General features: G+C 36.5%; 3 protein-coding genes and 3 long non-coding RNA genes across 16 annotated transcripts; 4 read left to right on the top strand and 2 right to left on the bottom strand.

Moving 5' to 3' along the window:
- The first annotated feature begins 3820 nt into the window (after nucleotides 1-3820).
- LOC138913725 (uncharacterized) lies at nucleotides 3821-13134 on the top strand. Its single transcript, XM_070218018.1, has 3 exons — nucleotides 3821-4613; nucleotides 12777-12956; nucleotides 13013-13134. Exons 1-3 carry the CDS (start codon nucleotides 4508-4510, stop codon nucleotides 13132-13134), a joined length of 408 nt encoding a protein of 135 aa, XP_070074119.1. The 5' UTR covers nucleotides 3821-4507.
- Nucleotides 13135-16352: 3218 nt separating this feature from the next.
- LOC138913735 (uncharacterized) lies at nucleotides 16353-18035 on the top strand. The gene is made up of 2 exons (XR_011419553.1): nucleotides 16353-16740; nucleotides 17476-18035. It is a non-coding gene; the product is annotated as an uncharacterized lncRNA (long non-coding RNA).
- On the bottom strand, nucleotides 17982-18711 carry LOC138913737 (uncharacterized). Its single transcript, XR_011419555.1, has 2 exons — nucleotides 18365-18711; nucleotides 17982-18278 (listed from the first exon to the last, which is right to left on the bottom strand). It is a non-coding gene; the product is annotated as an uncharacterized lncRNA (long non-coding RNA).
- Nucleotides 18712-23040: 4329 nt separating this feature from the next.
- Nucleotides 23041-24510, bottom strand: LOC138913736 (uncharacterized). Its single transcript, XR_011419554.1, has 3 exons — nucleotides 24082-24510; nucleotides 23660-24021; nucleotides 23041-23581 (listed from the first exon to the last, which is right to left on the bottom strand). It is a non-coding gene; the product is annotated as an uncharacterized lncRNA (long non-coding RNA).
- Nucleotides 24511-24827: 317 nt separating this feature from the next.
- Nucleotides 24828-36899, top strand: LOC108058374 (paired box protein Pax-6). Its single transcript, XM_017143069.3, has 5 exons — nucleotides 24828-25456; nucleotides 34686-34859; nucleotides 35159-35434; nucleotides 35640-35997; nucleotides 36073-36899. Exons 1-5 carry the CDS (start codon nucleotides 24976-24978, stop codon nucleotides 36671-36673), a joined length of 1890 nt encoding a protein of 629 aa, XP_016998558.3. The 5' UTR covers nucleotides 24828-24975; the 3' UTR covers nucleotides 36674-36899.
- A 15612-nt stretch (nucleotides 36900-52511) lies between these two features.
- bt (projectin protein bent) lies at nucleotides 52512-120802 on the top strand. 11 transcript variants are annotated; one of them, XM_017143066.3, is made up of 46 exons: nucleotides 52512-52648; nucleotides 55528-55890; nucleotides 57280-57301; nucleotides 59044-59206; nucleotides 59673-59814; nucleotides 60331-60472; nucleotides 60729-60929; nucleotides 61001-61302; nucleotides 62104-62327; nucleotides 62389-62791; nucleotides 63779-64452; nucleotides 67425-67862; nucleotides 68050-68094; nucleotides 68574-68696; nucleotides 68782-68841; nucleotides 69009-69107; nucleotides 71000-71314; nucleotides 71396-71521; nucleotides 71696-71734; nucleotides 71897-72073; nucleotides 72395-72619; nucleotides 73555-73728; nucleotides 74935-74970; nucleotides 76137-76169; nucleotides 80954-81101; nucleotides 81776-82149; nucleotides 84270-84395; nucleotides 84490-85189; nucleotides 85594-85947; nucleotides 88542-90254; nucleotides 91063-91962; nucleotides 92079-92842; nucleotides 92929-93064; nucleotides 93254-94144; nucleotides 94212-96884; nucleotides 99815-100096; nucleotides 100165-100464; nucleotides 100530-110000; nucleotides 110072-111050; nucleotides 111109-111450; nucleotides 112013-113055; nucleotides 114526-114582; nucleotides 117710-117810; nucleotides 117863-118001; nucleotides 118059-118361; nucleotides 119619-120802. In XM_017143066.3, exons 2-46 carry the CDS (start codon nucleotides 55578-55580, stop codon nucleotides 120251-120253), a joined length of 26907 nt encoding a protein of 8968 aa, XP_016998555.2. In that variant the 5' UTR covers nucleotides 52512-52648; nucleotides 55528-55577; the 3' UTR covers nucleotides 120254-120802. The 11 variants fall into 11 exon arrangements, with proteins under 11 accessions (XP_016998555.2, XP_044251320.1, XP_044251321.1 ...); XM_044395385.2 differs by having other exon boundaries at nucleotides 71900-72073; XM_044395386.2 differs by having other exon boundaries at nucleotides 69012-69107.
- Nucleotides 120803-121896: the final 1094 nt, after the last annotated feature.

Raw genomic sequence — 121896 nt, forward strand, 5'->3', positions numbered from 1 at the left:
TCAACTAAAAATCTGTCCAAGAAACTGGATCTGATGACATATTTTGCTCTCACTTGCTGTGCTGCTTTCTGGATTCAGGACGGGCCGGGCGAAATACATCTAGACGCCCCTTTTCTCGTTCCCCACCCCTAAAATACAATTGCGTGGCCGTGTGAAGTCTTGCGGACAGGCGATAAGAAGAACGACGCTTTTTTATGTCAGCACAAAAGCAACTGTTGCCGCACACACGCTGGCTGCATGTAATAGCCATCTGGAATTGGGAGTTCTTTCTTCATCTTAGATCTAAATAGGTGGTGGGAGCGGTGGCAAGTCGTTTATTTGGTGAGTGGCAGGCTATCAGCCTTCTTGCACCGTAATTGTTTAAGCTTAAAGACTAAAGCTTTTCAGATGCACAGCGAAAGCATTCAAACATTATGCAAATAATGTTTGCGATATTTGAACCAAAACTCATTTTTTGGTTGAAGCTCAGAATTTTCCGTTCTGTTGAATAGCTTCAGAGCAGATGTAGGTGCAGAGAGTATTTTATTTTTAGTCAGAAGCTTGCAAGTTGCAACGAAGTGAAGGAGAAGTTTTCTACCCTATAGAGGATATGTATTTTTGATCAGCATCACTAGACATGTTGATCTAACAATGTTCGTCTGTCCGTTTAAGGCGGGGTATGGTTAATTCGGCCAAAAAGAGGCTTAATTTCATGAATTTTTTTTTACACGATCGTTCCTATGGCAGCTATATAATATAGTAGTCCGATTTTTTAAATAATTAATTCGAAATTCAGAAATATTTAAAAAATAACATCCCCAAAAGTAGAAGGTAATATTTCAAAAAACACCGAAGCTAGAATTTTTTAAAGTTTTTTTTTCCGATCCTTCCTATGGGAGCTATAAGATATAGTTGTCCGATCCGGTCGGCTCCGACATATATACTACCTGCAATAGAAAGAAGACTTTTGCGAAAGTTTCGTCCCGATAGCTCAAAAACTGAGAGACTAGTTTGCGTAGAAACAGACAGACGGACAGACGGACGGACAGACGGACAGACGGACATGGCTAGATCGACTCGTCTTGTGATGCTGATCAAGAATATATGTATATACTTTATGGGGTCGGAAACGTCTCCTTCACTGCGTTGCAAACTTCTGACTGAAATCATAATACCCTCTGCAAGGGTATAAATATAAAAAAAAATGTCCATTAGTTAAGATGTTTCTTAAGGTAATCAGGTCGAGTTTTCTTTTTTTTTAATTTTTGGATTTTTGTATTACTTTGAAGTCAAAAACGCGATTTTAGCCAAAAAATTGGATATAAAAGTTATTATAAAATAAAAAATAAAAAAAAAATCTCGACTTGATTACCTGCGGATTTAGGTACAGAAATTATGTGCAAAATTTCAGAACGATCGGTACATTAGATTTCGATGGACAATGTTCACCGACTTAACGGAACATACTTTTCAGGAGAACGATTTAATGTTTTGGATAGGTATAGGGACGGCAGGGACCGCCCCTCGTTCAACTGGTCATTTTTTTTGTAATTTTCATCCGATTGACATGAAATTTTAACACAACATTCTTAACGTGTTGTACATTAATAAAAAAAAATTTAAAAAAATCGAAAAAAAATTAAATACCACAAACAAACAAAGTTCATACTATGAACGCTGAGTCGAAATACTATATTTGTTTTAAATTGAGAGGGGAAGGAAAATAACTTCCGAGATATTATAGATTTAGTTAGATATTTAATTAGCTAAGGAACGGCTAAAGGCAAATTGTAATTTTCCTTATTATTTCAGAGATGCGTTTTTAATTTTATGAGAATCGAATGTAATGTAGCTGCCATAAGAAGATCGGAAAGGTATAGTAATCAATTTTTGTGGTAGACGGCTGCTTGACAATTATATTGGAAAATTTTACCAAGTTTTTTTTGTGTGTATCTATGAAATCAATAAAATGACGATCCGGTCTCAGCCTTTTAAATTGTCGGAAACTAGTACTTGCAAATTAATGCATACAGCTTCGAAGACGGAATCTCGGAATCCCTTTCTGAAATGATCTACTCCAAAATACTTGTGAGCCCACCCTACTGTGGAGATAATTCTTACTCTTATTAATATATGTCCGAACCCCTGGAGGAGGTCTGTGCTTGCAGCTGAAGCAGACTAAGCCGAAGCGGAAAAACTTTTCACTGTACGAGCATGTGCCGTGTCGCTGGCACGTGCCACGTGGCGATTGCTTGAGCTGCGTTCCAGCTCCAGCGCCAGTGCGAAGATAATATGATGATTGCAAGGCTGTTTCAGTTTCCTGCGGGGGACTCGCTTTCATGTGCTACCATGTAGCCTAATAAAAACATTTGTTTCCTCCACCGTCGGGCATTTTGTGATCTAATCTGTGCATATTAAATCTTGAATGTAATAGGAACACCAGACAATCGAATGATATCAAAATGATTTCGTCTTACCTGCAATATTAAACCTTACATGTGCAGAAATGGGAAAATATGAAAAACATGACCGACCAAACCAGAAAACCCCTGACGATGTCAAACATCTTAACATAAAGTTATAATTTAAAAATTTGTGCACAAGTGGAGGATAAATAATTGTTTTATTATTATTAAATTACCCATATTTAATACACTAAATATAGTCGCGGCTTACGGCTTCACGTATTATAAGCCGTAAGGCCTGGTGGTTGAATGAATGAATGGCCAGAAGTACAAGTATTGGTTTGCGCATACTTAACGATTTATAAAAAATCGATTTGCTATGAGCAAACTAACATTTGTATTAGTGGACTGAAAAAAGAACCCAATTCGAATTGAGAAAAGAAATATTGGGCAGAACATTGTTCTTGAATTTTGTGCATTACATTTAAATCGCCATCATCCCCTGCAGTTGCCTGTTCCAGTGTGCGTTAGTTTTTTTTAATACTGCTCTTGGGCACTTTGAAACAAGCAAACTTCCGCCTTTCAGCCAGCACACTGGCCGTCCCTTTCGGGCCACTGGCAGGGCTTACGCTTTGCGGCGCAAAAGCAGGACAGGACCAGCCTTTCGGAACTCAGCCTCCACATGTGAGGCCAGCTGTTGAGATGGTGAGCTGAAGAGCTGGAGAGCTGGTGGGTGTGACCGTGTTTAGGCTTGTCGACATTTTGCTAAACAACCATACGCCCACACCCACGCCCCCAGCCCCTATATACGTACGCCTGTACTGCCAAAGCGGAAACGTGCGGGTAGTTAACGGAAATGTAAAGCGCCTATTGTATCGGAATGAAACAATTCTATTGGGCGACTGTGCTGGCTGAAGACTTGTTTCCCTATTCGTAAATTCGAAATCGAATTAAGTGCAACATGTGTGTAAGTGACTGCGGCGTGTGGGGCTGGCAGACCTTCAAGCTGGCTCTGAGCAGTACACGGTACAACGGCAGACCTGCCACTGCACCGCTTATGGCCAGCTATCAAAGGAACATTTAGTCTGGGGCTGGATCCGAAGTAGTTAAGAATGAAACCACACCGACAAGTATGTGTTTCTTATGCGTCTGCAGTTGAGCCTCGCTTTAATTTAAAGATTCCGTTGCCGAGATATGTTCCTCATATCGAAACGCAGCTGCGAAATTGCATCGTGCCGCCAATCGCTTTCTCCTCCCACCTCTCAGCCGAGTAACAGAAACTGTATGGGTGCGAGTGCGACAACTGCTGTGCTTCCAGCATCGTCCAACCACAGCGCTTCCCTGTGGCAAATGGTGGTGAGTGAGCCAGCCAAGTTGGTCCCCACCAATCACAGGCAGTTCCTTTGCCACAGGCACGGCTCTGAGCACAGGGGGACGCCGGCTGGCCAGTCGAGGGTCGGCCTAGTCGGTTTCTAGAACGGATCCGGGCAGGCAGGTCGCGACACTGTTACTACGTCTTGCGCTCCAAAGGTAAATGCAGTTTCGCCGTCGTGTCGGGAAGTGTAAAAAGTGTAGAAAGCATTGCCCGAGCTACATTCTGCGATTTAAGCCGTTCCGTGTAGTCTCCATATCGTCTGAAACTGCCATCGGCACTGGCTAGCGGTCCACCCGGGAATATTACGGAATGTTACGGAAGCAAGCAGTGAAAATATAGTACAAACGTGAGTGCGATGAAAGTGGTGTGCGAAAAATGAACAAGTGAACTAAAACAAAAGCGGCTGCTCAGTTTAATGTGTGTTCCTGAGTTCGTGACTCTCATGTCCCCATGGCGCCATCAACAATAGATTTTTGATCACCACAGGACGCGATTTCCACCGTCACCGTCAACCATCTGCACATATTCATTTTCGAAGCTCGGCTCGCCCTCCGAGGGCTCTCGCAGCGTGCGACCGGCAAAAAACAGAAAACAGTACTTTTCAGGATAAAGCTTGGATAAGCATAGCCAGAGTCGACCGTGATTAGCAGTGCACCAGAATAAAAATCGAAATCTATATCGGTTTAAGGAGAGCTCGACGGCCGCAGTTACACCGGCAATAGCCCAGTTGTTCAATACAAGTCATATAATGTTTACATTGCAACCAACTCCGACGGCTATGGGCACCGTAGTTCCTCCCTGGTCAGCGGGAACATTGAACATTCTACCGTCCTTAGAGGACATGGCTCACAAGGGTAAGCTCCACTCCTGCACCATTTTCCATTCTCAATTGCGTGTTTATACCCGTTACTCGTAGAGTAAAAGGGTATATTGTATTCGTGCAGAAGTACGTAACAGGGTGAAGCAAGCGTTTCCGACCCTATAAAGTACATATATTCTTGATCTAAGTCACTAACCGAGTCGATCTAGCCTTGTCCGTCCGTCCTTCTGTCTGTCCGACTCGGAAACTACAAAAGTTTGACGGTTGGGATTAATCACACATATTCTTGGGCTTCCTACGCAGCGCAAGTTTGTTCCATCCAAGCGCCACGCCCACTCGTACGCCTACAGTCGCTTTAAAGGACTTTTAAAAAGCCTCGCAACCACATCTTTACAGATTTTGTAAAAGTTTTCTTGTGTTTAGTAATACCTATCGAAATGTAGAAGAAATTTTTCAAATCGGACCATTCATTAAAAAGTTATGCCCGATCAAAGTTGTATATCTCCATCTCCCTCGCATTCCCTTTAGCTGAGTAACGGGTATCTGACAGTCAGAGATGTTATCATTTTGGTCAGATGAGGTGTATCCATTACCAGGGAGGTGCCAGTCATTGCGGTTTATTCATCCAATTTAAAAGCTGGGAAATCGTTACAATAACAAATACCTGAAAATTAAGTACCGCGGATCGGACACCAATGTACATATATTACAATTTTATGTTTTCCTTTTCTGTAAATAGGTTGACTGTCCCATATGTATATATATATTGTTTATATATAAACAAGAAGCTTTTGGCTTAAATACTAAATACTTTTAAGCGTAATCTAGGGACAACTCAAAGCAATATTGAAAAAGAAACTATATCTTAAAAACAGTTGTAGATCTGAATTTGCAAAAGAAAACATGAGCTTGGCGCTCGGCTAAAATAAACTTGCGCTGCCTATGAAGCCCACACACAAAAAAATTTGCTTGGTAAAATTGATTAACAAAGATAGTTACGTAACTATTAAAATAGTAACGTGTATTTTGTTTTTGCTTTGGGTTTGTGTCTTTGCTAATAGTGTGTATTTTGTTGTTGTGAAATGACTATTTACTTAGTAGAATTGACAATTTTGCTGGTTGGGGCCTGTTTGACAATTATTACAGTTGATTTTACCAAGTTTTTTTTTTGTGTGCAGGAATATGTGTGGTAAGTTCCAACTCTCTAGATTTTGTAGATCTCAGCGATCATAGACAGACAGACGGGCATGCCTAGACCGACTCTGATAGTGATTCAGGCCAAGAATATTTAATATACGTACTTTATAGGTTCCGAAACGCTTCCTTCTCCATTTACATATTTCCCCCCACAATAAAATGCTAGATTAGCCACTGGCATTTTCTATAAGTGATTTGGTCGACCTGTTAACATAAAAGAGTAAATTTGTATCAGGCAGTAGATAGCACTTCCAACCCTACCCATAAAAAAAATTTGATTGGTAAAAGTGCCCTATACGGATAGTTATGGAACTATAAATAATAGTTACGCGTATTTGGTTTTTTCTTTGTGTCTTGGCTAATTGTGAGTATTTGTTGTTGTAAAAGTAACTATTTAATTGGGAGAATTGGCAATTTTGTGGTCAGGGACTGTTTTTGTGTGTGAATACAAAGATTTGTGTAAATTGTAGTTTTTTGGATTTGTCAATAGCTATCGGTTGCAAAAAAAATTGTTTGAATTGGACCTTTCATTGAAAAGTTATGTGCCTAAATTGAAAAATCCGCGAGATTTCGCGATTTTTGTGCTTGCATATCATTTTTGCAAAATAACGGGTATTTGAAAGACGAGGCATTCGACTTTGGCGTTTTCTTCTGTTATACCCTTTGCAGAGGGTATTATAATTTCAGTCAGAAGTTTGCAACGCAGTGAAGGAGACGTTTCCGACCACAGCACCAATAGCCGAGTCCATCTAGCTATGTCCGTCTGTCCGTTTCTATGGGAACTAGTCTCTCAGTTTTAAAGCTTTCACGATGAAACTTTCCCAAAATTCCTATTTCTGTTGCAGGTAGTACATTTGTCGAGACGAGCCGGATTGAAATACTATATCTTATGGCTCCCACTTAGTGGTTCGATCCAGCTCGTTTCGACATATGAACTACCTGCAGTACAAAGAAGACTTTTGGGAAAGTTTCATTGCTATAGCTTTAAAAAACAAGAAACGAATATACTCTTGCAGATCATTCTATTAATTTACAAATCGCAAAAATGTTAAATATCATATTTCACTTTAATTTTTCGATCGTTTCTATGGCAGCTATACAGTAGTTCGATCTTTTTAAAATTAAAACCGAAATTCGGAAATATTTAAAAATAGTCATATCCCATAGTACACACAAAAAAATTTGCTTGGTAAAATTGACCAACAAAGATAGTTACGTAACTATTAAAATAGTTACGTGTATTTTGTTTTTGCTTTGGGTTTGTGTCTTTGCTAATTGTGTGTATTTTGTTGTTGTGAAATGACAATTTACTTAGTAGAATTGACAATTTTGCTGGTTGGGGCCTGTTTGACAATTATTACAGTTGATTTTACCAAGTTTTTTTTTTGTGTGTAGAAGAGATTGTAATAAAAATCAACAAAGATATAATTATACCCGTTACTCGTAGAGTAAAAGGGTATATTGTATTCGTGCAAAAGTATGTAACAGCTAGAAGGAAGTGTTTCCGAACCTATAAAGTATATATATTCTTGATCTGGGTCACTAGCCGAGTCGATATAGGCATGTCCGTCTGTCCGTCCGTATGAACGCTGAGAACTCGGAAACTACAAAAACTAGAAGGTTAAGATTTTCCACACATATTCTTGGGCCTCCTACGCAGCGCAAGTTTAATTCAGCCGAGCGCCACGCCCCTTCTAACGCCCACAATCGCCCACTAAAGATTTTAAAATGTGTCCTGCGCCCACATCTTTAAAGATTTCCGAGAAGTATAAATGCAATTTTGTTGTGTACACCTATCGAAATGTAGAAGACAATTTTCAAATCGGACCATTCATTAAAAAGTTATACGCAATCAAAATTGTTTATATATCTATCTCCCTCGCACTCCCCTTAGCTGAGTGACGGGTATTAGATAGTCGGGACACCAACCCGACTATAGCCTTCTCTCTTGTTTTTTTCTATTAATTTCCATTTAATTTTTTGCCCGTTCCTATGGCAGCTATAAGATATATTAGTCCGATCCGGTCAGTTCCGACATATATACTATCTGAAATAGAGATAAGACTTTTGGGAAAGTTTCATCCCGATAGCTCAAAAATGGGAGACTAGTTTGCGTAGAGATTCTGATCAAGAATATATCTGACTGAAATCATAATACCCTCTGCAAGGGTATAATGAGAAAAAAAATATATATAACTTATGTGGTCGGAAACGTCTCCTTCACTAAAATAAGGCAATGGAGACGGGACCGATCGAGGGAGCTCTAGAATCTTGATCACGAGAGGTATAACGTTTGAAGCTCTCAATGATGGTAAATTAAACGGTAAAGTATGTATTTTTACTTGAAGGGTATACAAAATTCGCCTTGACGAAGGTAACTTTCTTTCTTGTTTATATTGACAATTCTCGAAATAATTTGTAGACATTGTTATCAGCGGCAACTAGTTTGCATTTCCACACTACGATAAGATGAAGATAAGTCGCGCGGGTATTCATATTGGCTAAAATTTTATTACTTCCAATCAATAATTCTTGTAATTACATGTAAATGCTGTATAAAATTAGATGTTTATAACTGTGTAGGCTTAAAAAGGAATTACATTTAAATCGAAAATTGAAACATTCAAGTATTATTATAGACTGAGGGCCGTCATCCCGAGTGTCGGCTAACATTTCACGAACAAATAAACTCTCTGATAAGTAAATTGGGTTTCCTCGAGCGTCAATGTGAGAGCTTTGACAGGGACTCGGACTCCCTGTTAAGTCTTTTTCGACTCGATAAAATTTCAGCTGAATTTACAAAGCCAAGTAAGATAAGCAGCTGATTTTTCCTTTGTCGGATACTCAAACAGCTGATAAAATAGCCAAAGCCTATCATTGTTTCCGCCAATGGTGGATATGGAATTTTGATATGGATCAGAACAATTTTCTTAAACAATCGAGTTTACAGCCTAAATGCCCCACAGCAATTAGTTGCAAATTTTGTTAGTGTTGGAGCCCTAGACCACGAAAATACCTGTGACCACTATTCATTTTCATTGTTTTATTCGGTAGGAATTAAACTTTAAGTTTGTACCCATTAGGATTTTTCAACTTATTTATTAAGGGCCGGTTTCTCGAGTCCCTGTCAAAGTCCCTGATAGCTATCTGTTCGAAAAACTTAAATACCAGATAAACTGTTTGTAAAAGCAAATCCGCTTTCTTGACTACTTTAATTTATCTGAACGAGAAACAATTACAGAGTGCTGTTAACGCACAGAATTGTGCTGTGAAGCGCAAAAAATGCCGTGCTTCGATTATTTCATCAGCTGTTTGGGTATATTTCAAGGGAAAAGTCAGCTGTGATTTCGTTTCATATTCTTAGTTGGCTTTGGGAAATCAGCTGTCATTCTATCGAGCCGAAAACGCTTAACAGGGACTCCGAGTCCCTGTTAAAGTTAGCTCTCACATTGGTGCTCGAGAAAGTCAAAATGCCTTAGCAGGGACTTTATCTGTTCGAGAAATGTTAGCCGGCACTCGAGAAACCGGCACTTAGAGTTTTTAATATACATACAGCCGACTTACAGTGGAGCAAGAAACATATTTTTCATCTTTGTAGAGCTGATGCGCTGCCATTACTTATCCAATCATATTGATCTGTATGACAAAGTTAAGATCTGATCTATTGACTTTAAAATGAAACGAAAAGTGTTCCAATTGGGTGGATATGTGCCGAGATATAGGACAAATTTCAAAAAAGCCAGAAATTTACAGTGTTGGGACATACCTAGATACTTTTACCTAGGTATGTACCTAGGTACAATTTAGTGGTACCTTTTACCTTACCTAGGTATAAAAATAATTGAGTACCTTTTACCTTACCTAGCTACAGATTTTTATATACCTTTGAAATTATGAAGGTACTTACATAGGTATAAAACATTGCTCTGATTTAAAATAGCCAAATCTGACTGCGACACTGTAGTACCGTTTCATTGTATCGTTTCGTTTCGAAATTGTAATAGTCGGAACGCAGCATTAAAAGTCATTGGAATTCAGCCGTTCTATGGTTTGTTTTGTGAAGTTAAAACTAATCGCAGTTTTATTTTATATCATTTTGTGCACGTATGTATGTTCCCATCACTACATCAATTTATTTATGAAACCAAAGTGTATTTGGCGCGCAAAAATGCCGTATGTAAGTAAACAAACGGCATATACATATACATAGTCAATGTTTCTACATACGGAATTTTTGCGCGCCAAATATGTACATGAGGGTTTCATAAATACATTAATGAAGTGCATACAATTATTCATGCCGCGTGTTTTAAAAATATATGCACAAAATTAAAACATTTAAATTTAAATGAAATGAAAAGATATTGTTTGATTAAGACGACTAAAAACTGAAAACTAGTCTTATTTTAAGTTTAAATGATTACATTGAACAAAACAAAAAAATTATAAAAAAATAAAAAAAAACAATATATTTACCTTATACCTTTACTTAGGTACTGGGAAATTGAAGTACCTTTACCTTACCTAGGTATTTATTTTTGCCCAATACCTTTTACCTTACCTAGGTAAAAAAACACAGTACCTTTCCCAACACTGGAAATTTAACATTTTAAATTTTAAAAATCTTTAAAAAAACTGTGCTATCGAAAAATAAGATGTGTGGTATCTAGGGCTCTAGCACTAACAGAATTTTAAATCAATTGCTGTGAAGCATTCCATGAATATTATTTTGTAAACTAGCGTTTTTTACGATCAATTTTAATTTGATATGTGGCCAGGTAAATTTGACCTGGTCGAAAAGAGTATTACATGTAAAAACGAAATGGATTTTGCATTATCTGAAAATTACATGGCCATACTTTTTATACCCTTGCAGAGGGTATAATTATTTCAGCCAGAAGTTTGCAACGCTGTGAAGGAGACGTTTCCGACCCCATAAAGTATATATATTCTTGATCAGCATCAAGAATGAATGAGTCGATCTAGCTATGTTCGTCTGTCCGTCCGTCTGTTCGTCCGCCTGTCCGTCTGTCTGCCCGTTTCTACGCAAACTAGTCCCTTTTTAATATAAGTCGGAACCGACCGGATCGGACGACTATATCTTATAGCTACCATAGGAAGGATTTAAAAAAAACGAATCACTATATCATATAGCTGCCATAGGACCGGTCGAAAAATTAAATGGAAATTAATAGGAAAAAAAATTATATCTTTGTTGATTTATATAACATTCTCTTCTTCACTGGGATATAGCATTTCTTAAACATTTCAAAATTTGGAATAAAATTTAACAAACTCGGAAGTCTATATTATATAGCATATGAAGGATCAAAAAAATAATGATCTCCTTTCTTGTTAAACAACAAAATTCCCTTTCTTTTTCACCCGAGAGGGGGTGTATGGTTTGCGCCTAACATAGGAGTCAAGAAAACCAATTGGATGGACATGGTCCCAAGGCGTTTGTTTGTTCGGCTCAAAATTGGCAATAAACAACATAAAATTTCGTTTAGGAATTAAAAAATCATCAACCTGGGAAGCCTGGTTTTTAATACCGTTACTCGTAAAGTAAAGGGGTATGTTATATTCGTGAAATAGTATGTAATAGGAAGCGTTTCCGACCCTATAAAGTATACATATTCTTGATCAGGATCACTAACGGAGTCGATCTAGGAATTTCCGTGTGTCTGTCTGTCCGTATGAACGCAAAGATCTCGGAAAGCACAAAAGCTAGAAAATTCCTACGCAGCGGAAGTTTCTTTCAGCCGAGCGCTACGCTACTCTAACGCCCAGAATACAGGGGTGGTCAAAAGTATCTTCACAAATGTTAATGTTAACTGTACTTATATTTTGAACTTATAATATAAACTTTTGGCACCTATAGAAAGAGCACTTCAATTCCGTTAAAATGACACAAAAATGTTCTTAACCCATTAAGACCCCTTTGAAAAGTGAGCAAATTTTGCGAAATTCAAATTTTCAACTTGTTTCCTGGGGCTTAAAACAAAACTGTTTTGATGCAAAGTTGTTCCCCAATCAAAATTAATAATAACTGCAAAAAAATTTTTTTCAAAATATTTTTCCTTGCATTTTTTATGTTTTTTTTGAATGGAGACCTCTCAGTAAAATTTTGTATGAAAAGGAAGAAAAAGCGGCAAAAATTGCTAGTTTCAAAAAATCATAAAAAATACAAGGAAAAATATTTTGAAATTTTTTTTTTTGCAGTTATTATTCATTTTGATTGGGGAACAACTTTGCATCAAAACATTTTTGTTTTAAACCCCAGAAAAAAAGTTGAAAATTTGACTTTCGAAAAAAATTGTCTAATTTGCCCACTTTTCAAAGGGTGCTTAATGGGTTAAGAAAATTTTTGTGTCATTTAAACGGAATTGAAGTGCTCTTTCCATAGGTGCCAAAATGTTTATATTATAAGTTCAAAATATGAGTACAGTTAACATTCAAATTTGTGAAAATACTTTTGACTAGGTTTGTATATATCTCAATCCCCCTCGCACTTCCTATGGCGTTCTCACTTGTTAATATTAAATTTCATTTAATTTTCTATTTTCATATATGTATGTATATAAAAAAAAAACCGAACACACATACTCCAAATGGATGTGAATGCTTTGATTAACATGGTAAATGTTTATATTAATCATAGCATTTCAATAATAGCCGATAATTCAAAATTTGCTTTGGAAATTTGGAAGTATTTAACTTTGGCCACATATATAATCCAATTTGATCGATCCAACTACACTGTAGATTGTACAAGAATATCATGGTTAATATGGTTTCAAATTCAAAGAAGATGATATAATAAATTTGAAAGATCTCTACCTTTGAGGCTCCCTAACTCCCTGACATATCTTAATACCTAACCTAGCACATAATTTCTTTCGCATTTATAGACCTATTTCACTGATATAATACATTAATTCTAATGTGCAAAGTAACTTCTTGATACGAATTTTACCCCTATGATCTTCTTTTCTTATAGACAATGTGATTGCAATGAGAAATTTACCCTGTTTGGGTGCCGCTGGTGGGAGCGGACTAGGCGGTATTGCTGGAAAGCCTTCCCCTACAATGGAAGCCGTGGAAGCCAGCACTGCGTCACAACCCCATTCGACATCGTCTTACTTCGCCACAACTTACTACCATTTAACTGATGATGAATGTACGTTTTTATGAGTAACGCAAAGCAATACCTTTCCCCCTACCACTCGTTTTCAGATAGCCTTCCTACTCCCAGTCTCCCCATTACAGCCTATTCCGATCCGTTCCCCGAATATTTTCATTTATACAAAAGCAACTTGCGCAATACAACCGTTCTTTCGGCTAAAAATGAAGGTTAATTACTTAAACGCTTAGAAAACTTAATTTTGCATATCCTTTTTTGGTGTGTGGAATTTGAATTTGTCTATTTCGCTATCATTTTGAGGAAAGATTGTACACGGGATTTCCAAGAATTCGGAATAATCAAATATAGATAAATAAGTTAAAAAACAAGAGAGAACGCTATAGTCGGGTGCCCGACTATCAGATACCCGTTACTCAGCTAAAGGGAGTGCGAAAGAGATGGAGAAAAACTTTGATCCGCCGTAACTTTTTAACGAATGGTCCGATTTAAAAAATTTCTTCTACATTTCGATAGGTATTTTTAAACACAATAAAACTGCATTTTTACTTTTCCAAAATATTGAAATTTTTAAAATCGTATATAACCGATTGTGGGCGTTAGAGGGGGCGTGGCACCCTTTTGAAACAAACTTGCGCTGCGTAGGAACTCCTAGAATCTGCATGCAAAATGTCAATCTTCTAGCTTTTATAGTTTCCGAGATCTCAGCGTTCATACAGACAGACAGACAGACAGACAGACAGGCAGACAGACGGACAGACAGACGGACAGACGGACATGGCTAGATCGACTCGGCTAGTGATCCCGATCAAGAATATATATAGTTAATAGGGTCGGAAACGCTTCCTTCTACCTGTTACATACTTTTGCACGAATCTAATATACCCTTTTACTCTACGAGTAACGGGTATAATAATGATATCCTTCAGTGCCGTTATTAATTCAGCATTATCTTTATATAATATATTATAAGTATATTATAGTCCCCACAAGAAATGTTAATGTAGTGTTAGACTAATGTCAAATTTCGTTTTAAATGTGCCTTTTCCAGGAATACTATACTCAAACTATTAGTTATGCGTAGATTATCAAAAAATTTAGATCGATTTATATGTATTAATATCCATGTTTCTAAATAACATAAATAAAACAACTTGGAAATTGTTCGAAGCACCGAGTTTCTGATTCAGAAATGTTAAACAGGCTAATTCATCGCAATACTGATCGATTAGTGGACCTGGAAATCACCTTAGGCCGGCTTAATCTTTCAAATCACTCCTGTTATGCACGAGGGAATAGGGAATGTTCAAATTTCATCACTCGATCCGAAAGAATCCGCAGCTAAGGTGCGAACTATAAAGACATCTCGGTAAATTTGTTCCATTGCCAAATGTGTGTCATGAGGATTCATTATTGGTGTGAAAACAGCTCAATGTCCGGGTAACCCAATGCATAGAGCTCAATGGACGGTGAGGCATTGTTCAGTAGCTGACTCGAAATCGCGCACATGCTGCCAATTATAGTGGCACAATGGGAAGAGCTGATCATCGGTGACAATTGGGATCGGCATGGACTTTCAAGACCGTGATGGGCCAAACAATATTTTACGAATTGCGGAGTAGCTTATCGACATCCCTCAAATCCCATTCCCAGTCACACACACAAAAAAAAAACTTGGTAAAATCAACTGTAATAATTGTCAAACAGGCCCCAACTAGCAAAATTGTCAATTCTACTAAGTAAATTGTCATTTCACAACAACAAAATACACACAATTAGCAAAGACACAAACCCAAAGCAAAAACAAAATACACTTAACTATTTTAATAGTTACGTAACTATCTTTGTTGGTCAATTTTACCAAGCAAATTTTTTTGTGTGCAATCACAAACTCATCCCTAGCCTGCCGAGCTGTTAAGTACTCTCTGCCAGGTCAGTCCATTGTTGTGCTGTGAATCAATACAATAATTTTCCACCTTTAATGATCTTGAAGTGTGTGTTCGTTGTCGACGACCGTTTCGTGTCATGTCGTTACAAATGGAAACAATTATTGGCACTGAAAGCCGAAGTCGAGTAAATACAAACACACACAATGCACTCAAAAATGCCAAATGAGCCTCTTTAGCGGCTGCCGGGAACCAACGCGCTTAGGCATTGTACCCAAACCCAAACCCGAACACATACCCATACCCCTACCCATACCCAGTACCCAGTACCCAGTCTTTGTCGACCCACCCCGCAGTTCTGTCCATTTTCGCAGGCAAGGGAAAGTCTGTGCCTGCCCTGAATGGACCAGTCCCCTAGAGGGTCCAGCTCCTGTCCCTATTGCTAAGCCATTGTTTTTCTCGCCGACAGATTTGTGTTGCAATTACATTATTAATCCCACTGGCAAGATGTTTTGGGAAATTGTGTGCCCTGTCACACCGGCAAATCAAATTTTCGGCAAGCAATCCAATTTTGCAGTCCCTGCACTAATACCAAAAGTACTCCACGTTGGCCTTGCGGGGTCTCTGCATTTGAATGTCGAATGGCTCGGGACCCGCACACCTTTTACCCAGAACGCAAGACCTTTTTGCATGCAAATGTAATGGGGCTTCATGAGCAGCTGCATCCATCATAGTGGGCTAGAAGGGGGCCCTTTATAAGACGCTCTCTAAAGAGACATTTCCATTTTATTGGAGATCAAAACGAAAGCGGACGGACGGTCGAAGCTCACCGTTGAAAATCTATCATTAGACGCATTCCGATCCGTATCTGAAAACAGAAAAGTCACTCGGATTAGCCCTTCGTCAGAGCTGACTCTTCCTGCTTGTATCTAGGTTTTTCTGCTGCTTCGCTGATTTCTTTACCAATAAAGCGGTAAATTGATACAGAGATTTTGGGATTTTATTTCAATAAGTCCCAATACTCGGAAATTTTTATAAAACCCTTCCATTCTCATGCTTGACCTGAACATCGAGGATGCCCTTTTTTACCCCTTTTGCCTTTTCTTTTCGTGCTCAGCTTCGTACTGAAGATAAGTACACATAGAAGATGTTCCCCTTTCGTTTAAATCTGAATCGAGTAAGCAGCAAAACGAAACAATTGTATTTAAGTTTTCAATATAAAATTAATTACTAAGGCTACAAAACCATTACAAAATATATTGAACAAAAAATAATTTTTGTGCCGCTAATTTAGGAAAAACTATAGCATAATAAAACAAATAATTATGGGACACCAGTTTTTTTTTGTGTATTATGGCCGAATGATTTTATTGAAAAATGTGCAAGGGTGTGTGCATATTAATACTAAATGGTTCAGACTAAACAAGGACCAATCTGGTCATCGTGTACAAATTGAGATGCTCCGTTTCGAGTTCGGGACACAAAAGAAGGTACCCAAATCGATGTTCTCCCCTTCAGCATGTCCATCTCGAATTTGGGTCGACGAATGTATTTTGACGTCTTTAAAAGCGTGACAAACTAAATTATCCGCCTCATTGCCACAAGCTTATATAGAAGTGTACATGTACAGTCACAGTCGCACATTGACGTCGCTGATTAAAGCGAAGCAATAAAAAGCGGACTTGGGCACTATTAACATTTGATATACCACATCTATATATGCAGTAAAATAGCTTGCGCTTCCTTGCTTTACTCTCCTTGTATTTTGCAGGTCACAGTGGAGTAAATCAGTTGGGTGGCGTTTTCGTTGGTGGAAGACCTTTACCGGACTCAACGCGACAGAAAATTGTCGAGCTGGCCCATTCCGGAGCACGACCATGTGATATTTCCCGAATTCTACAAGTTTCCAATGGATGTGTGAGCAAAATTCTCGGAAGGTAGGATCCTTTTTCCCCCTATCAAATGTGTTTTTTTTTTGGCCAAATGAAGTTAAAAGCTTTTTTCTCAAGGGCCATATTTTAAACATATTTACTTTAATATTTGAAAACTTCTGTACCAGGGCAAGGTGTTTGCAGGGAGTAGAATGATACCCCATTTAGGGCCGGTTTCTCGAGTCCCTGTCAAAGTCCCTGATAGCTATCTGTTCGAAAAACTTAAATACCAGATAAACTGTTCGTAAAAGCAAATCGGCTTTCTCGACTGCTTTAATTTATCTGAACGAGAAACAATTACAGAGTGCTGTTAACGCACAGAATTGTGCTGTGAAGGGTAAAAAATGGCGTGCTTCGATTATTTCATCAGCTATTTGGGTATAATTTAAAGGAAAAGTCAGCTGTGATTTCGTTTTATCTTCATAGTTGGCTTTGGGAAATCAGCTGTCATTCTATCGAGTCGAAAACGCTTAACAGGGACTCCGAGTCCCTGTCAAAGTTAGCTCTCACATTTATGCTCGAGAAAGCCAAAATGCCTTAGCAGGGACTTTATCTGTTCGAAAAATGTTAGCCGGCACTCGAGAAACCGGCCCTTAAAGAAGTTAAATAGATATTTTGGAAGCTAAAGGATCAGGAGTCCGTTCCAAAATCAAGTAAATGACTTAAAACCGAGAAATAGTAGTTTCCATAATCAGTGAAATTTTTGTCCATTTAATTTACTTGCAATTTTTTTTATTGCAGAGGATATTATTACTTCAGTCAAAAGTTTGCAACGCAGTGAAGGAGACGTTTCCGACCACATAAAGTATATATATTTTTGATCAGCACCCATATCGAAGTCCACCTAGCCATATCCGGCTGTTTGTTTATAAGCGAACTAGTCCCTCAGTTTTGAAGCTATCGCGATGAAACTTTCCCAAAAGTCTTCTTTCTATTACATAGTACATATGTCGGATCGGACCACTATATCTACACCCAAAAAAAAATGATCATAGAAACTAAACTATTTCTACATTAAAAGTAAACTATTGAGTGTCAAAAATTTCTCGATACTCTGAGTATTAAACTAATGGACTTCGAAAGTATAAAAATGAAACTTTCGAAGTTGTCAAGTTTAAACTAACGAGTGTACAGTTTATACTCACTCAGTGTACTGAAATTTAGGGTGCTAGTTTATTTTGTATACTATTTAGTATAATGCCAGTATAAATATTATACCCCGTATAAAAGAGACAAAATTCAAAAAATGTTGTTCTGTACTTTTCATATATTATTAAAAATATTTTTTACATTTTTATAAATTACTGAAGGTAATTTTTAATTTAACAAATAAACATAAATACAATACATGTACAAAATATGTACGTGTGTATGCATATTTGGGCAAATGCAGTTTTACCGCTTATGTCGCTGATCATCTCGAGTGGTCGCCGTCCAGATGAACACCGGAGTTTGGTCGGGGACGCTGATATTGAAGTAAACATTGCGCTGGCCGCGGTCAGAAAAAATGCAAGCCAATAGCAAGATCCTTAGTTTCCCGGCATCTGGAGCGCAATTCAAGGAGGTGTCAGTAAAAAGAAAAGAATTTACTCATTAGTTATGCACTAAGACACAATTTTAATGTACTTACATTTCAAATAAGCCCAAAATAAGCAAATATTAAAATTTTCACAAGTAATTTTCACAAACAAACCTTAAACAGACCGCAGCGTCGTTTACAAAATACACTAATGTAAAACCCTTAAAATACTAACGCGTCCGAATAGCATTAAAAAGCGGTAACACTTTTTCTGTTCGAAATGTCCAGGTTCCAAACCAGAGCATCCTGGCTTCACACCAGGAACGAAAACCGAAAACTTCGGTATAGAAATTAAACTCAGGACATAAACTTAACACTATTTAGTCTTAACTTAACACTATTGAGTCTGCTCCTTACATTATTTAGTTTTAAATTAATACTGACAGTTTGATACTAGCTGTAGTATACTTTTAATACAACGTGTATTAACTGTAAACTTTCGGTTTTTTTTTTGGGTGTAGGAATAATAAAAAAAACAAGAAAGGAAGCTAGCTTCGGCCTGCTGAAGCTTATATACCCTTGCAGATTATTATTTTGTTGATCTTTCTTATGGGAGCTATATAATATAGACGTCCGAGTTTTGTTAAATTTTATTCGAAATTTTGAAATGTTAAAGAAAAGCTGTATCCCAGTGAACACACAAAACATAGAAAAATAGTATTTCACAATTTTCTGAATTTTTCATGTATTTTGTTGTTTTATGAGTCATTGAATGTATTTGTTGTATTTTGTTGTTTTATTCATTTGGCAAATTAATAGTAACGTCTCAATTAATATCATAGCAAAACTATTTTATTTGTTTGCGTGTATTTTGTTGTTTTATTTTTTGGGGCGTTAAATAGTAACACCACAATTAATATCGTAACTCAACTATTTTTTTCCTTCATATATTTTGTTGTTTTAAAAATACAATTATAAATTGTATGTCAACTATTTTTATGGACTTAGGGTGGTTAGAGTATCCGACTCATAATCTCAAATCCCGACAATTTTTTTCGGGTAAAATACTATTTTGTAGGTCATATACTATTTTAAAGGTAATCTACTATTTTTTTGTCCTTTTTTTTATGGGTAGGGACTGATTTCACTATTAAATAGTTGATTTTTTAAATAGTTGATAGTTTTTTTTTGTGTGAAGAAGAGTATCTAATAAAAATCAACAAAGATATAATTTTTTTCCTATTAATTTCCATTCAATTTTCCGACCGTTCCTATGGCAGCTATATGATATAGTGATCCGATTTTTTTAAAATTTTGTTCGAAATTCAGAAATATTGAAAAAATAACATTACCAAGAGAAGAAGGTAATATTTCAAAAAACACCGACGCTAGAATTTTTTTTAACATTTTTGCTCGATCCCTTCTATGGGAGCTATAACATATAGTCGTCCGATCCGATCGGTTCCGACTTATATACTACCTGCAATAGAAAGAACCCGTTTCGATTTTTGACAATTTAAAACATCATTTTAAATAGGCATACCTGCAAGGGTATACAAACTTGGGCTGGCCGAAGTTAACTTTCTTTCTTGTTTAAATTAATACCCGTTTTTCCTCTGCCGAGAATTTAATTTACGATATACAATATAACAGTATAACTGGATTTAAATTTGATTTGGTATATTTCTTAAAATATACCGAAAGTATACTTCCAATTGGAAAATACCAAAAACACTGCTTGTAAAAGACAAAAAAACGGCAAAAAGTTAAAATGCTTTAAAATGGCAGAAAATAGCGACAATATTTTAAAAATAAAAAGTAAATTTAAAAAAAAACCAGATAGGCCAGCCAAAGCTTATGTAAAATTTCCTATTATTTTTTATCGATCCGATCGTTCGATTTTGATAAAATTAAAAAAAAAAACAAATCGCAAAAATGCTAAATTTCGTATTATTTTGACATTATTTCTTCTATCTTTTTTATGGCAGCTATATAATATAGTCGTCCGATTTTTGTTAAATTTTATTCGAAATTCGGAAAAAAGCTAGATTTTATTTCCTATTATTTTCCCATTAATTTTTTAATCGTTTCTATGGCAGCTATATAATTTATTCGTCCGATTTTTAAAAAATTAAATTCGAAAGTCAGAATTATTACAAAATATTATTCCAAAGCGTAGTAGGTAATATGTCAAAAAACACCGAAGCTATATAGGAGCTTGATATAGTTGTCCGATCCGGCTGGTTCCGACTTATATACTGCAATAGAAAGAAGCCTTTTGGGAAGTTTCAATCCGATAGCTTCAAAGCTGAAAACAGACGGACAGACGGACGGGCAGGCGGACATGGCTAGATCGATTCGTCTAGTGATGCTGATCGAGAATATTTGTACTTTACAGAGTCGAAAACATCTCCTTTACTGCGTTGCAAACTGACTGGTATGATTTTACTCTCTGCAAGGGTATAAAAAGTGGAACAAAAATTGCAAAAGCTCTGGCATAAAAGTCTTCTTTAAAAATACAGGCCTAAAAAACGAAATTAGTTTTATAACTTATACTTAAAGATACAACTTTAAGCAAACTAGCTAGACCATCAGCCCAAAAATTAAGCAAGGGCTCCTTTTTATATACATTTTTAAAATTGGGAAAAAAGGGTATTACATCCCTGTTAAAGCCCTGTTGTCTCAGTGTATAGCTGTAAACGGCCAAAAGATCCCCGTTGTACCAAGCTTAAAATATTCATATCAAATTCATTTTCTGGTGGATTCTAATGATCATTAACTTATTTTTTTTTGCCAAAGAAGTTATGTGCGTGTATTTTTAAAGAAGCCATTTATGCCCGAGCTTTTCCATTTTGTACCCTTGTAGAGGGTATTATAATTTCAGTTAAAAGTTTGCAACGCTGTGAAGGAGACGTTTCCAACCACATAAAGTATAAATATTCTTGATCAGCTTCAACAGCCGAGTCCATCTAGCCATGTCTTTCTGTTTCTATGCGAACTAGTCTATCATTTGTAAAGCTATCGGGATGAAACTTTTAGATGGATCAAAATTACAATATACTTCTTTACTCTACGAGTAACGGGTATACCTACTCCATATCTTTCCTTTAAGCGGTCTTGTTTTAAACTGAAAATGTTTAAGAAATGTGAAGAAAGTCAGTTTATAAATTAAACAAGAGAGAACGCTATAGTCGGGTTGGTGTCCAGACTATCTAATACCCGTCACTCAGCTAAAGGGAGTGCGAGGGAGATGGACATATAACATTGTTTAATTGCGGGTAACTTTTTAATAAATGGTCCGATTTGAAAAATGTCTTCTACATTTCGATACGTCTAAATATACACAAAACAAGAAAGGAAGCTAACTTCGGCCAGCCGAAGCTTATATACCCTTGCAGATTTTTCCTATTAATTTACAAATCGCAAAAATGTTAAATTTCCTATTATTTTACATTAATTTTTCGATCGTTTCTATGGCAGCTATATGATATAGTAGTTCGATCTTTTTAAAATTAAAATCGAAATTCGGAAATATTTAAAAATAGTCATATCCCAGAGTAGAAGAGAATGTAATAATCAACAAAGATATAATTTGTTTTCCTTTTAATTTCCATTTAATTTTTCGACCGTTCCTATGGCAGCTATATGATATAGTGATCCGATTTTTAAAATATTTAATTCGAACTTCAGAAATATATAAAAAATAATATTCCCAAGAGTAGAAGGTAATACTTGAAAAAACACCGAAGCTAGAATTTTTTAACGTTTTTTTTCCGATCGTTCCTATGGGAGCTATAAGATATAGTTGTCCGATCCGGTCGGTTCCGACATATATACTACCTGAAATAGAAAGAAGGGGAAAGTTTCATCCCGATAGCTCAAAAACTGAGAGACTAGTTTGCGTAGAAAGAGACAGACGGACAGACGGACAGACGGACATGGCTAGATCGACTCGTCTTGTGATGCTGATCAAGAATATATATACTTTATGGGGTCGGAAACGTCTCCTTCACTGCGTTGCAAACTTCTGACTGAAATCATAATACCCTCTGCAAGGGTATAAAAATTGCATTTAAACTTCTCGGAAATCTTTAAAGGTGTGGGCGCCAGACACATTTTAAAATAGTTAGTGGGAGCTTGTGGGGGCGTGGCGCTCGACTGAAATAACCTTGCGCTGCGTAGGAAGCCCAAGAATATGTGTGGGAAATCTCAACCTTCCCTCAGCGTTCATACGGACAGACAGACAGTCGGACAGACAGACGGACAGACAGACAGACGGACAGACAGACGGACAGACAGACGGACAGATAGACGGACAGACAGACGGACAGACGGACTTGGCTATATCGATTCGGCTAGTGACCCTGATCAAGAATATATATACTTCATAGGCTCGAAAACGCTTTATTCTCCCTGTTACATACTTTTGCACGAATACAATGTACCCTTTTACTCTACTAGTAACGGGTATAATTAATCTCATTAGTATCTTTCCTGAAGAAATTCAGCCTGAGAGCCAGAAATATGCAGGATCTATGGTCTTTTTTACTTGAAATCTAATTCCATTTTTTGAGTTAATAATACACATTAGGCTAATTTAAGACCCCCAAATCGACCCTTATATATGTATGTACAATAATAGTACTCAACCCAACAAAAAGTCGTCTAAAACAAAAAACTTCATATAAAATAAAATTTCTTGACGTTTTTTCATATATGAAGTTTTTTGTTTTGGACGACTTATTGTTGGGTTGAGTACTAGCCCTTAAGATTTAAATTTTAATAGTGACTTTATTTCAGGTACTACGAGACAGGGAGTATAAGACCACGAGCTATTGGTGGATCCAAGCCTCGTGTGGCCACAGCCGAAGTGGTGAGCAAAATATCACAGTATAAGCGCGAGTGCCCGAGTATATTTGCCTGGGAAATTCGGGATAGATTACTCCAGGAGAACGTTTGTACCAACGATAACATTCCCAGTGTAAGTGAATCATACCTTACCAAAGCATTCAATTACTACTATAAAGTTAAACCATATACCAGCCTGCACCACTTTGTTTTTACAATTAAAAGTGTACGAAAATGATGCGTTCGATTCGGCTCAGCCATTTTCTTTTCCCAAGCGTCAACATTTTCCTTTCCTAGTTTTTTATATTAAGTATGCCAAAAAGAAGCAAGCCAAATGAATTGTGACAGCGATGCTCATGCCGATGGCCGCCTCCGTGGCCGATGTTGTCCTGCCTTTGCCTTTTCCTTTTCCCATTGACAGTTGTGTGGAAAATGTGCTCGTTCAAATGGAAGGGAAAATCTTTTATGCACATTAAACGACTAAAAGGGAAATCAGTGCTAGAAAAATGTATGAAAAAATACAATATTAAATAAATACGGCCCGCCGCCACCACAAACCGTTAAGCGTTGAAATTCACGCGCCAGTGCGAGGGGGAACTGCTGAATCACGTTTACATCTGGAATCGGATTCGGATTCGTATTCGGATCTCGAAGTTAGGGTGAGAATCAAATCGTCCGTTCGTCCGTTTGTCCGTTCGGCCATGGCGGGGAATACTGCGGAAAATACTTGTGCACCGACCTTTCCTTGAGTTTGACTGAGCGATACTTTCGACGAGTGACAACTACTAAATATTCCTTTGCACATGCACTTGTTGTCCCAGAAAACGCACAAGGACTGCCGCAAAAAGTCGATACAGTCGCCAGTGGAACTAGAATACGGCGTATTCTATGCCTGTAATCTGGTTGGACGAAAGGACGAACTGAAAAGGACGGAGCTCATTTGAAAAATAAAAAAATGAGTTTCAACGCTGTTCGCATACCCCCCGGTAAAGGACATTCTGCCTAATTTTTCCACTCAACTGCACTTTTCCCTGTTGTTCTTCCTCGCTCACTCGCTCATTTATATGTTTGCCCGATTATTCTTTTTCGTTTCGTTTCTTCTCCTTTCCTTTTGAATTTGTTTGAAAAGCGTTGTCAAGCGCAGGCACAGCATTAATACAATAAGAAACTGAATAAATTGCAATCCAAAGCAAACAAACGTGCGTTGTTTCTGACTGAGACCAGAAATTTTCTGGAATTACAGTTTTTTGATTTCAGATTTTTGATTTTTTCGCAAATGCCGACCCGAGATTCCACACAGAACTTCACTCCCTGCTAAATGTTTCTACACCCAAAAAAAACTTGATATGAAACGATGATCGATTTAATGTTGTGTGGTATCAATTTTGACTTGGTATGCTCGAAATATAAACAACAGGCCACTTCGAGCCTCGAACACGTCTTTCTTCCTCCCACTCATGTAACTTTCAGCGCTCCCACTCACGTAATTCAACTTGTCACATTGCTTCTTCCTCTCTTTTTCGAAGTCAGGGAATCCCCGAGAGACAAAAATTGGTATTGCTGGGTAAAAACGATATGCCAGAAATTTACCATGCGCATATCGATTTGACCACGACGTGTTTTATTGTGTCTATGATGCTTTCAACAGCTCTAAATTCGTAACGTAAAACTAAGTTAAAGTTTTTCAATTCTAGGTGTCCTCAATTAACCGTGTGTTGAGAAACCTGGCGGCGCAGAAGGAGCAGCAGGGCCCGGGAACTAGCAGCTCCACCACCGGCAACACGAGCGGCGCAAAAGGGGCCCCCAACGGCAGCGGCAACCTCAGCAACGGCTCGAACGGAACGCGGACCACGTTGACCTCCTCCACTGATCTCATGCAGACGGCCACGCCATTGAACTCCTCGGAGAGCGGCGGCGCGAGCAACTCCGGCGAGGGGAGCGAGCAGGAGTCCATCTACGAGAAGCTGCGGCTCCTGAACACCCAGCACGCGGCAGGATCGGGATCGCTGGACCCAGCCATAGCAGCCCCGCTGGTGGGCCAGGCGCCCGGCCACTTCGAAGCCCACTCCAGCCACCCACTCAACCAGCTGGTGCACGGCAACCAGCAGGCTCTCCAGCAGCAGCAGCAGAGCTGGCCGCCCCGCCACTACTCCTCCGGGTCCTGGTACCCCTCCTCTCTAGGTGCCAGTGAAATCCCCATCTCGTCGGCTCCGAACATCGCGTCAGTGTCGGCGTATGCCGCGGGTCCTTCGCTCGCCCAGCCCTTGAGTCCGCCAAACGACCTCGCCAGCCTGGGCAGTGGCGGTCACTTGAGGAATTGCCCCGTGACCACGGAGGACATTCATCTGAAGAAGGGTGAGTACAATGCCAAGTCTGTGTATCAGTCCACTTTAATCGTTGAAACGAATACATGCCCACTTAATGAATATCGACTCAATTTCATGCGGATCGCCTAATCGTTTCCGTTCAGCCTTAAGGGCGGAACGCAGTTCGTCGCAAAAGTTACTCTTGAAATTGAAAGGGGTAAATCTCTTCAGCGATGTTTAGTCGCTCTTTTTATTTGTTTTATTTATGCTAAATGGTGTCGATTTGTTCTTCCATTTTAAGGTATAGGGAAGTGTAGGGTAAGGTGACGAACGATTCGGTTTTTGAATGTAACTTTTCTAAAAATCAATTTTTTTAAAGTGTAAAGCCAGAAAGTTGCTTACATCTACTGAGCATATTTCTGTAAAATTAGGATTCGAGTTCCAACGGAGCTCCTACACTTGGAGCAAAAACGGAGTCACTCTCAAACGGCGCAAAATAAAAAAACGCCAAGTACCAAAAACTCTTGACAAAGATCTCATTGATACGTGTATATCATGCGCGGATCCACGGGGGGTGATATGGGTGATATATCACCCCCACTCGGGTGAAAAATGAAAGAAATTTTGGTACTCAAAAAGTATGCAACAAAAAAATTGTTCTGATATCACCCCCCACAAAAAAATCCTGGATCCGCCACTGGTGTATATATTTATTTGATTTTATTTTCAACACATCTTCACTATAGCACTGCTAAAACACAAATAAATTGAATTTAATTTTAAATTTAATTTTAATTTTGATTTATTTCTTCCTAACGTTACAAGTACAAAAAAATACTTATAAATTAAAGCGCTAGTCACAATTTGTCAGATTCATGAACATAAATAAATTTCTTAACTACATTGTTCTATTGCAAATACATTAAAGCTGGATTCGACGAGTTCGTCAGATTACCCTACTCGTCACATTACCCTAAACTCCCCTACATATACATTATGAATGTATTTCTTGCCATTTTTATACCCTTGCAGAGGGTATTATAATTTTGGTCATAAGTTTGTAACGCAGTGAAAGAGACGTTTCCGACCCCATAAAGTATATATATTCTTGATCAGGATCAATAGAGGAGTCGATATAGCCATGTCCGTCTGAATGTCAGCTTAAATACCGTTTGCGAGCTCAGTTTAAAAGACTTTCACAGTCGTCCTAAAACATGTGTTCGCAGATCAAGTTTGAAGATCGACCCGATCGGACGTCTATATCCTATAGCTCCCATCAGTGCCTGCCATTACTAAGCTTGAAAAACAGGACAGATAAGCCAAAAAACAGGGGAAAAAAGAACAAAAAAAATTTGAAAAAGGACAAAAAAAAGGGACAAACGTAAATGCTTCTCCATTTTTCTGTTTTTACCAATGGGTTATATAATTACTTAATTTAAATATATTTTATAATAAATTTAATTATGTATTGTTCTTCTGCGCCCGCCTTCTTCGTTTGATCATTTTACCATGGTAAATTTTTGTGCGTATACGTAATAATCTAAAATTATTGGTAATACAAAAACCCGAATTAGAGTCGTTCAAATCTGAAATTTTTTCTGAAAAAAAGAAGAGAATAATAGTTGAGATAATTTTAAAATGTTTATCTCTTCCTTTTGCTACAGAAAAAATCGTACTATAAAGAAAATCCATCGATTGCTTTACGTCTCTTTGATAATTTATAAAAAGAATTCTTTTTTAAGTGCCGAACTGTAAAAATGATGGTTAAAAAGGCGTTTTAGCATATAAAAACAGGTTAATACCCTTTCGACTAGCAAAAATAACCAGGGACCGTAACTGTTATAAGTTTTATTTTAACAAGAAAGGAAGCTAGCTTCGGCAAGCCGAAGCTTATATACCCTTGCAGATCATTCTATTAATTTACAAATCGCAAAAATGTTAAATTTCTTATTATTTCACATTAGTTTTTCGATCGTTTCTATCACATCTATATGATATAGTAGTTCGATCTTTTAAAAATTAAAATCGAAATTCGGAAATATTTCAAAATAGTCATATCCCAGAGTAGAAGGGAATGTAATAAAAACCAACAAAGATATAATTTTTTTCCCATTAATTTCCATTTAATTTTTCGACCGTTCCTATGGCAGCTATATGATATAGTGATCCGATTTAAAAAACAAAAAAACCGAAATTCAGAAATATATAAAAAAAAATATTCCCAAGAGTAGAAGGTAAAATTTCAAAAAACACCGGAGCTAGAATTTTTTTACGTTTTTTTTTTTTGATCCTTCCTATGGGAGCTATAAGATATAGTTGTCCGATCCGGTCGGTTCCGACATATATACTACCTGCAATAGAAATACGACTTTTACGAAAGTTTCATACCGATAGCTTTAAAACTGAGAGACTAGTTTGCGTAGAAACGGACGGACAGACGGACGGACAGACGGACGGACAGACGGACAGACGGACGGACAGACGGACAGACGGACATGGCTAGATCGACTCGTCTAGTGATGCTGATCAAGAATATATATACTTTATGGGGTCGGAAACGTCTCCTTCACTGCGTTGCAAACTTCTGACTGAAATCATAATACCCTCTGCAAGGGTATAAAAATCACACTTTAACAGTTATTTTCTGCTTTGTAAAGTAAAACTCAAAGAATAACTGTTATTTTTTGAGTTTTATAATAAAAGTTGACAAATAACACTTATTCGTCGTGATCAAAAATAAAACTCAAACTTGATTTTGTGGGTGAAATAAATTTAAAACAAGAAAGGAAGCTAGCTTCGGCCAGCCGAAGCTTATATACCCTTGCTGATGTTCCTATTAATTTACAAATCGCAAAAATGTTAATTTTCCTATTATTTCTCATTAATTTTGCGTTCGTTTCAATGGCAGCTATATGATATAGTAGTTCGATTTTGATAAAATTAAAATCGAAATTCGAAAATATTTGAAAAGAGTTATATCCTAGAGTAGAAGAGAATACAATAAAAACCAACGAAGCAATAATTTATTTCCTATTATATTTCCATTAAATTTCCGATCGTTCCTATGGCAGCTATATGATATAGTCGTCCGATTTTGAAAAAATTTTATTCGAAAAAGTATTCGGTAAGAACAAGCATTTTGCTGCTTGATTGCATACAAAACTTAAGCAAAAATGCATTTTCGAGCGAATCTGCTTTTCTACCCATACCTTTCTTTTGGTGGGATGAATGGATTGCGCTGAAACAGATTCCTAGTGGTAGGCGAAGGTCTTGACCGTCCATTTCAACAAAAAAATCGAGAATTTTTTGTACCTTTGCTAATTTTTTTTAACTATATCACGCACATTCTTTTTTTATATAGGTAAAACTGGTCCAGAATATGCAAAAAAAATTTTTTTTTAAGTGCCAAAACATTTAAACAACCTTATGGGCAATAATGACTAGTATTTTAAATGTCAAATTAAGTTTATTTCCTAAATAAATTTTGAGATTTTTAGTACAAAAAGGAAAAACCGAATATTAATGTGGCCTCAATACTCGGGTTGTTTTTTGTTTATGCATGTATCTCTTTAAAAATAAAAATAAAGTATTAATATATATATATATGTATCAATAAAAAGGTTATAAAATAAGTGCAACTTTCTGTTGCATTTAAATACAAGCTCAATTGAAATTGAAAACCCCCAACATATTTTGGACCACCTTCATTTGCAATTGCAAGCAAAAGTACAATCAGAACAAAGCCCAAAATATTTTATTTTACTTTATGTACGCACGAGCGAACTTGGCATTTGCAAATTTTCGTTTGCTGATATGCCGTTTTATTTTCGTATTTATCAGTTATAAAAGTCTACAACTGGACCAAAAGGTTGTCGCGTCGTGCGTAAATACGACGAGCACGTGACCAACTTACAATACACTTGGTTCTGATTGTCTCAAGCATCGCAAGTCTTTCAATGTTTTTTTACAATAAAATGTAACAGGGAAAGTTTCTTACCGTCTCACACTTAAGCTTAAAACCGTGTATTTACATTCTCTGTTCAATGTTATAGACAATTTATCAAAACAAAAATGAAGCTTACTTCACCACCCGATGTTTTTAATTCCTTGCAGATCATTCCTGTTAAATTACAAATTACAAAAATAGGTATATTATATATACTCGCGTATATGTTACTACAAACTAAATTATAGCTGCTTTCGTATTTTTTTTGCATTATTTTGTCGTCCGATTTTTGTAAAAATTTAATTTAAAATTTTGGAATATTAAAAACAATAAGGGAAGCTAGCTTCGGCCAGCCGTAGCTTATATACCCTTGCATATCATTCCTATTATTTAACAAATCTCAAAAATTTTCAATTTCCTATTATTTTTCATTAATTTTCCGATCGTTCCTATACCAGCTATATGATATAGTAGTTCAATTTTGATAAAACTAAAATCGAAATTCGGAAATATTTAAAAAGAGTCATATCTCAGAGTAGAAGGGAATACAATAAAAACCAACAAAGCAATAATTGTTTACCTATTAATTTGCATTTCATTTTCCGACCATTCCTATGTCAGCTTTATGATATAGGGTTCCCATTTTTTCTAAATTTAATTCGAAATTCATAATTATTAAAAAAATATTATTCCCAAGAGTAGAAGGAAATCTTAAAAAAACACCGAAGCTAGAATTTTTTGTACGTTTTTTTCCGATCTTTCCTATGGGAGCTATAAGATATAGTTGTCCGATCCGGCCGGTTCCAACTTATATACTACCTGCAAATGAAAGAAGGCTTCCGGGAAAGTTACAACCCGATAGCTTACAAACTGAGAGACTAGTTTGCGTAGAAACGGACAGGCAGACGGACGGACAGACGGACATGGCTAGATCGATTCGTCTAGTGATGCTGATCAAAAATATATATACTTTACGCTTTAGCGATGTGGACGTGGTACATTTGGATAACAAACCTGCGGTTAATGAGAAGCTAAAGAATCTGAATATAAAATCACTAACTTTCATTCTTATAAGTAGTTTAACAGATAGCTGCGTTCACACGGACAGACAGACATGGCTACACCGAATCACTCATCTTAAGGAAGTGCGAAGGAAATAAAGATATACATTTTTGATCGGGCATAACTTTTTAACGAATAGTCCGACACCTTCTAAAATCGTTTAGGGCGATTGTGCGAAACCAACTTGCTCTGCGTAGGATATGAATAAATATGTGTGGGTTATCCCAATTTTCTACGAAAAGCCATTGCTTTTGCACGCTGCTTCTATTTGGCAAAAAATATCAAACAAGAAGATACTTCAATTTTTTTGCGAAAGGCGTTGATTATGAAATTTAGCTTGCCATGCCTTTAAAGTAAATATGCGGCGTGGGCGGTTGATGAACCCATGGTCCAATTCAAAATTTAACAAAAACAGAAATTGTATTACAGTTACCAACACAAATAACATTTTCTTTAAATCCTGAAGACTTACATTGTTCGAATATTATATTTTGCTAATGTATTAATTTAAAAAAATAATAATTTGGCTAACCCCATTGAACTTATTAACTTATGCTTTGACCTTGACAAATTAAATAAAATAAAATGTACACTGCGTGATGGTGACAGGCTGAAAAACTTGATTTGAGGTATAAATCACCCATACCGTGGTGAAACATGAAACATGGTGTTCACCACACAACCAAATCCTGGATCCGCCCGGAATAAATTGGCATATTACTGTTTCTATACAATAATTTACAAATTTTAAAAATAAGCATAAGAGAATTGAATACTCGAACTCCTATAGTTTCCAAGATACCGACGTTCATATTTTCCTACAGGCAGAGTGGCCCTTACAATATTAATTCTGTTTATTTCCATTTATTTATCCCAGTATTGCCATTATCGGGAACACAAAGGTGTGTCATTAATGTGGTATTTACAATTGGCCGAATAGAAAAGGCAGAGTTTCGATAACAGAACAAATTCTCGACTCGAAGCTTAACAAAGAACATGTGTGTCAGAACTGTCAGTGCTTTGCGACCGCCCCTCCTAAGTTTCCCCCTTTTGATCAAGTATAGCTATGGGGCAACCACTGCCGTAACCACTGCCGTGGTTGACAGGTTTACCCTTAACCGTGTAGTTTGCTTTAATGCGATTTACAGACTCATTTTACAGGCGATGACACTTCATTAAACGACAAACCGTGAGGGTGGTTGTGGTTAGAGATGGGTTCATGGTCAGGACGTGGAGGGTTGGGGTTGGATTGGATGCTGGCGAAGATGAGGGGTGCATAAATAGATTACGGAAAATACATATTTATAAAATTGTACTTCGAAACCTCATTCTAGGGCTCTGGCCTTATCAGGTTTTGTCTTTAGCGCATTTAAATGTGAGAGTGTCGCATCACTGTCCCTTAACTCAGCCTCGAACCCCCGCTGAAGCTCATCCTCCCAGCCCAGTTTCATTTTCCAGATACGGTCGCAGATCTCGTTGGCTTGTAGCTCGTGTTCTCGTTTTGGTTGCCTGGCATCTGACGCCGTCTGTCATTGTAACGCTGTTGCCGCTGTCAGAACATTGCAATTCGCTAGCCACTGACATGTGCTTTGAGGAGATACAGGACGGGGTCTATCCCGCGGCTTGTCTTTGGGCTATCAGCGTCTATTTGCTTTGTCACATCCACTAACATTCAACGTCAATTCCACAAGAACGTGGAATTGCTTGTGTGTACTAGCACACACCTTGGCCGAGCTGACCCCAGCTAAAACATAAATGATTAGCATTCCTCTTTGATGTGGCCGCTAATGCAGCCTTAACAGCTGTACTCCTAGTTCAATTGCTGCAGATCAATCATGCCTCCAAGTATCTACATTTATGATTAGGTTTCCAAAAGGATGAAGGTGGTACAAAATACACACAAGTTTTGATTTAACACTTTTTTTAAAAGAAGGCTTTTTTAAACCCCTTACTCGTAGAGTAATAATAACTATCGTACCATACTTCACAGTATATATACAGTGTGCCACTTAATTCATGATACACCGTCGATTCTAACAAATTTTGCGAATTGCTCCTTTATTGAAGGACATTCAAAAAGTCTAAGGGCCGTTTTCTCGTCCGCCTGTTAAATTGAAAGTAGGGTTAAAACTCTGAAAAAAAAACTTTTCAAATTTGCGAATTGCTTCTTTATTGAAGGACATTCAAAAAGTCTCAGTATGCCAAATTGTTCGTTTCACTTTTGGTAAGGGGCTGTCCATATATTACGTAATCACGTTTTTGGTGATTTTTGACCCCCTCCCCCCCCTAATGATCAAACGTAATCATTCAATAAACAACCCCCCCCCCCAATGATTACGTAATCCCAAGAATAAATTTTTTTTTGTTTTAATCTGTGGATTCAAACGGAGATGCAACCCAATCTTATATATTGTTTATAAATGGAGTTTGGTATGACACATTCGGTTCGTCTACGCTGAAATTATCTCCAACATACTCTTCGTCAAGCCATTCCAGGTCTTCGCGTCCTTCGTGTGATTGAACCACTAAACATTTTCTTTTTCGCCGCCCAGCCACTAAAAAAATTTTTTCTCTGCTTTCCTATCTAAGTTTGTAGATATAATTAAAGGAAAAAAGTTTTAAAATAAATTCTTTAAATAAAAAAATGTATATAAAATGATTACGTAATCATTGTGCAAGACCCCCCCCCCCCCCTCCCCATGTAATCAAACATAATCATTTCAATGACCCCCTCCCCCCCCCCCCCCCCTAGGTGATTACGTAATATATGGACAGCCCCTAACATGAAAATAAAACATAGCTTTTGGTATTAAAATACAAACATGCCCGTCTGTCTGTGTATACATGAACGCTGAAATCTCGGAAACTTTAAAAACTAGAATATTAGTCGTACAGATTCTAGGGGTTATTGCGCAACGCAAGGTTGTATCATTACGATGCAGTGCAAATTGTATTTTATTTGATTTGTCAATAAATGCTAAAATCGAATCATTTATTACGAGTTATGAGCAAATTTCTTATTTGGTTAAATGTAAAAATCTCAATCTATTTTGGCTTTGTCGAATGACAGCTAATTTATCAAAATCTTATGCATTGTTTAAAAGTTTTTAAAAAAATAGTTTTGTGGCTCTTTCCAATATGAAAATGTTAGTTTGTAGGATTTAATGAATCAAATCAATCATGTTCTAATTTTTACAGGGCTAGGCATCTCGAAATGATAAACTTTTTGAGCCATTTTTATAAAGAGTTAGAAAATAGCCAAGTTTTTTATCCGAATGTGCAACGCCCACTTTAACGCCCCCAAGCCGAGCAAAACTGTGGCAGTTAAAGTGATAGAGGGGGGTTCGAGTATACATATTTTAACAAAAATATTATACGTTAGTCCATGCTTATCGATCCCAATCTCCTAGCTTTTATAGTTCTCGAAATCACAACGGACATGTGTCGGAAACGCTTCTCTTTCCGAGGAATAAAATGTTTCAAAATTCTCGAGTACTCTATATGTACACCCAGAAAAATGATGGACATTTTAGGTCATGCATAGCCTAAAAAAATGTAAATGGAATAAAAGTTCATGTACTGCCTAAAAATTTAAATTTTTGTATACTTGCCCTACTATGTAGGTCCCGTATAGCCTAACATTTTAGGTCATTGTGGGCCTTAAAATTAATGCATTTTACCTAAATAAATTTGCATGGAACTCTGATACCGTTCTGGCGACGCTATAATTCCCAACCAGTTATAGCGCGGCTTGCATGGTAACGCACTTCGATCGTTGACCAAGACACCGATTTCACTGCTGATGATTGTATGCATGTACAGTGAAGCCTCTTCGCTCCTTTTTGTGTGTTGGCATAATGACGACTTCCTGAAGACTAAGTTGACATTGACCTCGAGTTAGATACATTTTTCAGTACATATTTTTAGGCCAAAGAAAGCCTAAAATTTTGGATAGGGGTTTTCTCATATTTTTAGGCAGCCAATTACCTAAAACCTAGGCCAAAAATTACCTCCATTTTAGGCCATTAATGGCCTAACATTTTAGGTCATGGAATCCTAAATTTTAGGCCATTCAAGGACTTAGTTCCAGTTTTAGGCTAATTTTACCTAAGTAATGTAATTAGGCAATAATCCCAAAAATGTTGCTGAAGCGCTCCGGATTAGAAAATGTACTCCAATCATTTTGATATGAGAACTTTATTTGTCCATAGTGGTGTTTCTGTTATAAATAGGTGTTAATAAAAACTGTTTTTGCTATTCCTTTCGGCAGAACTCGATGGCCATCAGTCGGATGAGACAGGCTCCGGTGAAGGTGAAAACTCCAATGGAGGCGCTTCGAATTTAGGAAACAATGAGGATGATCAAGCTCGTCTTATACTTAAAAGAAAGTTGCAGCGTAATCGAACCTCCTTTACGAACGACCAGATAGATAGTCTTGAAAAAGGTAAGAACGTGCGTGCTATGTTTTGCAAAAATTTCTTAAGGTACAAAAATTCCTATGTGCTGAACGGCAATAAAAGTTAGAATACTTTCTTGAATTATATCTTAGATGTTAATCGTACACGAAGGGTATGCCTAAGTAATCCCTAGTTTGTTTCATGTATAAGCGCTAATGAACCGAAAAAAAGACAATTTTTACAATGAAGGAGACTATAAACCAGTTGGTTTTTCCAAGAACCTAAGTGACGCCTTTAATTTAAAATTTACTATACATCCTTGAACCTCTTAAAATATTGATTTCAGAGTTTGAACGAACGCACTATCCAGATGTTTTTGCGCGAGAACGATTGGCTGGAAAGATTGGTCTGCCGGAAGCAAGGATTCAGGTTTGGTTCTCGAACCGCCGTGCAAAGTGGCGCCGCGAGGAAAAACTGCGAAACCAGAGGAGAACACCAAATTCCACGGGAGCTAGCGGAACCTCGTCCTCAACATCAGCAACTGCCTCCTTAACAGATAGCCCGAACAGCCTGAGTGCCTGTTCCTCCTTGCTGTCCGGATCAGCAGCAGGCCCTTCAGTCAGTAAGTACAGAGCAGGAGGGCAGGAACCGGGCAAAATAAAAAACAATTCAGTATGGTTTAAGAGTAATTTGTTCCTATTTTGCTTACAAATTTACTACGTTTTCATATTTATTTATTGGGGTAGTGCTTTGTAATTTCTTGTTCTTGCAAAGTGTAATACCTATACTAAAACGAAAAAACCCATAACATTTTGTTTTCTATTTAGATACTCTTAGTGGTTTATCCTCGCCAAATACATTGTCCACCAGTGCCAGTGCCCCAGCGGTTGGTGCTGGCATCGACGGTACCGGCAGCCCAGCACCAACCCATATTAGACCCGGTGGCACCTCGGACATATCCGCTGGACGTCACAGTGAAGACTGCAGAAGAGCCTGTTCTCCGTGCCCCCTGGGGATTGGCGGCCAGCCGAATAGCCATCATCACCAAAGCAATGGTCACACCCATGCCCACGCACATGCGCTTGTTCCTGCTATTTCGCCACGACTCAATTTCAACAGCGGCGGGTTTGGGGCGATGTACTCGAACATGCATCACACGGCCTTGTCCATGAGTGATACCTACGGGTAAGCATATTCACTAATATTGCTAGTAAAAGCCTTACAAATACTAAACCGAAATCTCTTGCCTTTTCTTTGCAGAACGGTAACACCAATTCCGAGCTTTAACCACTCATCCGTCGGATCGTTGGCCCCACCGTCGCCCATATCGCAGCAGGGCGACCTCACGCCACCCTCCTTGTACCCGTGCCACATGACCCTGCGACCGCCGCCAATCGCACCTCCACACCACCACATAGTACCGGGCAACGGGAGCAGCCCTGCGGGAGGCATAGGCAATGCCCAATCGGCGAACCTGGGAGCAAACTGCGGTGGCTCGGGATACGAAGTGCTCTCCGCCTACGCGTTGCCCCCGCCCCCGTTGCCATCGAGCAGTGCACCGGCATCGAACTTCCCAACCTCCTCCAGTACTAGCGCCAATGGGACCTCCCATCACCCCATGTCCCAAGAACCGTGCCCCTCGCCCTGCAGTTCCAACTCAAACCCTCTGGGAGTTGGCCACAGCTCCGTATTCGCGACTGACCCGATTTCGCCGGCTGTATCTTCGTATGCACATATGAGCTACAACTATGCTTCGACCGCCAACAACATGTCAGCTTCCTCCCCCGGCGGAGCCCCGGCGCATGTCGCTCCTGGAAAGCAACAGTTCTTCGCCTCATGCTTCTACTCACCTTGGGTCTAAATAAGGAGGGGTGGTTCAGTCAGAAAGGCACTTCTAATAGACTACTTTATAATTGTAAGCCGCCCTCTCTCCACAAGAGGCCATAATAAATCGAATTTACATATCTCTTTCAATATAATAGAGGTTGTAGAAAAATACATATGTATGTATACATTATATAGTTCCGCCCATTAAATCCAATCTATAGTGTAGAATAATTGGTGTAAATTAAATGATTTAATTTTGACAAATGGAGACAATCAAATCCTGTTTTATTTTTACACTCGGCCTGGGATCTACAATCTCCAAGCTAAAAATAAATGGTGATTTTCACATCATCACGAACATCAGGGTCTTACTTTCGCGGCTAATCTATTGTTTTAATTATTGTATAAAATATATATGGGCAATTCTCTGAGGATGTCAACCAAGCCAAAAGGCTTGAATCAAATATCAGTGAAACGGTTTCATCGAGGTAAATTTAAAAGGCATTAATCTTCCTTTAAAATGAGCGTTTGAGGCAGGGAGTGGGCGTGGCAGAGGTGTTCTAACAAACCGGCAGAGTCCAAGTTTATAAACAAATACATTTTTTTTCTCCAAAAAAATTAAAAATCATTTTATTTTTTAATGCTTAACTTCTTAAAAATTACAAAAAAAATGTTCGTAAACATTTTAATTTTGTAAAAAAAAATTGCGCTGCGTAGGAATCTGCGTGGGTAATCCCAATATTCTAGCTTTTGTAGTTTTCGAGATCTGAGCGTTCATACGGACGGACAGACGGACAGACGGGCAGACGGACAGACGTACCGACTGACAGACGGACATGGTTATATCGACTCGGCTAGTGACCCTGACAAAGATATACATACTTTACTCTTCGTGTAACGGGTATAAGACTATGCAACATCAGAACTTTACCTCGGTGGATGCTATATTTATGGTTTAGTTCCGATTTCCCAATTTAAGCTGCGTTTTCCAAAAAGTTCCCCTACGCAAAATTTCGAGAAATTTTGAGATTGGCCAACTTCCCGGAGGTCTCAGAGGCAAAAAGATACACCCTTTATCTTTCAAACCCCATACTTAGAACAATTTTAGGATTTTTTTAAGGGAGAAACAAAATTTAGAAAACATAGTCATAAAAACATATAAGTAAACAGCTGCGGTCAAAATAGTAGTAGTAGTGCCGCCCTGTGTTTTTAAAAGTTTGTTGTTTAATTTAAATAAAAGCAACTAGTCAAATCATTAAGGTTAAAAACTGTAAACTTTATAGTGTGTATTGACATGAAATCAGACATTTTTAACATGTTTTTAAAATGTTATGGGCTATACAAAGTACATACGTAATTGTTTTTAATATTATCATATCCGGCAGTAATTTCAAGAAAGGCCATTTTATATCAATTTATAGACGCATTAATGACATAATTTTGAAATGTTTATTTGTTTATACACCTAATTAGTCGCAAAAGGTTAACAAATTCAACCAAAAAGCATTAAAATGTATTTTTATCAAATAAAAACACCTCTTAACGAGGTAAAAAACTAGTGACAATCGCACCTTCAACATACAAAACTTCTGATGGCAACATTTGTGAAAAAAAATTGTTACACTCGTCATTAAATACACTTTCCAACATTTTCTGATTAAAAAAAAACAAAAAAAAAACCATTTAAAAAATTTTTGGTTTTGCCATAATTTTTAAAATGTTGTATTTAGACAAATTACGCGCAGAATTATGTATTTCAAAATACCTTCAAAACTAGGTATAACGCATGTATGTATATTTAGTAGTACAGAAGTTACGGCCTCCCGAAATTTCGCCATATATAGCTGTTTTCCCGCTAAACTAGCTAGTTTTTCCAAAAGTGGTAGAACTAAAGTTTCTTATATCGATTTGTTTAAATATATCTACACTATATAACATTTTCAAGACTTAAAAACAAGGTTTTGAAACAGACAGAGAAACGACAAACAGAATTAAATTTTCATTTTGGGAAGAAGAAGAAAATCTTGTTTTCAGTACAACGGAGCATCGGATTTTATCATATGACCCCTCATTCGACGCGTATTTTTAATAGGAACACAACTCAGATAATGCGGCCCCAACAGCTCCAAAACTCGAAATTTTTACTTTTTTACTTTCTCCGCTCTCTCTCTCAATTGATTTTCTTAAAGTCTTGGTATGCAATCCTGTTAGTTTTTGCGATACCTTTCGATTGGTGTATCACTCATTCGGACAGCAGATTCCATTCTGCGGCTATATATAGTAGTCACCTTCGCACACTCTCCTTGTGAGCTTCGTCAATACATGGACTGCCGTCCATAGTGATTACACTATGCAGCATCAAAAATTTACCTCGATGGATGCTATATTTTTGGATTCGTTACGAATTCCCAATATAAACTGCGTTTTCCAAAAAGTTCCCCGACGCAAGGATTCTTAGCAAAAGGACCTCAAAGTTCGAAAAATGGTGAAATTGGCAGACTTTGCGGAGCTCTGAGAGGCAAATGGATGCATGGTTTGATTCGATGTTAAAGTTTTTTAAAAGATACACTCTTTATCTTTCAAACCCCATACTTAGAATAATTTTAGGTTTTTTTTTTAAAGGAGAAACAAATTTTAGAAAACATAGTCAAAAAACATAAATGCATACAGCTGCGGTCAAAATAGTAGTAGTATTGCCGCCCTGTGTTTTTAAGGGTTTGATGTTGTCACTTTTTTTATCCAATTAGTCTAATAGTAAAATTATAATCAATACAATATTACCGGGAAAAGACCAATTACAACAACAAACTTTTAAATAAACAGGCGGCAACACTACTACTATTTTGACCGCAGCTGTATGTTTTTAAGTTTTTTGACTATGTTTTCTGGAATTTATTTATGCCTTAAAAAAATCCTAAAATTATTCTAAGTATGGGGTTTGAAAGATAAAGAGTGTATCTTAACATCGAATCAAATCATGCATCCATTTGCCTCTGAGAACTCCGCAAAATTGGGAAATTTCAGCATTTTTCAAACTTTGAGGTACTTTTGCTAAGAATCCTTGCGTCGGGGCACTTTTTGGAAAACGCAGTTTAACTTGGGAATTCGTAACGAATCCAAAAATATAGCATCCATCGAGGTAAATTTAAAAAGCACTAAAAATGCTGCACAGTGTTATTGATCCCATTTCACAGTAGCTCTAAGGAATGAGCAAAATGGTACTTTTTAGATTAAATTTTGCTCATTGCTCATCGGTCCAATGCACACTGGGCCAAAAAGTTAATTTTTTGGCCAAAAATCTGTAATTTCTTTTCTAGGACAGTTAGTAGGATGCAGTTTTTTGCGTTTTTTCTTAAAAGATTGAACTTTTCAACGAACTAAAAGTAACATTTCTTGGAATTTTATATGATATAGATAATCCAAACCAAAGTCGGAAAATTTGACGTACTTTTGGTATATTATTTTTAAAAAAATAATTAGAAGGCGTACTTAATCCATTTTCATTCACGATAAAAACAAACTATATATAAAACAAGCTAAAACAAAATTAACATCACTAAAAAAAATATTATGTCGTTTAAGATTTATGAACTGTTAAAAACTGCAACTTTCGGAGGCTCCCACATCAACGTTTGTCAAACAATTTTAATTTTTACAATCGATTTAAAAAAAAATGTATTTTTATACCCGTTACTCGTAGAGTAAAAGGGTATATTGTATTCGTGCAAAAGTATGTAACAGCCAGAAGGAAGCGTTTCCGACCCCATATCTTGTACAAGGTCACTAGCCCAGTCGATCTAGCCATGTCCGTCTGTCCGTCCGTATGAGCCCTGAGATCTCAGAAACTACAAAAGCTAGAAGGTTGAGATTTCCCACAAATATTCTTTGGCTTCCTACGCAGCGCAAGTTTATTTCAGCCGAGCGCCACGCCTTCTCTAACGATTTTAAAATGGGTCCCTCTACCGGGTATTTCCCCTCTGCGCTGTAATTTCCTGTTTAATAGTTTCCGGATCTAAACTATATAGATTTCGAAAATACCATGATCGATAAGTGTACGTAAAAAGTAGATTTTAGATGTTACTCAAACTAAAATCAAATTTTGGCGAGCAAAATGTTCACTAAAACCTGAAGAAAAAAAGTACGGCATACTTTTAGGCTATCTTAGCAAAGCTCATCCACTTCGAGTTAAGCCTTCAATTAAAACTTCAATTTCCGAAAACTAAGGCAAAACCGCATCGAGACGGCGGTATACGCTTTTAGTAAATTGATCAACGAATTTTTTTTTTGAAGGAATGGACTAATTTGGGGATGGAACTCAAAGGCACTTGAAAAGCAAAGCACTCATTTGTTAAAAAAAAGCCGTAAAAATCAACAAATACATTTATTTTAGAAAGCAAGTAAGAAATACGAGCTATATTATATTTTTTATTAGTTAAAAATAATCACATTTAACAGTTTTGTGAAGAGTCAAACAGCTACATCAGCATCTTTGACTTCAAAATTTTTTTTAATTTTCATCAATATTTGATGAATTTCTCACTTTGAAAATACGGTAAAAGAAGACTAATTCCCCGATTTCTTTAAAACTTTGGCATAAATCAGTTTTATGTATTACACAGGTCAACAAAATGGACTTTATTAAAAGGTGCAGGCCTATTGGCATTAAAAAATGTTAATATAGACGTATATAAGCATATCTGCATACTTAGTTTTCGCGTTTAACGGGTGGTATTTGGGCAATCGCGGTTTGAAAAAAATAGCAACATTTAATTTTTTGATTTAAGATATCTTCGAGGGTCTGTGCTCAGTTGTAATAATACCTATGCCAAAAAATTGCTTAGATGCCCTTCTACATTATTGCACTTAAGGTTCCATCATAATGTGAGTCAATCACAGCCTATGAGCCATTGAAGTAATTTGTTCACCTCTATTCCCAACCAACTTGATGCGGTGAACACGCTTAAAAAAATACAAGGAAAAATATATGCCCTAAAATATTTTACAGGCATCTAGAGGCGTCTTTCACCGAATTTTTAAGACAAATAAGACCATTGTACGTCGAAGGATGGAATTTATAGAATTTTTTCCGTAAGAACTTAAAAAGTAACAACTAATTTTAAATCCCATTTTACATAAATATCTGACACATTCGTAAAAATGTGCCTTTCAATTTGGTTAGCAGTAGGCGCCGAACATAGACAAATTATATTTTTAAGGGGTTAATATGCCTTAAAAAAAATCCCCACCACAATTTTAAGGCGACGCCACTGTTATCTTTAAAAAGCCTACTGTGTAAAATCACGACAAACTCGTTACGTAAGAGTGACTCTAAAATACTTGTTACTTTTCCCATTCTTACGGAAAAAATTCTATAAATTCCATTTTTCGAAGTACAATAGTGGGATTTATCTCAAAAATTCGGGAAAAGACTCCTCTAGATGCATGTAAAATATTTTAGGGCACATATTTTTCCTTGTATTTTTTTAAGCCTGTTCACCGCATCAAGTTGGTTGTAAATAGAGGTGAACAAATTACTTCAATGGCTCATAGGCTTTTATTAACTCAAATAATGATGGAACCTTAAATGCAATTATGTAGAAGGGCATCTAAGCAATTTTTTGGCATAGGTTTTATTACAACTGAGCACAGACCCTCGAGAATATCTTAAATGAAAATATAAAATGTTGCTACTTTTTTCAAACCGCGATTGCACAAATACCACCCGTTAAACTCCAAAACTAAGTATGCAGATATGCTTATATCCGTCTATATTAACACAATTTAATGCCCATAGGGCTGCACCAAAAACACTGTTGGCCTGTGTTATGAAAAGGAATTCAAACTTAATTAGGTCATTTTCTTAAAAAACAATAAAAAGACAGAGAGGTAAACATATTTAACGCCCTCAGCAGAGCTGGCGAGACCACCTTGTATAGTTTCACCATGGGCCTGGCCCAGTGTGCAATGTAGTGAAATAACCGCATAAGTGAGCATAGGGAATTGCTCTGCTTATCCGCTGCCTCTCACGTTCACTGTAGAAGAGCGGTCTGCACACACACATCGATGAGCTATTCAGTGAAAATTACTCACACAAATAACCAACAAAATGTCATCGCATGTGTGTGCCGATCGCTGATTAACAACGTAATACATGATTTTAAAGTTAGTCTTCTTATTCTTTTTATCCAGCAAAAAAATTAAATTTATATTTTTTTATTAATTTTTCAAGGACTACAACTTACTTTAACATACAATTTTTACCAGAAATAGGTTTTTTTTACTACACACAAAATAAAAACTTGGTAAAATCAACTGTAATAATTGTCAAACAGGCCCCAACCAGCAAAATTGTCAATTCTACTAAGTAAATAGTTATTCCACAACAACAAAATACACACAATTAGCAAAGATACACACCCAAAGCAAAAACAAAATACACGTAACTATTTTAATAGTTACGTAACTATCTTTGTTGGTCAATTTTACCAAGCAAATTTTTTTGTGTGTACAAGACTACGTTCCTTTTTATAAATAATTTGTTATTACAACATATCGATTTTCAGAGTACTGGCAAAGTACGTTGGATTTTTTTTTCTTACTTTCAGAACAACCTACGTGGGATTTAGAATCCGTCAGAGAAGACACCAACATTTCTGCGGGAAATTTGGTTGGAAGGGATTGTTGTGACACTTCCTGTAAAATGTTGCCTTGTTATATTAATTTTAATATACACTGCTCTCTCTCTCTCTAATATACACACTCACGCTTGCGGCGAGAGACTTTAACAGCTGTTATTTTATAATTGAACTGTTGACGTAACATTTGCGTTTGTATGTAATTTAATAATAAAAAAATACAAAATGCTGCATTGTTATTATAGGAATAATTAAATCCCTTTGCACATTAGATTTATACTTTTGTATATCTCCTGATTCGTTTTGACAGGGGTGGTAGTAATAAGAGAATTGCTGTATAGAAGTTTAACTGTAAGTTATTAACATGCACATAACAACCACTTCGGAGCTAGGCTGTTGAATAGAGATTATATCAGCTTAAGTATTTCGCCCCAATTTGGCTGTTGGCAAAGGGATTATAGAAACCTCCATAGGCTGCTGTATAAACTTGACTTGATATGCTAGCAAATTGACTACAATTTAATATGCAAATAAATTGCAAAAATTAGAAAAAGAAATCTATAGTGGATTTAAGGGATACAAATGCGAATAATTGGATACTTCCGAAGTCAACTGAGTATACGGATTGGGATACGACTTATCCAAGGAATGGCAAAACTGACTACTGGCCAAAATTATAGATTAGGCATTTCTTAATATATGTAGTCTAAATAAATACATAAACGATTCGGATAAAATTTCAGAGCTATTAATAAAAAAATTACGAATTATTTGGTAAAAATACCCAAATTTTCGGAAAATGTACTGAAGAAAAATAAAAAAGTCCAAATGTTATTATACCCTTGCAGAGGGTATTATGATTTCAGTCAGAAGTTTGCAACGCAGTGAAGGAGACGTTTCCGACCCCATAAAGTATATATATTCTTGATCAGCATCACTAGACGAGTCGATCTAGCCAAGTCCGTCTGTCCGTCCGTCTGTCCGTCCGTTTTTACGCAAACTAGTCTCTCAGTTTTCAAGCTATCGGGATAAAACTTTCCCAAAAGTCTTCTTTCTATTTCAGGTAGTATAAGTCGGAACGAGCCGGATCGGACAACTATATCATATAGCTCTCATAGGAACAATCGGGAAAAAAAATGTAAAAAAATTATATCTTGGGTGTTTTTGAACCTATAACATCCTACTTTTGGAAATGTCATTTTTTATCTAATTCGAAAAACGTTTTTTCAAAATCGGACGACTATATCATATAGCTGCCTTAGGAACGATCGGAAAATTAATGGGAATAATAGGAAATAAATTATTGCTTCGTTGGTTTTTATTGTATTCTCTTCTACTCTAGGATATAACTCTTTTCAAATATTTTCGAATTTCGATTTTAATTTTATCAAAATCGAACTACTATATCATATAGCTGCCATTGAAACGAACGCAAAATTAATGAGAAAAAATAGGAAAATTAACATTTTTGCGATTTGTAAATTAATAGGAATTATCTGCAAGGGTATATAAGCTTCGGCTGGCCGAAGCTAGCTTCCTTTCTTGTTTTTTTTTACATTTCGTGATCAAATACAAAATACAAAATTATAACATGTTCACACTTTTTGTCGGCGGATTTGATCGTCACTTTTACCCCAGTGCACACTGGGCCAGAAAGTTAATTTTTTGGCCAAAAATCTGTAATTTCTTTCCTAGGACAGTTAGAAGGATGCAGTTTTTTGCGTTTTTTTCTTAACGAACTAAAGTAAACGAACTAAAAGTAAAATTTCTTGGAATTTTATATGATATAGATAATCCAGACCAAAGTCGGAAAATTTTACGTACTTTTCGGTTTTTTATTTTTAAAAAAATAACTAGAAGACCATTTTCGAAAACAATAAAGTATGAGATAAAAAAAACTAAAAAAAATTAACATCACTAAAAAATATTATGTCATTTAAGATTTATGAACCGTTAAAAAGTGCAACTTTCGGAGGCTCCCACATCAACGTTTACCAAACAATCGATTTAAAAAAAATTTCTATTTTTTTGTTCTTGTTACCTTTTAAGTTTTATATAATCAAATTATGTAAAAAAAATTGTTTAAAAATATTGTTTTTTGATTTGTTTAATGTTAATTTGACATATTCTGAAGTCATCACAAAAGTATGCTACATTTTTATTTGCATAGTCCTGATTAAATAGATAGATATAGGTTTGGAAAATACAATAATCGATTAGTGTACGTAAAAAGTAGATTTTAGATGTTAGTCACACTAAAATCAAATTTTTGAGCGCAAAATGTTCACCAAAACTTGAAGAAATAAAGTATGGCATACTCTTGGGCTCTCTTAGCTAAGCTCTTCAAAATAGCTCGACTTCGAGTTAAGCCTTCAATTAAAACTTAAATTACCGAAAACTAAGGCAAAACCGCATCGAGTCGGTGGGCTACGCTTTTAGTAAATTGATCAACGAATTTTTTTTTTGAAGGAATGAACTAATTTGGGGATGGCACTCGAAGGCACTCGAAAAGCAAAGTACTCATTTGCTGAAAAAAAGCGTAAAAATTAACAATTACATTTATTTTAGCAAACAAGTAAGACATACGAGCTATATTATATTTTTTACTTGTTGAAAATAATCCCTTCTGCAAGTTTCGGAAAGAAGTCGAACAGCAACATCAGCATCTTTGACTTCTAAATTTTTTTTCATTTCCATCAATATTTTATGAATTTTTCACTTTGAAAATATGGTAAAAGAAAACTACTTGCCCGAATTCTTTGAAACTTTGGCATAAATTAGTTTAATGTATTATAAAAAGGATCCCAAACTCAATTTGGTCATTTTCTTAAAAAAGAAAAACGTATTTTTGGCCAAAAATCTGATCGGCTGGCCCAGTGTGCAGTGTGCGACGTTGTCCGCTACAATTAGCAACGCATTTGTTGCTGATTTTTTCATATATTCAAATTCAAATGAATATCAGAGTAAAATCCCGCGTAACCTTAGCTAAACAGCAAACCCACCTAGAACGCACTAATATTCTAATCTCTCTAACCATAACATACCTAACCTTAACACCGCATTAACCCTAATATTACCTCACCTTAACCCCACCTATTTTATTCTAACCCTTGGCACACTTTTTTATCACTTTTTTATCGTCTTAACCCACCTTAGCACCAGTTTTTCCTCTTCTTAGCTAACCTAACTTAAGTCTCACCTGAAAAAAAACTTTCCCTACTATACTTACTTACTTTAACTTCACTTTTTGTTTGTCACCTTGACCTTATCCTCACTAAAGTCCAAACGAACCTTATCTTTCTCACCTTCACCCTTCCCTTACAGTACTTTTACCCTATCTATCTAATACCTCTTTAATCGCAACTTAACCCCTAATCTCACCTTATTCCCACCTTAACTCCACCGTTCTGGTAGCCTAATTATATAGATTTGGTTAGCTAAGCGAATGCAGAGAAAATCTCTTACTCTTTTTTACCGTTTATTTCGAACAGATCTAATTCCCAAAAACCTTAAAAACATAAACAAGAGAGAAAGCTATAGTCGGGTTGGTGTCCCGACTATCTAATACCCGTCACTAAGCCAAAGGGAGTGCGAACGCTGTACTCGGGATGGTGTCCCGACTATTTAAAAAACGTAACTCAGCTAAAGGGAGTGCGAGGGAGATAGATATATAAACCATTTTTATTGCGTATAACTTTTTAATGATTGGTCGGATTTGAAAAATGTCTTCTACATAAATATACACAACAAAATTGCATTTATACCTCTCGGAAATCTTTAAAGGTGTGGGCGCCAGACACATTTTAAAATTGTTAGTGGGCGATTGTGGGCGTTAGAATGGGCGTGGCGCTCGGCTGAAATAATCTGTGGAAAATCTCAACCTTCTAGCTTTTGTATTTTCCGAGATCTCAGCGTTCATACGGACGGACAGACGGACAGACGGACAGACGGACATGGCTATATCGACTCGGCTAGTGACTCTGATCAAGAATATATGTACTGTATGAAACGCTTCCTTCTCCCTGTTAATACTATAAAATACTATATACTAAAAATATTAAATGCTTAAATAGGAATTAATTTTTTTTGGGACTTAAATTTTTTTTAAAAATTTCTCGCTTCTTGTGAATTAAGATAATAGAATACCCTTTAAACAAAAATTATAACCAAATTTTTGAGAAAATGAGAAGAAAGCAGGCCCTACCAAATCGTTTCTATTATTTTTGCCACCAGTGCGCACTGGGCCAGCCGATCAGATTTTTGGCCAAAAATACGATTTTTTTTTAAGAAAATGGCCAATATAATTTTGAAATCTGTTTTATAATACATTAAAGTAATTTATGCCAAATAAAAAATATAATATAGGTCGTATGTCTTACTTGTTTCCTAAAACAAATGTATTTGTTGACTTTTACGGCTTTTTTTTTAGCAAATGAGTGCGTTGCTTTTCAAGTTGCTTAAAAAAAATTCGTTGATCAAATTACTAAAAGCGTATACCGCCGACTCGATGAGGTTTTGCCTTAGTTTTCGGTAATTTAAGTTCTAATTGATGGCTTAACTCGATGAGCTTTGCTAAGAGAGAGAAAGAGAGAAAGAATGCCGTACTTTTTTTCTTAAGGTTTAAGTGAAAATTTGCGCGCCAAAACTTGATTTTATTTCTCGTACTTTCTTCAGATGAGAACTAAAATATAACTAACCTGAACTAAGCAAATATAAATATTTGGACGTTGATGAACTATGGTCAGTACAAACAAGTAGCCCTTACGACACCAAGCAAAGCTTGTTACGCGCGGAGCCCTAAACCTTTTTGGGCAAGTAAGCGGAATTACGGACATGGAAAAATACGATATAACAATAGACAGTATCAAATACATGCTCACACGGAATTTACAAATTATTTAAAGACAGAAAATACATAAGTTTATTATAATTAGTAGCATTAGGGGTATCAAACAGTAAGACGTGGCACAGTGAATTATAGTCGTCACACAGAAAGCGTAGCATACTTTTGTGATGACTTTAGAACAGCGCACTATGGGGCATTTGACCACTTTTGTTGGCCGAAATTAATAACTCGGTCATTTCAAAAGATATTGACATGAAACTTTACCAGTTGCCATTTCTTATCCCCCCGCATATTATATATGATAATCATCCGGATCGGAAAACTATATCATATAGCTGCCATAGAAACGATCAAATTAACTTTGCTGTTTTTGGAGATAAATGCACATAACTTTAGAAATAGCAATTATGTAAGTTTTTAAAACAATATTAACAGTTTTGTACAAATCGGACGACTATATCCCAAAGTTCTCAAAAAAAGGGGCAAATGAAAGAATTTACTTTACATTTGTACGACTTTTTGTTCAAGTTGTAGCGGAACTTTCGTTTTAAAGCCGCTAAAGTCCACTTAAGTTAGTCAATTACAAAGCTAAGTATTTCTACTATATTTTGATAATAATTTAAAGTCACGAAAGTCCTTACTTCCTTAGCCACCAGTGCAAACGATAGGAGTTTGTGAAATTTGAGGTTATGGTCTAAAAAATTAAATTACAGAAAAAGTGGCAATAAGTGGCGATTCTGACCATATACATTTTAACAACAATTAAATAATCTACAAATCCCAATAGGTTCCAGAAGTGGACTCGGCTGGACTCACTTTGTTGCTCCATTTGAAAATTAGTTTTCTTATAAAAATGTACTTGTTAGACCACTCCCTTTAACACTCATTTGTAAGAAAAAACCGTCTCATTTTTGTCGTCGAACCACACAACTACTTAGTAAATAGCATAATCCTTTAAATCCAATCCAAAAAGTTTACTTGGATTGCTTAAAAACTTAAATTTAAAGCACTTTAAAACTGCAAGCAAAAAGTCGAAATTCAACAGCTCGATAATTGCATATCGAACAGCTGATTTAACAGCTCCTACCTTAACAGAGGCTACCTCCATCGGATTTCTGTAAACGTAACATTGTTAAATGGTCTTTTGTTAACACATCCCCAAACACCTTTTTTTGTTTCAACGACTTTTAAAAAATGGGTTTTGGCCAACCAAAGTGGTCAAATGCCCCATAGTGCAGCGGTCGGCACACAAATACGTTGACATTTTGTTTTTTATTTGTGTGAGTAATTTGCACTGGGCAGCTCATCGATGTGTGTGTGCAGACCGCTGTTCTACGTTATACATGTGCGAGCAGCGCGCCGGCAGAACAAAACCCTATGCTCACTTAATAGGGCGCTGCCGACCGCTGCTTTAGAATATGTCAAATTAACATTATACAAATTAGAAAACCATATTTTTAAAACAAATATTTGTAATAATTTGATTATAAAAATCTCAAGAGAAAACAAAAAAAATATAAATTTTTTTAATGGGTTATATACAGTTGTGATAGATGAAAAAATCGATTTTTTTTTTATTGCATATTCTTTAAGTATATACTGTTGAGAATACTCTCACAAAATTCAAAACGATCGGAGCTTTAGAACCGAAGGTGTAGCTATTTATAGCGCACTACCTGCACATCGGCCCTTACAAACTTGAAACTTTAAAAGCGATTATCTCAGAATCTCGTTTTTTCGAAATTACCTTTGCGGTGGACACGATTACTAAAAAACTATTAATCCGAACGACACAAAATTTTGACCACTTATTTATTATAACAATAGCTAGTCCTTGAACGAAGGATTTTCAATTTTTTTGAAAACTTCTTTTTTTAGAACAAAAAATCCAAAATTTTATTCCTTGAAAAAGTATATTTTTTGTTAAAACCGTCGCCATTTTTTTTAAATCAAAATTTTTAAAAATCCTTCGTTCAGGGACTAGGCAATACAATATACTAACAACATTTTTTTGAATTGGGGATTTGAGATGAACCGTTCTTGGGATATGATGTCCAACGCAAGTCATCATCAAAAAAAGACGACCTTGGAATTTGGCCATAACATTTTTATTATTTAATATTTTTTTATGAAAAAATTTTAATAAGTACCCAGAAACATGTAGGGGAGAGTGGGGGAATTTCGTCAGCATTTTTTCAAAGCTATTTTTTGTCCATCTTGAGGCACGTTATCATATTTCTATTTTTATTGTTGAATGCGGTTAGCACCAAGCTTTAAAATGTGACATTCCCCTATTTTTTTAATTAGCTTGGTGATTTATAAAAAAATAAAATGTAAAACCAATATACTGGGGCAATCTCACCACACAGGGGGGTAAAATCACCACACAACTGGGGAAATTTCGTCACCTGAAAAATGTAGGGAGTTTAACGCCTGAAAATATGCTACACTGATTAAGCGTACCATTTTTGTTGACGTCCTATATTTGTTGCTGCTGCTGGTAGTCTGTTCGTTAGCCAGCTCGTCAAATATAAAAATATGTATTTAAAATAGGTGCGAATTTACCCTTAGCATAGGGTGGCGAAATTTCCCCAGACCGTACTTTTTTAGAAATAATTATTTTTCTTGCGAAATTAGGTGCGAAGTAAAAAATCACTGACGCAGAAATGCACATTATAGCACTGTGTATTATATAAAAAATCGTGTATCTTATTCCTTTTGAATTGTGGCATACAGAAAAAATTTCGTCGAGAACTAAATGTAGCTTTTGAACTGTAAAAACACATTTAATATTATAGCTTAATTATCTTGGCCTTCTGTGCAAAACAAATGCATTGGTTGTGTCTGGCCGTCTTGAAGGACTAAAACAAAAAAATTATATATTTTTAAGACTTATGGATTCCGAGATATTGCAGGTGACGAAATTGCCCCTGTGACGAAATTCCCCCACTCTCCCCTACTAAACATCGCCGGCAAAACATTTTTAAAAAGTATTTTTTTTGGTGTCAAAAAAAAATCGCTAAAATTTAATTTTTTTGGTCGGTACAACTGTATATAACCCCTTAAATCGATTGTTTGATAAACGTTGAAAGTTGCAGTTTTTAGCGGTTCATAAATCTTAAACGACATAATATTTTTTAGTAATGTTAATTTTTTTTAGTTTGTTTTATCTTTATTGTTAATGAAAATGGATTCAGTGCGCCTTCTAGTTATTTTTTTAAAAATAATAAACCGAAATGTACGAAAAATTTTCCGACTTTGGTTTATCTATATATTTTATTTCGTTGAAAAGTTCAATATTTTAAGAAAAAAACGCAAAAAACTTCATGTTTCTAACTATCCTAGAAAAGAAATTACAGATTTTTGGCCAAAAAATTATCTTTCTGGCCCAGTGTGCAGTGTATGTTCTGTAAAAGTAGTTCATTTATTCATTCTAGAATTTGCCATGACTTATTTAAAATTTGACAGTATTTAGGAGTAGATAATAAAATAAAAAAAAAACGTTTTATTTGTACAAGAAATCCAATAAAATATCCCCATGAAAACGCTTTAAATCGAAATTAGAATAATTAATAATTAATTATGTCCATTTATGATTTAATTCTCAGAATTGTTTTTCCATCAGAAAAATCTGTAAAATTTTCGGATTTTCAACTTTGGCGTCAAATTCCAAAGACATGAATGAATGCCGTAATGTATTGAGAGAAGATTTCAGCGAAAATAATTAAGGTAAGTCGAAATATATGGGCCACATAATATGAAATGTCGGATAACATCGGTATTTTGTATTCTTAGCTATATCGTGGAACCTGTAGGTGATGGGACATAAGTTTGTATGGGATTTTTACTCAGGAGCACTAACTAACATGCTTAACATGCATTCTACAGTAAGGCAACACAGTATTACATTTTTACCTAGTGGGAATACAAATTACACTAAGTAGTGTAACATTTATAACAGGGTAATTACGATATTTTTGAATCTCAAATAAACTTTCCCAAAAGTCTTTTTCTGAGTGTACCGGGTATTCGATTTGGAGCTGGTCTTTTGGTTGTCTGTCTGATTTTGTTAGCCGACGAATTACCCTAAAACATTAACATAGCTAAAAGAATAGAGTATAGAATAATTCTTCCCAAACAGAAACGTACAAAAATGACAAAAGTAAATATGACATTGGGTATTCGGGCCTAGCTCGATAGGTTGTGAAAAAGGCTTTAAATGTATTACACGAACCTGGAATGCCCACAGAACCTTACCAATACTAGGTGTACACGTACGCACATATGTATGTCCAAAGGTATATGCACTTATATGTAGATATTATGTATTAGTGTCGGAAGCAAATCGCGCCTGCGCTGTTGCATGCACAGCCTGTTGTCTTCTTGTAGCAGCGCAGATGCCTTGCTGATCGAGAGTACCAATTCTTCGGACCTGCCAGTAATAGACAAAAGCTCGTGGAGTTCGCTTCGTTTTCGCAGAAAGTATAATTTCGTGCTGTGCTCGTTCTGTGTTACCTGTAGCCTAGTTGTACGTACCAACCGAGAGAAATATACTATATATGCGTAGAATAAAAATTACTATGGACGTTTACTTACAACTTTTAATCAATTTCGACATTTGGTGCAGAATTATATAGAAGTTTGAGTCTTTTATATACAGTTACGTCGGGAAACGTAAAATTATTTTAAGAGCGATTGCTCATTCTAACTGTATGCACAAGGAATGTGTATGGATCCGGATAATCGGTTTTAAAATTTTCCATTTATGTTTATTAGGTCACTACTGTGTCAGAATTTTCTAATTCTTTTTAATGTGAAGTGAAACTAAAACTACGATATATACGAATTAAGGAATTGTTGCAATCCAAAAAATTAAAAAATTAATCATAAGTGCTATTATGATTAAAATAATGTACATATGTACGGAAAGTGAATGTGTTTCATGCTATACAGAAATCTTTGATCTATTCATGGCGTTGTGTAACACGTTGTTGTTTATAAAAATAGACCATGAAAAATCCCAAAAACTGTGATGAAAAATTCGAAACAGTATATGGCTCTGCAAATGTGAATGTGTTCGTTAAAAATACAACATCTAATTTAATCTTTGAGGCCAAAATATATTTTTTAATAGGTGACATAGGTTGAAACAAAATGTTGTATAAATTCAATGCATATGTATACGTATTATGCATTTATATTATGTGCAAGGGTAAACTTAAAACAATTTAAAACTGATCATTTCCTGCACCCCTATGCCTTTTCGTTTTGTATAAATCTTCGATTATGTACTTAATATGTATGCGGATGTTTATATATAGCCATGTATCTATGTATGAATAAATAAAGATAGATTCGTGTGAGTTGTGTATGTACAGGTTTATTTCACAGCCGGTGACTGCGAACGACTAAAAATAAACATGCAATACATGAATATTCGTTTATTCAGTAAAATGTTTTCCATTAACAACATTTATGCTGAATGAGGGAAAAGCGATCGAATTTCCGTTTTCCAAAACGTGGTGGGTCGTGTGCAACTCAAAATACCTAAATACATGTACATATATCACTCTTTGTCATTGCGGTTCGATTAATGCTTATAATTACACTTTTAAATAGTGTATTTATGTATATCAATTACTTTAAACATTATGCAAATAAGCCGACCTCAGCTAAAATACATTATAATATATTTATAAGAAAGATCTTACATTTAGTAATAATAAGTGGCTAGGACCTAGACCATCAGCACCTTGTTTACATACTATGACATCATTGGCGACACACCCCTGCTTAGAAAGCTAGCTCCTTACTCATAAGATTGTAATATTATACATAGATTGGCTTTTTGTATATATACAAACAGAGCCATTTTCTCATCAAGAACATTTAATGCAGATCTGACCAGTAAAATTTTTTCGGCAATGGCCGAAATCGGCTTTATAAATATCGGCCCTGCAGATAGTGACGTTACTGACTAAATTTAATGAACATAAGAAGTAGGCGTGCAAAACTTTATTATAGGTACATGTACATTGATTGAAATAAATGCATTTAAGTTAAAGGTACAGTTTAATCATGAAAACTGTTGGGGCCTAGAACGTTCTAGTTTTTATATGACACACAAAAAAATTTGCTTGGTAAAATTGACCAATGAAGATAGTTGACTAACTCTAAAAAATAGTACTTTAACAGTAAAAATAGTCGTCCGTGTATTTGTTTTTGCTTTGCGTAATAGTACGCAGTTAAACTACTATTAAAATAGTTACTCTTACGGGATGTGTGTATTTTGTTGTTGTACCTTGAAACTATTTTAAATAGTTGTTTAACTATGAACCAAGCCCAAGTCAGATTCTGAGTCATTAATACTTATTTTCTGTCTTAAGTCTTTAATATACTTCCACACTAGCTGGAAGTCAAGTGCAACCCGCACTTTTATAAGATGTAGGATAAAGTCACTTTTGGAAAAGGTAATTGGACAACTACCTTCTTAATAGTACTTATAAATTACTGTAAAATAACTATAAATAATTTAATTTATATTTACTATAAAAATAGTAAGTTAACTACAATTTATGGTTCGGGCACATTCTACCCTTTTTTTACAGTTGCAAAACTATTTTTTATAGTAACCCTTACGTTTAGGAATTACGTAAGAGTAACAATTTACTTAGTAGAATTGACAATTTGTACGGATGGGCATGTTTGACAACTATTTCAGTTGATTTTACCAAGTTTTTTGTATGTGTAGTCTCCGAGATTTCATCGTTCATACGAACGGTCAGACAATCAGAATCGTGATTGGAAGGTTTTAAAAACACAGGGCGGGAAAACTAATACTATTTTGACCGCAGCTGTATGCTTTTATGTTTTTGACTATGTTTTCTAGAATTTATTTCTCCCTTAAAAAAATCCTAAAATTATTCCAAGTATGGGGTTTGACAGATAAAGAGTGTATCTTTTAAAAAACTTTAACATCAAAACAAACCTTGAATACGTTTGCAGGGTAATCTGTGATGAATCAAACTTACGCTGCGTAGGAAGCCCAATAATCTACATTATCAATACCACCCTTCCAGCTTTTATAGTTATAGTTTATAGTTATAGTCGAAAACGCTTTTGTACCTGTTACATACTTTTGCGCGAATACAATATACTCTTTTACTCTACGAGTACCGGGTATAAATACAAATAGATTTAACCAGCAGTGCGAAAAAAATGGTTTTTTATAGGGTACAAAATTATATATAATAAATACACTAATTTTCAAGTACCATTGTTAGATGTCGCTATGTTACAAAATTGTAATACACGTATGTAATAGTGTAGAACAGCTTTCGGCACACACTCACACATTGAAATGAAAACCCCCATTGTTTTAATATTTAAAAATTAAATTGTTTTCAGAGCCATAGAGCCACAGCCGTTGAAGACGAAGCTTAAGGAAAGCCCTCAGCATGGGGGTGGCTGAAGATTTCGCTCCCAGCTTTGTTAAAAAGCCACAACTGCATCAAGAAGATGATGGCAATCGATTGATATTTGAGTGCCAGTTATTGTCATCCCCGAAACCGGACATTGAATGGTTTCGAAGTGACAATAAACTAGTAGAAGATGGCCGAACCAAATTCAAAATTCAACCCGTTGGAGATAATAAATATACGGTAGTATTAGAGCTTGACGATGTAGTTGAAACGGATGCCGGACTATACAAAGTAAAAGCCAAGAACAAGTCGGGAGAAGTCTCTGCGTCTATTAATTTAAATTTCACACGTAAGTAAACTATCTAAATAAGATTGCCAGTTGAACAGGAACCAATCATTTTTATTATTCAATTTAAATTGTTCCCTTTTAAAGAAAATTATATTTTTAGTCCGAAAATCGTCTTAGTGTATCCGTCAGTTTAAAAACGGTCGGTCAACTTATAATATAGTTTCATTATAACTTAGGTCAGAAGGTCCACAGCAGTGATATATTTATATTAGACCCTGCATAATGTACATTGTACATATAGAGGGGAGAGAGGTCTATGGGTTGGGACAACTTTTATTTTTAATTTTGGTATTTGGACATGAAACCTCATGTGCCAAAAACTAAATTTTTAAAAAGAGATCTAAAAGTTTGAACACTTTTAAAAGCTAAAAAGAAACACAGCAAAAGTAAATAATAATTAAGTAATAATATATTAATAAATTTAACTTCTTTATCCGGGCTGTTCCAGTTTTCACTCGGAAGTGAATTTGATTAAATGCTGGCGGATTTAGGTCCGTCTGTCAAATGCTTGGCGGAAAGTTTCCGTGTGAATTTTGCGGAAGTTAACAGAGTAACAATGAGGGATATTTGAATCCGTGCTGTTCCTTCGGAAGTGAGTCTTGGAACAGGTCTGGAAAATTCGAAGTGAAAACTAGAACAGGGCCGTGTATCTTGTTTCCCGTCCATTTTTAAAGAACTTAGAACAATTAATAAATAAAACCATAGGGCGACCTATGTCGGGCTGAGACCTTTTTGTATTGAAACTGTGTGTTTGAACTTAGACGCTCAAAGTGTTCCAACTTACACAAAAAGGGTAGTTTCGTAAAAAGTCTGGCTGTCAAATTACTGTGATTATTTTTTAAATTTTGTTAATGTCAATTTCACGTTTTTTTACAAAATTTGATAAGAGTGGAAAAAATCTATTTGAAACAATAACCATGCAACTTTTTCAAAAAACATTTTCGTGTCTCATATATCCTACAAATTAATGAAACAAAGAAATATAAACAAAATGTTCCATCTTTGAGGACCTATTCCTAAGAATCCTTACGTAGGGAATTATTTTTGTGAACATACTCCTTAAGAATTCATCCAGGTAATGTTTTGCCGTGTAAGTCTGATTTCTGTTCATAATGAAGACGATAATGATATGATTTAAACTAAATGACAGTTGCAAGGATATATAAACTTCGGATTTCCGAAGCCTATTTTCTTTTGTTCTTTATGCAAGGGTACCGTCTAGCTAACATCATTTATTGTTACAATATTATCTTATTGTTTTTTTTGTCGAAGAGATTCCATTCAAATAAAAAGATTTTAAAAATAAATCTTAAAAATATTTATTTTACAAATTTTACGGCAACCAATTTAATAACGAATTTTTACTCTACCGTTGTATTAAATATCTAGCTGCTGACGAACCAAAAGAAAAGTAAGCTACTTTTGATGCTTTACCTTTCAGCAAAAATAAACCATTTTTTACATTTTATTGATTTTTTATGCCTTAAATTAACGCTATAAGCCTGTTTTTGAGCTTAGAGTACCTTAACATTTTAAGAAGAACCGCATGATCATCTAGAAAATGGCTTTACCCTTTTACAAATGCTTTAATTTTTCTTTCTATACCACTCAATTTACTAATTGGGGTTTGAAATTCAAAACAGATGGTAAGTTTTCAGTTCTTGAAAACGAAGGGTAAGTAAACTTTAATCACATGTAGGGGGCTGTCCATATATTACGTAATCACAATTTTGGTGATTTTTAACCCCCTTCCCCCCCCCCCACGTAATCATTTCTTCATACAAAAAAAAATTTTTTTGCACTAGAGTAATCATTTGGTTGACCACCTACCCCCCCCCCCCCCTAGGTGATTACGTAATATATGGACAGACCCTACTGTTAAATGTGCGCAGCTAAAATACATACTTACAATCCTGTTTAACATATACATAAATGTTGATAAACCATCTTGGCAATGTTAATGCTTAACTCTTGTTCAGTTACTCATCTAATCGCATTACGTGGTTATAATTTTTTAATGAATGTTCCGATTTGGATAAGGGTTGGCGCGCCCATAGCTTTTAACAACTTAAATTATATACCATTTACACAGAAAATAATATTTGAAATTTTGGGCCTCACGGGCAGATAGGCAGACGGACATATGTATCGACTCGGCTAGTGATTCAAATCAAGAATACATATACTTTATTTTACCTGTTTCAGTGGGTAATATACCGATATACTCTACGAGTGACGTGTATAGGAATCTTTACTTTTTTAAGCTTATTCGTGTAATCCTAACGTAGTTCAAAAGATTCAAGTGATAAAGCAAAAAACAGCATGTATTAAAACATATAAGAAAAGAAGCTTACTTCGGCCAGCAATTTATATGGCTATAAAAGGTCATAGCCAATTTAAAGTAAAAATAGTTGAGGGTACTATATGATAAAACATGGTCCCTTTTTTATTTTTTATAGGTTGGAAAAACTTTTGTTCATAGTCGCAGTATTGGTTGCGCTTATGGTCGAATCTGTAAGCGAGAGCTTGATGAGCCAGATTGCAGTCAAACTGGACAAAATGGTCCAAGACAAAACAAAAATTTGTCAGCGCGAAATTTTTAGGGAATAATGGAATTGTAGAAGTCATGGAACAAAAATAATAAACTTACAAAAATGTGGACCTCCGCGCCAAAGAGCTATAACTGCATTTTAAATAGCAAATAAAGGTTAAAAAAAAAACAACAACAAAAGTTTAATAAAATTTTATGAAAATTATCTCTTTTACCTTATACTGTTAACAGCGAAAGTAAGTTTCGTACTGTTTTTACCCCAGAATTGGGGATAGACTAGTTTAAAAAGTATGTTGACATTTTGCAACGTTCCTCGAAGGCTATATCCAAAAGAACAGCCTTTTCGATGATAGCAGTCTCATTCCGATGGCCCTTTATTTATAGCTGCTATGTCTAACCAAACTGTTCTTCTTGACCCAACCTCTACAATAAATAAATAATATATTTAATACAATAAAATTTTTGCCTAAGTTAATGTTACATAATGGTACTAATTTGATCAGCTATATATAGCAATGCTTAACTCACCTCACCTAATTTACCAAATGTTTATTGGTTAATAAAAACAAATGACCGTAACTTGATATACGCATACGTTGCAGACAAATCGACGGTTTCGCGCCGACATTCGCGAAAAAACCCGCCATACGACAGGAAGAAGATGGAAAACGATTATTATTTGAGTGCCGTGTTAACGCTGATCCTATACCCACCATTATTTGGTTCCACAACGGAGCTACTGTTAAAGAATCAGCTCGCCATAAGGTATATATGTAAATAATTTTTAAAGCTGTAAATCACTAACTAACGCATTAGTTATTTTAAATTTACAAAAGTCTGGAAAGATAATTTATTTTCTTTATAAACAGGGATCCTTTTGAAGGCTACTATTCAATTCCGTTCCAAAACAAGAATTCCTTACTATTTTTTTTACAAAGGTTCCAAACTTCTTTGTAAATCTTTCAAATTTTTCTATATAACAGCTGTTTTAGTTTAAATTATTTAGCTATGGATCAATCTTAAAGCAAGTAAGATTTCGACTGGAGAAATATAAAATCAAAATCAAGTGGTTTTGTTTTGACTACATTTTCTTCTAAATTTTTCGAGAAGATGCTAAACTTTGTATGAGAACTTAAACACCTTCTTTTATCGCTATTTGCTTATAACTACCATTCAAAAGTAATTTATTTCGGCTTCCCGAGGAGTGTAAATAATAATATCTTTTTTTCAGCTCACTGTTGATAAAGACGTCCATTCATATTTTGCAACACTTGAGATACTAAATGTTACAGTTGAGGATGCTGGAAAATACAAAGTGAATGCAAAGAACGAATTGGGCGAAAGCAACGCCACAATAAGCCTAAATTTCGATAGTAAGTCACATAAAGTCCTAAAAGTATACATGACATTTCGTTGTTGCACTTGATTTTCATTAACCATCAGTATTTAAAATTTTGTTTTTGCTACTTAACCGCAAAAATAACTTTATTTAGTATGGACAATAACGCTTCATTTGCTACAAACTTTGAGATTTTGATATATTGTGTAATTTATTTTTATCTGCGATTGTTAGCCAAATACATATTTCAATTTCGGTTATTTTTAAGAAAAGAGTAGTTTTAGTGTTATATTAAAGGGCTTTGTTTGACTCCCGATCGCAAACCATCAAACGAATTGTCAAGGTTCTTTTTCGTGCCAGTCAAAACTTTACATTTGTTGTTTGATGCAGTCGGTGATCAAATAAAAATCGTTAAATAAAGTTAAAGACATATATTTTAAACATAACCTTAAAACTTGTTTGCATATATGTATTTAAACACATTGTCCCGTGTATTGAAACTGACCTTGTCATTTGCAAATTGTGTTACATGGATATTTCAACTCCATAGGCGACGAAGCCCCCGTGCCAGAAAGTGCAGAAGGCATTAAGCCGACATTTACTGAACGACCAGTAATTCGTCAAAGCGAAGATGGCGGAAATGTAACGTTCGAATGTAGATGCGTCGGAGATCCCACGCCCACAGTCACATGGTACGAAAATAAAATTATCAACATATATCTTGAACATAAGAAAATTCTCAGTGATAAGTAAAGTTAACCGGTTAACCAAACTAAACAGATTAAGCAAAGAGATGCAAGTGTAATCGGAAGTGTCCGGTAGCATGAGAGCCCCATATAAGTGATATCTGTTTTATACAAGCTGTTGTGTCTCAACAGATAATCAGATTCAACTAAAACCCAGTTCACTTCACGTTTCAATCAAAAACTTTTCTTCATGTGCACAAAGGTCCCATGGCGAGACTATACTAAGCGAATCCAAACGCTACAAAATGTCACTGACAATGGATCAGAAACTTTATCACATGGCGTGTCTCGAGATTAGCAGTGTGGTCTCCACTGACCAGGGTGAATATCGCGCGCAAGCGAAGAACAAGCACGGTTCAGGCGTCGCCACCATTAATCTTAATTTCGAAAGCGGATCGAAGAAGTAAGACAACCAAAACGCATTTAAAGATAATACAAAATACCGAAAGTTATACTCCTTCCAACTCAATACAGAATTCCAGATGGAAAGTCACCACGCTTTCCAAAAAAACCAACGATCCGCCAAGAAGAGGACTTACTCATCATGGAATGCGTATTGGAAGCGCATCCGGTCCCGGACATTGTATGGTATTGCTCAGATAAGGAAATCTCTGACAATCCAAGAACGAAAATGACCCGCAAGGCAATAACCAAAGACAGCTACATTCTGACTCTGGAAATCCAAAATCCCACAAAAGAGGATGGCGGCAACTATCGCTGCAACGCAATTAATATGTATGGCGAAAGTAATGCAAACATTGCGCTTAACTTTCAAGGTACCAAACTTCCTTTTCTTTCCATAGCGTGATTTGTATAATCGTATTATAAAAATGTAAGCATGATGAGAGTTTTCGTTTTTTTCCGTGGGAGTTTAAGAAGTATGAACGCTTGTGCTTATACTCAGCAAAGAGTGCATACATATGTATAGTACGGTTATAGGTGTAAAAAGCCGTTAAATAGACAGTCCGGATATGGAATTCATTTTATCATTACCAATATTTCATAAATTAAACCTACCAATATATTTTATAAAATATTTTCTTAACTAGCCTAAATAAGTAAAGTAGTATTATACAAATGTATTATTACATTCATAGCAACTTAAAATTTTGTTGATACAAATTAGGACTTACAAATTCGTTCATTTATCACCCAGTTCATAAATAAATATCAGGAATAATTGACGGATATGCCCACTACATTTAATATATAATATTATTCAGATTCAGTTACTTGCTTTCGGTTTTCAAATCGTTATTAGCTTTGGCTTAAACAAGTGATTAGTTCCTTATCCGTTTTATATAGTTTTATGTAATTTTGTTATTTGGCTTTGCTTAAAGAGGCAGAAACGTAACATGACGTTTTAATATCGGACATGACCTTTTTTGTGTACTTAGAGAGAACGTGCTGTAAGAAAACCTAGCTTCTTCAATGCCGTGATTGAACACAAGACTTTTTTGTCCGCCTTTGCGGCCAATCTGAGCATAAAACTAAAATACTTGCTTCGACATTTTGTGTTTGTTGCATTCCACTGCTGAAAAAGTTTATTATAATCTTAATTGTTTCCAATAATACAGGTGCGAGCGACGCCAACGGATTTGCGCCATCATTTATTGAAAAACCGAGAATAATCCCCAATGAGTCTGGCACTCTCATCACAATGAAGTGCAAGTGCAAGGCCAAGCCAGAGCCAACCGTAACTTGGTTCAGAGGTCAAGAGATGGTGGAGAAGAGTAAGAAGATCAAAATAAACACAACAGTTATTGCAGAGGACACTTACGAGCTGACATTGGAAATAAAGGTGGAGTATCTGGAAAGATTACCTGATGGCAAAAACTTACAAATCCATTTATTTTTTAAAGGACCCTGGAGCAACCGATGGTGGGACCTACAGGTGCAATGTCAAAAACGAATACGGCGAATCAAACGCCAACCTTAACCTTAACATTGAAGCCGAGCCAGAGCCGGAGGGTGAGGGGCCAACGTTCATAGAAAAGCCCCGCATTGTGTCTGAAAACAATGGCAAGTTGGTTATAATGGAGTGCAAGGTTAAGGCAGATCCAAAACCAGATGTAATTTGGTTCCGCAACGGAGAAGTCGTCAAAGAAAGCAACAAAATTAAGACGTTTATTGAACAACGTGGTGACCAATACTACATAAAGCTGGAGTTGTTAGATCCGCAACTAGCGGACTCTGGCCTTTACAAGTGCAACATCAAGAACACGCTGGGCGAGCTCAATGCGAATCTTACACTTAATATAGAGAGTACGTATTCCTGGGCCAGCCCAAAAACAATAGCTTTTGCATAAGAAAAAAACTATCAAAAAACAAGAGAGAACGCTATAGTCGGGTTGGTGTCCCGACTATCTAATACCTGTCCCTCGGCTAAAGGGAGTGCGAGGGAGATGGATATATCAGGGCTGTGAACCCATATTATTTTTGCATGGGTTCGGTTCGGGGTTCAAACCTAATCGACAGATAATGTTCCGGTTTGCGAACCGGTTCAATGATGAGCCGGAGCAGGGTTCAGGTTCGAACCAGGGTTCAAAAAATAAGTATACTCTTTGCTTTAATCATGTAATTTTAATGTGGGCCTACTGCGAAAAGTTTTGGAAGATGAAAGTTATATATTATTAGATTGTTTGAGTTAGATGCAGTCATTGCATAGCCACAAAAATTGGCGCATTTTTATTTCCCTTAGTAAATAAACTCTATGTTAATATGATCAAAAAACCCCCCACACTGTTGAACAAAAAACACGAACACACAAAATACATTTTTCGTGAACCGAACCGAATATCAAAAAAAAAAGTTCCGTTTCGGTTCCGGTTCCGGTTCAATTATAAAAAAATTCGGCGCTCCGGTTTACGGTTCGGTTCGTTTTCTAAAAAAAGTGAAGCACTCCGGTTCGGAATGGTTCAGCTCCGGAGTGGTTCACAGCCCTGGGATATATACAATTTTTTTGATTCCGTATAACTTTTTAATGAATGGTCCGATTTGAAAAATGTCTTCTAAATTTCGTATTTAAGTATAAATATACACAACAGAATTGCATTTATACTTATCTCGGAAATCTTTAAGGGTGTGGTCGCCAGACACATTTTAAAATCGTTAGTGGGCGAATAACGGGTATAATTACATGCGATACTTATAAGGCGATATGTAATTCTAGTGGCAAGCTATTCTTTTAAAACCTTTTTTTCTGTCTACGATAATCATTACTACATTTTAAAATTTCTATTTTTTCTCCAGTTGTTCCTGTTATTAAAGACAAACCTAAGATTATTAAGATTATCAAAAAACGAACTGTAGTCATCGAGTGCACAGTAGCATCTAAGTTCGAACCCAAGTGTACTTGGTACAAGGAAACGAACACTGTTCAAGAGAGCAAGAGACACGTTTACTTGGTGGAGCAGACTAAGGACGGAGAGTTCGCTGTCAAACTAGAGATAAACGATGTAGAGGAGAGTGATAAGGGCGCCTACAAGTTGGTGGCCAGTAACGAAAAAGGAGAGGCTGTGTCTCAAGTTGTCAATCTTGTTGACATACCCGAGGAGGAACGCAAGCCCAGCAAGCCAGAAATCTCCAGAAAGCTCGTTGACCAGAAGGTCATCGAATCGAAGACCTTCGAGCTTTTGATCAGCCTCGCCCAGTCCGATCGCAAGTGCAAAATTGAGTGGTACAAGGGTAGCACTCTAATACGCGAAACCAAAGATATCACCACCACGTTCGATGGATCAACGGCGCGACTAACTTTCAGCTCTGCAAGGACGGAACATACTTCGAACTATAAGGTCATTGTGACCAACGAAGTCGGCAAGGACGAATCGTCGTGCAAAATTACAGTGGAGAAGGCTACCAAGAAGAAGGAGGAACAGCCCAAAGAAAAGGATAAGTCTAAGGCTGAAAAAGAAAAAGAACAAAAGGTAAATAAAAATACAACAATATCGGAAAGTGAAAAGGACACACAGATCTTAGAATCCGTAACTGCTCAGCAATTTCAAAGCAATGAAAGCCAGGTCGTAGTTAAGATGGAACAGCATTCTATCAATCAGAAATTGAGCACTCAACAAAACACTGTGAGTGTCATGATTAGAGATGAATCAATAGGCACAGAGGTTCTTGAGGAGTTTTCACAGAGTAGAAAGCAGCGGTCGTCTTCAATTTTAGAGTCAACGGTTAGTAAGTTGATCGGAGTTTTGCCAATTATATTGATGGTTTAAATCGGCAATTGCTACTGCTTTAACCGTCAAAAATTCCGTTGCTATTAAAACAATATATTAATCAAGTCATAAATTCCAACAGTCCTACGCACACAATGTACTACGACATTAAGAACAGTGTTTACAAACGTGCTTACTTAAAATGTGGGTCATAGCGTCATATCTCCGCGCGACATACTTATCTCCGCCGACGAAATGCACTGGGCGGAGATATGACGGCGGAGATATGTCGTTATCCCTAATTTGGTATCGTTTTTGATATTATTGATCAGGTCCAATAGTTGATAAGATTGATAATTTCGAACGACTAATAATTGCGTATGTACACTAGGGCGGTCCAAAAAATTAAATCCTAATAATGGGAAAAGTATGCTAGGGCCGAATCACTTTCGGGTCTTCATTACGAATTCATTATACTTTTCTAAGCTTGTAATGCAAACACATAGAAAATAAGTTATAGGTATGTTTGTGATTTTTGACGAAATGAAATCGTTAACGAACAAACACGAAGTCATATGAGCTGTGACTACAACTTCACTGACGAAAAACAGCTGTCAGTCTCGGACAGAAAACAGTTATATTTTCTTTCAAAGTGTTTTCTGTTGACTGTTTTCGTCGGACACAAACCTTATTTCTGTCTCTCAATAACAGAAAAAAGGAAGACTTTTGTTTTCACCTCACTGAATAAGTGTTTTTAATGATCAAAACCTATAACTGTCTCAGAATAAGTGTCTTTTTTGACTGTGTGGTTATTTTCAAGCAGGGACCGAAAATAATCGCTATTGAAAAATCCACAAAAATCACTAAGAGAAAAATGTGTTCTATATACCAAAAATTTTGTTTTTGATTTGTTTGTGTAGTAGCTGTTATATAAGTACAAATAGGATCGGCAATCATCCTCTGAAGAATTCGCGGTTTTTAATTTTATTTCATTAAACGCCTTTAGTGATGCATTTATACGAGTACAATAAGCAAAGCCATCATTCTGATCTTTGATTCAGCTTTTTATGTTCCGGATACTTATCCAATATTGGACTTATCCAGGAGTACAATTAGCAAAGACATGTGTCCACAGAATCGATACAAAAATGATTGTTTGTTTAAATTAAAAAAAATAAGCCCAAGTAATTAACCTTATATCAATATGGGTTAACATGTGTTAGATGCTTTTGCATTTCAAGTTTTTGATATTTAAAAGATATTGATAGAGACCTCGATTTCGAAATATTTTCGTTTATGTACTGGCCGGTATAGGAGTTTAAAATCAGTATCATTCCTAATGTTTTTACAACAATCTAGGAATTGTTTTGTCGAATCTTGTAACTAGAGTTCATAAATGTTCATAAATGAAAACAAAAAACATTTATTATTCGGGTCCCAGAATAACTGTTTCTGGAGAACAGAAACACATTTGAAACAAAACGAACTGTTTTCTGTTTAGTGAAGTCAGAAAAAACTAAGGACAGAAATTAACCTGTTTCGTTCTGACAATTTCCTCAATTTATCAGTACATAAGTGTTATTTGTCAAACAGATTGAAAGTGTCGATAGTTATTTACAAGCTCTGCTTTTCTCCAGACCCCATTCACATGTTCGCCGCTGGGAGGGAGAGCAAAACATTAATGAATTGTTGAAAAATACGCCACCTAAATTAAAAAAAAATTTATTAAGGGCAACCGTGCGTATGGATTAAACTTGAAAGCCAATTCGCAGACCCTAAAACGCGATTTAAAAAATAATTCTTTTGGTATACCTTAATACCTCAATGAAAGTTGGACCTTAAAAATTTCCATACAAGTGTGGACCGCCCTAATGTAGACATACACTATGAAAAAACCGAACATAAGGGAAATGCCAAGTAAAAGTCATTACTTAATAAAGATGATCTTTGACAACCAAAGTTAATATCATTTATAAGAAATCGTAGAAAGCTAAACAGCTTACAGCCCGATAAGAATTTAAAACAAATGTACATTTGTCTTAAAGTATGTGTTGTTACAAATTTCTTGTCCCACATAATCCATTTTTTAAACATAATCTAATGTATTTAAAATATTCCCAAATAAGTTAAAAAAGTATTAATAACTAACCCAAGCAATCTTAACCCCACAAGTCGTTAAAAGCGCATTCTTTTTACCATACAGTCGGGCGTAACTTTATATCAAATACCGAAATTGAAAAGGAGAAGTGCCACGAATTCGCCTCTGGATATATCTCAGTCAAATGCATCTAAGGACATATTTGGTGTTACATTAAAGCCTGTTGGCCAGTTTACTAGTGAAGAGGTTTGCAGTATATTGTCAAGGCATTTTGATAGCTATAAACAGTTTAAATATATATTTTATACTGTTAATTATTCTTCGAACTTTTCTATCAAATCCTCCAGCTAAACTACTCTTTTCTGTTTTCCATTTCCTGTGTAACAACAACAATTTCGTTGTTAATTAAGCTCTTACTGGTACATAGGTCGCCTTCAAGGTTTTAAGGCGAATTGCAATTGAGTCTGATTACATTTTTAACAGACCTGACTCGAAAATGAGACTTTCATGCTAAACTTTTCCTATCTGTGTTATTTTCTATACCCCCTTACTAATTTATTTTATTTAATTTTTACGAACTCTCATTCTGGTCAATAACAATACACTATACACTTCAAACACAATACAACAAATGCAGGAGATTGAGGAAGAAGAAAAACCTTCCGATCAACCTACTATAAAAACGGATAAGCAAAAGAAAAAAGAACAAGAAATTAAAGAGGAGGAACAAGAACTTAAGAAAGAAGAACAAGAACTTAAGAAAGAAGAACATGAACTTAAGAAAGAAGAACAAAAAATTAAGAAAGAAGAAAGGAAAGAAGAACCAACTGCAAAGAAAGAGACCGAAGACAACAAAGATGAAAAGTTTGAAGTGAAAGAAAATCTTGTTGATCAAAGTGAAAAGCCAGAAACTCTTGAGCCAAAGAAACCTAAACGTGAACCAAAGCCTGAGCCAGCAAAACAGAAGGTTACTGACAAGAAGGACAAGGTAGCTCAACCAGAAGCCAAGACGAAAAAAGAAAAACCTACTTCAGATCCATCTAAAGCCAATAAGCAAGAACCCGAGCCCGAGGAGGTAATATTTCGTGCTTCTGCGGACCAACAACTCTGCTTCGTCTTGGCTTTTGCCTGACACCAAGAAACAAATCCAAGTCAGACACACTAAATACCCGATGCATGTCCTAACTAACTTATAGTTATAGATATATGTAGATAAAAATGCCAAACATATCTGTAATAATATTTGTAAATTTCATCCACAGCAAAAGTCAACGGAACAGATAGGGCTTAAAAAAGTGGAACGAAAGGTAAGAAAAAAAAATAAAAAAACATTTAAATTACAAATAATGTTCAATATATCTATGTTAAGTAAGTATATAGGCATAACAAATCAAGATAGAAATTTAGCTTTGGCAAGCCGAAGAAATATATGGTTTCGATTTATTTTAGTTTTCTGGTTTAAAAAAATGGTTTTTCTTATTATTACCCTCTGCAAGGGCATGATAAAGACATAAATATGATCCATAATTTCTCATATCTTTTTTTTACCCATTCTGTTTTGTGTAAGTCACAGATAATTTATATTCGCAGAACCAAAATATTTTCTTTTTCTCGATTTAATTTGTAACTTTGAACATTAAGTTCTCGAAGCTAAACTTTTTTATTTTTAAATTTGGAATTGTAAAGTGTTGTATCATCATTTTATGTGATTGTGCTGTCGACATTTACATATGAATGTGTGGAACTTATATGTTAGTTTAATGTTACCTGTTTTGTTGTTGCTTAGGCCAGTATTGTGTCTGTCAAAGAGGAGACCTCAACAGAGGTACGCCGCCAATCAATAATCAAAGCTCTGGAGGAAACCACAGTCGATGATAGGAAGGTATCATCAAGAAGGTCATCCTTGGCTGTGAGTAATCCTATACGAATAGGCTGATCTGGCGAACGTTGATTGTTAAATGTGTGCATTTCTTGTTTTTATGTTTAACCAAAAGGTTGAGGAATCTAAGTCAGAGTCCCGACGAGCATCCGTCGTTGACAAAAAACCATTGGAGGTGAGTACCAATAATATATACCAACAGTTATGTATATTATTCGAAAAGTGCTACGAAGTCGACGATATTCCAGTGTCAGAGCCGAGCATAAATAACAAAAATAGTTCTTAGATTAAATGGCTTTAATCCCAGTAAATACACCTATAAGATAAATATTTCCCCTGTAGCAGGTTGATAGTAAGCAAATTGACGCTAACAAAAATCCACAAGCACTAAAAGAAGAGATTCCCAAGCTAAAACCTGCTGAAAAACGTCGAACGTCAAAGGTAAGCGGTATAATCAACAATCAGTCAAATGCCCTTTAACTGCTGAACTGTATTTCTTCGTTGTTATTAATCTGTGTGATAACTTCTAAACTTCAATATCTTTAATTTCTTGATATAACCCTAAAAACTTTTTCATTAGTCTATCTACACAAGACAACAAATATTTTGTAACTTTAAAAGTAAAGAAACAAAAATTATATACATAAGCTGCGCGGCTTTAATTTAAAAGGACAACAAAGCATCAAACTGCATGGCTTTCTATAAAAAAATTACCAAGACTTTGGATTTTAATATGTGCAATTAAAATTAAAATATGTGCAAAACAACTTGATACTAAAATCAAGTACAGTAAATTTAAATTAAGGCAAATGAAATTAATGAGAAGCATAACTGGGTCATTTCTCGTCAGCCTTTCAACCTCTCGTTTTCGCAAAAATGAATAAAAATTGTTTAAGGTTGTTTTGTCAACCTATAAAAATTGGTTTTTTACATTTAGGTTAAAATAAGCCTTTTTATTTTTTTACTGTAAAAGTAGTTTTAATATTTTTATTGGCATCGTTAATTTTTTTTTAACAATTTAAGGATAGGCTGCCAAATGCCTAACTTAAAATCTGAATCCAAAGTTTTAGTCCCATGTTTTTACTTCAATTGCTTCCATGAAAACTAAAAGATTTTTTTTGACAAAAGTTTAAAATAGTCTTTGATAGTAAAATATCGATATTTTTTACAGTAGAATACCTTTTACTGGTTTAATACCACATTGAAATACCACAAGCCCTACCAATTTCAAATTCTAAAAGTACTTATGATTTAGGGAAACAAGATTTCGAAGCTGAAATTGCGATTAAACGAATCCCTAAAAAGTAGCAAGTTACAAAATCGAAAGAATCGATGTCTTTATATTACGGCGACCATTCAAGGTTAATCAATTTTATGTAGGTATATATTTTATAATATAGGGGAGAGTGGGGGAATTTCGTCAGCATTTTTTCAAAGCTATTTATTGTCCATCTTGAGACACGTTATCATATTTCTATTTTTATTGTTGAATGCGGTTAGCACTAAGCTTTAAAATGTGACATTCCCCTATTTTTTTAATTAACTTGGTGACTTATAAAAAATTAAAAAGTAAAACCAATATACTGGGGCAATCTCACCACATAGGGGGGTAAAATCACCACACAACTGGGGAAATTTCGTCACCTGCAAAATGGAGGGAACTTTACGCCTGTAAGTATGTTACACTGATCGAGCGTACCATTTTTGTTGACGTCCTATATTTGTTGCTGCTGCTGGTAGTCTGTTCGTTAGCCAGCTCGTCAAATATAAAAATATGTATTTAAAATAGGTGCGAATTTACCCTTAGCGTAGGGTGGCGAAATTTCCCCAGACCGTACTTTTTTAGAAATAATTATTTTTCTTGCGAAATTAGGCGCGAAGTTAAAAATCACTGACGCAGAAATGCACATTATAGCACTGTGTATTATATAAAAAATCGTGTATCTTATTCCTTTTGAATTGTGGCATACAGAAAAAATTTCGTCGAGAACTAAATGTAGCTTTTGAACTGTTAAAACACATTTAATATTATAGCTTAATTATCTTGGCCTTCTGTGCAAAACAAATGCATTGGTTGTGTCTGGCCGTCTTGAAGGACTAAAACAAAAAAATTATATATTTTTAAGACTTATGGATTCCGAAATATTGCAGGTGACGAAATTGCCCCTGTGACGAAATTCCCCCACTCTCCCCTATATAAACTTTTGTCGAAGATATTTTTTTATAATTAACACTTGTTAGTTTTTCCTACACCTATTTAAATTGTGTGCTAAAATGTGTTCGTACATTACGTTAATTGGTTATTGTGTCCATCTCATTAATGTGTGGTACAGGTGATAGAGGAGCAAAAGCCTGCCGAGGAGCTGCCGAAGCTGCGTAAAACATCTATCGCTCAAGTAAAAGAGGAAGTAAAGCCTGAGGTGGCGAAACCAAAGACAAAGGCTAAGCCGAAAGCAAAGCCAAAATACGAGGAACTGCCAGAAATTCCAGATTACGAACGTCCACAGTTAGAAAAGTATGAAAAATCAGACTTTACGCCAACTGACTTTGGTCGCGAACTTGAAATACCAAACAAGATGGAAAAGCCCGTCTTAGATAATGGAAAGAAGGAGCCCGAGGCACCTGCTCAGAAGAATGGAATTCCTAAAGTATGTGTTGTTTCTTGTTTTGTATAATTTGGTTGTCAAATGTGTTATATCTTATTGTCTGGTATCTGTGTACATATACAGAAGGCGGAAATTATTGAGAAGCCTGCAGAGGAACCAAAGGGCTTGAAAATCGGTAAAGGTAAACTCCCCGATGAAGATGACAGTCGAGATGGCGCTATTCTCAAACCAGTCATTATTGAGCCCGAGGTAATTGATGTGCAATTGTCACACATACGAAAACATGTCGTTATTTGTAACGTAAAACCTAAAAGCTGCACAAATTATTGTAAAAATTGGTTTATATTTATTTAAATTGTTTTTTAACATTGTTGTATTATCTTTCCCATTGCAACCCAAACCTTTTTTCATGGAACCTTTTAGAAGGATAAGTCTGAGAACGGAAATAAAAAGACTTCTGAGGTAAGTAAATTACACAAACGGTATAAGTTAAAAGACAGACCGAGTGCATGACTTATTTCGGGTGACCGGACTGTAAAAAAACTTTTTTGCATTCTACACATGAAGAATAGATCCTATATTCATACTAATTGTATAACCCCCCTTACAAAAAAATACACCTAGCAGGCCGATAAACCATCTGTACTAGATATTATAAAGCAGCGACGTCGATCCTCAATCAGAAATCTCATGACTAAGGAACCAATTCAAAATGAATCATTCCTTGGGGTAGTTTTAAAGCCTGTGATAAAGGATGCTAAAGAGCAAGCTGCGCCCCAGCAAGCTGTACAGTTAACAAAGGTAACGGCTTTGAAAACTTTAGTGCAAGCCACGGTTCATCTGAAAATATCTCTATCTCTTATTAACTAAACAATTTACATGTTTTCGATATCTTTAGCACTTTTAAACTTCGGGTACTTCTACGCCCAATTTTTAGCTGAGAAATTTACTTTCTATTCGCTGGATCGCTCTCTTTATGTCTGTCTCTTTCCCTGCCACTCTCTTCTTCTCTGTCTCTTTGTTGTTTACTTTAACTCTCTGCCCTTGACTATATGTTTTTCCATTTGGTACAATGTATGCGTACAAAATTCCTAATCCTCTATAAAATCCATACAATCGAAGGCAAATGCGACCGAGCAGTTCTCTCCTGCAAAGGCAATCAAGGCGCAAGTGTCGGACCTGAAAAGGCCTGAAGCTCTAGCAACCCTTGAGGACTATGAGCGCCCCGTTTTAGAAAAGTATGAACCTGCTAGCGTTGATAAAACCAAATCAGAAAAACCCACACCAGCCATTATCACACCGGACACTAAACATCCCGAAGTAAAATTGCCTGTAGAAGAACCTAAGGTAAGCATGGAAATTCGCAATTAAATTTGATACTTTCTAATGAAAACCTGTCCCGTAGATTTATGTACTATATACCAACAAATTGAATATATGAAAATTCTTATATATAAATGTTTTCGAAACACAAATATAATATGAAACAAACACCAAAAGGCACCACATATTTTATACGTTATAAATATGCTCATATATATTTATATGAATATATAGTGTATAAAAAATGTATATATAAATAAATGTTTATATTTAATGTGTTGAAATATCTTTTGTCAAAAATATGCAACTGTTCCTCATAAACCGTTTGATGTCTGTCTTTTCTTGTCGCTCTGTCTAAGCGGTTCCAAATTTTTAAATTAATTTCAATATTCTTTCTGATTTAATACAAATATCCATATCAAATTAGCATCCGAAATGATTGCTCTGCCCTTTTCTTCTTTTGGCTTTTAATTTAATTATAATCCCCAGTCTTTAGGTTTTGATCATAAAAATGTCAGCCTTTAATTTTACAATAACGGTGGGTACCTTATTTCATAGTTTTATAACCAGTGCATATACCATTCACACGTAATATTAAGATACGAGTGACCACAAATAATTTTAGAAACACATGTACAGACATAGCCAAAGATAAGTTTTTTATACGATCATATGTAATTAATTTTTTTTATGTATACTTAGAGTCAAATTAATTTGATAGTAAAATGTGTAATATCTTTTTCTCTGAATATTTTTAAATTTATTTTGATTTAAATAAATTTCAAATGAGTAGTTTAATCCCTTACAAAAAATAATGGGAACTACTATTTCTAGCTTTATTAACAAGAAACCGTACTATATACATACATAACTACACGGCAGATTAGTTCGTTATACAAAGTAAAGCTATTTTTATGCTTAATAATTTCACAAACACGTATATAAACTATATTTAATAGGAGGAGAAGCCAAAAGTTTCCAGGATGCAACCACCGGCTCCAGGTGACCCACCGAAGATAGAAGTGATCCGGGAAAAGCGACCATCTCTGGCACCGGAGCCGCCAAGTCGCCGCGGTTCTCTTATACCGCCAGCCGATACTGGTCGTCGACCATCTTTGATCATCAATGATGAGGTAAGCAATACAAATAAGCTGGCAAGTTTTTTTTTTTAATTCTTCGACTGCTGCCTAAGCATTTAAGAATAATAAATTGCACTCAAAAAAATAGCCTTACAAATTTAGAAATTAGATATACATTTGTTTTTAAGAGCAATGTATAAAGAATTCCTGCATTCAGTTTTCTAAGGTAGAAACACTAAATAAAATTGTTCCAAAGTTACGAACTTTTTTGTTGAGCTTTTTTATTTGAAACTGAAAACTATTTTAACTTAAATGTGTTTTTCAGTTTGTAACAATTTTACTGCAAATTAGACAAATTTAAATTGTATGTTAAATTTATGAATTTATGGGTAATTTTTTGGAGTGTACATTTATTAATTAAATGGCAACATGCCGTTAAATAATGGTACAAAGAGCATGGTCGGAAAGGTAACTATAAATAAATTTTTTTTATCATGGTACATTTAATTTATGCTGGCTTAAATCAAAATGGAAATAAAGTTAGCAACTTATGAATCACATTTGAACAAGAGATCTTAGAAAAGTGTAACATTTAATGTTACATTTTATTGAACTTTAAATATGTATGTATGCATGCATTTACACGTGTATATACATACATCGGTAAATCTTAAACTTATTCTACTTGTATTTGTGATGCTTATATATAGAATTCTCCATAAGCTTTCCATTTTATAGAAACGACATTTAGTTTAAATATTGCATACTTAGCCGAAAAACAGTAAAATGTAAACTTTTGAAATAACTGAAAGTGAAATAACTTAATTTAGTGAGTTTATTTAAGCTTAATGGGTACACTTGATTATTCTTTTAAAGTAGCTTTTTGTACTTGATAAATTTAATAGGACCAAACATTTATGTAATTAAATAATTGCTTTGTCAATTAACTGTGATAATCTCTTATTAAATGTATGCATTTATAAAAAATAGTAAATTACTCCAATGTAGCTAATTTAAATATGTATTTACTGTGTTCCCTTTTATGTACCTACCATATATGCAAAATGCCCTTCAAACTAAACAACAATCAATCCGCCAACCAACAATCTGTACAACATCATTCAATAACAACCCTACAAAAAATGTTCTTTAAATCTCAACAATAAAACATTAAATACTCCAACGCATACCCTTTGCATAAAACAACAACACTCGTACACCCACTCCGCAAATCCTTCATCAATCAACAACCCAAAACAGAAGAAACTACGTCCCGGCGAAGTAATGGACACGCGGGTAAGAAATCTCAATACTTTTCGCCAAGCTCGCAATATAAAAGTGGCTTCGAAGCAATTACAAATGTTGTTCAGCTAAATTTATTTTAAACATTTTCTATGAGGTGCATTTCTTGTGCTGGTGCACTTATCAAGCGAGGGAGTAGAAGTTCCGTCAGCCCATTAGGAGCCTCTTTTCAATATCGATAAGCGATAAACAGTTTTTTGAATCATTTTTTAACAACGTAATCGGGTCTATAAGGACACTCAAGATTATTACATACATATGTTTTACAATTTTATTTTGGGCGCATCATGCTTGCCCTCGTTTTCGTACTAAGATACGTAAACAGAAACAAAGAAAGTGGAACATAAATATCACGCTCGTGGTTCAAAAATAGGCCACAGAGCCCAGATATACCAAGCATATTTTTATTTTTATAGTACAGTAAAATGTTGACAAACGAAAGCGAAAAATAAGCAAAGCAATAAACTGATGAACATTTTTTTGGACATAATTTCCCAGACTTATTCGATTGCATTGCGACATCTCACTGTGCCTGCCGATGGGTACATATTCCTTTTTGTTCAACCATGCCCTTCGTTTGGTTGATTTTTATATAAGTATGGTGTAATATACACATGTGTATATATACGAATATTTAATATATTTTTGTAGATTATGTACTGGCTGATTCCATTGAACGGTGCCGCCTAGAGAATGTACAGCTTTGATTTATATCGGTAATTTCTGCTGCTCTGGTTTTGTTGTTCAAATAAATTATTGCCACTGAGCAGACAACATCTAGTTCAATATCCAATAAACATAGAATTGGGATTATATGCACTTTCGGTTCGGTAGAATGTAACGAGAAGTATTTATAATAAATACTAGATATTATTGGTTTGTGAACGATGAAAAAGTATTTATAATAAATACTAGATATTATTGGTATGTGAACGATGAAAAAAAAATGGAAAATTTTACATGAAACAATAAAACAACATTAAGTAAAAGTACACACTACCTCTTTGAAACTATACTCTCCCGAAAAGCTTATAAAAACAAAACCCAATGTCTACACACATCGATGAATTACCTACTTACAAGTCTATATAATTTCATGATGTATGCTAGAGTGTATAATACCTTGTTCAGCATTATAATACGATTCAATAATATTACAGTTGTTGAGGCCAGGCGAGGTCGGTGAAGGACAGGTGAGAGTTAGCTGCACATCGTTGTTGCATAAATAGTTTTGTTAGTAGAACCTATTTTTAACATTTGGTGATTTGCATTCCATCTCCAGACAAAACGGCATATATTTGAAAAACAAGTACAAAAAATACATCTGAAACTGGTCCATTGACTCATTCAAAAATACACGTTTCACAATAATACCAGAACCTCACTCATTTACCTGTAGTAGTTAAAGGGGTTTGAATTTGTTAAACTACCATATTTTAATAAGATTAATAAAAACCTAGAACAGTTCGTATAAATTATACGTCATAACTCTAATCTAATTGCACCCACTCTTTTTTATTGTAGAAGTTGATAAACCCAATGAAGAACATTGGTTTGTTACTTTATTTCGTCCTTATAATAAATCTTTGTTTCACATTTATGAACTTGGTTGCAGCATTAAGTCAGCATGTACACATTCAGTTCGGTGTTAGAACGGAATCTTACACTATGGACTCACACTTTTTCCCTTTTACACGACCTGATTTCTCAGTTAGTTTTGGTCTTAATTTCCATAACCCTACAAATTATTAAAAAACCTTTTCACCAGAAAGCAATATTTTCAATTTTCTCTACTTGGAAAACAGGGAAATCAGATCGTGCTAGAAATGTACAATTTTCTCGAGAATAGAACTCACATTATGGACACTACGCTTATATCTATAAAACAAAACCAAAGTAAAGTTTTTTCCACTTTTTATTTCTCTTAAATACGTTAGCAAAAGCAACAGCGACCCGGAGAAATGGGGGACACGAAACAGGTCTCGATACTGTGGTCGAGTTTATCGATCATTTCTGCTTATTACTATGTGTTCGCTTGCTTTTTATTGATTATGGAAATGAATGGAAGTTATATTAAAATATTAGGACGTACATGTGTATGTAACATTCGGTGTAAAAGCTGTGTAAATACCCATATTTTTTAATTCAATCACATTATAAAAAAGTTGTACAAAATATTAAATCGACAATTTATTAAATTGATCTTTTTTTTGTTAGTAATAAACCAGACTTATTTTTTAAACATTGTATATATTTAACAATATCTTAATGTCATCATATATGGTCACCGTAAACAGGAACCGCACATTTTTTTTAAGGGACCCCTAAATTTAAAAAAAAAAAACCGAATCCCTATTACAGTAAGAGTCCCAATATCACAAATTTCATAATGGAGTAAGGAGTATTCACAGTATTTCTTGTTCGGAGACAGAATCTCTACGTCGAGCCGTTCATGAAATAAGCGGAAGAAGAAAAACTGACAATTTAAGCCTAGTACTCAGTACGAAGAAAGCTGCTAGCTGAGCATAGGAGTAAGCGAGAGGCAAAAAGGTAGCTAACGCCTTTAGCCGGGGACTTTTCCCAACTCGGTACTCAGTTGAGCTAAGGAAATAGTAAGAAAATACCACAAAAATACTAGATTTAGCGGATGAACTCCAATTAACGCCTTTACTCGCGGCCCAAAGAATAAAAAATTTAATCTTTGGCTGTGTATGTGCAAAAGCGGTGTGCCAATAACATATTATAAGTGGAATGAAACCCCCAAAAACCAATGGAAAACTGCCTGTAGGAGTTGCAGCAAATTTAAAGCTTGCGACCCAGGTCGGCTCAACATTTTGTAATATTTCACAGCTCCACTACAAAAGAAAAATATTTTTCGACTAGTCAAACTCTTACCCGAACTGAGTACTAGGCCTTAGGTAAGGAACATAAATTTCTCGTGTCGAATATGCAATTTTTACTGAATGCTTGGAGACGTTATGCTTTGCCTACACGTCAAAAATACAAGCTAGCTTCGGCGAGCCAAACTTTGCATTTCCTAGCAGATCGTTCCAATTACAGTTATTTGGTAAAAAATAACGATTTATAAAAAAAAACAAAATGAACCTTGACTCTTAGAAACTCGTTACAGTAGTGTTTGGCAGAAAAGATTTCGTGTTGGTATCTGCTGATTACTAGAAAATACAATAAGAATGGAAGTTAGCGTCGGTAAGCCGAAGCACTTAAAAATTTAATGTTCTTTAAAAGCTTCAAACGCTCTATCTCTCGTGATCGACATCCACAACTCACTCGATGGACCACCTTCCAATGTGCATAAAATTAGCAGTGCAACTTTTGATTTTCAAATTTTTTTCCCATAATTTGCCGTTAATTATCCGTAAATTATTCGTGAAAGAAAAAAATCGTCCGCTCAATTTTTTTTTTAAGTTTTTGGATGCTCTGCTAACTTGATATCAGCTAACTTGGTATCAAGTGCTTTGCTAACTTGATATCAAGTGCACTTTCTCAATCCTCGACTTTTCCAACAATTTTTTTTCAGAATTTGCCGTTAATTATTCGTGAATTATTCTTGATATCAAGTTAGCAGAGCAATAACATTATTTAACAAAAAAATATTTAGAAAAGAGCAACAAATTGAATTCTTTCACGAATAATTGAAAACAAATTCTGAAAAAAATGTTTGAAAAGTCAAAGATTGAGAAAGTATCCATCCAATAACTTTTAAAAAATTGAGCGGCAAAATTTTTTTCTTTCGCGAATAATTTACGGATAATTAACGGCAAATTAAAGGAAAAAAATGTATATGAGATATATTATAGGGACCTCAATTCTGTTCAGGACTTTTTTTATAATAAGTCTCGTTAAGAGATTTAAACAACTTTATAAACTATCATGGGTTCAATCCTTAGGTTTTTCTTTAGTAACTTAAGAATATATTTTACATGTTCAGGACTTATACATACATACATACCCATATACAACCCTAGCCAAAAGTATTTTCACAAAATTGAATGTTAACTGTACTTATATTTTGAACTTATAATATAAACATTTTGGCACCTATGAAAAGAGCACTTCAATTCCGTTTAAATGATACAAAAATGTTCTTAACCCATTAAGCACCCTTTAAAAAGTTAGAAAATTAGAAAATTTTTTTTAAAAGTCAAATTTTCAACTTTTTTTCTGGGGCTTAAAACAAAAATGTTTTGATGCAAATCAAAATTAATAATAACTGCAAAAAAAAAATTTTCAAAATATTTTTCCTTGTATTTTTTATGATTTTTTGAAAATAGCTAAAAATGACAATTTTAGCCGCTTTTTCTTCCTTTTCATACAACATTTTACTGAGATATCTCCATTCAAAAAATTATAAAAAATACAAGGACAAATATTTTGAAATTTGTTTTTTTGCAGTTATTATTAATTTTGATTGGGGAACAATTTTGCATCAAAACATTTTTGTTTTAAGCCCCAGAAAAAAAGTTGAAAATTTGACTTTCACAAAACTTGCTCAAAGGGGTCTTAATGGCTTAAGAACATTTTTGTGTCATTTAAACGGAATTGAAGTGCTCTTTCTATAGGTGCCAAAAGTTTATATTATAAGTTTAAAATATGAATACAATTAACATTAAAATTTGTGAAAATACTTTTGACCACCCAAGTATGTATTTGCTTCTCGATCATGAATCGTGCGAATGGCTTATTAATACAAAAGTCATATAAGTACGAAAAGCTTTAAAATACATTTGATCCAGAGTACCTAACATAAATGTTAATTTTAATAATCAGTATTCTACGAGAAGCCTATCGAATTGGAGTCAAATCAAAGAAAAAAATAATGGATTTTTTCTTGTAAGTGCATTGTGCATTGCATGTTTCTTTGTCCTATTCTTATAAACTTTTCATTGTCACATTTATGTATGTTTCATATTAGATAGCGTCAGTGACACCCTTGACAAAAATTTGTAATTTGTAAGCGTTAGAGTGGGCGTGGAAAAAATTTTAAATAATCCAACATTCCATAAAAAAATGCTTTTTCGATTTGATTAAGTACAACTGATATTACAAAGACAACTAAGAAGCAATAATCAAAGCATCCCAGTATTTTCGTCAAATAAGTTAGAACCACAAAAGAAGACCACCTATCATCTGTTCGGTGAATCCCAGTTTCTAGCTTTTGTAGGTTCCGAGATCTCACTGTTTTATAGGATCGGAAATGGTTCAAAAGCACAATCGATATTATCAATGGTTATAAAAATTGATGGTTTAGCAACCACATAGATAGTTTCGATCTAAAACATTAGTCATGCCTTATTTTTTTGTCACTTATTGTTAGCGTACTTTAGGTTTTATTAGTTATTGTAATAAGAATTCTGATGATTTGTGTCCTGCCAACTAAATACAGCTAATTTGTGTTATGAATTTAATTAAATCCCATGAATAAATAAATACATTCATATCGTGTATTTCGAAAGGCACTATTATAGTCGTTCTAGACTATAATGCACAAGTAAATTATATTTGTTAACAATATTCATTCACACATATGTCTAACCTTTTACAACAAGTAGATTGTGTTTGTAGTTTTAGTTACTTGACAGTTTGGTATACCTATCCTTACTCTGTCAGCGGAATGCATTTTTATTTTCGTTTATAAAATATGTTTTTTTCTTATCTTATAAACATTAACAACGGATATATAAAGTATTCAGGCCTTTTCCGATCTTTATACTTGGAGTCCTCAAACAACAGATTTAATTTGGATTTAATTTTTTACTTTCACTCCTCAATAATATCGGAAAAAGTCTGATTTTCTTTTAAGCCTTATAAAGTTCAGAGTTTCATATCTTGAATGTTATACAGGCATTGTAAACCTCGTAATTTCTGTTGATCAGTATTCCTTATATTAGTTTATCTGTTTATATATTTCCCTGTTTCAATCGTCATCTGTGTCAATGTATATGTGTTCGGTCGATAGCGGAGGAGACCATCCATTGATGTACGCCGTCCAAGCGTGCAAGATCTAGAAGATCTTATAAACAAGCCATCCACGCCATTACGCGATGTCGGTGATGGCGGTCCTCCTTCAATCGTCGATGTGCAAGAGTCTTATTCTGCTGTTGAAGGTATGTATTCATTAATAAATTAAATTCTATGTCGACGTAACAAACAAATTTACGAGGGTTCGTAAATATCAACTATTGGAAGTATCGGTAATACTCTAGATTAGCGGACTCACCCCCGAAGGTCGTGAAAAAATTATCCTCGATGGACCGCGTTTTCTTAAGAATTTACGTGCAAAAGTAACTTGGCGGTCGGCCATGGTTTTTCTTGTAATTGATTTTCAAAGTTCTATCGTTTGCTATAAAAATCCTTTTTTGTTAAAATGAGATGAATTTAAAATTCTAGAAATCTAGAACTCATTAAAATGTAATTACTTTGATTGAAAATATGAGAAAAGCACTCTTGTTTTTTATAGCAAAACCGGAAACTTTAAAAGAATTAAACAATGATAAATGGCAAAAAAAAAACTAAAAGAAACTTGAACATTTTTGACAAGAAGAAGCATTTCAATCCCAACTATTTTTGCAGGAGTAATGGGAAATAGTTTCCGGATCTAATTTGCTTTAAGTTAAAAGCTTTCAAACTGAAAAAATTTTAGTTTTCTGAATTGAGCTAACTTGTATTGCGATTGGTGTGTTACGAACCCTGATATTTACGTATTATATTCAGAGGAATCTGAATCTGACTAACTAAAATGTATTTGTTAACGTGAGCACGCTTTGTACTTGTTTTCTAGACTCGACTGCTTACCTTACGGTTGGCATCGAAGGCAGTCCAGCTCCTACATTCAAATTCTACAAGGGAGTCAGTGAAATTCTTGAGGGCGGTCGGTTTAAGTTCCTCACAGATGGGCAGACAAACACAATTACTTTGTGTATGCGTAAGTGCAAGCCCAATGATGAGAGCAAGTACAAGATTGTTGTTTCGAACATTCATGGTGAGGATTCCGCCGAGATGCAGCTCTATGTATCTGATTCAAGTGGCATGGACTTCCGTGCCATGCTCAAAAAACGTCGTTATCAAAAATGGGACAAAGACGAACAGGACCCCAATTGGGGAGACCTTAAAGAAACGGAAAAACCGTTACCGGCCCTTAAAAAAGTTGAAAGGGTAAGAACCAAATTGTACGCTTCTAACAGACTCGCTGATTATGGGGTGGAATTCTCTATCATTTATTGGCACTTTGATTCAGTTCTGTAGGGCGTTACTATACTCTTTATTAAATACCTGCCTTTCTGAAACTTAGCATTCCATATATTTTTAAGTATGTTAAACTGAATCTATGCGGCAGATTAACGTTTGCCCCAGTTCAAGTTTTACGGATTTATTTCCAATTAAGCGCTTGGAATTCTCGTCAGAATTGAGGAACAAATTTAACAAATCAGCTAACGACCTTAGGTCAGGTGAAATATATACAAATATTTTAATTTTAATACACCTAGAGAACTATACTATTATTCGATTAATTAACCGAAATTTAGGGTCCAGGATCGCGTAGACCATCTTTAGCCGAGCTGATTCCTGATTGGCCGACATTACATCCGTTTCGGCGTGAGGAGGTGCGCTCTGTTCATATATATTTATATATATAATATTTATTTCCGAATTAATACCCTGAATGTATAACTTATATTATTTTCCAGTGGTGAAAGCGATTATTGATTTTTGCTCATTTTTTATAGAGTAATATACGGTTTGGATATCAATTTATTTTATTGCGAGTTTTTGGTCTTGATATTGATTTAAACCGCAAAAAGCTTTTCTAAAAAGTGACTAGAAATAACTTATTTTATTTTATTTGAATTTTGATATTCGTTTCTTAAGCTATGTGTCATTCCATGATGAGTTTTCCACTTAAAAACATCGCATCTGTATAGCCTAATGTTTGGCCGAAATGTGTAAAAGCTTGAACAAATAAAGCCCTGCATAAATGAAAGCAAATTTATGCAACGCCGCTTCCTACAAAAAAACAAAAAAGAGGGAAAAATTTAATTTTAAAAATGATATTTTGTTCTTATCGCGAATGGGGCTTTTGTTTTTATTGTGAAAATGTGTGATTCCTCAGTTGCTTTATGTGATAAAAGAATTATACATTTTGATAAAAATAAAAACAATTACCAATCAGTTGGTCAATGTCTGATCTATCTGATCTATGTTCACATAATTCGAAGACAAAACAGCTTTAAAATAAAAATTCGATATACGATAGGAAAGTATAACCAAATAATCAGCAAATACTTAAACAAATAATCAAGCCGATGACTCTTTCTACAAAGTTGTTATAAAAAAAGATTCCTCAAAATGGTAACTTAAAGGTTTTTTTAGTTGTTAAAAAAAAAATTTAGCCGCTCAAAAAGGTGTAAAGTTTTAAAAATTATATAATTGTTTTTATCCTTCCCAGTTTTTATCTTACTCAGCAATAATACAGATTTTTGGTTTTTCCGAACTCAAAGTCTCATTCAAATGAGCTTTGTATTTGTGTGCTCTCGTGCTTTTCCTTTCTATGATATTGTCCCATTTATAACACTATTTGAAAGCCAACAAAATCAATGATAATAATCATCCTTTTAAAATAATTCTTGGTTGTTTGGCGACTTTGAACTCGATAAAATGATTTCTGTAAACTAGAGTAATCACTTAGAAGTTTTTTTGGTAAGGTATTCTCATTTTACAGTAGTTTTTATAAAATATCTAAATCCCTTTTACCTTCTTGCTGGAATGCCCTCTTAACAAGTTCAAGAAATTACAAGATATGTATGTCTCCTTCACTGCGTTGCAAACTTCTGATTGAATTTAAAATACCTTCCGCAAGGGCATAAAAATATATGTAACTGATACTTTGTTTAGCAACACTTTCAATGTACCAAACGTATCTATTAATAACAAATGAAAAAAAATACGACTTTACATTATAAGTAAAGCCATTTAAATGTAATAATAATTTTTTGTTGTATTTCAAAAAAGAATATTTTACAAAGAAAGCTACTTTGTTTTTTGGGCTCGCATCAATTAATAATTATAAAACAAAAATAACCCAACTTATCGAAATATGTCTCTTATATATATGATTTTGTAACACAAATTATAATACATACATATATATGTGGGAATTATTTTGATTTGTCATATATATAGAAGGCAAAAACCAAGATCAATTAGTAATCGTATATCAAATTTGTATAACTTTACCCATTTTTGACAACGCATCAACTTACAATGTGTGAGCGCAGAAGGTTGAGTCATTCCTCAGCCCACTTATCGACCAATTCGCAAAGGAGGGAAAGGACAAAAAGGTTGTATTTGAAGCCAGATTCAGCAAACCCAATTGCAAGCCAAAGTGGCTGTTTCGCAAGGACGTAAGTATAAGTCTGAAGCCTAGCTCAACTTCGAAAAATATAAAGAGTTTTTGCTATAGACTTCTTTAAATGTCTAATATATAAACAATTATAGGAGGTGTTCACTGGCAGTAAATTTAAATTCAAACAAGAAAATGATACTTATCAGTTGATTATTTCTACACCAAAAACCGAGGACACCGGGAAGTATACCATTGAAATCGGTGGTGTTTCAAGTACGGCATTTTTAAATGTCGAAGAAGCCGATCCCACCTACACGTTTACAAAACCTCTTAAAAAGAAACTTGAGGGATTTACTCAGCACGAAACTACTCTAGAGTGCTCTGTCAGCAGCAGTATGGCCAATGTACATTGGTTCAAGGATAACACAAAACTGGAGTCTGATGATCATCGCTACCTTATCTCCAAAGACATAAACGGCAATCTAAAGCTTATAATCAAGGACTCTGTTCTTGAGGATGCCGGCCTGTACAGATGTCAACTGGATAAGCAACCTGATAAGACTGAGTGCAACCTAAAGGTTACAGAGTACCCGTACAAGTTTGTTAAGGTTCTAAAGTCTCAGCAGTGTATAGAGAAGGACACTGTGACGCTTGCCTGTGAAATCGATGATGCTATGGGAGAAGTGCAATGGTTCCGTAACGGCGAAGAAATCAAGCCAGATAAACGCATTCAAATAGTAAAGGACGGTCGAAAGCGAAAGTTAGTCATTAAGGACTGTAAGGTAACGGATGCCGGCCAATTCAAATGTACAACGAATGCCGACACCACAGAAGCGGAAATAATTATTAACTGTAAGTTTTAATACAATGCTATTATATTGTCTTTACCAAAACAAGTCAAAAATAATTTTTGGATCTTATAGCTTAGCTAGCAATCTGATATTTTATAGATTTAAATATTTTTATTAAAGCTTGATTTATAAACAGTAAATTACTTGGCCGATTAAATTTCAGTGAACATTTATATGTTGGCTCAAATGTATAATATTAAGAAAGGAACGAAACTTTGGCATACCGAATTTTATAAAGCTTTTCAGAGTTGAAGATAATGATCAAGATCAATGAATCTATTATTTTCTTCCTTTTTTTATGGCTGTGTCGTAGAGTAATGTCCTTATATGCATACTTAAAATACGCTGAAGACATGCAATAACATCTCAACCGGATCGTAAACTATTAATGTTTAAATTTTATAGATCAAAACCGATTTAACAAAAAACTCAAGGACACTGATGCCGTGGAAAGAGAAAAATTGGTTCTTGACGTCGAGCTTCAAGATCAAACGGCGCCGTGCGACTGGAAATTTAACGGGGAGCCCATTGTACCGAGTGATAATATTGAGATCAAGAACCTGGGTGGCGGCAAGCATCAGCTCATATTTAACAGCCTGGATTTGTCTAACGAGGGCGAAATAACTTGCGAGTCTGGACAGCTTAGTTCGAAATGCAAGCTTTCTATCCGCAAGGGAGAAAGTAGACCAAACATTGACTGTCCTGATCAATTTGCCGGACCTATCAGTGCCCCTGTGCTTGTAGAAGTACCATTCAAAGGTAAGAATAAAAAACCGCACAAGGGTCTTGCGCGATTTACGACCTCTTGGAAAAATGATTAAGGGCCGGTTTCTCGAGTCCCTGTCAAAGTCCCTGATTGCTATCTGTTCGAAAAACTTAAATACCAGATAAACTGTTCGTAAAAGCAAATCCGCTTTCTCGACTACTTTAATTTATCTGGACGAGAAGCAATTACAGAGTGCTGTTAACGCACAGAATTGTGCTGTGAAGCGTAAAAAATGGCGTGCTTCGACTATTTCATCAGCTGTTTGGGTATAATTCAAAGGAAAAGTCAGCTGTGATTTCGTTTCTTCTTCATAGTTGGCTTTGGGAAATCAGCTGTCATTCTATCGAGCCGAAAACGCTTAACAGGGACTCCGAGTCCCTGTCTAAGTTAGCTCTCACATTGGTGCTCGAGAAAGCCAAAATGCCTTAGCAGGGACTTTATCTGTTTGAGAAATGTTAGCCGGCACTCGAGAAACCGGCCCTAAAAGTAACAAAAAACATTGATGGGGAATATAAAATTTTGTATCAGATTTTTGTTCACTCCTACATCAGTGATGGAAAAAAAAATAAGAACGCGCATGCTTTTGTAAATTCCCTGCAGGAAAAATGCGAACTAGTCTGAAAAACAACTAGTTATACAACTAATATAAAGCAACCAGAATTTGACTGGATACGTTTGGACTACACAGGGTCTAGAAAATTATTGCTAGTCAAAAAAATGAATAATACAAAACTAAAAAAAGCAACTTGTCTTGGACTGGTACCTTTCTGACAAAAAAAAACCTTACAAATATTTAATTGGTAGAACAAATACATGTTAAAGTCCAGTAAAAAGACAACTGGAATTTAACTAGTTGCCATTGAAACACATATCATCCAAAGCAAGAAAAGAAGCTAGCTTCGGCCAGCCGAAGCTTATATATCCTTGCAGATCATTCCTATTAATTTATAAATCGCAAAAATTTTAATTTTCTATTATTTTGACATTATTTTTTCTGACCTTCCTATGGCAGCTATATAATAAAATTGTCAGATTTTTGTGAAATTTAATTCAAAATTAGTAAATATTGAAAAAATCATATCCTAGAGTAGAAGAGAATACAATAAAAATCAATGAAGCTATAATTTATTTTCCCATTCATTTTCCGACCGTTCCTATGGCAGCTATATGATATAATCGTCCGATTTTTTAAAAATTGTATCCAAAATTTAGAAATATATAAAAAGTAGTTTGCAAAAGTAGAAGGTAATATTTCTAAAAACACCGTAGCTAAAATTTGTTTCCATTATTTTTTCCGATTATTCCTATATGAGCTATAGGATATAGTTGTCCGATCCGGTTGGTTCCGACTTATTTACTACCTGCAATAGAAAGAAGACTTTTGGGAAAGTTTCAACCCGATAGCTTCAAAACTGAGAGACTAGTTTGCTAGACTAGTTAGTCTGACTAAAATCATAATACCCCCTGCAAGGGTATAAATATAGCATAGATTGTAAATGTCTTGGGAAATTAAACACAAAACCAATTAAACTGAATAGGTTTTTGGTTCAATCCCCAGTCTTTGTAAATTATTTTTTTGTTTGCTAGGTGATGATTTAGTTCCATTTTAAACTTAGTTTAATCGATCCGAGGCAATATATATGTGAACACTAAAATTCATAAACCTTGTTAGGGCATTGCAAAATGTGATGCGTGAATGGCTCAATCAGTTAGTGTGTCTACAAATCTTAAGGACCCGGGTTCAAGTCCTAGAGAGGGCGACCTGCCTCAAAAAAAGTAAGTTTGTTTTAATTTCATTTAATTATCATTTACCGTATTTGATTATATAATAATTATCAGAATTCTTCTAAGGACCGCGCCTATTAATTAGCTACTAATGAGGAGAGCGTTAAGCCAAGCATCGTTTAGTACTAGTGAAATCCAAGAACTTAATGGTATAGACTTACATTTTTAGTTTTTTCGTGAAAATATTTATTTTTAGTGTGGTTTAACAGCTGTAATTGTAAATTTGTTAACAGCAACTAGTGCAAAACTGGTGACAAATGAACTAGTTGTTTCCGATGACAAGCATATGAAAAATGGACCAGTTCGTTACAAGGGAATGGACATAACTTCAACTAGTTAACCTTTCTGTCCCAACTAGTATTTAACTGGTCCAAAACTGATTCAGTTTCCTGCAGGGTACCAACAAAAACATGAATTATATTATAAGCGTTCTCCAATTACCCGAAAATTTCAGCGTATTTCTTTAAAGTCTACACAAAAAAAATACTTGGTAAAATCAACTGTAATAATTGTCAAACAGGCCCCAACCAGCAAAATTGTCAATTCTACTAAGAAAATAGTTATTCCACAACAACAAAATACACGCAATTAGCAAAGACACACACCCAAAGCAAATACAAAATACACGTTACTATTTTAATAGGTACGTAACTATCTTTGTTGGTAAATTTTACCAAGCAAATTTTTTTGTGTGTATAGTAGAGGTAGTGAATAAAGGTACTATCACGTTTCTATTTTTATATTATCACTGTCTGTTTCTTTGTCAATGTACGCAATTGAATCTTAAAATTTGTTTATTTAGTTTCCGGTACAAAGCAAACACCAGTGGAGGCAAAATTATTCAAGGACGGCAAACCATTGCCTGTTAAGGATGTAGAGGTTGCAGTTACCGATGACAAAGTCACATTTAAAATAAAGAAGCCTTCTAGAGATTTATCGGGTCCTTATCAAATCAAAATTTCAAATGGACAAGGTGAAGATACGAAAGATGTCCAAATTATTTGTCAGGATGTTCCACAGCCCCCGCAGGAAGTGGATATCACAGACGTCTATCAGACATCCTGTGTAGTAAACTTTAAGCCACCGACTGACGATGGCGGTACTCCTATAACCAAATATGTGATCGAACGGCAGGACTTGAGCAAAAAACAAGGCTGGGAGCCTGTCGCTGAGGTTCAACCTAATGAACCATGTCGAAAAAAAATCGACGACTTGGTCCCCAAGAAGCAGTACAGATTCCGTATTCGTGCTGTAAACGTTATTGGCCCCTCAGATCCGGCAACATTTAAAAATACTATTCTCGCGAAAGATCCATGGGATGAGCCGGGAAAACCCAAGGCAGTTGATCTTACCGATTGGGATAAGGATCATGCGGATCTCAAGTGGGAAGCCCCCGATAGTGATGGCGGGGATCCCATAACTGCATATATTGTAGAATACAAAGAAAAGTTCTCTAACGACTGGGTAGCCGGCAAGGAAGTTGATGGTGATGCTAGAACTGCTACCGTTGATGGGCTAAAAGAGGGCCAACAGTATGAATTCCGAGTCCGTGCTGTTAATAAGGCAGGTCCAGGTGAGCCTAGCGACAAGACTAAATCGATTATTGCAAAATGCCGATTCGTAAAGCCCTTCCTTGTTGGGGACGGCCTCAAAAACATTACCGTTAAGAAGGGACAAACCGTTCGATTTGATATTAAATATGACGGTGAGCCCGAGCCAACAGCAACTTGGGTAAAGGGAACTGACAATCTGAAGTTTGACAACCAGCGCATTTGCCTAGATCAGTTGGAAAGGAACTCATCAATTACTATTAAAAAATCAGTGCGCAAGGACACAGGCAAATACAAATTAGTGCTGTCCAACAGCTCAGGCACAATTGAGTCCGAAGCTCAAGTCGTGGTTCTTGACAGACCTCTTGCTCCTGGTGGACCGTTCGAACCAGAAGAGGTTCGCGCCAGCCATATTAAAATGAAGTGGAAGCGTCCAGAGGATGACGGTGGTTGTGAAATAACTGGCTATGCTTTAGAACGCATGGACGAAGAGACGGGACGCTGGATACCTGCTGGCGAAGTGGGTCCAAATGAGACTTCATTTGATTTTAAGGGACTGACGCCGAATAAAAAATACAAGTTCCGCGTCAAGGCCATTAACAAAGAAGGCGAGTCAGAGCCACTCGAGACATCCGACTCCATCTTGGCAAAGAATCCCTATGACCCCCCGAGTCCGCCCAGCCAGCCAGTTATCGATGATTACGATAACAAGAGTGTACTATTAAAATGGAAGCGCCCGCCATCAGATGGTGGACGACCGATAACCCATTATGTAGTCGAAATCAAAGATAAATTCTCACCCACCTGGAGTGAGGTAGCGAAGACTGAGGATCCTACTCCCGAGTGCACGGTGGAGGGCCTTAAGGAAAAAATGGTGTATCAGTTCCGAGTTAGAGCCGTGAACAAGGCAGGCCCCTCCGAACCTTCACAGCCCACAGACAATCACCTGTGCAAGCACAAAAATCGTAAGTATTTTCATAACTTCCAATTCAGTTTAGCTATAGACTTGCTTTGGCTTAACATAACAAATCTCGCTATACCTTTTTGGGATTAATTAAATAATATTGCTTTTAGGAATACTTATATTCAGATATATTCTAGTGATTATACAGCAATATTTTCTCATTGAAACTATCGGTTTCCCGGGGGCGTGCTTATAATCTTATCTGAAATTATGCTTCACATAGATGTTTTTTGTGTAAAGATTTTTTAATTTACCCAAAAAACATATTTTTGTGGTTTAACTGCTGTACAGATTGGTTTTAAATTAACATTAGGTTGCCATTATCATATACCAGCTACTGATAGTGTGCGACCCCTAAGAATATATACTTTAATACTGATCACAATTATCAGCCGGTTTAATATCCATTTAAGCATGCTGTCTAGTGTAAGAGCTTTTCTGGCTAGATCTATAAAATTATTAATGGATCTGTGATGAAAGAGGCTAGAAATGGCAGCCCTGGCTAGACTTTCAATACTTTTAATTTTCCATAAGACGATTCAAAATATTCCAAAAGAGTCACGTATGGAATCAGCAACTTTTAATACAAATTATAAATTTATATTATCTCTCATAATCCTGCGCATGTATCATTTGAATTTATACCAACGCTAATAGCTGCCGATTATAGTCGGAAATTGCTTCGAAAAAACTCGCATCAGCTTTACTGCCAGCGCTTTTACTACGTATGTATTATTAAAAAAAAACACTTACAATGTCCAGAAAGTTAATACAAACTTTAAAATTAATGACGTTTGTTCAACTTTTAGTAAAACCGCTCATCGATCGGTCTACTTTCAAACGAGTAACAATAAAGAGTGGCCGTACTCATAAATGGTCGGTTGACGTAATCGGGGAACCAATACCAGAACTGCACTGGAGTTGGAGGGATGATATTCCATTAACGAACGGGGACCGAATAAAGATAGAAAATATAGATTATCACACAGACTTTAGCATTACAAATGCATTGCGTAAAGATAGTGGTTTCTACACTTTAAAAGCCGAGAACCGAAACGGCATCGACCGCGAGACCGTGGAATTAATTGTTCTAGGAAAACCTAGCTCGCCAAAAGGTCCCCTTGCCGTTAGCGACGTTACTGCAAATGGCTGCAAACTGCAATGGAAGAAACCTGAAGATGATGGGGGAGTTCCTATTAAGGAATACGTGGTTGAAAAAATGGACACGGCCACAGGTAAATGGGTTCGAGTTGGAAGATCTCCTGGAGAGAAGGAACCACCAAGTTTCGACGTAACCGGCTTAAATCCCGGATCAGAGTACATGTTCCGCGTTTCTGCCGTTAACGAGGAAGGGGAATCAGAACCACTCACTACTTTGGTAGGCGTCGTGGCAAAAGACCCGTTCGATGAGCCTAACAAACCGGGAACCCCTGAAGTTACTGATTATAATAATCAAAGCGTGAGTTTAAAATGGACAGCTCCCAATAATGACGGAGGAGCCCCTATTCAAAAATACATAATTGAGAAAAAAGATAAAAATAAGCCTGATTGGGAAAAGGCTTTAGAAATACCGGGAGACCAACTGGAAGCCACAGTCGCAGGTCTTCAAGAATATGGAGAATACCAGTTCCGTATAATAGCAGTCAACAAAGCCGGACTTTCTCCCCCATCAGATGCTAGTGTTCCTCAGATTGTTAAGTACAAAAAATGTAAGTCTCAACCCCTTGCGGACGGTTCCGTCACTACTTGTGCATACGATAGCCAAGCAGGGACAACATAAATTTTTTATGTTCAAACCGCTTATTTTTGTTTTTCTGATTCACAGTGAAACCTCGTATCGACCGAACAAACTTAAAGCCGTTGTTGATTCGCGCGGGAAAGCCAATTAAGTACGATGTTAATGTTCGTGGTGAACCTGCACCTACAATAACTTGGTATCAAAATGATACGGAGCTCAAACCAGAGGAACTACCCAGCAATAGCGAAATCAAGAACATCCCATACAACACAAAGATTTCAATTATTGACACAATTCGTAAACATACTGGCATCTACAAGATTAAGGCTGTGAATGAACACGGCGAGGATGAAGCTACAGTTGAGGTCAATATTCTAGCTCCTCCAGGCAAGCCCAGGGGTCCATTGGAAGTTAAAGATGTTACAAAAGACAGTTGTAAGCTAAAATGGAAAAAACCTGAAGATGATGGTGGCAAACCAATAACGGCCTATCAGGTTGAAAAGTTTGATAAAAAACAAGGTCGATGGGTACCTGTCGGTAGAACCTCTGGCAATGATACCGAATTTGATGTCAAGGGTCTTCAAGAAGGCCATGAGTATCAGTTTCGTGTCAAGGCAATTAATGAAGAGGGCGAGTCCGAGCCACTGGAGACCGATGGCAGTATCATAGCGAAAAATCCCTATGATGCTGCTAGTAAGCCAGGTACACCTAAAATTGAGGATTACAACGAGCACATGGTAAAATTAAAGTGGGAAACCCCCAAGTCTGATGGAGGAGCTCCGATCACTGGTTACATAATTGAAAAGAAGGATAAGTTCTCCCCTATTTGGGATGAAGTACTCAGCACTAATGTAAGTAAAATGTATTTAGTTTTCTAACGAGTTCTCGATTAGGACGTTATTCAAAAATGTTATTAAAACAAATATTATACTTTAAGACTTCCGCCCCTGAAGCAACCGTTGAAGGTCTCACCGAAGGCAATGTATACCAGTTTCGAGTGCGGGCAGTTAATAAAGCTGGCCCCAGCGAGCCAAGCGATTCAACGGAGCCTCATTTGGCTAAGCCAAGGAATCGTAAGACTGTTTATATTACACTTCGCGGATAAAAAAAAGTTGACACCCTAAAAATATCTCAACCGCGTTCATATGAATGTTAAGCCAAAAGCAAATCACCGATGTATTATCTTAGAAAACGTCGACCAGCTTAGTTCATTTTGCTTTTTACCCTCACCCTCATACTATAATTGATATTTTTAATTTCAGTTAAGCCATCTATAAACAGAGATAAAATGAAGCCCATCAAGGTTCGCGCTGGCCAAACAGTTAAGTTTGATGTGGATGTTAAGGGAGAACCAGCGCCTACTTTAACTTGGTTCCTGAAAGAAAACGAACTTACGCCCACCGGTCAAGTCCGCCTAGAAAACGAAGACTACAATACCAAACTCACATTGTTGGATACGACTCGCAAGCAAAGTGGCGAGTATAAGCTACGTGCTGAAAATATAAATGGCGTTGACGAAGCTGTGGTTGAAGTCATTATTTTGGATAAGCCATCTAAGCCCGAAGGACCGTTAGAGGTCTCAGACATTCATAAGGAAGGTTGCAAGCTTAAATGGAAGAAGCCGAAGGACGATGGAGGTGTACCTATTACTGGCTATGTTGTAGAAAAAATGGATACAGCCACTGGAAAATGGGTACCGGCTGGTTCGGTTGATCCAGAAAAAACAGATATTGAGATAAAGGGTTTGGATCCAAATCATCGCTACCAATTTAGAGTAAAGGCTGTAAACGAGGAGGGCGAATCGGAACCTCTAGAAACTGAGTCAGCTATTACCGCCAAAAATCCATTCGATGTGTCTGCTCCCCCTGGCTTACCCGAGTTTGAAGACTGGGATGAGCATCATGTCAAACTTAAATGGGAACCACCAATTCGAGATGGCGGCTCTCCTATTACCAATTATATAATTGAAGTAATGGATAAAGATTCAGGTGAATTTGTGAAGGCTGTTGAAACCGATAGTCCAGTTTGTAAAGGCGTTGTCAAGAAGCTTGAAGAAGGACAGCAATACAAATTCAGGGTTCGTGCCGTCAACAAGGCTGGTCCATCTGACCCATCCGAGCAAACTAATTGGCATATAGCCAAACCTCGATTCCGTAAGTTGCCTGAAACATTTTTTTTTTAATATTACTATTATATTTTTTATGTTTACGAATCATTTAGTGAAACCTCATATTGACCGAACCAACTTGAAACCTGTGATCGTTAAAACTGGTTTATCAATTAGCTTGGACATAAACATTAAAGGTGAACCAGCTCCGAAAGTGGAATGGTACTTTAATGCATTACCCCTAACCAGCAACGAGGACAGTGTTAAAATCGATAATGTTGACTACAATACGAAATTCTTTGTAATGCGCGCTCAAAGATCTCAAAGCGGAAAATACATTATCAAAGCTTCAAACGAAGTTGGTGAAGACGAAGCAGAACTGGAAGTCACAGTTTTAGGCAAGCCAGGAAAACCTAAGGGTCCTCTTCAAGTCAATGATATAACGAAACACAGCTGCAAACTCAAGTGGGAGAAACCAGATGATGATGGCGGCACACCTATCGACTATTATGAAATCGAAAAACTTGATCCACACACTGGGGAATGGTTACCATGTGGAAAGAGTACTGAGCCTGAGGCAAAGGTAATTGGTCTTCATGAGGGAAAGCCCTATAAATTCAGAGTAAGAGCTGTAAATAAGGAAGGAGAATCTGAGGACTTAGAAACCGAAAAACCAATTATTGCGAAAAATCCATTTGATGAACCAGACAAGCCGGGCAGACCCGAGCCCACTAATTGGGATAAAGATTTCGTTGATTTAGCTTGGGATCCACCAAAGAACGATGGCGGCGCACCAATCCAAAAATATATTATCCAAATGCGAGATAAATCTGGACGTGCATGGGTAGACGCTGCCACAGTGCCAGGAGATAAAACTAATGGCACCGTTACCGGCGTAGAGGAAGGCCATGAGTATGAGTTCCGCATTGTTGCCGTCAATAAGGCAGGACCCAGTGACCCTAGCGATGTATCAAAAACTGTGGTGGCCAAGCCTCGTTTCCTAAAGCCACATATTGACCGAAAGAATCTGCAAAAAAAAATTATGCGAAGTGGACAAATGCTTCACATGGACGCTGCAGTAAAAGCGGAACCTCCAGCTAAAATAACATGGACCTACAATGGAACTGAAATCAAATCTTCAGACAACTTAAAAATAGAAAACGAGGACTATAAAACCACATTTATAATGCCAAAGGTGAAGCGCGCTGATCGTGGCGTATACATCGTCACTGCCAAAAATGACTCTGGTTCAGACACAGTAGAAGTAGAACTGGAGGTGTTATGCAAGCCAAGTAAGCCAAAGGGTCCGTTGGCTGTATCCGACGTAACAGCCGAAAGTGTTCACCTTAAATGGGAAAAACCCGAAGATGAGGGCGGAGAGCCAATCGAACATTATGTCGTTGAACGCATGGATACGGAAACGGGTCGATGGGTACCTGTTCTTACAACTAAGACACCTGAGGCCGATGTTACAGGGCTTACGGAAGGAAAGGAATATCTTTTTAGAGTAAAAGCAGTCAATTCCGAAGGCGAATCGGAGCCCTTGGTGACTGATATTCCTACAAAAGCCAAAAATCCATTCGATGCTGCCGACACTCCAGGAAAGCCGCAAATCACTGATTGGTCTGCGAACCACTGTGATCTTAAGTGGAGGGCTCCCGAAGACGATGGCGGAGCACCCATCACTGGCTATATTGTGGAAAAGAAGGACCCCAATACAGGAAAGTGGCAAAAGGCTCTTGAAACAAATACTCCCGATTGTAAGGCCCGCGTGAATGACTTAATCGCAGGCAACAAATATCAATTCAGAGTAAAAGCTGTTAACAAGGCAGGAAAAAGCAAGCCCTCGGAACCATCAGATCAGATGACAGCAAAGGACCGATTTGCACCACCAAAAATTGATAGAACCAACATTAAGGACATTACCATTAAGGCTGGACAACACATTCGATATGACATTAAAGTGTCTGGAGAACCTCCGGCAACCAAAGTTTGGCTGCACAACAAAGCCAGACTTGAAAATGACGATAGTGACTACAATATTGACATGGAGTCATATCGCACAAAACTAGCAGTGCCAATTTCTAAGCGATTCCATTCAGGGAAATATACTCTTAAAGCCGAGAATGAATCTGGACGCGATGAGGCTTCATTTGAAGTCATTGTCCTAGATAAACCGGGGAAACCAGAGGGACCTCTACGAGTCACAGATGTACACAAAGAAGGATGCAAGCTTAAGTGGAATGCTCCCCTAGACGATGGAGGCTTGCCTATTGAGCACTACATTGTTGAAAAAATGGATGTTGAGAGTGGGCGTTGGGTGCCATCTGGACGCTTTAAGGAACCCTTTGCTGAGTTAAATAACTTGGAGCCTGGTCATGAATATAAGTTCCGAGTGCTCGCTGTAAATACTGAAGGTGAATCTGAACCATTGACTGGAGAACAGTCTATTATAGCCAAGAATCCATTTGATGAGCCCGGAAAGCCAGGTACACCGGAAGCAGTCGACTGGGATAAAGATCACGTGGATTTGGTTTGGAGGCCACCAATTAACGATGGTGGATCCCCAATCACTGGATATCTAGTTGAAAAGCGCGAGAAAGGTACTGACAAATGGATAAAAGGAACTGAAGTTCCAGCTCCCGGCTTTGGTGAAGAGTGTAAAGCTACTGTGCCAAATCTTAATGAGAATTGTGAATACGAGTTCCGTATCAAAGCAATTAATGCAGCTGGACCTGGCGAACCCTCTGATGCCAGCAAGCCTGTTATTACTAAGCCAAGAAAGTGTAAGTCTAAACATATCTTAGTTTAAACAGTAAAATATTATATTTGGGGGTGTGTGTTGATGTACGTAAGAAGATATTGGTTTGCGAAGATTTCTGTGACGTTCTCTCGTGGAAAATAATGTAGCACGCAAAAGAAAACGATTCTAAAGTGTTTATAAGGCATCACTCCTTGCGCATGTTTTTTTTTTTTAAACTGGCAGCATTGCACTTTTCGGTAAGGTCATCATTATCATTATCAAAATCGAACCACTATAACATATAGCTGCCATTGAAACGAACGAAAAATTAATGAGAAATAATAGGAAAATTAACATTTTTGCGATTTGTAAATTAATAGGAATTATCTGCAAGGGTATATAAGCTTCGGCTGGCCGAAGCTAGCTTCCTTTCTTGTTTTATTTCACTTTTTTTCCTTGAAACCATTAATATTATCGATACGATATTGTAGGTATGGATTTTTTTAGTTTTACTTATTGATAGTCATGGTCATTGGTAGAGATCATGACTATCAATAAGTAAAACTAAAAAAATCCATACCTACAATATCGTATCGATAATATTAATGGTTTCAAGGAAAAAAAGTGAAATAAAACAAGAAAGGAAGCTAGCTTCGGCCAGCCGAAGCTTATATACCCTTGCAGATAATTCCTATTAATTTACAAATCGCAAAAATGTTAATTTTCCTATTATTTCTCATTAATTTTTCGTTCGTTTCAATGGCAGCTATATGTTATAGTGGTTCGATTTTGATAAAATTCAAATCGAAATTCGAAAATATTTGAAAAGAGTTATATCCTAGAGTTGAAGAGAATACAATAAAAACCAACGAAGCAATAATTTATTTCCTATTATATTCCCATTAATTTTCCGATCGTTCCTATGGCAGCTATATGATATAGTCGTCCGATTTTGAAAAAATTTTATTCGAAATTCAGAATTGGATAAAAAATTACATTTCCAAAAGTAGGATGTTATAGGTTCAAAAACACCCAAGATATAATTTTTTTACATTTTTTTTCCCGATTGTTCCTATGAGAGCTATATGATATAGTTGTCCGATCCGGCTCGTTCCGACTTATATACTACCTGCAATAGAAAGAAGACTTTTGGGAAAGTTTTATCACGATAGCTTGAAAACTAGTTGCGTAGAAACGGACGGACAGACGGACGGACAGGCGGACAGACGGACATGGCTAGATCGACTCGTCTAGTGATGCTGATCAAGAATATATATACTTTATGGGGTCGGAAACGTCTCCTTCACTGCGTTGCAAACTCCTGATTGAAATCATAATACCCTCTGCAAGGGTATAATGAATATTATAATGATGTTTATAAGACGTCGGAAAAACATCGATGCGTCCGATAAACATCAATGTCTTAAAAATATCGAAATGTTGATGTCTAACTCTAGGTTTTTGGGATGACGCACTATTATTATTTATTTATTTAAATTCCTAGCACTACAAGTTAAACTTATATATTAATGTGATAGTCACGTGAATTACAATTCTTTTTGATCACAATAATTTAGAAAATAATCTTAAAAACTGTTATTTTAAAAGACACATAATAAATAAAAAGACTATATGGGCAATCCTCTGGGGATCTGATTCTAGTTAGATGGATCCTCAACTAAGTTAAAGCCCAGTAATCAGTACGACAAAAACGGCTAGCTAAGCATAGGAGTAAGCGAGAGGCAAATAGGTACCTAAAGCCTTTAGCAGGGACTTTTTTCCACCGCGGTACTCAGTTGAGCTAAGGAAATAGTAAGGAAATACCAAAAAAATACTAGATTTAGCGCGGCCCAAAGAATAAAAAATTTGATCGTTGCGGATGAACTCCGAAAACTTCGGTCACACTAAAAGATACATATTTTTCGACTAGTAAAACTCTTAGCCGAATTGAGTACTAGGCTTAAGTAATTTGAGTATCTTTGGATAATTTTCCAGGACATTACCTGTTATATGAAACAAGTAATTTTTTGGTATTTTTTAAAGTGGACCCTAAACGGTTTTGTTGATGTTAAGGTTACAGAAAAACCACCTAAGAAAATGACGTAAAAACTGTCGCGTGCGACATGTAGCGTGTGACAGTCACTTCAATGCCAATAAAAAAATATTGTAGGCAAACCTAATACATTTTAAAGAAGGAAGAAGAAAAAGAAAAGACAGACAGACGGACATGGACATATATATACTTTATGTGGTCGGAAACGCTTGCTTCTCCCTGTTACATACTTTTGCACGAATACAATACAATATACCCATTGACGTCATCATATAGTTGTTAAACAAAAACAAGAGAGAACGCTATAGTCGGGTGCCCCGACTATCAGATACCCGTTACTCAGCTAAAGGGAGTGCAAAGAAGATGGAGATAAAAACTTTGACTTTTTAACGAATGGTCCGATTTAAAAAATTTCTTTTACATTTCGATAGGTATTCATAAACACAATAAAACTGCATTTTTACTTTTTAGAAATATTGAAATTTTTAAAATCGTATTTAATTGATTGTGGGCGTTAGAGGGGGCGTGGCACCCTTTTGAAACTTGCGCTGCGTAGGAACTCCTAGAATCTGCATGCAAAATGTCAATCTTCTAGCTTTTATAGTTTCCGAGATCTCAGCGTTCATACAGACAGACAGACAGACGCACATGGCTAGATCGACTCGGCTAGTGATCCTGATCAAGAATATAAATAGTTTATAGGGTCGGAAACGCTTCCTTCTACCTGTTACATACTTTTGCACGAATCTAATATACCCTTTTACTCTACGAGAAACGGGTATAAATAGAAACCATTAATAGGAAATCCAGGAAGGAAGACCACTTCGGCAAGCCGAAGATTTTAGACCCTTGCAGCTAAAATTATGGAAGCCATAAGCCGAGTATAATTAATCTTAAAATATGTTTATATTATTTAATAGTGGCGCCCAAGATTGATCGGAAAAATATCCGAACTTACAACGTAAAGGCTGGAGAACCAATATTTTTGGACATCAATGTCAGTGGAGAACCCGCACCGGATGTTACTTGGAACCAAAACAATAAGTCTGTTCAGGCAACTTCAGTTAGTCATATAGAAAGTATTCCGTATAACACCAAGTACATAAATAAAAACCCCGAACGAAAAGACACAGGACTCTATAAAATCTCTGCGCATAACCTCTATGGCCAGGACCAAGTAGAGTTCCAAATCAATATTATTAGTAAGTTAGCAGACTTTTTAGTTGGAGAAACCAATAAAAATTGTATTTTAATATTATCTTTTGTTCAGCTAAACCGGGTAAGCCTGAAGGTCCTTTGGAGGTATCAGATGTCCACAAAGATGGATGTAAGCTCAAATGGAAAAAACCTAAGGACGATGGAGGTGAACCAATAGAAAGCTACTTGGTTGAGAAATTCGACCCAGATACCGGTGTTTGGTTGCCTGTGGGCAAAACTGATGTACCAGAATACAACGTTGACGGCCTAGTCCCAGGTCACGAGTACAAGTTCCGAGTAAAGGCTGTAAACAAAGAGGGTGAATCGGAACCGTTGGAAACTTTGGGCTCAATTATTGCCAAGGATCCTTTCAGTGAGTACTGCATTTATTATTCTCTAAAATATGTACATTTTAACCATAAAATATTATTTATTTAGCCGCTCCATCGAAGCCTGGTATTCCAGAACCTACCGACTGGACTGCAAATAAGGTAGAACTTGCGTGGCCAGAACCGGCAAGTGATGGTGGATCGCCAATAACAGGATATATAATTGAAGTGAAAGACAAGTACAGCCCTCTTTGGGAAAAAGCATTAGAAACCGACTCGCCAAGTCCTATTGCGACTGTTCAAGGCCTTATCGAAGGAAATGAATACCAATTCAGAGTCGTTGCTTTGAATAAGGGAGGCCAATCGGAGCCTTCGGATCCAAGCAAAGTCTTTATAGCCAAGCCGCGGTATCTTGCTCCCAAGATAGACCGTAGAAATCTTCGTGATATTACATTATCGTCAGGAACCGCTCTTAAATTAGATGCGAATATAATAGGTGAGCCAGCCCCTAAAGTGGAGTGGAAATTCTCCAACTACCACTTGCAATCAGGAAAAAATGTGACGATCGAGATTCCTGACTACTATACAAAATTAGTTATTCGACCAACGCAGCGAAGTGACTCTGGAGAATATTTGGTCACAGCCACTAATAGTTCAGGAAAAGATAGCGTACTTGTGAATGTGGTTATCACAGACAAGCCCACTCCTCCTAACGGGCCCCTTCAAATCTCTGATGTACACAAGGAAGGTTGCCACCTAAAATGGAAGCGTCCCAGTGACGATGGTGGAACTCCAATTGAGTATTTCCAAATTGATAAACTAGATCCCGAAACTGGATGCTGGATTCCCTCCTGTCGTTCAAATGAACCTCAAGTGGATGTTACAGGTCTTACGCCAGGAAACGAATATAAGTTCCGAGTGTCAGCTGTAAATGCTGAAGGTGAATCACAGCCCTTGGTTGGCGAGGAAACAATAATTGCCAAAAATCCATTTGATGAACCTAGTAAGCCCGAAAATCTTAAAGCAACTGATTGGGATAAGGATCACATAGACTTAGCGTGGACCCCACCACTAACTGACGGTGGGTCACCCATTACTGGTTATATTATTGAAAAGAAAGATAAATATGGTAAGTGGGAAAAGACGCTTGAGGTTCCAGCTGATCAATGCAAAGCAACTGTTCCTGATCTTGTCGAGGGTCAAGCCTATGAGTTCCGAGTTTCCGCGGTCAACGCTGCGGGACCTGGAGAACCATCTGATGCCACTCCCCCGATAATTGCTAAGGCTCGCAACAAGCCACCTGTTATAGATAGATCTAACCTGATTGAAGTGCGCATTAAAGCTGGACAGGCATTCTCATTCGACTGCAAAGTATCTGGAGAGCCAGCGCCTAAGACTAAGTGGCTGCTTAAGAAAAAGGAGGTTTATTCAAAGGACAATGTTAAGGTTACTAATGTTGACTACAATACAAAACTAAAGGTTACTTCTGCTACCCGATCTGATTCGGGTGTTTACACAGTGTATGCTGAAAACGCAAATGGAGAAGACAGTGCCGAAGTTAAAGTAACTGTGATCGACAAACCTTCACCGCCAAACGGACCGCTGAAGGTTGATGATGTAAATGCCGAGTCTTGTACTCTGCACTGGAATCCACCAGACGATGACGGTGGACAACCAATAGATAACTATGTCGTTGAAAAACTAGATGAAGCAACAGGTCGTTGGGTACCAGCTGGGGAGACAGACGGACCAACTACAAGCCTTAAAGTAAAGGGTCTGACCCCAGGTCATAAATACAAATTTCGAGTGCGTGCCAAGAATCGTCAAGGAACTTCAGATCCACTCACGACATCACAAGCGATTGAGGCCAAAAATCCGTACGACGAACCTACAAAGCCAGGTACTCCAATCATTAAAGACTTTGATAAAGACTTTGTTGATTTGGAATGGAGTAGACCAGAAAGTGATGGTGGATCTCCTATCTCCGGTTACATCATTGAGAAGCGCGACAAGTACTCCCCCGATTGGGAAAAGTGTGCTGAGATTAGTGAGGACGTCACTAATGCCCACGTTCCCGATCTGATTGAAGGCGTTAAATATGAGTTCCGTGTTAGAGCAGTAAATAAGGCTGGTCCTGGTACTCCCAGTGATCCAACTGAACCACATCTGGCTCGTCCCAAAAACATGCCACCAAAAATAGATCGCAACTTCATGACAGATATTAAGATTAAAGCTGGTAATGTGTTCGAGTTTGATGTACCAGTGTATGGCGAGCCCTTGCCAAGCAAAGAGTGGACTCACGAAGGCAATATGGTCATAAACACAGACCGAGTGAAAATATCCAACAGTGATGACCGTACCAAGATACGAATACTTGATGCCAAACGATCCGATACAGGAGACTATACTTTAATAGCTCGTAACATAAACGGTATAGATAGGCACACCGTCAAGGTAACAGTTCTAGATGTGCCAAGTGTGCCCGAAGGTCCACTACGCAACGGTGATGTAACCAAAAACTCTATTGTGCTGCGTTGGCGGCCACCGAAGGATGATGGCGGTTCAGAGATAACGCATTATATTGTTGAAAAAATGGATAATGATGCCATGCGATGGGTGCCTGTTGGCGAATGCGCTGATACCGAAATCCGAGCTGATAATTTAATCGAAAATCATGACTACAGCTTTAGAGTAAGAGCTGTCAACAAGCAAGGGCAATCACAACCACTCACAACATCTCAGCCAATAACTGCAAAGGACCCCTATTCACATCCTGACAAGCCTGGACAACCGCAAGCTGTAGATTGGGGTAAAAATTTTGTCGACTTGGAGTGGGCCGCTCCGAAGAGGGATGGCGGAGCACCAATTTCGTCATATATAGTGGAAAAAAGACCGAAGTTTGGACAGTGGGAACGCGCTGCTGTTGTGCCAGGAGAAGAGTGTAAGGCCCATATACCTGAACTTACAGATGGTGGTGAATATGAGTTCCGTGTAATTGCCGTAAACCGAGGAGGTCCTAGCGATCCATCCGATCCATCGAGCACCATTATTTGCAAGCCACGTTTCCTTGCACCATTCTTTGATAAGTCACTTTTAAATGACATTACAGTCCATGCTGGAAAGCGTTTAGGATGGACATTACCAATTGAGGCATCTCCGAAACCCACAATCAAATGGCTCTTCAACGGAAAAGAATTGGGTCCCAATTCGCGTGGAGAGTCAAATCTTTTCCAAAACGAATTAACTTTTGAAATTCCATCGTCACTTAGAAGTGATGAAGGTCGTTATACGTTAGTTCTAAAGAATGAGCATGGATCATTTGATGCATCTGCTCACGCAACCGTTTTGGATCGACCATCGCCACCCAAAGGTCCTTTAGATATAACCAAAATTACAAGAGATGGATGCCATCTATCATGGAATGTTCCAGACGATGATGGCGGTTCGCCTATTTTGCATTATATTATCGAGAAAATGGACTTGTCCCGAAGCACTTGGTCTGATGCTGGCATGAGTACACATACTGTTCATGATGTAACTCGTCTTGTTCATCGCAAAGAGTACTTATTCCGCGTCAAAGCCGTCAATGCAATTGGGGAATCCGATCCATTGGAAGCAGAAAAGAGTATAATTGCCAAAAACGAGTTTGATGAGCCTGACGCGCCTGGGAAACCCATTATTACTGATTGGGATCGTGACCATGTTGACTTGGAATGGCCTGTGCCAAAGAGCGATGGCGGAGCTCCCATAACGGAATACATTATACAGAAAAAGGAAAAGGGCAGCCCTTACTGGACTAACGTTTTGCACGTTCCGTCGAATAGGAACACAGCCACAGTTCCAGAGCTAACCGAGGGTCAAGAATATGAGTTTAGAGTGATTGCTGTTAATCAAGCAGGGCAGTCTGAGCCTTCAGAGCCGTCTGATATGATTATGGCCAAACCACGCTACTTGCCGCCAAAAATAATAACCCCACTCAATGAAATTCGTATCAAATGTGGGCTTATATTCCATACAGATATTGATTTCATCGGTGAACCAGCACCAGAAGCAACATGGACACTCAATAACAATCCTTTAAATTCAAATGAAAGATCTACAATTACATCAATTGGTCACCACACCGTAGTGCACACTGTTAATTGCCAAAGATCCGATTCCGGAATCTACCACTTACTACTGCGTAATAGTTCAGGAATTGATGAAGGTAGTTTTGAACTTATAGTGCTCGACCGCCCGGGGCCTCCAGATGGTCCAATGGAGTATGAAGAAATAACCGCGAACTCTGTGACCATTTCATGGAAACCACCAAAGGATAATGGAGGTTCTGAAATATCGTCTTATATTATTGAGAAACGAGATTTAACGCATGGCGGTGGGTGGGTTCCGGCAGTAAATTATGTCAATGCTAAATACAACCATGCCGTGGTCCCCAGACTACTAGAAGGAACGAAATATGAATTTAGAGTGATGGCCGAAAACCTACAAGGGCGCTCCGATCCACTTACTTCCGACCAACCCGTAGTTGCCAAAAACCAATACACAGTGCCTGGTGCACCTGGAAAACCAGAACTAACCGACAGCGATAAGGATCACATATCCATCAAATGGAAACAACCAATTAGTAATGGAGGATCCCCGATAATCGGTTATGACATTGAACGTCGTGACGTAAACACAGGACGATGGATAAAAATTAATGGCCAACCAGTACCTACCAGTGAATACCAAGACGACAGGGTAACACCAAACCATCAATATCAATATAGAGTATCGGCAGTTAATGCCGCTGGTAACGGGAAGACTTCCGAACCATCGTCCACATTCGATGCTAGGCCACTTCGTGAAAAGCCAAGGCTTTATTTGGATGGTCTTTTAGGAAGACGCATTAAAGTCCGTGCAGGGGAGCCTGTCAACTTAAGTATTCCTATTTCTGGTGCTCCCACACCTTCAATTGAATGGAAGAGGGGTGACAGCAAATTGGAGGAAAGCAAACGCGTGTCTTACGACACTAATTCGGAACGTACTATATTCCGCATTGATGATTCGAACAGGCGTGATTCTGGAAAGTACACCGTAACGGCCAACAACGAGTTTGGTAAGGACACAGCTGATATCGAAGTTATTGTAGTGGATAAGCCATCGCCACCTGAAGGACCATTAACTTACACAGAGACAGCCCCAGATCATATCTCCTTGCAATGGCATCCGCCCAAAGACGATGGTGGCAGCGACATAGCAGGATACATCATCGAGTTCACTGAGTTTGGCGTAGATGATTGGAAGCCAGTGCCGGGCTACTGTCCCAAGACTAACTACACTGTAAAGGGTCTAACAGAAGGAAAAAAATATATTTTCCGTGTAAGAGCTGAAAATATCTACGGAGCCTCCGAACCTCTCGAAGGTAAGCCGGTTTTAGCCAAGTCGCCTTTCGATCCTCCCGGCGCACCATCTCAACCAACAATTGCTGCTTATACGCCGAGCTCGGCAAGCTTGGAGTGGCATCCACCAGACTATTCTGGTGGTAAGCCTATAACTGGATACATTGTTGAGCGCCGAGAACGCAGCGGCGAATGGATTAAGTGCAACAATTATCCAACGCCAAATACATCCTACACAGTGCCCGATCTCCGGGATGGAGCTCGTTATGAATTCCGCATAATAGCTGTTAATGAGGCTGGACCTGGCCAACCATCAAAGCCATCAGATCCAATGACTGCTGAGCACCAGCGCTATCGTCCAGATCCACCAGAGCCACCAAAGCCAGATCGTATTTCGAGGGATAGTGTCACATTATCTTGGCGGCCGCCCCGCAACGATGGAAAATCGAGAATCAAAGGTTATTATATCGAAGTGCGTCCCAAAAATGAAAAGGATTGGAAACTAGTTAACGACTTTCCTATTAATTCAACTGTATACACAGTACCAAACCTTAAGGAAGGAGAGGAGTATTCATTCCGCGTTATCGCTGAAAACGAAGTTGGACGATCGAATCCATCAAAGCCCTCGCAGCCCATTACAATTGAGGAACAACCAAACAAGCCTTGTATGGACTTGGGAGGCGTTCGAGATATCGTGTGCCGAGCTGGTGACGATTTCAGCATTCATGTGCCTTACGTTGCTTTCCCCAAGCCTAGTGCTTTTTGGTATTCTAATGACAGTGTCTTGGATGACGATAATCGTGTGCACCAGCATTTGACTGATGATGCAGCATCGTTTGTCGTAAAGAACTCTAAGCGTTCTGACTCAGGTCAATATCGACTCCAGCTAAAGAACCCATCAGGATTTGATACGGCTACCATTAATGTTAAGGTATTGGATAGACCAGCTCCCCCAACACACCTCCGTGCTGATGAGTTCGCCGGAGATTCTCTAACATTGTATTGGAATCCACCAAAAGATGACGGCGGCTCTCCTATACAGAACTACATTATTGAAAAGAAGGAAGCCCGATCGTCCACATGGACTAAAGTTAGCAGCTTCTGCACCGTTCCATTTGTTAGAATTCGCAATCTCACGATTAACAAAGAGTATGACTTCCGCGTGATAGCTGAAAATAAATATGGCCAATCTGATCCGGCCAACACATCAGAGCCCATACGGGCAAGACATCCATTTGATGTTCCCAATACTCCCGGTATACCCCATGGCATTGACTCGACAGAAGATAGTATAACAATAGCGTGGTCGAAACCGAAACATGATGGTGGTTCTCCTATAACAGGCTACGTTATAGAGAAACGCTTGCTAAGCGACGACAAATGGACCAAGGCAGTACATGCTCTTTGTCCCGATCTTACTTGTAAGATTCCAAACCTTATAGAAAATGCTGAATATGAGTTCAGAGTAGCCGCAGTTAATGCTGCCGGACAATCTGCTTACAGCGGTTCCAGTGATCTCATTTTCTGTCGCCGACCACCGCATGCACCAAAGATTACATCCGATTTATCAATTCGTGATATGACGGTAATTGCAGGAGATGAATTCCATATAACTGTACCGTATCACGCTAATCCACGACCTACGCCGTCATGGAGTGTGAATGGTCTTGAAGTCACTCCAGACGCGCGAATTCGATTCGATTCAGACGATTATGCTTCAGTTTTCTACAATAAATCTGCTAAGCGAAGTGAGACTGGGTCATACACGATCACTCTTACTAACAACAAGGGTTCAGATACGGCATCGTGTCATGTCACGGTGGTAGACAGGCCAGGACCTCCTCAGGGTCCGTTGAATGCCTACGATATTACCCCAGACACTTGCACCCTGGCTTGGAAAACGCCATTAGATGATGGAGGTTCACCGATTACAAACTATGTCGTTGAAAAATTGGACAATAGTGGCACTTGGGTTAAGGTGAGTAGTTTTGTTCGCAACACTCACTATGACGTCATGGGCCTGGAACCTCAACACAAGTACCACTTCCGTGTAAGAGCAGAAAATCAGTACGGTTTGTCAGATCCTCTGGAGATTGCCGAGCCTATTGTTGCCAAACATCAATTTACAGTTCCGGATGAGCCTGGACAACCAAAGGTTATAGACTGGGACTCTGGAAATGTAACATTGATTTGGACTCGACCAGCAAGTGATGGCGGCTCCCGCATTCAAGGTTATCAAATCGAATATCGAGACATTGTCAACGACTCTTCATGGAATACTTATGACTACCTTATAAAGGACACTAAATACCAGCTCTACAATTTAACCAACGGCAGCGAATACGAATTCCGTATAAAGGCCAAAAACGCGGCTGGCTTAAGTAAACCTTCCCCACCATCACTGAGATTTAAACTAAAAGGTAAATACAGTGTACCTTCACCTCCTGGAACCCCACAAGTCACTAGGGTCGGCAAGAACTATGTCGACTTAAAATGGGAGAAACCTTTAAGAGATGGGGGCTCTCGAATTACCGGATACGTTATTGAACGAAGGGACATCGGTGGAGCCGTATGGGTAAAATGTAATGACTACAATGTGTTGGACACTGAATACACCGTTATTAACCTGATCGAGATGGGTGACTACGAATTCCGCATATTTGCTGTCAATTCCGCTGGTCGCTCGGAGCCCAGCTTATGTACGATGCCAATCAAGGTTTGCGAGGTACTTGGTGGTGAAAAACCGGAATGGACTACACGACTTCAAGACAGAATAGCACCTTATGGCAAGGATTTCACGTTGCAATGTGCCGCCTCAGGTAAACCCAGCCCAACCGCTAGATGGCTTCGTAATGGTAAAGAAATTCAAATGGGTGGCGGCCGAATAACATGCGATAGTAAGGACGGGATTTTCCGGTTGCACATATCTAATGTGCAAGCTGGTGATGATGGTGACTATACATGCGAGGCAATTAATTCGCTTGGATTTGTTCACACCTCAGGTTATCTTAAAATTGGATCACCACCAATCATTAACAGATGTCCCAATGAACTTTATTTACCCGAAGGGGACAATACAAAGATCAAGGTTTACTACTCTGGCGACCAGCCACTGACTGTGATTTTAAAGAAAAACAATGAAGTAATATCCAATAGTAATGATGAGACGCATGTTAAGTTAAACATATTTGACGATTATGTTGCAATTTGTATTCGTGACATTGAAAATAATGATGCTGGCACATATCAAATAGAATTCACCAATGATTCCGGTAGTGCCACCGCGCAGTTTTATGTACGCATCACTGGCTTACCTTCAGCGCCCACAGGACCTATGGGAATATCATACATAAACAAAAACTCCTGTACTTTGGCGTGGCGTCCGCCTTCCTACGATGGTGGCCTTAAAGTTACTCACTATGTGGTCGAGCGAAAGGATGTTGCATCACCGCACTGGATAACAGTTTCTAGCACCTGCAAAGATACCGCCTTCAACGTTCAAGGTCTTATCGAGAACCAAGAATATATTTTCCGTGTGATGGCTGTAAATGAAAACGGAATGGGTCCACCACTAGAAGGCTTAAACCCTATCCGAGCAAAGGCCCCTATTGACCCTCCATCGCCACCAGGCATTCCTAAAATTACTGAGATTGGAGGAGACTTTGTGCATTTGGAATGGAGCAAACCGGAATCGGATGGCGGTGCTCACATTCAAGGCTACTGGATCGATAAACGTGAGGTAGGCAGCGACACATGGCAGCGTGTCAACGCTACCATCTGTGCAGCCAACCAAATAAACTGTATCAATCTGATCGAAGGTCGGCAGTACGAGTTCCGTATCTTTGCTCAGAATGTATCAGGTCTTTCAAAGGAATCATCCGCTTCCCAAGCGATCAAGATAATAGATCCAAAGGCGGCTTCGCCTCCATTGATTGTGAAACCGCTACGCGATGCCAACTGCATTCAGAATCACAACGCCCAATTCACATGCACAATAAGCGGCGTTCCTAACCCAACAATAACCTGGTATAAGGGGGCTCGTGAAATTAGTAATGGGGCTCGTTATCACATGTACTCAGAGGGCGACAATCACTTCCTAAATATCAATGACATATTCGGCGAAGACGCTGATGAATATGTTTGCCGCGCGGTGAATAAAGCTGGAGCAAAATCAACACGGGCGGCATTGGCCATAATGAGTACGTAAATCTTAATAAAATATTTTTTTAGCTTTTGAATTTTTGAATATTAAACTTGTTTATATTTTTAGCTTCTCCAAAACTAAACGTTCCACCACGATTCAGAGACACAGCTTACTTTGATAAGGGCGAAAATGTTGTAATAAAAATTCCCTTCACTGGCTTCCCAAAACCACGTATACACTGGGTTAGGGAAGGTGAGAATATCGAGTCCGGTGGTCACTACACTGTAGAGGTGAAAGAGCGACATGCTGTCCTTATAATTCGTGATGGATCCCGCTTGGACTCTGGACCTTATAGGATAACAGCTGAGAATGAACTTGGTTCGGATACAGCAATAATACAAGTGCAAATTAGTGATCGTCCAGATCCGCCGCGATTCCCCTTAATTGAAAGTATTGGCACTGATTCATTATCTCTTAGTTGGAAAGCTCCTGTTTGGGACGGTGGTAGCGACATAACAAATTACTACGTAGAGCGTCGTGAGCATCCATTATCTTCGTGGATACGTGTTGGAAATACTCGGTTTACATCTATGGCAGTCAGTGGTTTGACTCCAGGAAAAGAGTATGATTTCCGCATTTTTGCTGATAATGTTTATGGACGTTCTGAGCCTTCAGACACTAGCAGTCTAATCAAGACTAAGGATTCCATTAAAAAGAAACCAACAGAACGTAAATGGGAAGTCGATGCAGATGGCAAGAAAGTGCGCGGCAAAGCAGATGGACCAATTAAAGACTACGATTCCTATGTGTTTGACATTTACTCCAAGTTCGTTCCACAACCTGTTGAAATATCTCAGCAAAGTGTTTACGACAAGTACGATATTCTCGAAGAAATCGGAACGGGTGCCTTTGGAGTGGTGCACCGGTGTCGTGAGAGAAGCACTGGAAATATTTTTGCTGCCAAGTTTATTCCAGTATCACATTCAGTCGAGAAAGACCTGATTCGCAGAGAAATAGATATCATGAATCAGCTACACCATCAAAAGCTTATTAACCTACACGACGCTTTCGAAGACGATGATGAAATGGTCCTAATACTTGAATTGTAAGCCAAACCCATTATTTTATATTCTAACTTTATAATTTATAAATCTTTTTCTTAGCTTATCTGGTGGCGAATTATTTGAACGCATTACTGCTGAGGGCTACGTAATGACGGAAGCTGAAGTAATAAACTATATGAGGCAAATTTGCGAGGGTATCAGGCATATGCACGAAAAAAATATTATACACTTGGATATAAAGCCAGAAAATATTATGTGCCAAACTCGTTCAAGCACAAATGTCAAGCTCATCGACTTTGGATTAGCGACACGGCTTGATCCTAATGAAGTTGTTAAAATTACAACCGGTACAGCCGAGTTCGCTGCGCCGGAAATCGTTAACAGGGAGCCCGTCGGTTTCTACACTGATATGTGGGCTACTGGAGTGCTTACATATGTTCTGTAAGTTTTAATATTTGTCTATCGTATTATCCTTTTTAATTACTAAATGCATAAAATAATTAAAGAGTGCAGTTAAGGACTAAAAACAATAAAATTAAATTAACGCTAATTTCGGCAAGTCGAAGTGTACATATTTAGGTACACAAAATAAGATTCGATCCGTATTTACCCTACCAACAATTTTCTCATAAATCGTTTCTACTGTAACTATAGTATATAGACGTCCTATCATTATTATTAGTTTAGTTTATTCGAGCACAAATTTTAAGACTGATGCAGTATGGGGTAACGTTATCTTTAAAGGATTCTAAGAAATACTGGCAAAGAAACTTATGGGTAAAAATTACATTTGACATTAAATGTTTCAAGTTAGCTACTATTATATTTTTCCCAAGAAAATCTCATTTTTTATTCGTGCTCGGGGTTGTAAAAAGTAATTTATACCATAATTTATCTGTCAATATTGCTTAGAATCTTTTAATGATACCGCCATACGATTGGTTACTTTTCTTAAATCAGTGACATTATAACAAAGAATTTAAATAAAATGTTTTTATTTTAGGCTAAGCGGATTATCACCATTCGCTGGTGATAATGATGTTCAAACTCTCAAGAACGTTAAAGCCTGCGATTGGGATTTCGATGTACAATCATTTAAGTACATATCTGAAGAGGGTAAAGATTTTATAAGAAAATTGCTTGTTGCAAACAAAGAAAAGCGTATGACTGCGCACGAATGTCTTCTGCATCCTTGGCTTACTGGAGATCACAAGGGTATGACACAAGCCATTAACCGTGATCGTTATCTGGCCTACCGTGAAAAGTTGAGAAAGAAATATGAAGACTTTGAGAGGTATCTGTTACCAATCGGACGCTTATCAGAATACTCCTCTCTAAGAAAGTTGCTTATGGAGAAATATAAGATACACGATGCCGTTTTCGATCGGCGTCAAGCTGCCCCACGTTTTGTGATTCGACCATCATCACAATTTTGCTATGAAGGCCAAAGCGTGAAGTTCTACTGCCGATGCATTGCAATAGCTACACCTACTCTCACCTGGACCCATAATAATATTGAATTGCGGCAGAGTGTCAAGTTTATGAAACGATATACTGGGGATGACTACTACTTCATTATCAACCGAGTGAAGTTAGACGACCGAGGAGAATATATTATTCGTGCAGAAAATCACTATGGCTCCAGAGAAGAAGTCGTTTTCCTGAATGTTCAGCCCTTACCAAAAGAACAGCCCAGGTATCGAACGGAATCAACTCCGGTTCGCAGACGTGAACCTTTGCCGTACACCTTCTGGCAGGAAGAGTCCGAGACGGCGCCCAGTTTCACATTCCTTTTGCGGCCACGCGTCATGCAGGCTCGCGACACATGCAAACTGCTTTGTTGTTTAAGTGGCAAGCCAGTGCCTACTGTAAAGTGGTACAAGGATGGCCGAGAGCTTAGCAAATACGAGTATGCGATGACCCACTCTGATGGCGTTGTCACCATGGAAATAATTGACTGCAAGCCATCCGATTCAGGAAAATACAGCTGTAAGGCAACAAACTGTCACGGAACAGACGAAACTGAGTGTGTCGTGATTGTTGAAGGTAAATTAAAAGAACACTATTTTAATCGGGCCCTACTAAAAATAATTTAATTAAAGCTTAACATTATTATGGGTAATTTTTTTATTTATTTATTTATTGAAACTATATAAGGGTCGACGCGCCCTAAGAACACCCGCATAATGCAAATGCACACAAAAATGCGTACGTTTTCAAAAATCAACAATTAAGTAATTAGTTGTTATTATTCACAGAAGCAGATCGCTTTCAGCAGACAACCATTATAGCTTTCACACACATTAGAAGTTTAAGCGACGAAGCTTTGAAGTATTTCACACCCTAGAAGTATGTAAATCTTAATTACAGATTCCTAGATGTGGTATAAATAGAAGTTTCGACGCACAGCTCACATTCTCTTCTCCGGCTGATCCCGAAAAGTCCGAGGTTCACACCTTAGCGAGTGCAAGTGTGTTGAAATGCTAAATTTTTGAGTTATTTATATAACCAACTATGACCTTAAGTTCGCTAGAATCCTCACATTATTTAGAATATTTAAACATAGTTGTTGATTGTAACAACAAATTTTATTTTAATTTGCAACCGATTAGAAAAAAATTACCCATTCGAATAATATTTGAGAAATGATTAATCATTAGATTATTTATTATATAGAGGAAACAGCCTGTCTTTCTGAAAAAATAACCGCAGACCTTCATGCCCATCATTGATTTTGTGTTGCTTCGACTCTTTTGCTATTCTTATTCTTTAAAAAAGACTATAGGGTAAATTTTGTAAGATGTGTCGCACAGTGGCGCCGTTGGGTAAATACAATTTCAAAATTGGTTTGGCAATAGCGCCTTAGCGTTCATTCGGACAGACGATCATGGCTAGATCGACCCGGCTAGTGATTCTTATGATCACTTTATATATACTTTAGAGGGTTGGAAACTCTTCCTTCTACCTTCTTATCGTGGAGCTAGTGTTTTAGCAAATTAGGATTTTGCTAAATATTTGTATAGGGCAGTCCTTTTGCACAGGAGGCACATCTTTACAGATAAATATTAAATTCATTTTTAACTGCTAGATCGATCAGCTTTATACGGAAGAACGTTTGTACCAGACTGACAACGAACAGATATGTAGGTGGCAACTATACAAAAAATTGCCAAAATTGACCTGTGAAATAATAAATACTTTATATAATCAAATTACCATTTCCTGAAATGAGTTTATACTACATCTTTTCAAGTTGTACAAGTGCCTTAACTGCAGATGAAGTCGACTAACCGTCATGAAAATAAAGTTACAGACGATGAAACACGCCTTAAAACTTATTAATCTGGTCTCGGGCTATATGTATTCCCACACAATGATTTGGGCATGAAGAATCAGCAATGTTAGTTAAACGTCTAATCCCCTTATTTGTATTATATTGTGAACGTTTGATATGGTCTTTATTTAAATACGCCTTACCATTTTGTATACTACATTTTAAAATTCAACTTTTCCCAGGAGAATGGGTTACGCCTGAGCAGGCTCAACTTGCCCACAATTTCCTTTACTCAGGAGGTAAATGATAATAATGAAATGAAACAAAAATTTAAAAACATATTTACCTTCAGCATGCATTTAATCCCTAAACTGAACACTTCCACATTAAATCACAGTTATAACAAAACGATATAGGAAGGTAGCCGAAGGTACCGTTTCGACCTGCCTAGTTATACTAGTCAAAAATATATTTATATCCATGTACTTTATGTAGTCGGAAATCACTACATTTTAAACAATTCACCTTCTCCAAAGGTGTAAAAACAAGAAATATTCTTATTCTCGTGGTTTGATTAGCGAATTTATTATTATTTCATTTAGAGAATTCCTTTCAATTTTCGAATTTCTTTGAATTTAAGATAAATGTTCTGAAAAACTTAATAATAATCCTAATAATCCTAGGAATTCCGATTCCAAATAATTATCTAATACAAGTTGGGGAATGTAGGGTAAGGTGACGAACGATTCGTTTTTTTTAAAAGTGTAAGAGCAGAAAGTTGCTTACATCTACTGAGCATATTTTTGTAAAATTAGAATTTGAAATTCCAACGGAGCTGAATCCTACAACGTTTGGCGTTAACCATACTTTTTTTGCACTTTCAAAAGTTGTAGGGTAATGTGACAAACGACTTGTTTTTTAATGTAACTTTCACAAAAATCAATATTTTTTAAAAGTGTAAAAGCAGAAAATTGGTCACATCTACTGAGCATATTTCTGTAAAAAGTTCGATTCGAAATTCCATCGGGGTTAAATCCCACAGCGTTTGGCGTGAACCATCCTTTCCAACTGTGTCTTCAGTAAACTAAACTCAATACAAAACTACAATAAAAATGCAGTATTTAATGTTATCAGGTAGTATTACAGTTTTTTACACAAAATCAACGATAACCATTAAAATTCGTGAATGAAAACAATTTGTCACCATACCCTACGAAAGCTTCGTCACGATACCCTACAAGGTACACTTGCAGCAAAAACGGTGTCACTCTCAAACGGCGCAACCAAAAAAATCGCCAAGTACCAAAAACTTGTGATTAAGATCTCATTTATACGAGCATATATTCATCTGATTTTATTTTCTATTTAAAATGGTTTTTGAGATCTGTTAGGTTTTATAAAAGAATTGCCGAAAATCTGGATTTTTGGGAATATCTTCAGAATGGTTCCTTGGAATTTTTTTTAATTTGTTCAACGTGATCAGCAACTCAAGACTAATCAAAAAAATTGGTCTCAATGTTTATTTTTTTTTTGCTGTAAACTACACACAAAAAAAAAACTTGGTAAAATCAACTGTAATAATTGTCAAACGGGCCCCAACCAGCAAAATTGTCAATTCTACTAAGTAAATAGTCATTTTACAACAACAAAATACACACAATTAGCAAAGACACAAACCCAAAGCAAAAACAAAATACACGTAACTATTTTAATAGTTACGTAACTATCTTTGTTGGTCAATTTAACCAAGCAAATTTTTTTGTGTGTAGTGTAACACTAGTTTACAAAATAATATTCTTGGAGAGCTCCAAAGCAATTGATGGCAAATTCTGTTAGTGTTCGACCCCCAAATCACGAAAATACCACTAATTTTTTTTTCGATGGCAAAGTTTTTTTTTTAATGATTTTTTAAAGTTCAAAATGTTAAATATCGGACTTTTTTCGAATTTCTTCCTATATCTCGGCAAATATCCACCCAATTGGGCCAGTTTTTGTTTTAATATAAAGTCAATAGATCAGAGCTTAACTTTGCCATACAGATCAATATGATTGGATAAGTAATGGCAGCGCAGCAGCTCGACAAAGATGAAAAATGTGTTTTTTGGTCCTCTGTAGGTCGGCTGTATGTATCGTAAAAACTCGAAATAAATCCGTTGAAAAATTATAATGGGTACAAACTTAAAGTTTACATCCCACCGGACAAAACAAGCCGAGTATGGCCCAAATTAATGAAAAATTGGATTTATGGTGGATTTTTAATGTTAGGATTTTTCCACATCTTTTGATCGACAGATTTCAAATTTAAGTTTTATCGTAGGCGGCGACATGTACACAAAAATTTGTGGTGATGGCAGCCGGGTCAAAAAATAGCTAAATCAGATATTTAATAGCTAAAAAATTACAAAAGTGAATTTAATATTTGAAATTTATTAATTATCCAAATGGATGTTACTTATTAAAAATACGTACAGTCATAACGCAAGCAATTTTATATTTTTTTAGGAATTTTTAAAAATTAAATTCATTTTTATAATTTTCTAGCTTTTAAATATCTGATTTAGCTATTTTTTGACCCGGCTGCCATCACCACTCATTTTTGTTTACATGTGGCCGCCTAGGATAAAACTAAAATTTGAACTTTGTCAACCGAAAAAAGTTGAAAAACCCGAACTTTAAAAGTCCACCATAAATCCAATTTTTTATGAATTTGGGCCATACTCGGCTTGTTTTGTCCGGTGGGATGTAAACTTTAAGTTTGTACCCATTATAATTTTTCAACGGATTTATTTCGAGTTTTTACGATACACACAGCCGACCTAAAAAACACATTTTTCCTCTTTGTCGAGCTGCTGCGCTGCCATTACTTATCCAATCATATTGATCTGTATGGCAAAGTTAAGCTCTGATCTATTGACTTTGTAATGAAACAAAAACTGGCCCAATTGGGTGGATATTTGCCGAGATATAGGAAGAAATTCGAAAAAAGTCCGATACTTAACATTTTGAACTTTAAAAAAGTCTGTGCCATCGAAAAAAAAATTAGTGGTATTTTCGTGATTTGGGGGTCGAACACTAACAGAATTTGCCATCAATTGCCTTGGAGCAGTTTGGCTGTAAACTAATGTAATCAACAATAACGTAAAGGGAAGGCAATATCAGTACACAAGTCAATCCCAAAATTAATTGTTGCTTTTTTAAAGCTTTAAGCTATTAAGCTTTAACAACTGGTTATCATAAATAAATACAATCCCGATAGATTTTAAAATAAATAATATTTTTATTTCATTATTTAATAAATACTAATATACAGTTCCCACTATCCAAGTTAATTATGATTACAATAATGTCAGTCAAATATTACAACTGTCGAATTTTTTTGTTTTGAAATTTAATCCTAAAACCCATTGTTTCTATTTACCATAACAGATAGGAAATACATAGAGCAGCCACTTAAGCCGGCTCCTCCCCCAATAATAACATCCCGCCAGTTTACCTCATCTTCAACGCAGAGCACATCGGAGTCTAAGGCAAGTATTTAAAATTCTATAGCCTGATCGTATAGTCATCAGTCAATTATAGGCCGACAAAACCACTGTGTCCGACTCAAGTTCTTCAAGCACGCAGAATAGCATTTCAAGCAAAAAGAAGTATGCGTCTAATAGTTTACAGGCGCCTGGAAGCCCTTCAAGATCACGAAGTGCCACTAAAGAGCTTATACGTATGTATATATTTAATATATTTGAGCTTTACAAACTACTTATATATATGAAATTAGTTCCCCCAGATGATTCATTAATGTGCAAGCCAGAATTTACGAAGCCTCTACACGATCTAACTATCCGTGATGGTGAGCAGTTGATACTAACTTGCCATGTAAAAGGAGACCCAGAACCTCAGATCACTTGGTCAAAGAATGGAAAGTCCATATCATCTTCTGATATAATTGACTTAAAGTATAAAAATGGTGTTGCAACTTTAACCATAAACGAAGTTTTCCCGGAAGACGAGGGAGTGTTTACTTGCACGGCCACAAATTCTATTCGTGCTGTAGAAACTAAGTGCAAACTAACAATAAAGCGTAAGTAGATATCTTTAAAAAAAAACATTATTTGTATCATGTCCATTAGGATAGCCCACTATACTGAAACAAAATCTCATTTAAGGGTTAAGGCTGAGATAACACATTTAATTTTTAAGGGGGAAGATACATTTAGTACTGCAAATTTGTGATGTTTTTCGTTTTTTTTAATTAATAAGGGATTAAGCTGGGATTTCGTAACTTGGCATATTGATTACCTTGTTTATTTCGTTAAGAAATAATGTAGAAACTGTCTGAACCTAACTTACAAAGAATATCTCAAAAACTCTGGTTGTGGCACCCTTTCAAAGTCAAAAAAATCTTTTTGCGCTTTTTTTTGTTTTTGCTTTACAAAAAATACTAAAACATACAAATTTATTCAAGTAGCAAGTAGGTTCAGAGAGTGGGCAATTTCATTACGAACATTTCTGTCAAAGCAGCATGATGATCGAACCATTACTTTTTGATAAAACATGGTTTCGAGAAAAACAAATCGGTTAGATTAACTCTTTAAGAATGTGTCAGAAAGTTTCACCAAGATGTATTTCCCCCCTTAAAGTCAATTTATTGTAGCAATTTTTCTTTAATGGGACTTCAAACGAGTGCGAGAAAGAATCAATAATAAAGGCGCGGTATCATATTATTTCTGACTGCACGTAAATTCTTAAGAAATCGCGGTCCATCGAGGATAATTTTTTCGCGAATTTGGGGGGTGATTCCGCTAATATAAAGTATTACCCAAAAAAGTAACTGAACTTTAAAACTTAATTTTTAATTTTTTAACAAGCCATCCCTTTTTTCAAGCTCTACTATGAAGTAAAACTATCGAAAGTGACTAAAGTCGATTGTTTGACAGCAAATCAGGAGACTGTTTTCGATATAGTTTTTTGACATAAGATCAACGCCCTTAAATATATATTATAATGATTAGGTTGCTATGATACGTTAGTGTTTCCAGTCAGAGCATTTAAAATTGCAAAAAGAAGTAATCACATATTTTTGGGACGAATGTCAGCACAGAACTATTTAAAAGTACCATAAATTGTTTAAAACTTCCACCAATGGTACTTTATTAAAATAAGTCAATAGTAGTCGACTCAGTCGATTTTTTGTCAGCTCTCTGATTTTAAGCAAAACACATTACTTTTTAAGTTTATCTTGTCTTTTTTTGAAAACTAACACTGAGTTAAACCCAAAGAATAGTTTAAAAATAATTCAAAAAATGTACTAAAAAATTTTCTTTTTATATAATTTTAGCACTGGATAAGAGCTCTACAAAACGAAAAGTAATTTCCGGCGATAAAGCTCCGAAAATAGTAAGTCACTTGGAGTCGAGGTTTGTTAAGGATGGCGATGCAGTTACCTTGGCTTGTCGCATTATTGGGGCCGAACATTTCGATGTGGTATGGTTGCACAATAACAAAGAGATAAAGCCAAGCAAGGACTTCCAATACACCAACGAAGCCAATATATATCGCTTGCAAATCGCCGAGATTTTCCCCGAAGATGGCGGCACCTACACTTGCGAGGCCTTTAATGATGTTGGCGAATCGTTCAGTACCTGCACAATAAACGTAACCGTGCCTGGAGATGAGCCTAAGCATCCGGCCTTTGTAAAATTCCCCATATCAGTTTCGATACTTGAAGGAGAGAGTACCACATTCGAATGCGAATTAGATTCGGAACTCCTTAATTTGGTTTGGGTGAAAGATGGCAAGCCGATTGACGAAACTCTTTCACGATACTCATTTACGAAAGATGACAACCGATACGCTTTTACAGTTGCAAAATGTAACATGGACGATGTTGGTCAATACCAGGCTAAGGCGGTAGCTAAAAAGGGAGAAAGTATATGTGCATTCTCAGTAAATGTTCACAGCGCCGAGTGCTAAGTCAAAGTCGGAGTTATTATACTTCATTCAACCAACTATATAAAACGTGCATATATATTATATACATATGTATTAAGAGTATGCCAAAAAATTAGACTGCTCATGAAAAGTCGCTTTCATCATTCAAACATCTACACATATACATAGGCGTTTATGTATATAAATATATGTAAAGTTTATGCATTTCAACCATATCGTCCATAAAAGCAATATCAGATATTCATGTGCACCTACATAATTCACGCATTATTTGTAGAAATACTATTAATCGAAAAATAATGTATAAGCAAAATTAATGTAATTGACTACCCTTACATTTTTATAAATGGCAATGAACTCACAGATACTGAACGGAAATGACAAGGCCTCCGCTGCTTGAGTGACTACTGGCATCCTCAAAAATAACATCTAAAATACATTAGCCATTCAAGTAGTTGAAACTTCTAATTCTCGAACAGAGTTCTGTATAACTTACGAAATATAAAGACAAATGTGAAGAATGCGGGTAGTAATTGACATAAAAATAAATGTACTATTTTTTAAATAAAACTAATCTATTTTTCTGTGGCTGGACTACATTGACATAAAGGGTTGCACAACATTGAAAAAACATAGATAACAGCTAGTTTACTTAAACGGTGGGGCTCCGATTATTCCGATTATTTAAGTTGTATGCCTGAACGCACCCGTAAAAAAAGCCAACAAAACAAAATTTCTATACAAAAATTACAAAAAATTTTCGAAAATTACGGAAATAATATGCATTTATTTTGTGGCCTTTTTGATTAAAGATGTACCCACACTGAAAAAACTAGAGCAGAGGCGTACTTACAAACCGGCAAAGTCAAAATTTGTGAACAAATCTATTTTATTTCGATAAAACATATTTTTAAAAGTTTTTTTTTTTGTTTTTTTTTTTTTAATGCAGTCATAAAAAAATTTTTTTTTTATATTTTTTCAAGCAATTAAAAAAAACAAGAAAGGAAGTTAACTTCGGCCAGCCGAAGTTTATATACCCTTGCAGGTATGCCTACTTAAAATGTTGTTTTTACATTGTCAAAAATCAAAACGCCTAATTACTACAAAGTTACAATGGTTTTTCTATTATTTTTTGATTATTCTAATGGGAGCCATGAGATATAGTGGTCCGATTCGGCTCGCTCCGACATATGTACTACCTGCAATAGCAAGAAGCCTTTTGGGAAAGTTTCATCGCGATAGCTTTTTTTTTTTGTTTTTATCTTTAAAATGAAATTAATTTTCAGTCCAAACATTTAAGAAAATAAAAGGAAAATTATATTTCTTAAAAAATAACAACGCAGTAATCGATTTCCTGAAAAAGTCTTGATTTTACCAGGGATGCACCCAAATACAACATCTGGAAACAGGTATTTTTAACTTATGCGGATCGTGTATCTCAAAAAGCAATGATTTGATTATCATGCTGCTTTTACAGATATGTATGTATATTCGTAATGAAATTGTACATTTGACTATTTTTTGTTCGGCAGAATAAAAGATATGAAAAAATTGATTTTAAATTTGAAAGAGTGACACAAGTTTTTGAGATATTCTATTTAATATTTTATTTAGGTTCTGACAGTTTCTACATTACTTCTTAACAAAATAAACTTGGTTTTATA

The sequence above is a fragment of the Drosophila takahashii genome, chromosome 4, assembly GCF_030179915.1.
Source record: "Drosophila takahashii strain IR98-3 E-12201 chromosome 4, DtakHiC1v2, whole genome shotgun sequence".
In the NCBI taxonomy this organism is placed as follows: Eukaryota; Metazoa; Arthropoda; class Insecta; order Diptera; family Drosophilidae; genus Drosophila; species Drosophila takahashii.

Bases quoted from the DNA above. Each gene is read 5' to 3' on its own strand.
- LOC138913725 (XM_070218018.1), top strand. From the start codon at position 4,508: ATGTTTACATTGCAACCAACTCCGACGGCTATGGGCACCGTAGTTCCT. The intron at 4,614-12,776 runs GTAAGCTCCACT...CTTTTCTTATAG, and splicing joins AGAGGACATGGCTCACAAGG to ACAATGTGATTGCAATGAGA. The intron at 12,957-13,012 runs GTACGTTTTTAT...ACTCGTTTTCAG, and splicing joins CCATTTAACTGATGATGAAT to ATAGCCTTCCTACTCCCAGT.
- LOC108058374 (XM_017143069.3), top strand. From the start codon at position 24,976: ATGCAGACGGCCACGCCATTGAACTCCTCGGAGAGCGGCGGCGCGAGC. The intron at 34,860-35,158 runs GTAAGAACGTGC...TATTGATTTCAG, and splicing joins GATAGATAGTCTTGAAAAAG to AGTTTGAACGAACGCACTAT. The intron at 35,435-35,639 runs GTAAGTACAGAG...TTTTCTATTTAG, and splicing joins AGCAGCAGGCCCTTCAGTCA to ATACTCTTAGTGGTTTATCC.
- bt (XM_017143066.3), top strand. From the start codon at position 55,578: ATGGGGGTGGCTGAAGATTTCGCTCCCAGCTTTGTTAAAAAGCCACAA. The intron at 59,207-59,672 runs GTATATATGTAA...TCTTTTTTTCAG, and splicing joins AAGAATCAGCTCGCCATAAG to CTCACTGTTGATAAAGACGT. The intron at 81,102-81,775 runs GTATGTATTCAT...CTTGTTTTCTAG, and splicing joins GTCTTATTCTGCTGTTGAAG to ACTCGACTGCTTACCTTACG.